The sequence below is a fragment of the Carassius carassius genome, chromosome 1, assembly GCF_963082965.1.
Source record: "Carassius carassius chromosome 1, fCarCar2.1, whole genome shotgun sequence".
NCBI classification, from domain to species: domain Eukaryota; kingdom Metazoa; phylum Chordata; class Actinopteri; order Cypriniformes; family Cyprinidae; genus Carassius; species Carassius carassius.
The window spans coordinates 6,426,420-6,570,598 of NC_081755.1; the positions used below are offsets into that span (position 1 = coordinate 6,426,420).

The 144,179-nt window shown below is 44.7% G+C and overlaps 4 protein-coding genes across 4 annotated transcripts; all 4 read left to right on the forward strand.

Annotated features, from left to right (window-relative positions):
- Window positions 1-39,264: 39,264 nt before the first annotated feature.
- LOC132104325 (protocadherin Fat 1-like) lies at window positions 39,265-42,822 on the forward strand. The gene is made up of 9 exons (XM_059509755.1): window positions 39,265-39,428; window positions 39,541-39,582; window positions 39,692-39,782; window positions 39,867-39,956; window positions 41,383-41,505; window positions 41,944-42,057; window positions 42,162-42,255; window positions 42,372-42,484; window positions 42,599-42,822. The coding sequence occupies exons 3-9, from the start codon at window positions 39,720-39,722 to the stop codon at window positions 42,680-42,682; spliced, it is 681 nt and encodes a 226-aa protein (XP_059365738.1). The 5' UTR covers window positions 39,265-39,428; window positions 39,541-39,582; window positions 39,692-39,719; the 3' UTR covers window positions 42,683-42,822.
- A 13,239-nt stretch (window positions 42,823-56,061) lies between these two features.
- On the forward strand, window positions 56,062-70,060 carry LOC132153852 (fibroin heavy chain-like; the record flags this gene model as incomplete). Its single annotated transcript, XM_059562707.1, has 5 exons — window positions 56,062-56,118; window positions 66,494-66,617; window positions 68,496-69,044; window positions 69,315-69,422; window positions 69,789-70,060. Coding segments are annotated over exons 1-5 (1,110 nt in total), but the record flags the coding sequence as incomplete, so codon positions are not given.
- Window positions 70,061-88,047: 17,987 nt separating this feature from the next.
- LOC132104394 (protocadherin Fat 1-like) lies at window positions 88,048-91,499 on the forward strand. The gene is made up of 9 exons (XM_059509875.1): window positions 88,048-88,211; window positions 88,324-88,365; window positions 88,475-88,565; window positions 88,650-88,739; window positions 90,060-90,182; window positions 90,621-90,734; window positions 90,839-90,932; window positions 91,049-91,161; window positions 91,276-91,499. Exons 3-9 carry the CDS (start codon window positions 88,503-88,505, stop codon window positions 91,357-91,359), a joined length of 681 nt encoding a protein of 226 aa, XP_059365858.1. The 5' UTR covers window positions 88,048-88,211; window positions 88,324-88,365; window positions 88,475-88,502; the 3' UTR covers window positions 91,360-91,499.
- A 12,519-nt stretch (window positions 91,500-104,018) lies between these two features.
- LOC132127717 (fibroin heavy chain-like) lies at window positions 104,019-128,441 on the forward strand (the record flags this gene model as incomplete). Its single annotated transcript, XM_059539809.1, has 5 exons — window positions 104,019-104,075; window positions 126,090-126,213; window positions 126,619-127,206; window positions 127,753-127,967; window positions 128,310-128,441. Coding segments are annotated over exons 1-5 (1,116 nt in total), but the record flags the coding sequence as incomplete, so codon positions are not given.
- Window positions 128,442-144,179: the final 15,738 nt, after the last annotated feature.

Sequence of the window (144,179 nt, forward strand, 5' to 3'; positions counted from 1 at the left end):
TTGTCATCCAATCTTTTACATTTTTAACACACTCTGTTAGCTTAGATAATTGGGAAGTTTCATCTGGTCTCGTTGAGATATATAGCTGAGTATCATCAGCATAACAGTGGAAGCTAATTCCGTATTTTCTAATAATATTACCAAGGGGCAACATGTATATTGAAAATAGAAGGGGACCTAGGACGGATCCTTGTGGCACTCCATATTTTACTGATGATAAATGAGATGACACCCCATTTAAGTAAACAAAATGGTAGCGATCGGACAGGTAGGATCTAAACCATCTTAGAGCCTGCCCTTGAATACCTGTATAGATTTTTAATCGATCTATGAGTATGTCATGATCTATAGTGTCGAACGCAGCACTAAGATCAAGTAAGACTAGAAATGAGATGCAGCCTTGATCTGACGCAAGGAGCAGGTCATTTGTAATTTTAACAAGTGCAGTTTCTGTGCTATGGTGGGGCCTAAAACCTGACTGAAATTCTTCATACAGATCATTTTTATGCAGGAAGGTGCTCAATTGAGCAGACACAACTTTTTCTAAAATTTAAGACATAAATGGAAGATTTGAACCTAAAGACGTGACCTAAAGATAACGACGAGTTAATGATATTGAGAAGCGGTTCTTCGGCTACAGGTAACAGCTCTTTCAGTAATTTAGTGGGTACAGGATCTAATAAACATGTTGTTGGTTGTCCTATATTTGTAAAGCACTGCAGTTTATCTTTGGGTGCGATGGATGAAACTGAAGTGTTACACGCTGTAGAATCTACATTCGCTATTGTATTTCTAAAGTTATCTATTTTATCAGTGAAGAAATTCATAAAGTCATTACTATTTAACGTTGGTGGAATATTTGAATCAGGTGGCGTCTGGTAATTTGTTAACTTAGCCACTGTGCTAAATAAAAACCTTGGATTGTTTTGGTTATTTTCAATGAGTTTGTGTATATGCTCTGCCCTAGCAGTTTTAAGAGCCTGTCTATAGCTGGACATACTGTTTTTCCATGCAATTCTAAAAACTTCCAAGTTAGTTTTTCTCCATTTGTGTTCAAGACTATGAGTTACTTTCTTGAGAGAGTGAGTATTACTGTTATACCATGGTACAGTACGTTTTTCTCTAACCTTTTTCAATTTGATGGGGGCAACAGCTTCTAATGTATTAGAGAAAATAGTGCCCATGTTGTCAGTAATTTCGTCTAATTCATGTGTATTTTTGGGTACAAATAGCAGTTGAGATAGATCAGGCAGGTTATTTGCGAATCTTTCTTTGGTGGCTGGAACAATAGTTCTGCCCAGACGGTATCGCTGAGACATATAGTTAATATCAGTTATACGCAGCATGCACGATACAAGGAAATGGTCTGTAATATCATCACTTTGGGGTACAATATCTATAGCAGTAAGATCGATTCCATGCGATATAATTAAATCTAGTGTATGATTAAAACGATGAGTGGGCCCGGTGACATTTTGCTTGACTCCAAAGGAGTTTATTAGGTCAGTAAACGCAAGTCCTAATGTATCATTTGCATTATCTACGTGAATATTAAAATCTCCTTATCAACTGTAACTAGAAGATCTGAGAGGAAATCTGCAAATTCTTTTAGGAATTCTGTATACGGCCCTGGTGGTCTATACACAGTAGCCAGAGCAAGAGTTACATTAGATTTCTTTTGCATGTCTGACAGTGTAACATTTAGCAGTAGTATTTCAAAAGAGTTAAACCTGTATCCTGTTTTCTGGGTAACATTGAGAATATCATTATATATTGTTGCAACACCTCCGCCACGACCAGTCTGACGGGGCTCATGGTTATAACAGTAGTTTGGTGGAGTAGACTCATTTAGACCAAAATAATCATTTGGTTTTAGCCAGGTTTCAGTCAAGCAGAGTACATCAAAACTATTATCTGTGATAATTTCATTTACAATAACTGCTTTGGGTGTGAGTGATCTAATATTTATGAGCCCAAACTTTAAAAACTTTTTTTGGTTCATTTACTTTACATTTTTCTGGTTTAATTACGATAAGATTTTTTCTAGATCCTACGTTGTATTTTGACCTTACTATTCGGGGAACAGACACAGTCTTAATAGTTTTTTACAGCGCAAGTACTTTTATCATTTAAGCGGGTGGAACAACACTCATCATAATAGTTATTTGAGAATTGTCTTACTAGTCACAAGGAGCGAAGTGTCCTGGAGATGTCGTCAGAGAGCAGCTCCGCTCCGATTCTGCTGGGGTGTAATCCATCAGCGCGAAACAGCCTAGGACGCTCCCAGAAAAGATTCCAGTTATTAACAAATAGCAGTTTCTGTTCTTTACACGATGACAACAACCATTCATTTAAAGCAAAAAGTCTACTGAACCTTTCGTGTCCTCGTCGATACGTGGGCAGTGGTCCTGACACGACGATCGTCGGCGCGGGCGTCTTGCTTGAACCGTCTCGATCAGGCTGCTGAAGTCCCTCTTCAGCGTCTCCGTCTACCGCAGCGTGGTGTCGTTAACCCCGGCGTGAAGCACGACCGCTCTGAGGCTCTCGCCGACCTTCAGGATCGCGGGTATCTGCGCAGAAACATTGAGAACACGAGCACCAGGCAAACAATGAGTGTGCACTTTACCTTCGGCTAACGTAGCACTTACGTGTCGGACGATGGAGTCTCCGATGATCACAGCGTCGCGTCCTGTCTCGCGGAGGGGAGCGAAGCGGTTCCGGATGGAGATCTCGAAGGAAGGAGGGGGAGAAGTCGTCGCCCAGGGCCCGGCTCGCGACCTCCGCTGTGGATGCACCCAGGGTCCGTGGTGTCCCGGCGTCGCAGTGAAAGACATCTGGGAAGATCGCGTCCTGGGTGCACCGGGCCTGTGAAGAGAAACACACGGAGTAGACGTGGTGGGACTGTTAGCAGCACGCTGTATACTTACCCCGGACTTGTGAGCGTCAGCCCGGGATGATTCCAGCGCGGCTCTCCGCTCTCTCAGCTGGGCCTGCCTCACCTCCAGGTCGCGAATCTGCTTTCCCACGGCCTCGACCTCGAGCTGCACAGAGTGGAGACATTCATTAAAGCAAGTAACAGTGAGTACAGCAGTGGTAATGTGTGTGAATAGAGTATTAGCAATGTAAGTGCAGTTAGCAGCAACCACGCTTGCTGATGCTAACGGGCTAAAAGCTAATAGCGTACCCGGGAGATCAGAATAAAACTAGTGATAGTGAGGCGCTCTGATTGTTTTTGTTGTAGAATACAATAGAGGATATATTCACACGTTATATAAACGGAAACGATGATGTATAAAATTGATTTTTAAGTTAAAAATAGTCAATGAAAAGAATATAGTGACGGAGCTCAAACGCAGTACAGCCGCCAACAACAAACAGGAAGTGACGCTCACAAACAGTAGTGATGCAGACCTTTGTCTGATATATGGCATGTCATAGTAAGATATGACAGCGCTAATGCAACACGCAAGGACATTTACAAGATGTGCAGACACCATTCAGGATGTTTAGGAGAATTTTGGTTTAAGTCCTCTGAAAGTCATTTTATTTTACTTCTAGGCTAATCAGACATCAGACACACTGCATAGAGCAACATATGTTTATTTTAATTGAACAATTGTAAAGTCGTGGTGCTCTTTTCACGTGTCTGTGTGTGTGTGCTCTTGTTTTTGTGACATATCAGGACACAACTCTGTATAATGACATGGGTATGACATAGGTATTACAAGGAGAGGGTGACTTTTGAGGACATAACCCATGTCCCCATTTTTCAAAATGCTTACAAATCATACAGAATGAGTTTTTTTGAGAAAGTAAAAAGGCACAAAGTGTCCTGTGAGGGTTAGGGTTGGTGAATGGCGATAGAATATACAGTTTGTACAGTATAAAAACCATTACGCTTATGGGATGTCCCCACTTTTCACAAAAACAAAAATGAGTGTGTGTGTGTGTGTAGTGGTATGGTTTATGAGGAAACAAATGTGTATAATGACATGGGTACTACAACGTAAACATAGTTTATTAGGACACTTTCTGTGTCCCCATAAAACAAAAGCCTTCAAGGGTAAGTTCACCCAAAAACGCTGTGTTTTACTCACCCCCGAGGCACCCTAGGTGTATATTACTTTCTTCTTTCAGACGAATCCAGTCAGAGGTATTTAAAAAATTGTCATTGATCTTTCAAGCTGTTTCATGGCACTCATCTTCCAGTCCTTCAGTCTAAAAGATGTTAAATAAAAAGCACCCTTCAATAAAAAAAAGTTTATCATACGGCTCCTGGGGGTGAACAAAGGTTTCCAGTAACGAATCAATGTGTTTTTGTAAGAAAAATATCCATATTCAAAACATAATAAAATAATTTAATTTATCTTGTCCTCACTGTTGTAAATGGAAGCAGTTATGGGGATACAGAACAATTTGCATGCGTCGCTGAGAAGTGATGAACATGGAAGCACAGTGGAGAGATAAAAACAAAACCACGATCACTAGTTAAATCTACAAAATGAGGATTTGTAAAGAAGAATGTCAGAGGATTTTGATAAAAGCCAAGAGCTGATTGATTTTCCTTTGCTGAAGTAAGGAAACTACATTTCTTTTGATCCTGGAAACAAATGTTGTTTGAGCTCCATACCACCTGCTCCCAGAACTGCTTAGTTTACAAACTAGATTGTGCACACTAGATTAAAGTGATTATTACATTTTAAATATGGATGTATTTCTTGCAAAAATGCAAAAAAAACCCCCCCAAAAAACATATATATTAATAATGAATTTAAATTATTTGTATAGTTTTATAAAAACTTATTTTAACCAAAACATCAAAGTGCCTCAATACATTTAAATCAATAAGGAGGATTTTTTTTTATTTATTTATTTATTTTTTACGATTTTTGTGAATCAGTATATAGGTAAAACTTTATGGACATTCTAACATATCCTGCCTTGTTGGCAGAGGCTTTTCACAATAACTCAGACCTACAATGTGTGGTTGGACAAGACCAGGGGTTTTCAACATCTGTTAATTCAGATGCATAACCTCGAGTAACCTATTTATGAATACGAACTAGCAAATTTTTTGCCATCCACTAGTGGGCAATCTGATTAGTCCCATTGCTAATCAGTCAACAGTTAGAGCGGAGTTGGCTCAAGTATCAATTACGTGTTAAGATGATTTACAGTTAGCCGTCTCGGGAATCCAGCCATGTACTGGCATTTTGCTGTCAGAAACAGGCTCAGCCATTACACTGAGTCAGGTAATATATTTATTCATTATACCGTATTTTCCGGGCTATAAGTCGCACTTTTTTTTATAGTTTGGCTGGTCCTGCGACTTATAGTCAGGTGCGACTTATTTATCAAAATTAATTTGACATGAACCGAGATAAATGAAGATAAAACATTAACGTCTACAGCCACGAGAGAGCGCTATATGCTGCTCAGTGCTCCTGTAGTCTACCACTGAAAACAGAGCGCCCTCTCGTGGCTGTAGACGGTAATGTTTTCTCTTGGTTCTTGGTTCTAAATAAATGCGACTTATAGTCCAGTGCGACTTATATGTGTTTTTTTCCCTCATCATGATGTATTTTTGGGCTGATGCGATTTATACTTAGTTGCAACTTATTGTCCGAAAAATAAGGTAATTATGCACACTATACCAGGGGCAGTCCTAAACCCTTTTTTGACTTCAGCCCCACTTTATGTCAACTTAGTTCCCCAAAACAGTCTGAACAATCGGGCCAGTGATGCTTACACAAGAAAGTTGTATCATTCTCACGTGTTTTAAGTCTTGTCAAGTTTAATGTTATCATTTATTTTTACTGGTGTTGGAAATAATGAAGAAGTGCTTTTTGTAATGATTTTTTTAAATTAAAAAAAGTTGATTTGTTGAATACAGTAATTTAAATTTTTAACTTAATTTACCTATGTACCTTTGTGTGTGTGTGTGTGTGTGTGTGTGTGTGTGTGTGTGTTTGTTCACAGCTATTAAAGCTGGCCATGCACTGCCCGACATAAACACTATCTGAATTTACACGTAATCTAGATGACTTCATTTTAATTTTTTATTTAATTTAGCATTTTCAAATATAACAATAAAACATTAAAACATGGAAGAAATGTTGTGTGATCATTCCTTAAAAAATAAAGTTCTTATAATTTTACTAGTAGTACATAGTATGCACATTCTGCTGAACAAAAGTCATATATTTCTGTATGTATTCAAGATAAACCAGACTTTTATTTTGACGGGTTTCCATGAATACCTTCTGTGTGTAAATCATATGACGCTAGTTTTACTCATGAAATTATATGATAATGAAATGATAAAATACTCTCAGACTCTCAGAGCTGTTCTGGAGATGTTGGCTTTTTCTCAATTCCAAGAACGCAAAGAATGGACTTGTGTTCTCGTGGAGACCGGTCTTGTCAAGCTTATAACACACCCTTATGAGTATTGAGATGTGCTGCGTTCTTGTAAAATTGACCGCATAATCACAGCATAAGTAACAGGCAATGAACCATAAATATAGCATAACATTACAAACAAATTTCATAACATTAAAATATTTTATACTATTATATATAATATTATTCACATATAATTGAATAACGTTTTATTTTTACAGCGTTATATGTTTAACCATGTTAGGATTCATTTTAAAATGCCAATAAAAATACTGCAGACTTTCTCTGGTTCTTATAACTTTATTAAAATTAAGTAAAACAAAATGATAAATGTTAACTTTTAAGAGCCGTCAAGTATTTGTGAAAGCGAGTTTAAAGCTTACAGGCTTCTGTACACTGACCGCTTGCAGCGTCTTCTGGGATTTCTAACGGCTGCATTCAATGCATCCTCGATATCAAGAACACATCCGGGCACTTCCAATTCCTTCTCTGTACTTGCGTTCTTGAGAACTCGAATTGAACTTTGACGGTTAATGATGACATAAAGCGAGAACACAAGGACGTGAGATCGCTGAAGAATGCATATTAGATATATACATATGAGAAACAGCCATTGTTTGTGTATTTCCAATATATTGATGTATTTCCAATATATCAATATAATACTTTTTATAATATCTGTCACGACCGGGATACAGGAAAACACAGAGAGAGATCCACGTGCAGGTATGTCTTTTATTAGGGGTAATATCATAATATCATAATCATAAGGACTCCGTGACACATACTAAGACAGACAGGGTATAAATACACAGGGAAATGACAAACGCTAATGGGGAACGGGCTGAGTGCAATGATTAATGATTAGTGACAGCTGAGTGCAATGAGAGGACAGAGATCGTGGGGAATGTGGACATCTAGTGGTTACCCAGGGAACACAAACCAGACACTGTGACAGTACCCCCTCACTACGGAGCGGCTACCAGACGCTCCAAGACATGACTGACAAAACAAGGCCAGGAGGGAGGTGGACAGGTGGAGGCTCAGGGGGAGGGACGGAGGGCCAGGAAAAAAAAATGGGGAAACCAGAGACCAGAGGAACATGTAAAGCGGGGAACAGAGACAAGAAGTGCAACACCAAACAGGGAGACCAGGAGGGAGGTGGACCGGCGGAGGATCAGGGGGAGGGACGGAGGGCCAGGCTCACAGAGGGGAACAGGGACAGGAAGTGAACAACAACAACAAAAAAACAACAACAACAACAACACAACAAGAGATCAGGGTGGGTCAGGGCGTTCAGGGACCCTGGACCGTGTCGACCGGGCAGGATTCCAGGGTGGAACCAAAGACAACCATGTCCGTGTGGTCGAGACCGAAGCCCCCCAGGGCGGAGCAGAAGACCACCACAACCGTGTGGTCGGGACGGAAGCCACCCAGGGCGGAGCAGAAGACCACCACAACCGTGTGGTCGGGTCGGAAGCCCCCAGGGCGGAGCAGAAGACCACAACGTCCGTGTGGTCGAGACCGAAGCCCCCCCAGGGCAGAGCAGAAGACCACCACAACCGTGTGGTCGGGACGGAAGCCCCCCCAGGGTGGAGCAGACGACCACCACAACCGTGTGGTTGGGATGGAAGCCCCCCAGGGCAGAGAAGACGACCACCACAACCATGTGGTCAGGATGGAAGCCCCCCAGGGCGGAGCAGAAGACCACCACAGTGGGATCTAACAGCCAATGCCGCTCCAATTCGTTGATCATTAGTTGATCTTGATCAAGATTAAACGGATGACTCTCATAAACCTGTTTTAATAAATCACTTTTGCATTTAATAAAGATACAAAGCAGGTTAAGTTAAATATTATTGAACAAATATTTATAAAATAATGTTGACTGCGAATAAGATTGCAGTTTCACATTTTTCATATGCATTAATTTGAAAGTTTTAACGAGTAGGATACACTCCAGCATTTAATTGTGGCTGGATTTAATTTTTATTTTTTACTTTAAATGATGTTCTCGTTAACAAGGTTTCCGGAGGAGGGCGTCAGATACTTAGCCTAATTAACACAAGTGGACTACAATCTAGTAATCAATCCCACAGTATAAATATCACTGATTTACCTCTATCCATTGACAGTTAATCGGCATTCAATTCGCTCTGTCCGTCATCCTATCACAGACGCCGAACACCATTAAGCATTATCGCGACAGCTGCTCTTCTCGCAAAGCCACACGTTGTGGCCAATAGACAGTGTGAAGCCCCGAGCTCGCCTTGCTCGATACCACGATCATCCCACTCAAGACCGGGCTCTCCTCGAGCACTAGATTGCAGCAGGCATTCAACCAGCCTGGGCCGCACCCCAGTGCTCACCGCAGCAAGTCTCTCTCGCTTCGCGGACCCCCTGTCATAAATCAATACATTCTTCAGGTGAAGACGCTAACGCTGGTTTCGCGGCTAAAGTTGTTAAACGACGTCATGGCGTAATTCTGTCGGATGACGATGCTATTTAACCACGAAGCCAAGGCATTTCTTCAAGGCAAGCCATCCACACCGAAATGTCTGAAGACATTACATTTGCCTTACCGTGCATGCTTAAACCTCACTGAGATGATACAGACATAAGTTGCATGCAATTATTCTGGCGGGACCAATTTATTTAGGTAAGGCAAGTTTATTTATATAGCACATTTCGTACACAATGGTAATTCCAAGCGCTTTACATGAAACAAAAGTAAAATAATTATGAAGAAAAATAATAATATAATAAATAAAACAATTAATTTTTAAACTTTTAAAATAATTTTAAAAATGTACTTATTTAAAATGATTTTAAAAACCGTTAGAAACAGAAAATGATTTTACCAAAAAAACAAAACAAAAAAAACTGAAAAAAGTGTAATCAGTTCGGACATTGCACAAGTGCTCATTCAATAAAGGCACAGCTAAACATATGAGTTTTAAATCTAGATTTAAATGTGACTAGTGTTTTAGCACATCTGATCTCTTCTGGAAGCTGATTCCAACTGCGGGCAGCATAGTAACTAAAGGCGGACTCCTCTTGTTTTGTGTGAACCCTTGGTATTTCTAACTGACTCGATCCTAGTGATCTGAGTGCTCTGCTAGGTTTATATTCAGTGAACATATCTGCAATTTATTAAGGGACATATTTCACCAATTACTTGTGTGATCACTCAGAATTTATCTAAAACACAACTACCCTCGTGTTTTGCCGCAGGTCAGCAAGGGTGAGTAAAATTTCTGTTGTCTTTTCAGGACTGTAATACGAAAAGCATGCAAAGTAAATATCTTTAGAATCTGCTTGAAAGTGAATAGCACATAACTGCAATCATCGTTACCGTTATAACCATGTCTGTTGGTACAATGTTTTACAAGACTAAACATGCTTCATCATTTTCAAAAGCCTCCGTTTCCACAGTCCATACTACAACGCGAAAACAGCATTCCAAATTTATCCACTCTGGAGACCGTTTAAAAAGGCCAGAAGGCCAAAATGAGTGGAAAACATGCTTTTCCATTAGGAACGTACTAATGTGGACAAGGCTTGAGGAATTGTCAAACCAGGCAAACAATTGCTAAGCTGGCAACACAGTAGGCTACCCAGGCACTTTTTATTTTTCAGCTTGCCCCATCAATTGTTACTAACCCTTCTACTTTTCCTGCAGCCAACAACTACAGCAGCCAAAGCAAGCTCAAGCCGCAGATGGCTCAAGAAGCTATCCCTCCTCCTCCTCTCATGCTCCCATTTACTTCTATGTTCCGCCACACCCTAACCATCCTTAAGACCTATTAGCGGTCAGACCAATTCCTTATCAAAGAAGCTCACAGAACCCTCGATCTATATCTATATCAGTGTCTGCTCCCGCAGGAGCCTCCATCCACATTTCTCCACTGCCGCAGCAGTGTCTGCTCCTGCAGGAGCATCCATCCATATTTCTCCACTGCCGCAGCAGCGTCTGCTCCCGCAGGAGCCTCTATCCATATTTCTCCAGCGCCGCAGCAGCGTCTGCTTCCGCAGGAGCCTCTATCCATATTTCTCCACCGCCGCAGCAGCGTCTGCTCCCACAGGAGCCTCTATCCATATTTCTCCACCGACGCAGCAGCCTCTGCTCCCGCAGGAGCCTCTATCAATATTTCTCCACCGCCGCAGCAGCGTCTGCTCCCGCAGGAGCCTCTATCTATATTTCTCCACCGCCGCAGCAGTGCCTGCTCCCACAGGAGCCTGCTCCCGCCTCTATTTCCTCGATGAATTCTCTCTCACAACCGTAGATCAATGATCATGCAATCAATATGGAGAGAGAGAAGAAAAAAAAATTAATAATAATTCTTAAGCCCCTGGCTGGGAAAGGATGACATCACCTCTGCTTTAAGCTATGCCCATGCATCCAGATTCATGGCACTTATTCGAGGTACATTGACAGGACAGAAAATTCTATTTCGTCATACGCTTACTTTCGAATGCAAGCCGATCAACAATTATTGGATTTGCTAAACCACTACGCAAGTAACCTTCATAGCTTCCCCTTTAGACAACTCAAATTGCTCTGAGTATTGAACCCTCCGTTAGGTGCTGCAAAGTGCTCCCAGCGTAAAAAAAAAAATATATATATATATATATATATATATATATATTTATATATATAAAATAATAATAATAAAACAAAATTTATAAATTCTCCAACTACCGGCAAGGCTCACCCATCCAATGGGACTATTGAATTCCTGTCAGATTGCCTCCTGGTCGAGCAAACCTTGCCTTTTCCGACAAACTACCGGAGCAGTTACCCATCTGATGCCGCGAGTATTTAAATCCCGCCAGATGCTGCAAGAGCTGTCCCGGTCGAGTGGGTGTTTCCCTCCAACTAACAGCGTTGCTTACACGTCCGTGTGCGAATATTGAACTCTCGTCAAAGGCTGCAAGAGCCCTCCTGGTCAAGCATCCTTGGCCTTTACATCCGACTACAGGTGTACCCATTCAGTGCCGCAAACATTGATCTCCCACCGAATGCCAGCGAGAGCCTTCCGGCTAGACAACCTTACCTTATCGATTTACGGCCAGCATAGGCTTACCCGTTCGATGCCGCACGCTCCCATCGTACGTCGGTGAGAACCTCCCTGCTAAACAAACTTAACTTCCCCCTTACGGTCGTTGAGACTTACCCATCTGGTGCCGTGAGTACTGAGTTCCCACCAGATGCCGGCGAGAGCCTCCTGGCTAGACAACCTTACATCTTCTATTTTATGGCCAGCAAGGCTTACTCGTCCGATGCCGTGGGCTCCCATCATACGTCGGCGAGAGCCTACCAGCTACATCCTTAACTTCCTCTTTTACAGTCATCGAGACTTACCTATCTGGTGCCACGAGTATAGAGCTCCCACCAGATGCAGGCGAGACTTCGGCGTCGGCGAGAGTCTCCAGGCTAGGTAAACCTTACCTTTTCTTCCTACGGCTGGCGAGACTTACCCATTCGATGCACGTGCTCCCATCGAATGCTGGCGAGAGCCTCCCTGCCACACAACTTACCTTTCCTTCTACGCCCGGAAAGGTTTACCCAATGATGCCGCGAGTAGGAAGCTCCCATCGGATGTCGGCGAGAACCTCCCGGCTAGACAAACTTACCTTTTCCATTCTTTGACCAGCGAGGCTTACCCATTCGATGCGTGTGCTCCCATCGGATGCCTGCGAGAGCCTCCTGGCCAGACTTCCTTTCCTTTCTCCTTACAGCCGCAAGCTGTCATTTCCACCATGCACTATCCAGATCCCGTGGGAGGCCAGTGAAAACCTCCTTTTCCATTTATACAGTCGTTGAGACTTACCAGTTCGATGCCGTGAGTACAAGCTTCAGTTGGATGTCGGCGAGAGTCTCCCGGCTAGACAAACTTACCTTTTCCTTTTCTATGGTCAGAGAGGCTTACCCGTTCGATCGTGTGTGCTCCTGTCGAACGTCAGCGAGAGCCTCCTGGCCAGACAACCTTACTTTCCAATCTATGGTCGGCGAGACTTACCCGTTCATTCGTGTGACATGACTCCCGGCACATGACTTTACATTTCCATTTGACGATAGGCGAGGTTTAACCGTACGACGCCATGAGTCTCAACCTCCCGTCAAATACTGTCAAAAAAAAAACCAAAAAAAAACTCTGCTACCCTCATATCTTTTCCCCCCGCCTGGCGAGGCTTACCTGTTCAATGTTCTGAGTTGATACCCCATCGGATGCAGCGAGAGCCTCCCAGCACAGGTTTTCTTTTCTCTCCCCGTCTGGCCAGGCTTACCCGTCTGATGCGTGTGCTCCCGTCAGACGTTGGCGAGAGTTCTCCCGGTCGGGTTCCATACTTGCTGGCCGCAAGAGTCTCCTTGTCAGTCAGCCCAAAAGCCTGAGACTGGGAGGACCCAGATGTCCGTTGTCCTGGGTCTTAATCTCCAGTCGTAGGCTTCATGGGCTCTCTCGGACAGCCATTTGCCCTTCGGCCTCTGAATATCAGGGGCTTATCAGCCAGTAGGGCCTTTACGCAGACACCGTGACCTATTCCAGTCGAGGCAACTCGGGCCCTCCCGGTCGGGCTATACCACCACGCCGCTCCTCCTCATCGGCCAGTAGGATTCACCATTCCAATACTGTGAGCCCCCGTTGAGCATCGGCTCGAGGCCTACCGACCGGGCGCCTCTAACCACATAGTCCAGTACCTGCTGCCGGTAGGGCCTACCTTCCCAACGCTTAAGTCACTCCCATCGGATTACGCAGGCTTTTCTGGTCCGCCAATGAGATGACTTCTCAGAAAATAAAATCAGCCCCCGCCAGTACTCAATGCAATTTTGGGGGGCGTTCTTAATCTGGCGGCTGTCCTCTTGTCCATTTGCTTTTTGGGGGGTACTCTAGGTTCGGGCCATTCCCGAGCTCTGAGCCCTTCCCCGGACAGCACGGCAAATACGCATACCATACCTCAGCTAATTATATGTAAGCGTGAACTCGTGAAATGATGTTCTCGTTAACAAGGTTCGGGAGGAGCGCATCAGATACTTAGCCTAATCAACACAGGTGGACCACAATCTAGTAATCAATCCCACAGTATAAATATCGCTGACTTACCTCTATCCATTGACGGTTAATCAGCATCCCTTCACCACCCCATCTCCTTACTTTGAGTTCACTTTATAATTAGACGGGGAAGAGGGGGTACTCAAGGTTCGGGCCATTCCCGGGCTCGGAGCCCTTCCCCGGACAGATCGCCAAATACGCATACCATACCTCAGCTAATTATATGTAAGCGTGAAATCATGAATTGTATGAAAGCGAGTAAAGAATGCTCCCTTTAAAATCACTGAAGTTTTCAATTAATGAAGCTCTTTTTTTTTTTTCTTTTTTTTTTGTGCACTTTGTTGATTATAAATAGATAACTTGAGTTAAAATTTGAGTACATATTAATCTGTCCCTTCTTTTCAGTTTCTATGATTTAGCTAAATCGTAGCCAGTTTTAATTTATTTGTTTTTGGTTAGGCCTAAATAATTGGAGCAAAATTATACAGTGCCTCACATTTAGCTAAAATAAAGGAAAGCATTCATTAAACATGCAACAATGTTTTCTGTCAAAATGAAGGACAGGTAATGAATAGCCTAACAATGTAGGCTACGTGTGTGACAAAAATTCATGCTATTTTATTAGAGGAATTTTTAACTATAAACTAAAAAGGTACTTTTCATAAATATGAAGTAGTAAGAATATTGATATTTTGCATATAGCCTAGAAATAGGCTACCACTTTTAATGCTAGGCTATGATGCAAAGTAAATCACCATTTATTTAGGATAATATAACACATGATTCATATTATGTAAATAATACTGTACAAGTTAAATGTTTCAAATCTAAAATAATACTGTGTAGCTTAAGAGTAAATATAAGTACAGGCTCAAAGGCTTAACATTTATCCTGCTTGAATTCATTCTAAGAAACGCACATAACTTAATCAGTAGCTACTAAATATATATCTGTGAATATTAAATATTTTAACTAGTGTTTTTCTTTCATTTTCCGCTGACTGCAGCCATCCAATGTAACCCACTTTCAAGCCAGCTCGCATTGTATTCTGTTTAACAATGCCATTTCAAGACTTGTTATCCTGAAAGCTCTTTCCTGAGATCCAGGTGGATATTTCATGTCAGAAGTTGCATGGGTAGTATCTAAATGACTTTTGAAATTGTAAGTTTTGCATACACCCAGTTTTTTTTTCATATGTGTTATGTTAATAATTTATCCAATAGTTTACTTAATTACATGACGTTAAAAATGATAATCCTTTAAAATAAAAAATGGCTTTGCATTTTTTTTTAATTAACTTTATGTGCTTGTTTAGTGATTTTTGGAAAATATAACTTGTTCAAACATTTTATCCACCATTTCTTTAAGCTAAACACTTCTTGTGAGTGGAAGGCAAAATAATTGGTTTACTTTTTTTAACATGTTTTTTTTTTAAAGACTCTTGATTTTTGGTAGCAGGACTGAGAAAAATGCACCCATCCCCTATAGTAAAACTTTGTAAAAAAAAAAAATGTAAAAGGTCCCTGAGATTTACCAATGTATGTTTCAAAGAGTGAAATATGTGTACTGCTAGATACAGTATTGAAAAAAAAAATTTAGTTTATTTTTTAAAAGTTACAAAAGCAAATGTTACCCATTCGGTGGAATGTCCCGGGGGAGATTCACAGAGTGGACTACAGCTGGAGTCAGTGCTTCAAGAACCACTACGCATAGACGTATGCAAGACATGGGTTTCAGCGGTCACATTCCTTGTGTCAAGCCACCCTTGAACAACAGACAGCGTCAGAAGCAACTAAAGAAAAAAGGACTGGACTGCTGCTGAGTGGTCCAAAGTTTTGTTCTCTGATGAAAGTAAATTTTACATTTCCTTTGGATATCAGGGTCCCAGAGTCTGGAGGAAGAGAGGAGAGGCACACAATTCACGTTTCTTGAGGTCCAGTGTAAAGTTTCCACAGTCATTGATGGTTTGGGGTGCCATGTCATCTGCTGGTGTTGGTCCACTTTGTTTTCTGAAGTCCAAGGTCAACACAGCCATATACCAGTAAGTTTTAGAGCACTTCATGCTTCCTGCTGCTGACCAACTTTATGGAGATGCAGATTTCATTTTCCAACAGGTCTTGGCCCCAGCACACAGTGCCAAAGCTACCAGTACCTGGTTTAAGGACCATGGTATCCCTGTTCTTAATTGACCAGCAAACTCGCCTGACCTTAGAGGAGGTGCTCCCTAGCTGATGTAGGGGAAAAAGGGAAAAGGAAGCTCTACCCACATTACATTTATTCACTTAGCTGACGCTTTTATCCAAAGCGACTTACAATTGCCACATATGTCAGAGGTCGCACACCTCTGGAGCAACTAGGGGTTAAGTGCCTTGCTCAGGGACACATTGGTGTCTCACAGTGGATTTGAACCTGGGTCTCTCACACCAAAGACATGTGTCTTATCCACTGCGCTAGCACCACCCCTACACTTGCTCCCTAGCTGATGTAGGGGAAAAAGGGAAAAGGAAGCTCTACCCACATTCACTGCCACCTAAAAAAAAAAAAAAAAGAACAAAAAAAAAAAAGGAGCCTCCTATTAAAAAACTCGCTAATAAGCCTCAACAGGAGAGGTCTCTTAAATTAACTACGAAACAATAATCAAATAAGCCAAACTACAAGTAAACAAACATATCAATGATAAGACAGACAGTGTAGAAAAAACATTAACCAACTATACAAAATTGTTCAAGTAAGCTTAAATACTAAAGTAACACTGAAATAATTAACTCTACCTTGAAAACGAGGACAAGCCCCCACTTGTCACAGGACGGCTCAGAGCCTGTGTCAACAATGAGGGGACACAAACAAGAAAAAGATACTTTATTGTAAACCAAAAAAACTATTAACTTTAAACAGAGAAAAGAGAATGGGGTGTGAGAATGTCATATGTAAGGTGTATGTAAAGTGCTTGGATGAGGGAATCTGTGTGTGTGTGAACATGACTGAGTGGAAACGAAGTAAAACTATAAAGGAACAAACGAAACAGGATCATACCAGGAGGAGCAGAGAGAGAGAAAAGAGTGATTAGAAACAACTTAAGTACCCTGAGCCCAGGTGGCTCTAATCACTAACCACCCACCTCTGCCTGCAGGAGGAACTGCCCCTGCAATGCAGAGGAGGGGCCGTGACAAAACTGTTATGACTTTTTTTCATTTCTTGCTATTGTCTGCACTTTTTTTAAAGGTTTTGCAAGCCTCAGAAATGTAGACATTGCATGAACTGCATTTTCTGAATATGGACCCAAGCATCCTGTGATAAACAAAAAACTGAATTCATCCACTGAACTGTTATATTGTTATGCTTGTTACTCTTGGACCACTTCTCTGTCTATATGGCATCACTAGGTTCTGTCATTCAGAAACATGGCTTTTCATACCACTGCTTTGCTGATGACACTCAACTCTACCTCTCATTCCATCCTGATGATCCGACAGTAGCTATTCGCATCTCAGCTTGTCTAACAGACATTTCTTGCTGGATGATGGACCATCACCTTCAACTTAAACTTTGCCAAGACAGAACTGCTTGTGAGTCCAGCAAACCCATCGTTTCATCACAATTTTCACAATCAAGTTAGGCACATCAACCATAACTCCTTCAAAAAGAGCCAGAAGCCTTGGAGTTATGATTGATGATCAGCTGACTTTCTCAGACAACCTCAAGAAGATCAAGCCCTTTCTCTCGGAACATGCTCAACTCCTTTTTCAAGCTCTTGTTCTGTCCAGGCTGGACTATTGCAATGCTCTCTTGCTGAGTCCTTAACCATCTTCAAGAATTGGCTTAATACACATCTCTTCCATCTTTTTTTACCCTTTAACTTTAGCACTCACTATTCTAATTCTATTCCTATAAAAAAATCTAACTACCTATCTAATCTTTTTGTATTCGATTTTCTTTTAATTTATTATGCAACTGTGTGTGTGTGTGTGTGTGTGTGTGTGTGTGTGTGTGTATGCATGTATATATATATATATATATATATATATATATATATATATATATATATATATATATATATATGTATATATATTTAGCTAAATGACTAAATGTAAATGTTATGTTTCTAAAAACAGCATAGACCCAGGGTTGCTGCACAATTTTTAAGCTCAAATTTAAGACTTTTTAGGACCTGCTAAAAAAAAGTTTTTTTCAACTGATTACATTTTCAAAACTTTGCTTTTTTTTTTCAAAACTTCATACACAAATCCAAGAATTGCAAACACAAAATGCAAAATGCCTCCAATCTCTTGAAAAATGAGGCACTGCATTCAAAATATCAAAAACACATATCAAAACCTCACATATCAAAAAAGGACTCACCATGACGTCAATGAGAGCGCGATCCAGAATGTCACGAGCCGGAATCCAGCATCTCTCCTCCGGACCATAGCCCTCCCAGTCTACCAGGTATTGATAACCTCTACCCCACCGTCTCACATCAAGGAGCCGCTGTACCGTATAAGCCGGAGACCCCTCGATGAGTCTAGGATGCGGAGGGACAGAGGTCTGGGGCTGAAGGGGGGAGCGAATGAAGGGCTTTATCTTGGAGACATGAAACACCGGGTGGATATTCTTAAACTGGGGTGTTAAATTGAGTCAAACCGACACCGGACTGAGCACCTTAGAGATGGCAAACGGTCCAATAAATTTGGGTCCCAGTTTACGTGAGGGGAGTTTGAGAGGAATGTCCTTGGAGGACAACCAGGCCTTCTGACCGCACACATAAAGTGGGGGCTCAGCACGGTGACAGTCCGCTGACGCCTTTTTCCTGTCACCAGGCCGAGGTGAGGGCTTCTCTGGCGACCCTCCACATACAGAGGCATCTCTGAATAAACAAGTGCGTGGATGGAACAATGGCATCAGATTCTTGGGAGGGGAATAAGGGTGGCTGGTAGCCTAAACAGCACTGGAAGGGAGACAAACCCGTAGATAAGACCAGGAGGGAGTTGTGAGCATACTCCACCATAGTTAATCATGAACTCCAAGAAGACGGTTCTACGGACGCCACACAATGCAAGACTCTCTCCAGATCCTGGTTAGCACGCTCAGCCTGACTATTTGTGTGCGGGTGATACCCGGAGGAAAGACTGGCAGTCGCCCCCAACTGTCGACAGAACTCAGACACAAATTGGGGACCCCTGTCAGAAACCATATTCACCGGGAGGCCATGAATATGGAAAATGTGATCCAGGTGGTGTAACACCCCAAAGCCGTCCATACAGTCACCTATGGACACAGGCTGTGGAGACTGCCTCTGGTGCAATGCCCAACGGGACGAGGAAAAGCGAGACAGAGGATCTCGGGCACACAGCCAATGAAAGACTCTTTGTCTTGACGTCCTGAGCACAACCGCAGAAAAGGTGAGGATACAGACACACAGCACAGTCACAATGACAACATGAAATCTACTGACAACAAGGGACAGACACAGCAGGGAGTATAAGGGAGAATGGGAACAAGCTATAGGTGAGGGCAATCAGCTCGTGATTCGGTCACAAGCTGCAGAAAATGACAGGACACAGACAACAGCGAAGCTGATGAAGCACCCTGAACCGTAGCAATATACAGTGGGGAAAATAAGTATTTAGTCAGCCACCAATTGTGCACTTCAATTGTGCACTTCAACTACGAGAGACAAAATGTAAAAAAAAAAAAATCCAGAAAATCGCATTGTAGGATTTTTAATGAATTTATTTGCAAATTATGGTGGAAAGTATTTGGTCACCTACAAATAAGCAAGATTTCTGGCTCTCACAGACCTGTAACAAGTTCTTTAAGAGGCTCCTCTGTCCTCCACTTGTTATCAGTATAAAAGACACCTGTCCACAACCTCAAACAGTCACACTCCAAACTCCACTATGGCCGAGACCAAGAGCTGTCAAAGTACACCAGAAACAAAATTGTAGACCTGCACCAGGCTGGGAAGACTGAATCTGCAATAGGTAAGCAGCTTGGTGTGAAGAAATCAACTGTGGGAGCAATTATTAGGAAATGGAAGACATACAAGACCAATGATAATCTCCCTCGATCTGGGGCTCCACACAAGATCTCACCTCGTGGGGTCAAAATGACCATAAGAACGGTGAGCAAAAATCTCAGAACCACACAGGGGGACCTAGTGAATGACCTGCAGAGAGCTGGGACAGAAGTGACAAAGGCTACCACCAGTAACACACTACGCGGCCAGGGACTCAAATCCTGCAGTGCCAGACATGTCCCCCTGCTTAAGCCAGTACATGTCTGAAGTTTGCTAGAGAGCATTTGGATGACCCAGAAGAGGATTGGGACAATGTCATATGGTCAGATGAAACCAAAATAGAACTTTTTGGTAAAAACTCAACTTGTTGTGTTTGGAGGAGAAAGAATGCTGAGTTGCATCCAAAGAACACCATACCTACTGTGAAGCATGAGGGTGGAAACATCATGCTTTGGGGCTGTTTTTCTGCAAAGGGACCTGGACGACTGATCCGTGTAAAGGAAAGAATGAATGGGGCCATGTATCGTGAGATTTTGAGTGGAAACCTCCTTCCATCAGCAAGGGCCATGAAGATGAAACATGGCTGGGTCTTTCAGCATGACAATGATCCCAAACACACCGCCTGGGTAAAGAAGAAGTGGCTTCGTAAGAAGCATTTCAAGGTCCTGGAGTGGCCTAGCCAGTCTCCAGATCTCAACCCCATAGAAAATCTTTGGAGGGAGTTGAAAGTCTGTGTTGCCCAAAAACATCACTGCTCTAGAGGAGATCTGCATGGAGGAATGGGCCAAAATACCAGCAACAGTGTGTGAAAACCTTGTGAAGACTTACAGAAAATGTTTGACCTTTGTCATCGCCAACAAAGGGTATATATCAAAGTATTGAGATAAACTTTCGTTATTGACAAAAATACTTATTTTCCACCTTAATTTGCAAATAAATTCATAAAAAATCCTACAATGTGATTTTATGTCCAAGTGTGGATTTTATTTTTACAATTTGTCTCTCATAGTTGAAGTGTACCTGTGATGAAAATTACAGGCCTCTCTCATCTTTTTAAATGGGAGAACTTGCACAATTAGTGGCTGACTAAATACTTAATTTCCCCACTGTATGTAACCCTTCGGGTTCTGGCAAAGATCTTCAGCTCTAATATATATATATATATATATATATATATATATATATTTATATATATATATATATATATATATATATATATAAATATATATATATATATATAAATATATATATATATATATATATATATATATATATATATATACATATATATATTGGAGCTGAAGATCTTTGCCCGAACCCGACGGGACCCGATGGGCCCCGACAGGACCCGATGGGCCCCGACAGGACCCGATGGGTTCGGAGTTAATTTATATCATCTTATGCGGGCTCGGGCCAGGCTCTGTCTTGTGCTCCGTTTTGCGAGGTAAATGAGCGGTCATGTGATGTGTTTCGATTAGCTCGAGAAAGATGCAAAAATGGATGCTGAGTAGGTGTAACGGAGGCATGCCTCTGGCGATTACGTTTTGGTTGCACCAGCAACTAAAGCAAAGTCTGAGGTGTGGAAAAGTTTTGACCATGTTTATACTGAGAATAATGAGTGAATAATGACGCACCATCAGTGAGCGCAGGAACGCGCTAAAGACATCTACGGTGGATTCAATCATTTTCCTCCACAAAAACATGTAGCCTAGGCTTACCCCTTATCTCTGTGAGTAAATGTTTTTCAAATGAAAACTAAATATTCATTGAGTCTTAAATGCATAATGTGGACAGAGTATTTACGCTAATGTTGGCATTATTCTTTTATTAAATGTCAGCTGCTAGCGGTGAAGCAATATGGAAGCATATGGGTAGCAATATTCAATTTGGAATGTAATATGCAAAATGACAATGCAATATGTAAAATGGCAATGCATTTCTGTATTTACATTTTCCAATACATTTGTGCAACGTATGGTAAAAAATGAAAATGAAAATTAAATTACATAAATTTCATTTGCCATTTCACACAATAGTTTTAATATGTAAAATGAATACAAATTTTAACGCTTTATAACTTGCAAAATTAAAATGAAAATGCTATTTTTCTTAATTGCATTAACACTTACAGTCAAGACACTTACGATTGCATTTTCATTCAATGTCCCCCAATGAATGTAACAAAACTACGTGTGCACATTGAAAATGCATTCCGAGCCGATCACGTCTCTGCCCCCTCGCGCCATGTCAATCACTGCGTGAACAAGGCGGGGCTTGCAGAAGGTCAAGAGAAGAGGATTCAAGTGAGAGAACATGGACAAGACAGTTGGTCCGTGTACGTTTTGATCATTTCGGTTTATGGCTTCAATATTTCATTCGCACTTGTGGGTGGAGCTGAAACGCTGCTTTCATCTGATTGGTCAAATCACTCCAAATTCACCTCGGTCTTTTCATTCTTTCAGACAGAATAAGTCAGTACGAGTGAAAGACTGTAATGTCTGAAACCACCGCTCACTGTTAATTAGCATAATATTTGAATTAGATGTAGCTGGGCACATAATTCGTGCTGCTAAGACCTGCAAATTATTTCTAGGTTGTAGTATTGTATGAATATTGTCCCACTGATAAATACAGTGCAAATAGTTCTGTCTTTGGATAAAAGTGAAGTGGAAATAAAAATCAATAATAGACTGAACAGTTCCATGTCTGTAACATTTACTACTCTCATCTTTTAAGTCTTAAGGCACTAGGTATGTGTGTGTGACAATAAATAATTGTGAAAATTAATATAGTTACATTTCTTAAATAAATTAGTAATATTCGTTTTATTACATACTAAATTGAATGATGTTTCTCTTTTTAGTCTTCTTTGTTGGGCTTGAGAAAGACAACATATATTTACCATATTTTCCGGACTATAAGTCGCACTTCTTTTCATAGTTTGGCTGGTCCTGCGACTTATTTATCAAAATTAATTTGACCTGAACCAAGAGAAATGAACCAAGATCTACAGCCTACAGCCACGAGAGGGCGCTCTGTGCTGCTCAGTGCTCCTGTAGCCTACCTCCGCCCTCTCGCGGCTGTAGACGGTAATGTTTCCTCTTGGTTTTGAATAAATGTGACTTAGTCCAGTGCGACTTATATATGTTTTTTTCCTCGTCATTGCATATTTTTAGACTGATGCAACTTATACTTAGGTGTGACTTATAGTCGGAAAAATACTGGTAACATTATTATTATTATTATTATTATTTATGAGAGTAATTGACAAAGACTAGAACTTTAATGTTTCACCAAATTCAGCTCAGAATTTCAGACCCATCTGACTCGCGTTGCTGTATAACTGGCCAGACTTACCTTCCCAAAAAATTCTATTTAATTTTATTTCATAAATGTAACTATATTTATTTCCACTTCACTGTTATCCAAGGAGACAGCACTATTTGCACTGTTTTTATCAGTGGGACAATATTTATACAATACTATAACCTAGAAATAATTTAACAGGGTCTCTTGCAAGTCGAAGCAGCACGAATTATGTGCCCAGCTACATCTGATTCAAATATTATGCTAATTAAGAGTGAGCGGTGGTTTCAGACATTACAGTGCTTCACTCGCACTGACTCTTCTGCCTGTAAGAATGAAAAGACCGAGCTGAAGGCGGAGCGATTCGACCAATCAGATGAAAGCAGCGTTTCAGCTCCGCCCACAAGTGCAAATGAAATATTGAAGCCATAAACCGAAATTATCAAAATGTACACGGACCAACTGTCTTGTCCATGTTCTCTCACTTGAATCCACTTCTTTAGTATTGAGTCTCTTGACCTTTTGCAAGCCCCGCCTTGTTCACGCAGTGATTGACATGGCGCGAGGGGGCGGACACGTGATCGGCTCGGAATGCATTTTCAATGTGCACATTGAATTTTGCTACATTCATTGTAGGACATTGAATGAAAATGCAATCGTAAGTGTCTTGACTGTGAGTGTTAATGCAATTAAGAAAAATAGCATTTGAATGATAATTTTGCCACAGTTTTTGCTTGAACATGTTATACATATCTAATCATTTCTGTAATACATTTTCATTTTGCAACTTATAAAGCGTTAAAATTAGTATTCATTTTACATATTAAAACTAGTGTGTGAAATGCCAAATGAAAATTATTTAATTTAATTTTCATTTTCATTTTGCACCAAACGTTGCCCAAATGGTATTGGAAAATGTAAATGTAAATACAGAAATGTATTGTCATTTTGCATATTACATTCCAAAATGAATATTGCTACCCATATGCTTCCATAAAGCAAATCCGGCGGAGCCTTCATCTTAATTTCGTTATTGCCAAATACCCATCTTAATTTAAAATTTATCTTAATTTATTTTGTTAAAAAAGACTAGTATTTATTGGTGCATTGGTCTATTTATAGGCTAAATGAGCCTATGTCTATTTAGAGTGCATACTGTACAAACACATTTTACTATTTAGATTTTTATAATAAATTATCTTCTTATCAATCCACCAATTCTCATTTACAGCTCTGTGTGTTTGCAAGGTAAAAACAACGTTTTTTAGATTTTTGCATTGCTCTTAATAAAAAACAACCCAGTGTCCCTGCAATGCCGGAAGCTGTAGTTCAAGGCCCACATTACTAGGTCCTTTTTGGGACAGCACTATCTAGCCAGTTCTTTTCCAACAGTGAAGAACTGATTTAAACATTAAACAAACAGATGCAGGACTAGCTCCTTGGAATCTAAAGATATTTTTATCTTTCCATCTTATTTTTAATGAAGCTGGTGTGAACTTGAGTGTTTGAGGGGTGTCAACCATTTCCATTTAGCCTATTCAGCTGTGCAAAACAGTTCATTGTGCTACTGGATGTTGTAAATTAGTATTTGTATTTAAAATATATTACATTTATCAAAGTATTGTTATGCCCATGGACTGTCTGTGTGTGTTTTGCTCCCCATGTGCTCCCAGTGACCTAGTTTTTCACGTATTCTAGTTAGTCATTCGATTAATCTGTGTTTCCCCAATTACATTGTTAAGATGTGTATTTGGAGTTATATCTATCCTTTGCTTTTTGTCCGGTATTGAATGCTACCCATGTGCTGCATGTTTTCCCGCTTGCCCTGTGTTCCCTGCGATTTCTATTATTAAAGGAAAACTCCACCGTCTTTCCAAATTTCACTATGTTCTTCCCTGAACTTAAACGAGTTGATAAATACCTCTTCTGTCTCATTGCGTGCACTTTATTGCTGTAACGTGTGGTGCCACTATGTTAGCATTTAGCTTAGCACCATTCATTCCTTAGGATTGAAACAGGGATGAATTTAGAAGCCACAGAACACTTCCATGTTTTTCCTATTTAAAGACGCTTATATGAGTAGTTACATGAGTAAGTATGGTGGCAAAATAAAGCGTGGTGATTTTCTAAGCGGATAAAATTGATAACTTTAATGTATGAGGTCAAAGTGCTATGAAGTGCTCTTCCACCATTATAGTTATAATTTTTTATCTGCTTAGGAAATGTTTTATTAATGGTAATGTTGAACACATTTAGTTAAAACCAGTTTACTTTAATGAACACACCCCTAACTTTATGTGTTAATAATAACTTTCCTTACAGTCCTTCCTCTCAAATATTTTGGTCACATAATTTTTAGCACACCATCTAAACATGTATACAGTAGGTGGTTGTTCATCACCAAATGATGGTTCTACCGCCGCCACGTCTGTAAAGTGCAGTTGCAGCTTTTGAACGCTGAGTGGCGCTTTAACCATAAATTAACAAACATGCACATCAAAGCACATTTTGTAAACAGCCGTCAGCTTTCCCTCACCGATGTGTTATATTTGACGGCTGCAGTCAGGGAAGATGAAAGAAAAACATTGTAGTTGAAATATTTAATATTCACACATGAAAGTTTATTACTTGAAATGATGTGCGTTTCTTAGAATGAATTCAAGCAGAATAAATGTCAAGCCTATGAGCATGTGCTTATATTTTCTCTAAGCTGCACAGTATTACACCATATTTTAGATTTGATGCATTTAATAGTTGTGCAGTATTACTTACATAATATAAATTATGAGTTATATTATTCTAAAGAAATTGTGGTTTACTTTGCATCAGAGCATTAAAAGTAGTAGCCTATTTTAGTGAGCTAGGCTACATGGATTAATATTCAAAATGTGGTAACACTTTAGAATAAGGTTCCATTAGTTAATGTTAGTTAACTACTTTAGTTAACATGAGCTAAGCAAGAACAATCCTTCTACAGCATTTATTCATCTTAGTTCATGGTAATTTCAACATTTACTAATGCATTATTTGAAACAAAGGTTGTGCTTGTTAACATTAGTTAATGCACTGTGAATTAAACAATGAATAACTGTATTTTCATTAACTACCATTAACAAAGATTAATAAATACAGTAATACATGTATTGTTCATTGTTTGTTCATGTTAATTAATTCATTAACTAACATTAACTAATGGAACCTTATTCTAAAGAATGGAATGATATTCCGGACTAATATGAAATACCACTGCCTCCTTTCATTTTTCATTTAAACATAATAATAGCAGCAGAAATGTACTTAGTTCAGGGAAATGTGTATATATACAGTCATTACAAATGAAAGTAAATATTATATCAATTCCTTTTTTTATTACCATCGACTGTGAGTGACGTCACTTCCCAATGCAAACACGCCCAATAAAATGGCCCCACCCCTATCACTTGATTGACAGGTTTCCGTGTAGACGTTGGAAATTCAAATACAAAAGGAATTGCGATTCCATTTGAGTTTTGGCAGTTTACATGCACAGTGCAGAGAGAGTGAAAGTGCAAATGTGGTAATTAATATTGCTTTTTAAATATGACAGGCTCATAGCTCGTAAGATATGGGAAACACAATTGCAAACGGACTTTGTATTTCCATTTTAAATTTTGCAGACACTGTGCGTTCGCTTTAACGAAAATGCAAATGGTAATGCGCGATTTGCATTTGCATTTGGATTATGTCAAATTTTATGCGTCCACAAATTGAAAATGCAATTGCAAATACAATTTGCAATTCCTTTTGAATAAAGTCCGGAATATCATTCCATACTAAAGTGTTACCAAAATGTCAATATTCTCACATATTAGGCCTATATTTTAATTTATATTTTAATATTCCTTCAATAAAACAGCATGCATTTTTGTCATGCACTATTTTGTTATTCGTTATCTGTCCTTTAATTTGACAGATAACTTCTTGGGAAATAGATATCGGTCTGTCTGTAAACTGATAAAGAAATAGTTGCGCATTTTATAAATTATTTCCTTTATTTTAGTAAAACATGAGGCATAATTTTTGTATAATTTCTCTCCCATTATTTAGGCCTTATTAAAACAAGAAACTGATTTAGTTTGGGGTATCATTAGTGTCTTCCTTCCAACATGTGCACCAAAAGTATACAACTGTCAGTGGGGAAGAGAGGAAAAAGTTGTGCATGGTTATACAGGTTACAGTTTGCACATTACAATTTATAATACAATTTATAATAACATGTCAGTACCATTCAATTCAAATAAGGGCTATTTCTTCAGAGTAAAGTAGTTCAACTAAAAACTGTCTGGAAGTAATATAAACTCTTAATGGATAAATTCCATTAGAAGGAATTCTTAAGAGACCATTATGCTATCAGAATCTCACCTCTATCTAGTTATTTTGCCAGTCAAAGTCGTTGAAGTCTCTCATGAAGGCAACAACACGTTGGTTCATATATGATGTCTTACGCTTTACACTTTTCCTGCTTGTCTGGACCTTGCTACTGCACTTGCTGGAATCAGGATTAATCCTGACAAGGAACCTGAAAAAAAAATTATAATGAAAGTTCATATTTAGATTCATCTTGCTGTTTTGATGAACATGTAAGTTATATGGTGTTTTCCATCACAGAATACAAATAAAAATTCTTTCACAACTTCAAAATGTTATGCTTTACCCCTAATTTTTGTAGTGTAATAGGTAGAATGTCATATGACCATACCCACATGCAAGTTATTTCACTGGGTCACTGCTACAAGCATTTATAGGAGAAATGCAGGTAAAGTAAATGTAAAACAAAAAAATGTAACATACAATATGTAATTTACCTCTGAACAAACTCCAGCGTTGTGGCCGCTTCCACCTGATATTCAATATTGAACACATAAAAACTGGCAAACAAGACTGCCAAGGCGGTTGTAAAATCTGGAATTGGAGGAGAATGTGGGACTACAACACGTCCCTCTATGGACAGCATCCACATGTTCGCAGACCGCACAGTTTCTCCTGCAATCAAACATAAAACAGTAATTGATCAATATGGGGATTTCAGCTGACCCTTTTCACTTTTGTTCTGTGAGGAATTAAAAAATGAATCACATGACATCTGGTACTTTATTTGGAAAGCAGTGCTGTTAGAGTTGCCTTATTGTATTTGCTATGTACACTTAATTGTATTTATCTTCAAAAGCTGATTTCATCTAATTAGAGTTTCACCTAGCATAATGAGTCTTGGGGTGGTGGGAAGGGAGAACTGTGCCTCAGCCTCAGCATCAGCAGTCAGGAGTTGTAGTCACCTATGAGTATTGAAAAATGAGATTAACAAACAAATAATGGTCTCAATATGATCATGCACTGTATATGTAATGTGCAAACCAACAAACAAGTCAAACCTACTTTACAATATTTTAAAAAAGGAACTGTAAACGTTGAAAAAATTTAATTTTTTTCTCAAAACATATTTACAACAGTACTTCCAAAAGACAAATAGCGACAAAAAAAACTTACATCAGCAAGGAGAAAAAGACTGTCCTCTGCTTCTTTGAAATATGCCATCATGACCAGCATCGCTACAAGACCATCGGTACCCTCTCGGTCATTCTTAAAGGCTTCTATCAAAACACTTTTAACTTCTTTATTCCACTTCATAATCTGAATATGGAAGAACTCCAGAAGCCTTTTCGCCTTTTTATCCAAGTCATTCTTCAGTTTTGAGAGCAGTTCAATGCCAGTGAGTGTAGTAAAGTGGAACAGTAAGAACTTAAAAGACAGGAGAAATGGCCACTTCTTACTTATGTCAATAATGCTGAGGGGTGGATCTGAATTTATGTCCTCTCGCTGTTTTGCATATGTGATTCTCATTAGCTCCTTTAAAGTCCCTCTCTCAGTTGCTCTTGGCCCCTCTTGACAGATCCACCATCTCTTTTCTTCAAGTGATGCAGATGATTCCCCCTCTGGGTACTCCTGTGGTTGCCAAGTAATGCATCCATAACTATCAATTTTAGCACATTTGCCAGCAGATGGCTGGTCATCACCACTTGCATCTGGGCTTCCTCAGACGGGACAGTGTATTGCCTCGGTTGACATATTCAATTCTGGTCTTCAGCTGATTTATTAAACTGAAATATCCACATCCAATTATTTCTCCTTCCTCTGTTTTGTCTAAAAAGCTTCCTGGATACTTCTGGGTTATTCCTTTGGCTACTGCTGAGCAGTCCTTGCGAGATGGGTTTAAGCAATGTACTCTCATTGAATCAACGATGACTCTTACCACGTGTCGGCGATCCTCTGGCTCTGGCCTCTTATCAGCATCAATCACACAAAGCAAGCATCATTAGAGTTTTGTAGACAGTCTACACCCATGTCCACTACAGGCACCGACTGATACTGCTCCACAACAAAATGCACACATGACCGATTAATCAGTATGAGCACAATTTTTCCAAACATGTAGCCTATGTCATTTTGTTGTACTACAACAACCATGCTTCTTTTGTACATTGTCCCTTTGAATGTGAGAGATGTTGTTTCAAGACTATGCACTGGACAAAGTATTTTGACACTGACAGCATTCTGAATGCCAGTCTGGTAAAGCTGGTCATCAAACTTAGTTGTTTCCCCTGTTTGAAGCACTGGAGGAAATTAGATCAACAACCTCCCTCAGCTTGAGACACAACTGCCAAACATCATCTTCAAGTGGAGTTTCAATCCTGTCCCCAATCATTAAAGGAAGAAGTTTTACAGCATCCGGCCGTATCTCACATGGTTTGTTGTTAGCATCCCTGTCTTTGTATGGAAAATTTGATATAATCCTGTTTAACTGGCAATAAGTGAAGTGTTTCTCAGCTGTCACCAAGTGCTTTATGTACAAAGCTAGATCAGCAGAAACAATTCCCTAAAACAGGTCATGACCCAAACAGGGAGGGAGATCTGGCTGACAAACATTATCATTAACTGATTGAAGACAGAGTCAAACTTTAATCCACTGGCCATTTCTTCCTGTAATGATGCTTGTGCCACAGAGTTGTTGTAAGTTTCTACTGATCTGACAGGACCTGATTTTGTGGGTGTTTGCTGGAAGGATTCCCTGTCTATGAGGCAGTACCTGCAAAAAAAAAACGGCTTTTACTGAAGTTTTCAGTAAATCCTCCAATGCAGTGTGACCCCAGATTGTCCCCAGTTATAGCGATCACAGTACCCCTCGCAATGCTCCGATCGGGAACATGAATTCCAGTTTCCTCCATGTCTTTCAAGTCACGAACTGCAGCATAAAACACCTTTTATTGGCCAAAAAATTGAAGTCCTCCTCCCTACACAACAATACAAGCTGCATTGGATCAACAGAAGACGCATTGTGTGCTGCGATCTCTGCTAATGTCATATACATTGCTAAAATCTTATGTTTCTTTCTGCCAGATCCTAGAGGATTAGCAACTTCAAATTAATCTTGATACAAGATTATGGATACTAAAGGATGGTGATTCCTGTAACAATTTATTGTTTTTGATGACTTTACCATCTCTCAGGTCTTCCGGCACATCTGGGGTTGTTGATGTGTCTTATTTTGCCAAGAGATATTGCTCTTGAACTGAGGTCCGAGAGAGTAATGCCTTCACTGTCTCTTTAATGGACACATACTGGCAAAACCTCTCTTTTCCATTTGCACTAATTCCCATATAAACTGGGGTTGGGTCAACATAATTGAATTTACTCTTGAAGAAGGATTTTCGTGTCTGATCAGTTCTAAATACTCCCTTGTTGCACCTTTTCAGGGGGTCATTTTTGGAAAGATCATCAAGAAGATCCCTAATATTATTTTCAGGGACATTTAACTTTGTTAATTCCTGATCCAGTTTAGACAAAAGGTGGGGTGTGCTGTAACTGTGTACCTCCTGGAACTCTTTAATTAGCTTCTGAATTACACTAGCTGGCAACAGCATTTTTGCTTGCATTTGAAGATAAAACAAGCCCAGGTTGTTCATAAAATCATTCTCATCAACTAACTCATTATTTGCATGATCTCCATCCAACTCCTCCACTTTAACATTAGCAATACTTTTCTCCCCGTCCTAGCCTGTTTGAGTCTTTTTGTTGTTTGAGGAGGTAGCTGTGCTTACAGTGGCAGTATAGGTGCGGTGAGATTTAATTTTATGTTTGCGACTTACGTGTGAGGAGAACGATGAAGGAAGATGAAATAATTTGGAACAGTTATCATAGGGGCAATGTACTTTCCACCCGTCTTTAATATGCACCCGGAGATGGTCACATAAGGTTGACATACATACTGTCGCAAAGCCACAATCCCGGATTTTGCATGTTAACGTGTCTCCTTCCATGCATGCCTGAGGCAATGGTTTAACGGTATGCATATAGAACCGGTACATATGCTTTCGAAGTGCACATACTGGCTTAAAAGTAGCAGGACAGTCTGCATGCCCACATTGAAATGTAGTGTTTGCAAGATTTCTGTGAATTTTAACATGCAAAATGAATGCTGAAATTGACGTAGTGCTGAATTGGCAAAGCTTACACATGTAAGACATTTTGACATATTTATGATCTAACAGCTTGACTTCACTACATTTTGATCACTGCAACATAAATTGTCCAACTGGGCTGGATTTAGTTAGAATCGACAATGCCTGTTTGTTTTTCTAAAGAAACTTACAGACAGATTTCGATGCTGTCTGCTCCGTTCCGCTCACTGAACAGGTAAAACTATAAGTGATGTTCCGGTTCGTGAATGACTCATTCTTACATTTACATTTATTCATTTAGCAGACGCTTTTATCCAAAGCGACATACAGATGAAGACAGTGGAAGCAATCAAAAACAACAAAAAGAGCAATGATATATAAGTGCTATAACAAGTCTCAGTTAGGTTAACACAGTAGCATGGGATTTTAAATAATATAATAAATAAAAAGAAAACAGATAGAATAATAAAAAGAATAGAGCAAGCTAGTGTTAGAGGTCTTTACACATACACACACACATATACAATTGCATAATAAATGAAAAGAAAATAGAATACAAAAAGATTAGAAAGGTAGTTAGATTTTTTTAAGAATAGAATTAGAAAAGTGAGTGTTAAAGTTAGAGGGTCAAACAAAGATGGAAGAGATGTGTTTTAAGCCGATTCTTGAAGATGGCTAAGGACTCAGCTGCTTGGATTGAGTTGGGGAGGTCATTCCACCAGGAGGGAACATTTAATTTAAAAGTCCGTAAAAGTGACTTTGTGCTTCTTTGGGATGGCACAATCAAGCGACGTTCACTTGCAGAACGCAAGCTTCTAGAGGGCACATAAGTCTGAAGTAACAAATTTAGGTAAATAAAGTGAAGTGAAGTGAAGTGACATTCAGCCAAGTATGGTGACCCATACTCAGAATTTGTGCTCTGCATTTAACCCATCCGAAATGCACACACACAGAGCAGTGAACACACACACACACACACACACCCGGAGCAGTGGGCAGCCATTTATGCTGCAGCGCCCGGGGAGCAGTTGGGGGTTCAATGCCTTGCTCAAGGGCACCTAAGTCATGGTATTGAGGGTGGAGAGAGAACTGTACATGCACTCCCCCCACCCACAATTCCTGCCGGCCCGGGACTCGAACTCACAACCTTTCGATTGGGAGTCCGACTCTCTAACCATTAGGCCACGACTTCCCCAATGGGTGCAGAGCCAGTGGTAGTTTTGTAGGCAAGCATCAATGCGTTGAATTTTATGCGAGCAGCTATTGGAAGCCAGTGCAAGTTGATAAACAGAGGTGTGACGTGTATTCTTTTTGGCTCATTAAAAATTAATCTTGCTGCCGCGTTCTGAATTAATTGTAAAGGTTTGATAGAATTGGCTGGAAGACCTGCCAAGAGGGCATTGCAATAGTCCAGCCTGGACAGAACAAGAGCTTGAACAAGGAGTTGTGCAGCATGTTCCGAAAGAAAGGGCTTGATCTTCTTGATGTTGAATAAAGCAAATCTGCAGCATCGGACAGTTTTAGCAATTTGGTCTGAGAAGTCAGCTGATCATCAATCATAACTCCAAGGCTTCTCGCTGTTTTTGAAGGAGTTATGGTTGATGTGCCTAACTTGATGGTGAAATTGGGATGAAACGATGGGTTTGCTGGAATCACAAGCAGTTCTGTCTTGGCAAGGTTGAGTTGAAGGTGATGGTCCATCATCCAGGAAGAAATGTCTGTTAGACAAGCTGAGATGCGAATAGCTACCGTCAGATCATCAGGATGGAATGAGAGGTAGAGTTGAGTGTCATCAGCATAGCAGTGATATGAAAATGTTTCTGAATGACAGAACCTAATGATGCCATGTAGACAGAGAAGAGAAGTGGTCCAAGAACTGAGCCCTGAGGCACCCCAGTAGTTAGTTGAAACTTGGACACCTCACCTCTCCAAGATACTTTGAAGGACCTATCTGATAGGTAAGACTCAAACCATTGAAGTGTGGTTCCTGAGATGCCATTTGCCAGTAGGGTTGATAGGAGGATCTGGTGGTTAACCATGTCAAAAGCAGCGGACAGATCAAGCAGGATAAGTACTGAAGATTTGGATTCTGCTCTTGCCAGTCTTAGAGCTTCAACAACTGAGAGCAAGGCTGTCTCAGTTGAATGTCTTCTGAAGCCAGATTGGTTGCTGTCAAAGAGATTGTTGTGTGTGAGAAATGTAGAGACTTGTTTGAACACATCTCGTTCAAGTGTTTTTGCAATGAAAGGAAGAAGGGAAACTGGCCTGTAGTTCTCTAAAAGAGATGGGTTGAGGTTGGGTTTCTTAAGTAGTGGAGTTATACGTGCCTGTCTAAATGATGAGGGAAAAACACCAGTGTGGAGGGAAGTGTTGATGATGTGAGTGAGTGCAGGTACAACTGCAGGAGAAATTGCTTGAAGGAGATGAGATGGAATAGGATCAAGCGGGCAAGTAGTAGGGTGATTAGAAAGGATGAGTTTTGAGACTTCTGCATCAGAGAGTGAAGAGAAGGATGTAAATGAGTGTAAGTTTGCTGGTGATATGAGCTTGACTGATTGTGGTGTGGAAAATTGTCCACTAATGTGTTTAATTTTATTAATGAAAAACGTTGCAAAGTCGTCAGCTATTAGAGATGAAGCAGGAGGGGGAGGAGGAGGACAAAGAAGTGAGGAAAATGTTTTAAAAAGCATGCAAGAATTAGATGAATTGTTAATTTTGTTATGGTAGTATGTCATTTTAGCAGTGGAGACATTAGCAGAGAAAGAAGATAGGAGTGACTGATACAAAATAAGGTCAGTAGTATTTTTGGACTTGCGCCACACCCTTTCAGCAGCTCTAAGCTTAGAACGGTGTTCGCGTAGAACATCAGATAACCAAGGGGCAGAAGGGGTGTTACGGGCTGGCCTGGAAGATAAGGGGCAAACAGTGTCTAAACAAGATGTAAGAGTGGAGCAGAAAGTATCAGTAGCACTGTTTGCGTCCAAAGATGCAAACAGTTTAGGGGAAGGAAGTGAAGATGAAACCATTGCAGATAGCCGGGAGAGTGAAAGTGTGCGTAGGTTACGTCGAAAGATGACATGTGGAGGGGTAAGTGATGTGTCAGGGACCATGTTGAGGTTAAGAGTGAGGAGGAAGTGATCCGACGTGTGCAGTGGAGTAACCAGAACATGATCAGTAGAGCAGTGTCATGTATAAATAAGGTCCAGTTGGTTGCCTGATTTGTGAGTAGCAGTAGTTGACACTCGGTTGAGATCAAAAGAGGCAAGCAGAGAGTGGAAATCAGCAAACAGAGGTTTATCTAGATGGATGTTGAAATCTCCAAGCATAACTAGGGGAGTACCATCCTCAGAAAAGGTTGAGAGCAACACATCTAATTCATCCAAAAAGTTACCCAGTGGTCCTGGGGGTCGATAGACAACTACAAAATGTATTTTAAAGGGGTAGGTAACAGTAACTGAATGAGATTCAAACGGCTGTTGATACCCAAAGATGAATTCTTGAACCGATTCTTTGTGAACTGGATCAACTGGTTCACCAAAATAGTAGTAGGCTATCCAAATTTAGACATGTCAAACATCCGCGTTTAATTAATGGGTGATTTAAAAATATTATTGTGACTTGACGCAATTGGTCTAAACAAAATGCTGAATTGAGAAAAGGTTCATTGAAACTAATTGTCCAAAAGAACCAGTTCGCTAAAATAATTAGTTTTCAGTTAGAAAATGCATAGATTCGGTTCCTTAGACAATTGGTTTCACCGAATGGCGTGGCGCTTATATGAAAATATCACTGCTTCAGATTGGAATTCGAGAGATAGGCTATTATGGTAGCACTGTAATCTGGACATACAAGGAGGCTGTTCTCATTAGTCCAGAGTGCCAATTCGTGTTTCACTAATCTTGTTTTCCTTAAGTTCCTCATATTTATGGAGCAATTGTTTTTTAATGACCATTTCTTTAATTACCATCTGCAAAATTAACAATATATGAAAGATACCACAATATAATGATGCCATACATTTTATTAGGCTGTATCAAGCATAAAACAAGAAACATTTGCATCAATATTTTTGGGTTGGCACTGAAACAAAACATATATATTGTAAAATCTTTAAATTAATATGTTTCTTCACATTTTGCTATATATGTGTCCCATTGGTCCTATTGTATATTCCTATTTTGGTCTTGTCTATTCACTGCAAATATGTAACAGAATATCAAGAAGATCAGGATAAATTATTATAATTGGCTGGCATCCCTGCTTCTAGTGCAGTGTGTAGTCAATCTGTTCAGTACTGTGTTTATATAAGCTGTTTCTTGCTACTGTGATTCTCTACAGGGCATGCCTGTGTACTGTGAATTTTACAATACTTCTGTTTTTACTGCTACTTAGACTGAATATACAGTATTGTACTGTGAACTTCTATACAGTGATTTACTGTGCACTAACACAGTAAATCACTGTAGATTTCACATGAATTTTTTACAGTGTAAGGTAAGGTTAGGCTCTCTCATTCTGTAGAAATCCAAACGTTTCCATATTCCTGATGTTGCCCATTTGAAAATAGGCTTTGTAGTTCATGCGTGTTTAAGTATTCTTCGGAAAAAAATCATAATGAACAAAAATATGCCAAAGTAGACCGCTGCTCACGCCGGATGTCAAGGTGAACGACTGCGCTGTTTCCAATGAATATGTGCACGAGAGACACCAGCGCGATCAAACAGCTGAAACAGAAAATACTAATATACTTTTGGTCACACTTAAGGCATAATTGGAAAATGCAAACTGTTAGCAGTTAAAAAATCAAGTATAATAACAGAGTTAATAAATAATATTCCTAAATGCTGGACCGTTCTAATTTCACTTTGCAAATTGAACCTGAAGATTTTTTTTTTTTTTACCAAGAATGAACTGAAATTAAAACATTATGCTTTTAATCCATGTAATCTGTGTATTTATATGCATGCATAAGAGCCTTTGTGTAAAGGTCTTTCTTTTAGTTTCTTAGTTTCTCTTTGTTTCAGCTGAAAAAAAAATAGACCGAAGGAAGGCCTATCATGGGATTTGAATTTGATCATCTTCTCAGCACCTTGACTGAACTTTACTGCAGTTACATTTTGCACGGCATGCGATATTTCTTCAACTTTGCTTTACATATCCCACTGTGATAAGATTAGGCACACAGATATTAAAAATCTCATGGAGTTACCAGGTATTATTTATGTATTATTTATGGTTGTCTTTACAGCCTGTTCAATTGCAGGCAAAAGTCCAGCATAAAGGTCTTCAGCTTTAGTTATTGAGGAAGGAACAATGTATAATTTATTATATTTCAAAATAAAACCTGAAAGGATGGTTCACATTCTGGTTACAAACTTACATTACCCGTAAAGGGTTTATTTTACTACTGTGAAATACCGAATTGACTTTAAATTATTCAATTATGTGAAAAGAAAGAGCACGGAGTGATTCAAAAGACATAAAGCAGAGCATATGATAACGTATGCAGGACAGTATCCAAAATATAAACTTCATTGGTCATTTAACATTTGAATGTTGCAACCGTCCAATCAGAATGAGAATTAGAAAGGGCTGAGTTATAATAAACAGGAATAGACATAAATGATTGAAACGGTTCCATAAATAACAGAACAAGATTAAGTAAAGTTCAATTACAAAGGTTCAAAATGTCAAATATCCTCAAATAAACTTGAAATAAAAGTATTTCTCAAAAGGCAGGCTTCAAGTATAACTCGTTTGAAGTAATGGTGCTTCAGAAACAAGTGTTAATGATAAAAATTCTGTGACGTTTGTACTGGCTACTGTATACAGGCCACCTGAGCACCAAACAGACAAAAAGATGCATTGGGTTCAGAATTCATAGACATTCTGAACCTTATTGGGGTTACGTCTCAGGACCAACTCATTGTTGCAATCAAAATTCAGTTTTCTATCAAATCAAAGCTAAATACACATAGAAACAGTGCATATGGTGATATGGATAGACACAGATGAGACTGTTGACAAAGGAATTGTTGAGTAAAGTTGTTAGTTTTGTTTTCTTCACTTACAGAATGTATTCTCGTCGCTTCATAACGTTATGGTTGAACCACTTATGGCAGATGGACTATTCTGATGATGTCTTTTATACTTTTCTGGACCTTGACAGTGTAATATAAGTCTATGGGACAGTCACAGGCCTCCCCCCATGGAATTACAAGGGAGTAAATGATTAATGACAAAATTTTCATTTGGTGGATTATCCCTTTAATGGTGTTGAAATTATTCAGCCAAGCGATGATATCTCAGGTCATTATTTAGTCTGGTCCAAACTTCATATAGCTAAAACTGTAAATTAACTGTAAACTTTAAACTGTAAACTTCTTGTTACAAGTATGGGAGAACCATCACTTCTACCACAAAAGACTGCTTTGTAAGTAATCTTCCTGATGTATCCGAATTCCTTATTAGGATACATCAGGACAGGATACATTCTTATAGCATATCCAAAACCTCAGAACAACTTGATGATGTAACAGAAAAGACTCAACAGTAACAGAGACTATGGACTCTCTCTTTTCTAGCATCTTAAATACAGTTGCTCCTTTATGCTTAGGGAAGGTTAAGGAAAACAGTCTGACACCATGGTATAATGAGCACACTTGCACCCTAAAGTGAGCTGCCTGTAAAATGGAGCGCAACAGGAGGAAAACCAAACTATGGGATTTTCGTATTGCTTTTGCGGGAAAGTAACCTATCCTACAGAAAAGCATTAAAAACTTCTAGATCTGATTACTTTTAGATTTTCTCTTTTAGAAGAAAACAAACATAACTCCAGATATTTATTCAATACAGTGGCTAAATTAACAAAAAACAGCATATATTCCCAACAGCACAGCAGTAATGGTTTTATGAACGATTCTGTCACCGATGGAGTTTTGGTTCCTTGCCGCTGTCGCCTCTGTCCTGCTTAGTTGGGGTCACTTCATTTACAGTGATATCATCGACTTGATCGCACAGATTCTATTTAATCTGAACTGAGCTGGATGATGAAATCACTGAATTTAAAGATAAACTGACCTTTAACTGAAAATTTAGTGTTTAATCCTGTCATTTTTCATTATTGACACTTTTTTCCTATTCGATACTGTAAAGTTTCTTTGACACAATCTGTAAGGTGACTTGACTTTTGATACCTGCTTACAGGCCATAAAGGTAAATGGCATACAATAAATAAGAGCTCAGAGAGAGATACGTATATAAGGTATAGTCATTATCTTCACTGCCAGACTTCACAATCCAAGCATCACCGACAGTGAATTATGGAAAAGATGGCCTTATTCACTGTGTTAATTATTTTAGCTTGTCTGCATGTTAACAGTTTAACGGGTGCTGCTGGTAAGTCCTATTTATGTAAAGTCAAATCTATCTATGTTTAAAATCATTATTTACTGGACAAATGTCTTCAAATGCTCATGTGGTTTTCACATGAGTTTTACTTTTGATTATGTCAAGTTTCAGTAACTATGCTGCTGATGCAACAAACAATTGAAGTAAAGATCTGAAACTGGGAGCAGAGTCATGCCACTAGCATTTGAGCAAAATTTCAGTATTTCAGACCAATTATTTAAATAAACGTTTAATTTGTCTTAATTTTCAATATATTGTATATATTAATGGAGTGTGTGCTATTGAATTGAGTTCTGAAACTAATTATTTGTTGTTTAATGTTCTTTAGAGATAGACTGCGTACATGGAAGCAGTAGAAATCTAGGAAGGATCGATGAGGGAATTGACTTTGGAGGTGAGATATGCCCACATAAAATAATACAATGTTTTATTATAATATTTAATATAAAATAAGGTATTTTCTTTTCGATCTGGTTTTTAAAGAGCATCAAAAGGGTATTAGAAAAACAACACTGGCATTATCTAGTGTGTTTGTTTTAGATTGTGTGTTAGAATATCTATTTGATCTGCCTTACAGGAGACCACATTCTAGAGACTATCACTAATATCCGCCCGGATGATCGTCTTGTTCTGGAGCCATATCTCTGTGCCATTGCTATGGAATATCTGGAGCTGGATTACACTGCTGGAAGCTCAACTGCTACCTTACGGCAGATCAAACCGTTCGATGCTGACGAAATAATGATGGTTTGTTCCATCATCACTGACCAAAGGCCTATAGATAGATAAAAGGATAGATAGGGGACTCTATTGCATTTTATTTTATCATATATGTCTGTTTGTATGCTTTGTCTTCTAGTATGCAGATGCTTTTTATTATTCAATCACCTGTGTAGGAGGGGTATGTTTATTTAAACAATAACATAATAAAATCATTAAATATGACAATGTGTTATAGAGAGAGAAAAAAAGATTACGATAAACTATAAAATGTTATTTTTCCATTTCAGGCAAAAAAACATCCGTACACTTATCGTTATGGATTTAAATGACAACCCTCCGGTCTTCCCGACCAAATCATACGGCTTCACAGTGTGGGAGGTGTGCTTAATCTTACACCTTCATAGTGTGTTTGATCACTGAGGGCACCTCTTAGTAAACCTGTCTTTCATTCTTTCATTCCAGGAGACACCTGTGGGTAAAACTGTGCTCAGTGTGACAGCTACTGATAATGATGTATCTGCACTAAGCAGAAAAACTTTATATTCTATTCTGGTAAGTCATGAATGATTCTTACATATTTGATATACGCAATAGGCTTCCGCAAAACTGCATTAATGGTGAATGCAAAAGCCCTAATTATTGGGTGATGATTGATCATTAATGAAGAAAGCCTGCTGTTAACAAACTGAATCACTGAAAGAAAGAGAAACGAGAACAGAAAAAAAGAGATGAGGCGAGCATAAATACAAGAACTACAACTGACTTCAGCCAAAGCCTTAGATTAAATAAATTGCTTTTGACTCTTGACTTCAAAGGGGTCATATGATGTGATTTCAAATTTTTCCTTTCTCTTTGGAGTGTTACAAGCTCTTGGTGCATAAAGAAGATCGGTGATGTTGTAAAGACTAAAGTCTCAAATCCAAAGAGATATTCCTTATAAAAGTTAAGACCCGTCCACACCCCCCTAAAACGGCTCGTCCTAACACGCCCCCACATATCTACGTCAGTATGTGGGAAGATTTGCATAATGCCGCCCAGATGTTCACGCAAAGAAAAAAAGCGTACCTTTTATTCTTGTCGTAGTATTGTTGTTGCCGATGCCGCCATGTCATATAGACGCTGTGTGTTTCACTGTGAAAGCGAAACTACTTTGTTTGGCCTTCCAAAAGAGGATGATATCCGCTTCGCCATGCTTGGAGCTGATCCGTGCTGGTCGCTGAGGAAATGCAACTTTGCACTGTGGATGAAGCGGAGTCCAGCAGGGGGGTCATCACATGTGGTTCCTGCAAGTATTATGTATGCTCCTTCGTAGAATACACCTGCCGCGCCGTTCTCAAGCCATCCACCTCTGCTCACTGAAACCGGTCTTTGCTCACTCAAGGCCGCGGTGTGTGACGCTGTTTCATTGAGAACGCAAAACTACTTTGTTTTTATCTTCCAAAAGAGGACATGACTAGAAATCTTATTTATATCACGTTTATAATGAGTTTTATGTTTATATCTCGTCGCTTTGTCCGAACAATGTATCCCAATATGTTAAGAGGTGTAACATTTCTGTCACACGCTTGAGGCATTCGGCCAATCACAACCCACTTGATAGCTGGCCAATCAGAGCACACCTCACTTTTCAGAGCGATGAGCTTTGTGAAAATCGACACGTTTTAGAAGGCAGGACATAGAGGAGCAACTATAATGTACAGTATGTGGAAAATCATTTGTTTTCTTTTTTACTTTAAACTGCATAAACACATTTCATTACACCAAATACACAAAATAATGTTCTTTTTAGCAGCATTACATGACCCCTTTAAAACATTAGAATTTCTTTGATTGATGTAACTGTGTATTTGGTCTGCTGTGCAGAATTGATGCATGCAAATACTTTTTTAAGAGATGAAATGAAATAACATCGCCACCAGAGTTTGCCTTTGCTTTGCATTGAGAATTTATGTATGTCCCCATCTACTCTTGTTTACAGCCTCCAGCACCAGAAGACTTTGAACTGAGTGTTGATGACCCAACGAATTCATGTAACATCAAGTTGACTAAACCTCTGAACTACAACAAGATTCAACATTACAAATTCACCCTGCTTGCTAGAGTAAAGACATTTCCTACATCCATTTCACTTTGATTACTTAACATCAAAGTACTGCTCTAGTCTACAAAGCATAGCTCATCGAAACTTAAAACTCTGTCATCATGTACGTGTTCGTGGGACACAGAAAGAGATGTTTAGCGGAATGTCCAAGCTGCTTTTTATATACAAGTATTTAAGGACCAGGAACAGATGTCATGATGACAGGATTTAGATTTTTGGATGGAAAAATTAATTTAAGGGTGATAGTAAGTCAATACTAGATATATAACAAAATAAATGAAATGTCATGAAGAGATTAAAATAGTAAATTTAATGGTTGGGTAAAGTCTAATTCAACTTTTGGGAAGGTGCTTTAATAATCCATTAGTTTGGTTACTATAGGGGTTATTTTTAACCCAACATTTTTTTTTTAAGTGAGGTTTATTTTTTTTCTTGCAGGATGTAGGAAGTCTCACTGACACGATGATAGTTGAAATAGCAGTTAAAGATGGGGACAACCTAAACCCTTATTTTGACCACTGTCAATACAAGGCATCCATTAAGGAAAATCAGGTAAATTACATGAAAAAAAAAACTATTTTATTTTTAAATTACATCAGAGGACAACATGCATGTGTGAGCAAACAAATAAAACCCTCTTTTCTGTCCATGCACAGGTAGGACACTTCTCACACATCACTCCTGAGGCCATAAAAGCTCAAGATGGCGACAAAGGCATCAACGCGTCTGTAGTTTACAGCTTAACGACAGGTATCCTTAACAGACGATTACATGACATATGTCCTAATCTAAATAATAAATAGTGAAGTTATGAAATAATGAAGTTACTGATGATAATAAAGCATGTATTGACGTTTTTGTTCCAGTCGTTCCAAATAAATACCAGAACAACTTTGAAATTGATCGAAGAAGTGGAGTGATCTCTGTGACGAAGGCACTAGACAGAGAGGAAATAGAGCAGATTTCTGTTATCATACAGGTATCGGAAGTTTCTAAAAACAGACATGAAAACTATTAGGCTGATCTTAAGAACAAGAATGCAGTACTTTGTTTCTATATATATTCTCTAAACAGTTTTTCCTTGTAAAAACAGGCAGCTCAGGAGAATGATGCCAGTAAGACGGCTGAGACTGTGGTACTGGTCACCATTGTGGATGTGAATGACATCCTGCAGTAACTTGACCAGGGGGACTGTTCTTCACCCGTTGCTTAATACATCTGATATGATTTGACAGTTGCCATATCTTTTAACCCTGATAGCTCTTAAAACCTTGTTTTGTGTTTAAATTCATTGTGCATCATAAAAGCAGTTTGAGATTTGAGAAGTGAGTCTGCATCTCCTGCAATTTATTAAAGCCGCCAGCATAATAACGGACATCCCTGTTGTCAAATTAACACTGCTGGGTGTCTATATGGGTCCACACTACAGGGTGTTAAAAGTAACACTGAAGCGGTGTTGAAGTTAATGAGATAATTAAGTTATTAAGTGATTATTGCGCATTAATGATGAACACCTACTGTTACAAGCAGAATCACTGAAGAGAAACAGAAAAAAAGAGCAACACAACAAATAAGTGAAATTGACAGTGAAGTGAAATACAGCCAAGTATGGTGACCCATACTCAGAATTCGTGCTCTGCGTTTAACCCATCCAAAATGCACACACACACACACACACACACACACACACACTGTGAACACACACACCGTGAACACACACCCGGAGCAGTGGGAAGTCATTTATGCTGCGGTGCCCGGGGAGCAGTTGGGGGTTCGTTGCCTTGCTCAAGGACACCTCAGTCGTGGTACTGAAGGTCGAGAGAGCACTGTACATTTACCTACAATTTCAGCCAGCACCAAGACACAAACTCACAACCCTTGTTTTGCAAGTCCAACACTCTAACCGTTAGGCCACCACTTCCCCCCTGAGTTCCAGTCACAGGCTTTTATGAAATCAACTGAAATAAAAGACATTCAATCTCTCAAGATCACAGCAGAGGAGGATTAAACAACTCCACAAACCAGCTTCATTCATTACTAACCAGATTTGCTTGTGACTTGAGAGTCCCACCTCTGGTTGTAGTTCTTGTGTTTCTTATTCATTCAATCATTCTGCTTGTTATCATCAGGTTTCTTCAAATAATCAAACAATCATCAGTTAATTAACCGCTTAAGTACCTAATTAACTTAACACCGCAGGGCTCTCAAGTTTTGAAGACAGACCAGAGTGACACCCCCCCCCCCACCCCCCAGAAGAAAATATTTGACACGACACTGACAATTTAACCAAATACAAAGTGTTTATTCAATTTCCATTTATAAAATTTTTGTGTGTGTGTGTGTGTTTGAGACTGTGTTTTGGACTCCTTTATCATTTGTGGTGTTGGCTCCCATTTGAAACAGTTCGGCTCAAGCCCAGCCATTTTCAGGGTCATGATTGAGGACAATGTCCCGTCCAGAGACAAACTGTTTCGTGTTGAGGTTTTGTTCAAACCAACCATCGAAAATACCCTCTCAGCATCAGCATTAGAATGTGGAAGCACTAAAACCAAGGCTGCGATCTTTGATAGCCTCCCAAATTGGTTCAAGCCAGTCACCTTTGAAAAAAGGAACCAGGGGCCTCTATTTCTCAAATGTTTTCCCTTCATCGTAATTACTAATGAGCAAGTCATGTTGTGTGCAAAATATTTCTTACCTTGTTCTTTGTTGTGGACATTCTTCCCCAAAACTCCTCAACATCAAAGACTGTTGGGTCCTGGGGCAAGGCAATGTCCATGAGTTGGTACTCCATAAAGAGCCTATCCTCCAACAAAAAACGACCATATAGGTCGTTTGTGCAAGCATTTATTACGACCTATATTTACGTTTTAAAGTTAAGCACCCTCTAGCGGGCGTAAAAATAATGACAGTATCGCGTTGCGTCTGTCGTCATGAATTGACGTATAACGTCATTACCAATCAAAACGCACGTTTATTTAAATGCAATGTGTGGCGTTTTACACCGATCTCACAGTATTTCCTACATATTTTACTAGGTGGTTTATTCGTTCGAATGACCACACCTAACCCCACCCCTAAACCTAACCCTCACAGAAATCATGCTAAATTATGATTTATTGAGCATATACATTTTCGTGCACGTCCATTCCCTGGGATCGAACCCATGATAGCATGATTAAATATCAAGGTATAACACAATAATCTACTAACTGAGCTACACAAAACACAAACCAGAGGGCAAATAAAAGAGCACAAAACATTAATATGAAAACGACCTTTTGCCGATAGGGGCGCAATTGTAGTATACGCTCTGATGGGTCGTATTTCAGGGATTTGGACAAACGACCTATACAAGCGTATTGGTTGGAGGACAGGTTGTCCATAAACTCCTCACTTACTTGGTCTTGTTCCTTTGGGTCTTGAAAAGGAAGGAGTTCCTGAAATCTTAAAAAGGGCACATGTGTACAAGACTGATTAGAATACAGTGAGAGACAGATTTATTTTGTGATCATGACCATTAAACTTAAAAATATATAATCAGTATGTAAAAACCCTTGCCTGTCTACAAAGTATAGGGCATCTTTTACCCCACACTCAGCTCTTAGCTGCACATCAATAAATCTGGCATGCTTCAGGAGAGCATCTTTCAACGGGAGTTTATCCATGGCATACTCCACAGCTCCGACCAAAAAGGCCAGTGCTGCCTGCTGGAATTGTTGAGCCTTCTGTGATGTGACCTCTCCAGCCTCAAGGAGCCTGTTTAGCGTAGCTCTGGTGGTGAAACCCACATTGAGTTTTTCTCCTATCAGTGAGACAGAAGACATAGAGAAAGCTAGTCAAATACAGGCTTCTTATAGGATATCTCTGGGTTATACAAGTTTCAAGTTTATTGTCATATACACATAAATAACATTTATCAGTCATGAAATTTGTTGTGCTCAAAGTAATCTCAACTTTACAGATTTTTTTTTAAATAGAAAGTAGATAAATAGAAGAGGTAAAATAAAAAAGGATTAATTTAGGTCGAAGGGTTAATTCTAAAAAGTGACAAGTGTGCCATTTAGGAGAGTGAAGATGGTTGAGTAAAGTTCAGCATTCTGATGGCTTGAGGATAGAAGCTGTCTCAGAATCTACTAGAGCTGTTTCTGATGCTCTTATATCTTCTACCAAATGGCAGAGGAGTGAACATATTGTTATTGGGATACCATACTTTTTAAAATTTTGTATCCATATTCCATCATCAGAAAGACCACTCAATCCATAGAAAAGGTGTATTTGTTGTGAATAAGCATACAGGTTTATCTCCCTATGTGACTTCAAAGCATTACCTGGCAGTTGGTGCAGTGAGTCCTTGAAAGGGATGTCATGGACTTCTCCTCCTCGTAATGCTGCTGGTGTCATGAACCTCGAACAGAGTTTCTTGATTAATTTTGTCATCAGCAAAATGTAATGTCAAAAAATATTAAAATGCATTATTAATGCAATTGCTACTCAGTTCAATGACTATGAGTAGATTTAAGTTTAGATAATTAAGTTATTTTTTCACTTTGTACAAGTTGTCATTGTTTGTGTCAAACAAGTTGTGAATTTGTTGTAACAGGAGATCATTACTTACTTTGTGCTCAAAGTGATGCTCGGAGCTCCAGTGGTTTCCTCTGTGGGTGAACGAGGAAGATGGTGAACAATTCCAGGATGCTTTTTTTCATTGGTTGTTGCGTTAAATCTTACCCAGATACAATGCTATTTTCCGATTGGCTATTGTGTAGCCTATTTCTTTTTTTTTGATTGGCTGATAAGTGGCAGGCTCGATTAAGAACTCCAGGGGAGACGCGCTTGATTCCTGCCGGTTTCCATAGTGAGAGCGGCGCGACCAGATAACTTTTGGGCGCTGTGGCATATTAAATATATTATAAATAGTTTTTCTGCGTGAGAAATACAATGTGTTTTAAGATAAGGGAGTATTAAATACAAATACTATTATGACAAGGTAATGTTTAATTTACTATATTATATATATTTATAACATTTTATACTAACTTACACATGGATTGCCATTTTTTATAATGTATTTCTATAATAAAAATACATTATCTGATATGACTTAATATTTAATTAGCATCAAATTAACAATATAACTCTTATTCTCAAGGATTAAAGAGTAAACGGGGGAAAAAAGAAAAATGATTGCACAGTCATCAATTAGGTGGCCCCATGGGTGTATTTCCAGAAAGGAAGGTTAACTTACCATCAGCTAAATCCTGAACTTTCGGTTGATTAACCCAAAACATACTCGATTACAAATGTAATCTTGTTTCCCTGAGATATGGGAACGAGTACTGCGTCTTGCTAGATGTTATGGGAAAAAGTAATTTTTTCTCCTGAACTGAAGTCTTTTCAATCACGCAGTGTAACTGCATGGCCATTGGATCGTGGAATATATTGTAACAGCGAGCAGCGAGCAGCTGTTCTATTAACGTGGGCTAACTAGAGCTAAGCTAGACTGTTTATTTAAATATAACGGCTAGCAGGGTGCTAGCATCTATACGTCGCAACCGAGCGCCAACCTCCCGCTCTCTCTCGTGAGGCCAATAAGGAAGTGATTAAAACTGCAATTCATCGACTGGCCGCTTGAGGCTGGCTGCAAAAGGGAGTCAGTCCCATAGACTCCCCATGTTTAAATGCCCAACTTTACAGCAGGAAAAAACATGTTTACAGCCTGGTTCAAAAAATGATTTTGGTCTAAATAGCTAATTTTGCCCTTCATGACAACTGTGAGGGGGGTGAATTTCTTTATAACTCATCCGTTTAAATTATATTAAGACTTAAAGTTCTGCATAATTAAGGGCGTAGCCACTTGAGTGACAGGTGGATTGCCGCTGCTGACACTGCCGTCGTGATAGGTGGGTGTGGCTACAGCAACTAGCTCCCGCCTTTTTGCCCATGTTTGATTGTCCGGGAGATTAGCGCAGTGACGCGCTGCCAAGATGGCGACGGCCCGCTCTACACACTTTAGGCTTCAAAAACTCTCTTCAGGAGTCTACGGGTGACGTCACGGACACTACGTCCATGTTTTTATCAAGCGCCAACCTCCCGCTTTCTCTCGTGAGGCCAATAAGGAAGTGACTAAAACTGCAATTCATCGACTGGCCGCTTGAGGCTGGCTGCAAAAGGGAGTCAGTTCCATAGACTCCCCATGTTAAAATGGCCAACTTTACAGCAGGAAAAAACATGTTTACAGCCTGGTTCAAAAAATGATTTTGGTCTAAATAGCTAATTTTGCCCTTCATGACAACTGTGAGGGGGGCGAATTTTTTTTATAACTCATCCGTTTAAATTATATTAAGACTTAAAGTTCTGCATAATTAAGGGCGAAGCCACTTGAGTGACAGGTGGATTGCCACTGCTGACACTGCCGTCGTGCTAGGTGGGTGTGGCTTCAGCAACTAGCTCCCGCCTTTTTGCCCATTTTTGATTATCCGGCAGAGTCGCGCGATGACGTGCTGCCAAGATGGCGACGGCCCGCTCTACACACTTTAGGCTTCAAAAACACACTTCAGGAGACTACGGGTGACGTCACAGACACTACGTCCATGTTTTTATACAGTCTATGGTTTTTATACAGTCTATGGTCGCGACTTACTTTCGCTAGTGGGCAGAGTAGAGTTGTGACGTTCGCGAACGAGCCGATTCTTTTGAACGGCTCATAAACATGAACGATGGGAGCCGAGTCGCGGCTGGAGGGGAGCCGTTCTTTCTGTCGTTCTTTTTTCCTATGCGTATTTCACACAGATGCACACAAATGAGCTCCTCCGCGAGACAGAACAGTTATAGGGGGAGGGGCGCACCCAGCGCAGGCCAACCCTTTATAGCGTGATGATATTAGTTATTAGTTGTGCATGTTCATTGCAGCCCACTTTGTTATTGTTCATTGACTTGAAGGGGCTGATGTCCTATTTGCAAAGTTTACAGTAGTAATAGTATGTAGTATGTAGACATTTCCATTTTATTTATTCTAATTTTATCTACTTTAAATATTTTTTGTTTTCTATCAAAATGTTCTTGTGTGATAATGTTCTTGTGTGAAAGTGTTTGTAGTAAAAGCTGTTTTGCACAGAAATTCATTGCAGCCGGCTTTGTTTTTGATGTTTAGTTGAGTAGGTATTGTATGAATAACATAAGTCAACGTAGCTTTACACACACACACACACACACACACACACTTTGTACTAAAGGTAAATCCAAAATAGTGATGTCACTGTCTAAGCAGAGGGATTTGTGCAACCCTATGGAATATAGTCCACACATGACAAATGAGGTAATAATCAATATTTCAGAATAATTCAAACTCAGATATTGGTGTGTGATATCTGAGTTTTAATTATTTGACTACAAATCTCACCTCATTTTTCCTCCCAGTGATTATTTCCAGGATAAACTGAGATGCCCCCAAGCTGGCTTCTTAAAACTGACTAAATATTTAAAAAGAGCCAAAAGAGCCGTTCTTTTGAACGGCTCTTTGAAAGGAACGGATCACGAAGATCCGGATCCCCTCAAAGAGCCATAAATCCCATCACTAGGGCAGAGCGAGCACTCGCGGCACGATCGTGACGGTCTCTGTGAGCGGAGTTATTAACAAACCAGCCAACAGGAGGCAGTAGTATCTGTTACTCTTTAATTCGGAATTTAATATTCAAACTTACACAGGCAAGGCCATATCACAAGTGACTCCCCTACACATCTCTCTCCATGACGGTGACAGTCACCCTTTTTTATAACATGGCAGTAAATGAACCCAAATCAACTCAAATTAACTTAGACATGAACATATATAACATTACTAATACAAGAACTCAACCATCTTGCTTAAATAACCCATAATTGAACGTTAAACAAATACCCATAATGCACCTGGCTGCCAGTGCTGACTTCCGGGTCATTACAATATTTTAAACAATTTGAGTTATGCTGCAATAGATATGAATCAAAGTTATTAACAATGAACTGTATTACATAGTAAAATACAAGGTCCAAAGTCCTAAGTAAACAAAACATTTAATTTTAACAAAACTTTTACAAGAACAGAACTAAAACGCAGACATTTTTATTTTTTATTTTACAACCACTTATACAAAGTACAAAGAACAGTAAAAACAAACAAACATCATTTTATAAACTTATTTTTAATAGGCGTACTGTCAATTTTTCCTTTCAGCAGTGGGCAAGAGTCAACTAATTTCTGGAGATATTTTGCATATACTTGCAAAGTTGTCCCTGCAGAATATGAGGGAGCAGAAAAGTCCTCTCCTCTGATGGAATTTTCGGCTGTGATCACAATTAGAGAAAAATGCATTGCAAAAAATAACTTAATACATGTCAAGTGTGCACAATGTAAAGAAGTGTTGCACAAAGCTTATACTTAACTAAATATAAAAAAATAAGGACTTCTATGAGGACTCTGTGTCAAAGCAATGTTTCAAGGCAAATCGGTAAGAGTTGCCTACACTGATACAGTAAAGCAATAAATAATAAAATATCAAAGGGCTACAAAACCTACACAGGTAACTGGAAAATAACAAACAAGAACTTAATAGTAAAACAAAATAGAGAATATGCGAATATGTGTCAGTAGGCGACAGTCAAGGTCACTCTGACAGGCTCCAACTCACCTTAAAGGGTTAGTTCACACAAATTTTACAAAATAATTTCACAAAAATTATGTCATTAATAACTTACCCTCATGTTGTTCCAAACCCGCAAGACCTCCGTTTATCTTCTGAACACAGTTTAAGATATTTTAGATTTAGTCCGAGAGCTCTCAGTCCCTCCATTGAAACTGTGTGTACGGTATACTGTCCATGTCCAGAAAGGTAAGAAAAACATCATCAAAGTAGGTTATTAATGACATAATTTTGCTATTTGGGTGAACTATCCCTTTAACGCCTGGGTATAGCCTGTAACTTATGAAAAAAAAAATGTTTATACCATACTTAAAAAAAAGGACATTGTTAAACTGAGGGTACCACAAAACAGCAATGGTTGTGCAACAAAAACTGGTTAAAACCTCTTAGCCCTGTTGCATGGTTTGCATTTTTACAGAATTAAGCATACTTGAATTCAAAAGAGCACCCCCAAACAGTGAATTTATACAAATAGTCTCTATGTACAGAAACCCCCCTAAATTTCAACACATGGGGTTGTTTTATTGTATATGTTTATAATAAAATGACAAAACACAAATGAAAAAAATTTCCTGACAAGTTACTCACCCGTATGACATACAAGATGTCTTTCTTCAGTCACAAAGAAATTATGATTTTCTGAGGGAAACGTTCCAGGATTTTTCTTCATAAAGTGGACTTTTATGGTGGCCATCAGATTTAAGATTAAAAAAGCAGTTTCAATTAAGCTTCAAAGGGCTCTCAAAAATAACAACTTTATTCAACAATTCGTCTCTTTTGTGTCTCTCTGCATTACCGTAGCACCATTTTGGAGAATATAAACTGGATGAAGGCAGCATACGCTCTCCTGTGTCAGCCTATTTTTATATTTAATTATGTTTATATTTGAAAATATATATATAAATACTTATTTAATATACTTAAGATATTTTATTAAATGAAGAAATTAAAGTTTTATTAACAAAAGTTGCACTTTGGATTTTGTCATATCACTCTTGTCACTTGACCCCGACCTGCCAAGAAAGCATTGCAATAGGCCAGGAAGGTGTGTTATAATTCCTCTTGAGGAGACTTAGATTGCAATAGGGACACCTGACAGAGTTCCAATAAACATCTGCTGCACTCTGCACAAGTTGCTGTGCATACAAGTGGTCTATTGTTGGTCCAGACTCTGCTGATGCGATGGCACGAGGCATGTACATCTCCATAGACTGTGAGCTCAGTTGATCGTAACACAAGACCGAGGGACAGTTTTACTAAACAGGGCAAATTAGCCCAAGAGCACAATTCCAAAAGGGTGCCAATGGGCATGGAAATTTCTGCGGATGACTTACCAACAACACTCAAATTAAAGAACTCAGATGCAATATCTCATTTGGATATTGCACACTGGCTGTTGACCCAGCCGGCAAGTTCCTGGGACAATTGCAGTCCTCCAAGGGCCATCTCTAGGGTCCTTTGTGCTCGTGGTACAGGTGACATTGTACAGGGTTGTATTGGTCAGCTGATTCAGTGATCAGATAGCAGTTTACATCAGCATTCATTTTCTTTCTTTTGAGCCATTGTAAATTTAATTTTAGCTTTCCTTCAGCAGTCAACAGTAGATTGTCAGGAATTGCTTCAGCCAGCCTCCTCTTAGGCCCTGTCCACACGGAGACGTGTTTCACTGTATAGACATACATTTTGTATCATATATGTGTTTTGTCCACACGGATCCGGAGGATTGGGAGAGTGAAACCGATGTTTTTTTTTTAAACTGGGTCGCAGAGTAAATTTAAAAACGCCGCCTGGACAGTGAATCTGTATATTTTCTGAAACGATGATGTCATCAGCCCACGTCTCGCCCAACTCAGACATCACTACATCACTTAACAGCAACAAAAACTTGAAAAAACACTGAATGATTGTCTTTTTATTAACTAATATTAACACTGATTAATAAATATAATTTCCTGTTCGTTTGTATACTGTGCGCACGGTTTATTCGCATAGTCCAAGTCTTCTCTATTTTAGTGTATCTCTGTGGCAGAATTACAGTGCCACATGCTGGCCTGGCATGTACACTACATCATTTTGTGTCAGTTTTGTGGTTTCGTGTGGACACAGATATTTCTTGAGGAGAGGGTGAAAAAAAAAAGATTGGATAGGTAAAGCTCTGGCTTCCTGCGGACATAGCCTTAATGTGGACTAAATGACAAACTTTAAATCTCCCTCAAGCTGGTGTGTCTTGCTAATCCCCTCCCAAAGTCATGAACGGCAGTGTTTGGGAAGTGCTTCCAGCTTAGCAAAATGTCAGCATAGTCTTAGGGACTCTATGATCTTAAAATTTTATTGAGTAGACCACACTGCACAGGGGCACATAACAACTGCCCAACCACCTATGGAAAGCAAATAATTGAGATAAATGTACTGTACATTTTGCTATGTTAAATAATTGCAACAGAAGAATTTTTGTATGCCATTTCATGAATTATTTAGTATGGAATTTAGTTTAAGTAAAGTGACAAACACTAAACTACTACTTGAAAGTTTGTGAATTTTCTGTATTTCTGCATAAATATGTGACTCTGGACCACAGAACTAATCATAAGTAGCACCGGCTATTTCCGTAGCAATAGCCAACAATACATTGTATGGGTCAAAAATATTTCTGTTAAAAATCATCAAGATATACTAAAAGGGTCATATGATGCTGCTAAAAAGATGTAATGATTTGGTGTAATGAAATTTGTTTATGAGGTTTACGGTTAAAAAAAACAACTATTTTCCACATATTGTACATTATTGTTTTTCTTCTGTGGCTGGTAGGTTTAATTTAACTCTGTATAACTCGAGACTTGGCTGAGACTATGTATCTATTATTTGTATATAGCGGGGCAAGTTATCCCTTTTTATCAGCCAGAGAATTACAAGGTGTGGTGTGTGAACTGCTTGAAATGCGTGTCTCACGGTGAATGCATGAGACTTGAGAGCCCTGCCATACTGTGATGCCATTTGTCCCAGTGCGGCAAGACAAAAACAATAAAACCCATTATAAACAAAGCATTTGTTGCATCCAGTGGTTGATTATAATGAGTTATACTGTCTTTTTATGCATTGCGTTGTGTATCACATTCTGTAAAAACCATGTCTGCATTTGCGATCGGAGAAATGACAAACAACAAACGTTACTCTACATTGTTCAGAACTCACGTTTGAATTAGGGCTGGACCAGAATATTTGATTATTTGAATATTTGTTCGTTGGGTTCACATTTGATTTTCAATTTGAGATTCGAATATTCTTTTCTTTTCTTTATCAGTTTCCTTCATACATTCGGTTCATCAGCATTGTTAAAACACATTTAATCATTAAATGGAACTGTGCGTCGTTACACCCCTAGTTCTATAATATTTTGTTGCGCTGCACCACTCGTGTCCGGTGTAGACACAGTGGTAGAGAGAAGAATATGTTCAGTCCCCTCCCTCCGAAGCTTTGAATATCCGGTGTTGATTACTACTGAATCTTTGAAGCTAAAAAAATAGTATTCGAACCCCTAGTTTGAATCATCAGGTGCAAATTATTTAAATATATAAACGTACTTCTAGACTCTGAGTCCGAAGATCTGGGTGGTGTTATGCAAATCTTCCCACATCGTGACATAGACAGTGGGGGTGTGTTAGAACGAGCCGTTTTAGGTAGGTGTGGTTGACTCTTAACTTCTACAAAGAATATCTGTTTGGATTTGAGACTTTAGTCTTTGCAACTTTACATATCATTTTTATGCACAAGGAGCTTGTAACACTCCAAAGAGAAAGGAAACATTTTAATTGCATCATATGACCCCTTTAAAAATAAATTCTTTGTTTTACTACTCTAATGGTATACATATTGTCTGTATCAGGATGTACCTGAAAATTTTTTATAATATTAATGAGTTTGTGCCTGAGGTGGGAAATATGTTTTTGAGAGGGTTAACATGTCTTTTAAGTTTTAGTTTTTATTAAAGAAGTGTTGTTCTTAATGACAAATTAGAAAATTCTGAAGTGGAAATGGCATGGGGTTATGAAAAGGCTAAGGCTAAACTCTCACACACACACACACACACACACACACACACACACACACACTAGTAATGCTCTGGATTCAATGTAAGTTCTAAGCAGAGAGTTTGCCTTTTGTTGTTCTCCTCTGAAGTCGGATTGAAATCATCCCTTGGGATGGTTTTAAGGACAGGATGGATTTACAAAATAAAGAGGAATAATACTTCGAACAGTGGTTCTCAATTCCAGTCCCGGGGACCCCTTGCTCCGCAACCTTTGCATGTCCCCCTTATTTAACACACCAGATTGTGATCATCAGCTTGTCAGGAGAGAGATCCATGAACTGGACCAACAGGCTGATGATTTCAATCCGGTGTGTTAAATAAGGGAGACTTGCAGAGCAAGAGGTCCCCCATGACTGGAATTGAGAACCACTGACTTGGAATGGAATTCTTTCTCTAGTTAAAACTTGCTATTCACCAACCCTGATCAAAGTCGCCTGCCTCAGATTTTTCAGATTATTCTCGCTTCCCTGGCCAGGGCACTGGACAGGGAAGCGCCTATGGCCAGGGAGCAGGTCAGGGAAGCGGCTATGGCCAGGGTGCGGGACAGGGCGCTGGACAGGGAAGCGGCTATGGCCAAGGTGCTGGACAGGGAAGCGGCTATGGCCAGGGCGCAGGAGCAGGACAGGGAAGCGTCTTTGGCCAGGGTGCAGGACAGGGAAGTGGCTCTGGACAGGGTGCTTGACAGGGAAGCGGCGCTGGAGCAGGACAGGGAAGCGGCTTTGGCCAGGGTGCAGGACAGGGAAGCGCGCGCTGGACAGGGTAGCGGAGCTGGACAGGGTGCTGGAGAGGGAAGTGGCGCAGGAGCAGGACAGGGAAGCGGCGCTGGAGCAGGACAGGGAAGCGGCGCTGGAGCAGGACAGGGAAGCAGCTTTGGCCAGGGTTCAGGACAGGGAAGCGGAGCTGGTGCTGGACAGGGTGCTGGACAGGGAAGCGGCGCAGGAGCAGGACAGGGAGGCGGCACTGGAGCAGGACAGGGAAGCGGCTTTGGCCAGGGTGCCAAAACTGACTGGCTTTGGCCAGGGTGCAGGACAGGGAAGCGGCGCTGGCACTGGACAGGGTAGCGGAGCTGGACAGGGAAGCGGCTATGGCCAGGGCGCTGGACAGGTAAGCGGAGCTGGACAGGGAAGCAGCTATGGCCAGGGTGCGGGACAGGGCGCTGGACAGGGAAGCGGCTATGGCCAAGGTGCTGGACAGGGAAGCGGCTATGGCCAGGGCGCAGGAGCAGGACAGGGAAGCGTCTTTGGCCAGGGTGCAGGACAGGGAAGTGGCTCTGGACAGGGTGCTTGACAGGGAAGCGGCGCTGGAGCAGGACAGGGAAGCGGCTTTGGCCAGGGTGCAGGACAGGGAAGCGCGCGCTGGACAGGGTAGCGGAGCTGGACAGGGTGCTGGAGAGGGAAGTGGCGCAGGAGCAGGACAGGGAAGCGGCGCTGGAGCAGGACAGGGAAGCGGCGCTGGAGCAGGACAGGGAAGCAGCTTTGGCCAGGGTTCAGGACAGGGAAGCGGAGCTGGTGCTGGACAGGGTGCTGGACAGGGAAGCGGCGCAGGAGCAGGACAGGGAGGCGGCACTGGAGCAGGACAGGGAAGCGGCTTTGGCCAGGGTGCCAAAACTGACTGGCTTTGGCCAGGGTGCAGGACAGGGAAGCGGCGCTGGCACTGGACAGGGTAGCGGAGCTGGACAGGGAAGCGGCTATGGCCAGGGCGCTGGACAGGTAAGCGGAGCTGGACAGGGAAGCAGCTATGGCCAGGGCGCTGGACAGGGAAGCGGAGTGGGCGCTGGACAGGGAAGCGGCTATGGCCAGGGCAACTGAGCTGGAGTTGGACACGGAAGTGGCTATGGCCAGGGCGCTGGTCAGGGAAGCGGCGCTGGTCAGGGATCTGGACAGGGTCAGGGAAGCGGCGCTGGTCAGGGATCTGGACAGGGTCAGGGAAGCGGTCAAGGGAATTGTCCGGGATGTCACAAAGGTCAATGTCGTCTTTAGGGACATGTTCATGGGAATTTTGCATAATACTTTTTGGGGATCTTTTCCAATGCTTTTATTCAAATGGCATGTTTTCCCTGTTTGCTTTAACAGTTTAGAAAGATTTTTTGACTCTCTACCACTACTATCACCTCAAATAACATAAAAAATTGCTTGATTTGAAGAGTTGGTGTTTGGTATCATTTTGCTCTTTACATAACCGATATCTGGCATCAATGCTGTAAATTCCTCTCCCCAAGTACTAGACAATTAGCAAATTATGATTTTTATCTTTTTTGCCAATTTAAAAGAACCGTTTTGTGTATTTAAATTTATTCTTGGCTAAGCTGAATAGTCTGCAGCCATTATTCCAGTTAGAAGTCATTGTATTATGCCGATTTGGTGCTCTAGAAACATTTCATGAATGCTGAAAATAGTTCCATAAGTTCTTGTGATTCTTGAGGCAACACATTAAAGACAGCATGTTCCTTAGAGACGTTGATTTTTAAACAGTCGTCCTAATAAATATAAGAATAGCATAACAGATGTTACAGGTCAAAAGCTTATTGTGGACCAGTGGACTTAGAATTGGAATAAAGCTTGGCTAGTTTGTGAAAAATACGGTTTAAATAAAGTAAGAGGCTTTATTTAATGTTTCATGGTAGGGGTGTCACGATATACCGGTATATAAGCATGTCCGCAATATTTAAAATGTACAGTTCTCTTATGATTACACCACATGTTAATACTCCAGCGCCACTACCTGGTTGATCTCCCAGGTGGCAGTATTGTGTCATTGTGTTAACGCTGGCACCTGTCACACAAGAAGACAAAGCCACTCTGAGGAGAGCCGTGTTCATCAGAGTAAGTTGCCATTATTTTTCTAGTCCTAGACTGGGAAATGTTATTAACCTGTTAACAGTGGTTTTCTGTGTTCCTATATTTAAGTAAAGGGTGACTTTAATAAGTACCACGTTTTCTTTGCTCGTCTTGTTTTTGTATTTGCAATCAATAGGGCCTGTGCGTAGCTACGAAAAACTGAGCAAACACATTGCTACGTTAAACTTGTAAAATGTTAAGTTGGTCGCAGTGCCATGCACTTAACGCCTCATCTGCGGTCATTCTTCAATCAGGTTCATTAGTTAACATATATAAATAACAAATAATGAACACTATTTCCACAGCACTTATTAATCTTAGTTCATGCTAATTTCAGCATTAACTTATGCATTATTCAAATCTCGAGTTGTGTTTGTAAACATTGTTCTGTGAACTAACATGAACAATGAATGACTCTACACAATTTATTAATCTTTGTTTGTCAATAAAAATAACGTACTGTTCATTCATGTTAATTAAAACATTAATGTTAACAAAACATCTCATTGTAAAGCATTACCATAAATATTTATTCATCATACTGTTGAACTTGACCGTATTTTCTCTCTTGGATTACATGATCGCTGCAGATTCATATTGCAGTTGATGGTGTCGCCATAGAAATGCACAATCCTCTCGTAATTAGGCTAGCTAATGCTAGGTACACACCAAAATATTTTTGACATCTTATAAGATTTTCAAAATGTAATAGACCACAAACATGAGGATAAAAATTCCTAGGTTTAACCGTTTTGTTCCTATACTGTGTGGTGTGCCATGATGTGACAAAGACAGCGCACCACACAGATTTTCAACCAGAGTCTCGACTGAACACAGGAAATCTCGCGAGACTTCAGAATAAGCATGGCGGATGATATGCAGGAAGAAATTGCAATGATAGTGTTTGGAATGATTTTATACACGACACGTTGTATAAACATTTGTGCTGTTGCCACAAATCAAAAAGCTGATCCTCCATCTCTGCTGTCCACAACAATTTCACTTTGTGCTGCGCCATGACGGCTTTAGTCTTCCATCATCTCGCTTTCTGATTGGATACGGTTTCGTTTCACGTGATATTATCCAGAGCGTGCATGCATTTGTCCTAGGGATTCCCCCCACACATCAGGATTCTGATCGTAAATATTAAACGTGTTGAATATTTACAATTCGCGATCGGGGCGTCTCCGATGTTCTTCCGATCAGGTTCAACACTCTTAACACACCTCACTCACAGCAAGAGAAAATCAGATAAGATAATCTGTAGAACCAATCAAGATAATCGGGACATAGCTATGATTGTCGGAAAGGGGGGAAATCGGCCCAAAATCAGAACGATTTTCTTTTGGTGTGTACCCAGCATAAATTTATGACATGGCTAGAACGTAGCATTCAGCAGGTCCAACCCCAATCATGCACACCTGAACAAGCTAATCAAGGCATTTCAGATAACTAGAAAGCTACAGGCAGGTGAGTTTGATCAGGGTTGGAATTAACCTGTTTTCCTTGAATCTTTAAAATCCCATTTTACAGAGGTTGATATTGCAGCAACACGTAATCGTTTTAGTTTTGTGCGCTTTGCTGTCTGCTTCTCCTGACGCACCAATTCAGTGCATTTTGCAGCAGAGATCACAGGCTGGGAGGATGACAGCTCGAATGTATTTCTCGTTGATTGCTGTTTTTTTGTGTCTGTTTGGATACTTCAGCATAACTCACGCTATTCAAAGACGAACCACAGGTGAAATATCTGTTAATCTCATTACAGAACCTGAAGAAATGCAGAAATAAGTGACTTTCAGTCTTTGAAAGTAGTTAACCTAGCTTATGAATTAGTAGGTTTTAAACCGCTTTTGATTTGAAGCAGACAAATGTATACACTTAGTATTTCGGTTTGAGACCCATTGCAAAACCACACATTTACAAATGCTGAAACCGCACTTCCCTTATAATCCTCTTGAATTCTCTAGTGGATGGTTTCTGTCCGGAGAGGCTGATGGTCGAACCATCCCATCGAGGATGTTCCTCTGATGAAGACTGCCCTGGAGGGCACAAATGCTGTCGATTTGAATTTGGGCCTGTTTGTGTGCTGCCTGTTTTCAGTGAGTTTCTATTAATAATAGATTCTAAGGCTAAACTCACACACACATACTAGTAACGCTCTGGATTCAATGTAAGTTCTAAGCAGAGAGTTTGCCTTTTGTTGTTCTCCTCTGAAGTCGGATTGAAATCATCCCTTGGGATGGTTTTAAGGACCGGATGGATTTACAAAATAAAGAGGAATAATACTTTGAACAGTGGTTCTCAATTCCAGTCCCGGGGACCCCTTGCTCCGCACCCTTTACATGTCCCCCTTATTTAACACACCAGATTGTGATCATCAGCTTGTCAGGAGAGAGATCCATGAACTGGACCAACAAGCTGATGATTTCAATCCGGTGTGTTAAATAAGGGAGACGTGCAGAGCAAGAGGTCCCCCATGACTGCAATTGAGAACCACTGAATTGGAATGGAATTCTTTCTGTAGGTAAAACTTGCTATTCACCAACCCTGATCAAAGCCGCCTACCTCAGATTTTTCTAATGATCCCAAAGACATTGATTGGCACTGGTTAACATGCTCAGGTGTGTTTTGATTAGGGTTGGAGCTAAACTCTGCAGGAACATGGATCTCGAAGTCCAGATTTGAGGATCTCTGGTCTATATGCACAAACTAAAGCTGACTATCTGTGTTCACGCAGTGAAGCCGGGTCAATGTCCCATACCGGAGACGATTCCACTGTGTGCTGATAGCTGTTTCAATGATGGCCAGTGTCCTGCCACACAGAAATGTTGCCCAACCACCGGTGGCTTTGCATGCAGTGAACCGCGTGGCCAGGGAAGAGATCAGGCAACATGCCATGGAAGCGGCTATGGCCAGGGACAGGGAAGCGGCTATGGCCAGGGTGTGGGACAGGGAAGCGGTTATGGCCAGGGTGCGGGACAGGGTATTGGAGCTGGACAGGGTGCGGGACAGGGTAGTGGAGCTGGCCAGGGTGCGGGACAGGGAAGCGGCTTTGGCCAGGGCGCAGGACAGGGAAGCGGCTTTGGCCAGGGTGCAGGACAGGGAAGCGGATTTGGCCAGGGTGCAGGACAGGGAAGCGGCTTTGGCCAGGGTGCAGGACAGGGAAGCGGCTTTGGCCAGGGTGCAGGACAGGGAAGCGGCTTTGGCCAGGGTGCAGGACAGGGAAGCAGCTTTGGCCAGGGTGCAGGACAGGGAGCGGCTTTGGCCAGGGTGCGGGACAGGGAAGCGGCTTTGGCCAGGGTGCGGGACAGGGAAGCGGCTTTGGCCAGGGCGCGGGACAGGGAAGCGGCTTTGGCCAGGGCGCGGGACAGGGAAGCGGCTTTGGCCAGGGCGCGGGACAGGGAAGCGGCTTTGGCCAGGGCGCGGGACAGGGAAGCGGCTTTGGCCAGGGCGCGGGACAGGGAAGCGGCGCTGGCCAGGGCGCGGGACAGGGAAGCGGCGCTGGAGCAGGACAGGGAAGCGGCTTTGGCCAGGGTGCAGGACAGGGAAGCGGCTTTGGCCAGGGCGCGGGACAGGGAAGCGGCGCTGGCGCAGGACAGGGAAGCGGCGCTGGCGCAGGACAGGGAAGGGGCGCTGGCCAGGGTGCAGGACAGGGAAGCGGCTTTGGCCAGGGTGCAGGACAGGGAAGCGGCTTTGGCCAGGGTGCAGGACAGGGAAGCGGCTTTGGCCAGGGTGCAGGACAGGGAAGCGGCTTTGGCCAGGGTGCAGGACAGGGAAGCGGCTTTGGCCAGGGCGCGGGACAGGGAAGCGGCTTTGGCCAGGGCGCGGGACAGGGAAGCGGCGCTGGCCAGGGTGCAGGACAGGGAAGCGGCGCTGGCCAGGGTGCAGGACAGGGAAGCGGCGCTGGCCAGGGTGCAGGACAGGGAAGCGGCGCTGGCCAGGGTGCAGGACAGGGAAGCGGCGCTGGCCAGGGTGCAGGACAGGGAAGCGGCGCTGGCCAGGGTGCAGGACAGGGAAGCGGCGCTGGAGCAGGACAGGGAAGCGGCTTTGGCCAGGGTGCAGGAAAGGGAAGCGGCTTTGGCCAGGGCGCGGGACAGGGAAGCGGCTTTGGCCAGGGCGCGGGACAGGGAAGCGGCGCTGGCGCAGGACAGGGAAGGGGCGCTGGCCAGGGTGCAGGACAGGGAAGCGGCGCTGGAGCAGGACAGGGAAGCGGCTTTGGCCAGGGTGCAGAAAAGGGAAGCGGCTTTGGCCAGGGCGCGGGACAGGGAAGCGGCGCTGGCCAGGGTGCAGGACAGGGAAGCGGCGCTGGCCAGGGTGCAGGACAGGGAAGCGGTGCTGGAGCAGGACAGGGAAGCGGCTTTGGCCAGGGTGCGGGACAGGGAAGCGGCTTTGGCCAGGGTGCGGGACAGGGAAGCGGCTTTGGCCAGGGCGCGGGACAGGGAAGCGGCTTTGGCCAGGGCGCGGGACAGGGAAGCGGCGCTGGCCAGGGCGCGGGACAGGGAAGCGGCGCTGGCCAGGGCGCGGGACAGGGAAGCGGCGCTGGCCAGGGCGCGGGACAGGGAAGCGGCGCTGGCCAGGGCGCGGGACAGGGAAGCGGCGCTGGCCAGGGCGCGGGACAGGGAAGCGGCGCTGGCCAGGGCGCGGGACAGGGAAGCGGCGCTGGCCAGGGCGCGGGACAGGGAAGCGGCGCTGGCCAGGGCGCGGGACAGGGAAGCGGCGCGGGACAGGGAAGCGGCGCTGGCCAGGGAAGCGGCGCTGGCCAGGGCGCAGGACAGGGAAGCGGCGCTGGCCAGGGCGCAGGACAGGGAAGCGGCGCAGGACATGGAAGCGGCGCTGGCACAGGACAGGGAAGGGGCTTTGGCCAGGGCGCGGGACAGGGAAGCGGCTTTGGCCAGGGCGCGGGACAGGGAAGCGGCTTTGGCCAGGGCGCGGGACAGGGAAGCGGCTTTGGCCAGGGCGCGGGACAGGGAAGCGGCTTTGGCCAGGGTGCGGGACAGGGAAGCGGAGCTGGTGCGGGACAGGGAAGCGGCTTTGGCCAGGGCGCGGGACAGGGAAGCGGCGCTGGCCAGGGCGCGGGACAGGGAAGCGGCGCAGGACATGGTAGCGGAGCTGGACAGGGTGCTGGACAGGGAAGCGGCGCTGGCCAGGGTGCAGGACAGGGAAGCGGTGCAGGACAGGGAAGCGGCGCTGGCCAGGGTGCAGGACAGGGTAGCGGCGCTGGCCAGGGCGCAGGACAGGGAAGCGGCGCTGGCGCAGGACAGGGTAGCGGAGCTGGACAGGGCGCAGGACAGGGAAGCGTCGCTGGCCGCGGCGCAGGACAGGGCAGCGGTGCAGGACAGGGAAGCGGCGCTGGCCAGGGCGCAGGACAGGGAAGCGGCGCTGGCCAGGGCGCAGGACAGGGAAGCGGCGCTGGCCAGGGCGCAGGACAGGGAAGCGGCGCAGGACAGGGAAGCGGCGCAGGACATGGTAGCGGAGCTGGACAGGGTGCTGGACAGGGAAGCGGCGCTGGCCAGGGTGCAGGACAGGGAAGCGGTGCAGGACAGGGAAGCGGCGCTGGCCAGGGTGCAGGACAGGGAAGCGGCGCTGGCCAGGGTGCAGGACAGGGTAGCGGCGCTGGCCAGGGCGCAGGACAGGGAAGCGGCGCTGGCGCAGGACAGGGTAGCGGAGCTGGACAGGGTGCTGGACAGGGAAGCGGCGCTGGCCAGGGTGCAGGACAGGGCAGCGGTGCAGGACAGGGAAGCGGCGCTGGCCAGGGCGCAGGACAGGGAAGCGGCGCTGGCCAGGGCGCAGGACAGGGAAGCGGCGCTGGCCAGGGCGCAGGACAGGGAAGCGGCGCTGGCCAGGGCGCAGGACAGGGAAGCGGCGCAGGACAGGGAAGCGGCGCTGGACAGGGAAGCGGCGCTGGCCAGGGCGCAGGACAGGGAAGCGGCGCTGGCCAGGGCGCAGGACAGGGAAGCGGCGCTGGCCAGGGCGCAGGACAGGGAAGCGGCGCTGGCGTAGGACAGGGTAGCGGAGCTGGACAGGGAAGCGGCTTTGTCCAGGGCGCAGGACAGGGAAGCGGCGCTGGACAGGGCGCAGGACAGGGAAGCGGCGCTGGACAGGGCGCAGGACAGGGAAGCGGCTTTGGCAAGGGCGCAGGACAGGGAAGCGGAGCTGGCGCTGGACATGGAAGTGGCTATGGCCAGGGCGCTGGTCAGGGATCTGGACAGGGTCAGGGAAGTGGTCAAGGGAATTGTCGGGGATGTCGCAAAGGTCATTGTCGTCTATAGGGACCTGTTCATGGGAATTTTGCATAATACTTTTTCGGGATCTTTTCCAATGCTTTTATTCAAATGACATGTTTTCCCTGTTTGCTTAAACAGTTTAGAAAGATTTTCTGACTCTCTACCACTATCACCTCAAATAAAATAAAAAACATTGCTTGATTTGAAGAGTTGGTGTTTGGTATCATTTTTTTTAGTCCGCAATATTTAAAATGTACAGTTCTCTTATGATTACACCACATGTTAATACTCCAGCGCCACTACCTGGTTGATCTCCCAGGTGGCAGTATTGTGTCATTGTGTTAACGCTGGCACCTGTCACACAAGAAGACAAAGCCACTCTGAGGAGAGCCGTGTTCATCAGAGTAAGTTGCCATTATTTTTCTAGTCCTAGACTGGGAAATGTTATTAACCTGTTAACAGTCGTTTTCTGTGTTCCTATATTTAAGTAAAGGGTGACTTTAAGTACCACGTTTTCTTTGCTCGTCTTGTTTTTGTATTTGCAATCAATAGGGCCTGTGCGTAGCTACGAAAAACTGAGCAAACACATTGCTACGTTAAACTTGTAAAATGTTAAGTTGGTCGCAGTGCCATGCACTTAATGCCTCATCTGCGGTCATTCTTCAATCAGGTTCATTAGTTAACATATATAAATAACAAATAATGAACACTATTTCCACAGCACTTATTAATCTTAGTTCATGCTAATTTCAGCATTAACTTATGCATTATTCAAATCTCGAGTTGTGTTTGTAAACATTGTTCTGTGAACTAACATGAACAATGAATGACTCTACACAATTTATTAATCTTTGTTTGTCAATAAAAATAACGTACTGTTCATTCATGTTAATTAAAACATTAATGTTAACAAAACATCTCATTGTAAAGCATTACCATAAATATTTATTCATCATACTGTTGAACTTGACCGTATTTTCTCTCTTGGATTACATGATCGCTGCAGATTCATATTGCAGTTGATGGTGTCGCCATAGAAATGCACAATCCTCTCGTAATTAGGCTAGCTAATGCTAGGTACACACCAAAATATTTTTGACATCTTATAAGATTTTCAAAATGTAATAGACCACAAACATGAGGATAAAAATTCCTAGGTTTAACCGTTTTGTTCCTATACTGTGTGGTGTGCCATGATGTGACAAAGACAGCGCACCACACAGATTTTCAACCAGAGTCTCGACTGAACACAGGAAATCTCGCGAGACTTCAGAATAAGCATGGCGGATGATATGCAGGAAGAAATTGCAATGATAGTGTTTGGAATGATTTTATACACGACACGTTGTATAAACATTTGTGCTGTTGCCACAAATCAAAAAGCTGATCCTCCATCTCTGCTGTCCACAACAATTTCACTTTGTGCTGCGCCATGACGGCTTTAGTCTTCCATCATCTCGCTTTCTGATTGGATACGGTTTCGTTTCACGTGATATTATCCAGAGCGTGCATGCATTTGTCCTAGGGATTCCCCCCACACATCAGGATTCTGATCGTAAATATTAAACGTGTTGAATATTTACAATTCGCGATCGGGGCGTCTCCGATGTTCTTCCGATCAGGTTCAACACTCTTAACACACCTCACTCACAGCAAGAGAAAATCAGATAAGATAATCTGTAGAACCAATCAAGATAATCGGGACATAGCTATGATTGTCGGAAAGGGGGGAAATCGGCCCAAAATCAGAACGATTTTCTTTTGGTGTGTACCCAGCATAAATTTATGACATGGCTAGAACGTAGCATTCAGCAGGTCCAACCCCAATCATGCACACCTGAACAAGCTAATCAAGGCATTTCAGATAACTAGAAAGCTACAGGCAGGTGAGTTTGATCAGGGTTGGAATTAACCTGTTTTCCTTGAATCTTTAAAATCCCATTTTACAGAGGTTGATATTGCAGCAACACGTAAATCGTTTTAGTTTTGTGCGCTTTGCTGTCTGCTTCTCCTGACGCACCAATTCAGTGCATTTTGCAGCAGAGATCACAGGCTGGGAGGATGACAGCTCGAATGTATTTCTCGTTGATTGCTGTTTTTTTGTGTCTGTTTGGATACTTCAGCATAACTCACGCTATTCAAAGACGAACCACAGGTGAAATATCTGTTAATCTCATTACAGAACCTGAAGAAATGCAGAAATAAGTGACTTTCAGTCTTTGAAAGTAGTTAACCTAGCTTATGAATGAGTAGTAGGTTTTAAACCGCTTTTGATTTGAAGCAGACAAATGTATAAACTTAGTATTTCGGTTTGAGACCCATTGCAAAACCACACATTTACAAATGCTGAAACCGCACTTCCCTTATAATCCTCTTGAATTCTCTAGTGGATGGTTTCTGTCCGGAGAGGCTGATGGTCGAACCATCCCATCGAGGATGTTCCTCTGATGAAGACTGCCCTGGAGGGCACAAATGCTGTCGATTTGAATTTGGGCCTGTTTGTGTGCTGCCTGTTTTCAGTGAGTTTCAGTTAATAATAGATTCTAAGGCTAAACTCACACACACATACTAGTAACGCTCTGGATTCAATGTAAGTTCTAAGCAGAGAGTTTGCCTTTTGTTGTTCTCCTCTGAAGTCGGATTGAAATCATCCCTTGGGATGGTTTTAAGGACCGGATGGATTTACAAAATAAAGAGGAATAATACTTTGAACAGTGGTTCTCAATTCCAGTCCCGGGGACCCCTTGCTCCGCACCCTTTACATGTCCCCCTTATTTAACACACCAGATTGTGATCATCAGCTTGTCAGGAGAGAGATCCATGAACTGGACCAACAAGCTGATGATTTCAATCCGGTGTGTTAAATAAGGGAGACGTGCAGAGCAAGAGGTCCCCCATGACTGCAATTGAGAACCACTGAATTGGAATGGAATTCTTTCTGTAGGTAAAACTTGCTATTCACCAACCCTGATCAAAGCCGCCTACCTCAGATTTTTCTAATGATCCCAAAGACATTGATTGGCACTGGTTAACATGCTCAGGTGTGTTTTGATTAGGGTTGGAGCTAAACTCTGCAGGAACATGGATCTCGAAGTCCAGATTTGAGGATCTCTGGTCTATATGCACAAACTAAAGCTGACTATCTGTGTTCACGCAGTGAAGCCGGGTCAATGTCCCATACCGGAGACGATTCCACTGTGTGCTGATAGCTGTTTCAATGATGGCCAGTGTCCTGCCACACAGAAATGTTGCCCAACCACCGGTGGCTTTGCATGCAGTGAACCGCGTGGCCAGGGAAGAGATCAGGCAACATGCCATGGAAGCGGCTATGGCCAGGGACAGGGAAGCGGCTATGGCCAGGGTGTGGGACAGGGAAGCGGTTATGGCCAGGGTGCGGGACAGGGTATTGGAGCTGGACAGGGTGCGGGACAGGGTAGTGGAGCTGGCCAGGGTGCGGGACAGGGAAGCGGCTTTGGCCAGGGCGCAGGACAGGGAAGCGGCTTTGGCCAGGGTGCAGGACAGGGAAGCGGATTTGGCCAGGGTGCAGGACAGGGAAGCGGATTTGGCCAGGGTGCAGGACAGGGAAGCGGCTTTGGCCAGGGTGCAGGACAGGGAAGCGGCTTTGGCCAGGGTGCAGGACAGGGAAGCGGCTTTGGCCAGGGTGCGGGACAGGGAAGCGGCTTTGGCCAGGGTGCGGGACAGGGAAGCGGCTTTGGCCAGGGTGCGGGACAGGGAAGCGGCTTTGGCCAGGGTGCGGGACAGGGAAGCGGCTTTGGCCAGGGTGCGGGACAGGGAAGCGGCTTTGGCCAGGGCGCGGGACAGGGAAGCGGCTTTGGCCAGGGCGCGGGACAGGGAAGCGGCTTTGGCCAGGGCGCGGGACAGGGAAGCGGCTTTGGCCAGGGCGCGGGACAGGGAAGCGGCTTTGGCCAGGGCGCGGGACAGGGAAGCGGCTTTGGCCAGGGCGCGGGACAGGGAAGCGGCTTTGGCCAGGGCGCGGGACAGGGAAGCGGCGCTGGCCAGGGTGCGGGACAGGGAAGCGGCGCTGGAGCAGGACAGGGAAGCGGCTTTGGCCAGGGTGCAGGACAGGGAAGCGGCTTTGGCCAGGGCGCGGGACAGGGAAGCGGCGCTGGCGCAGGACAGGGAAGCGGCGCTGGCGCAGGACAGGGAAGGGGCGCTGGCCAGGGTGCAGGACAGGGAAGCGGCGCTGGAGCAGGACAGGGAAGCGGCTTTGGCCAGGGTGCAGGACAGGGAAGCGGCTTTGGCCAGGGCGCTGGACAGGGAAGCGGCGCTGGCCAGGGTGCGGGACAGGGAAGCGGCGCTGGCCAGGGTGCGGGACAGGGAAGCGGTGCTGGAGCAGGACAGGGAAGCGGCTTTGGCCAGGGCGCGGGACAGGGAAGCGGCTTTGGCCAGGGCGCGGGACAGGGAAGCGGCTTTGGCCAGGGCGCGGGACAGGGAAGCGGCTTTGGCCAGGGCGCGGGACAGGGAAGCGGCGCTGGCGCGGGACAGGGAAGCGGCGCTGGCCAGGGCGCAGGACAGAGTAGCGGAGCTGGACAGGGCGCTGGACAGGGAAGCGGCGCTGGCCAGGGCGCAGGACAGGGAAGCGGCGCTGGCCAGGGCGCAGGACAGGGAAGCGGCGCTGGCCAGGGCGCAGGACAGGGAAGCGGCGCTGGCCAGGGCGCAGGACAGGGAAGCGGCGCTGGCCAGGGCGCAGGACAGGGAAGCGGCGCAGGACAGGGAAGCGGCGCTGGCGCAGGACAGGGAAGCGGCGCTGGCGCAGGACAGGGAAGCGGCGCTGGCGCAGGACAGGGAAGCGGCGCTGGCGCAGGACAGGGAAGCGGCGCTGGCGCAGGACAGGGAAGGGGCGCTGGCCAGGGTGCGGGACAGGGAAGCGGCTTTGGCCAGGGCGCGGGACAGGGAAGCGGCGCAGGACATGGTAGCGGAGCTGGACAGGGTGCTGGACAGGGAAGCGGCGCTGGCCAGGGTGCAGGACAGGGAAGCGGTGCAGGACAGGGAAGCGGCGCTGGCCAGGGCGCAGGACAGGGAAGCGGCGCTGGTCAGGGCGCAGGACAGGGTAGCGGCGCTGGCCAGGGCGCAGGACAGGGAAGCGGCGCTGGCCAGGGCGCAGGACAGGGAAGCGGCGCTGGCGCAGGACAGGGTAGCGGAGCTGGCCAGGGCGCAGGACAGGGAAGCGTCGCTGGCCAGGGCGCAGGACAGGGAAGCGGCGCAGGACAGGGTAGCGGAGCTGGACAGGGTGCTGGACAGGGAAGCGGCGCTGGCCAGGGTGCAGGACAGGGAAGCGGTGCAGGACAGGGAAGCGGCGCTGGCCAGGGCGCAGGACAGGGAAGCGGCGCGGGCGCTGGACAGGGAAGCGGCGCTGGCCAGGGCGCAGGACAGGGAAGCGGCGCTGGCCAGGGCGCAGGACAGGGAAGCGGCGCTGGCCAGGGCGCAGGACAGGGAAGCGGCGCTGGCGTAGGACAGGGTAGCGGAGCTGGACAGGGAAGCGGCTTTGGCCAGGGCGCAGGACAGGGAAGCGGCGCTGGCCAGGGCGCAGGACAGGGAAGCGGCGCTGGCCAGGGCGCAGGACAGGGAAGCGGCGCTGGCCAGGGCGCAGGACAGGGAAGCGGCGCTGGCCAGGGCGCAGGACAGGGAAGCGGCGCTGGCCAGGGTGCAGGACAGGGAAGCGGCGCTGGAGCAGGACAGGGAAGCGGCTTTGGCCAGGGTGCAGGAAAGGGAAGCGGCTTTGGCCAGGGCGCGGGACAGGGAAGCGGCTTTGGCCAGGGCGCGGGACAGGGAAGCGGCGCTGGCGCAGGACAGGGAAGGGGCGCTGGCCAGGGTGCAGGACAGGGAAGCGGCGCTGGAGCAGGACAGGGAAGCGGCTTTGGCCAGGGTGCAGAAAAGGGAAGCGGCTTTGGCCAGGGCGCGGGACAGGGAAGCGGCGCTGGCCAGGGTGCAGGACAGGGAAGCGGCGCTGGCCAGGGTGCAGGACAGGGAAGCGGTGCTGGAGCAGGACAGGGAAGCGGCTTTGGCCAGGGTGCGGGACAGGGAAGCGGCTTTGGCCAGGGCGCGGGACAGGGAAGCGGCTTTGGCCAGGGCGCGGGACAGGGAAGCGGCGCTGGCCAGGGCGCGGGACAGGGAAGCGGCGCTGGCCAGGGCGTGGGACAGGGAAGCGGCGCTGGCCAGGGCGCGGGACAGGGAAGCGGCGCTGGCCAGGGCGCGGGACAGGGAAGCGGCGCTGGCCAGGGCGCGGGACAGGGAAGCGGCGCTGGCCAGGGCGCGGGACAGGGAAGCGGCGCTGGCCAGGGCGCGGGACAGGGAAGCGGCGCGGGACAGGGAAGCGGCGCTGGCCAGGGAAGCGGCGCTGGCCAGGGAAGCGGCGCTGGCCAGGGCGCAGGACAGGGAAGCGGCGCAGGACATGGAAGCGGCGCTGGCGCAGGACATGGAAGCGGCGCTGGCGCAGGACAGGGAAGGGGCTTTGGCCAGGGTGCGGGACAGGGAAGCGGCTTTGGCCAGGGCGCGGGACAGGGAAGCGGCTTTGGCCAGGGCGCGGGACAGGGAAGCGGCTTTGGCCAGGGCGCGGGACAGGGAAGCGGCTTTGGCCAGGGCGCGGGACAGGGAAGCGGCTTTGGCCAGGGCGCGGGACAGGGAAGCGGCTTTGGCCAGGGTGCGGGACAGGGAAGCGGAGCTGGTGCGGGACAGGGAAGCGGCTTTGGCCAGGGCGCGGGACAGGGAAGCGGCGCTGGCCAGGGCGCGGGACAGGGAAGCGGCGCAGGACATGGTAGCGGAGCTGGACAGGGTGCTGGACAGGGAAGCGGCGCAGGACATGGTAGCGGAGCTGGACAGGGTGCTGGACAGGGAAGCGGCGCTGGCCAGGGTGCAGGACAGGGAAGCGGTGCAGGACAGGGAAGCGGCGCTGGCCAGGGTGCAGGACAGGGTAGCGGCGCTGGCCAGGGCGCAGGACAGGGAAGCGGCGCTGGCGCAGGACAGGGTAGCGGAGCTGGACAGGGCGCAGGACAGGGAAGCGTCGCTGGCCGCGGCGCAGGACAGGGCAGCGGTGCAGGACAGGGAAGCGGCGCTGGCCAGGGCGCAGGACAGGGAAGCGGCGCTGGCCAGGGCGCAGGACAGGGAAGCGGCGCTGGCCAGGGCGCAGGACAGGGAAGCGGCGCAGGACAGGGAAGCGGCGCAGGACATGGTAGCGGAGCTGGACAGGGTGCTGGACAGGGAAGCGGCGCTGGCCAGGGTGCAGGACAGGGAAGCGGTGCAGGACAGGGAAGCGGCGCTGGCCAGGGTGCAGGACAGGGTAGCGGCGCTGGCCAGGGCGCAGGACAGGGAAGCGGCGCTGGCGCAGGACAGGGTAGCGGAGCTGGACAGGGTGCTGGACAGGGAAGCGGCGCTGGCCAGGGTGCAGGACAGGGCAGCGGTGCAGGACAGGGAAGCGGCGCTGGCCAGGGCGCAGGACAGGGAAGCGGCGCTGGCCAGGGCGCAGGACAGGGAAGCGGCGCTGGCCAGGGCGCAGGACAGGGAAGCGGCGCTGGCCAGGGCGCAGGACAGGGAAGCGGCGCAGGACAGGGAAGCGGCGCTGGACAGGGAAGCGGCGCTGGCCAGGGCGCAGGACAGGGAAGCGGCGCTGGCCAGGGCGCAGGACAGGGAAGCGGCGCTGGCGTAGGACAGGGTAGCGGAGCTGGACAGGGAAGCGGCTTTGTCCAGGGCGCAGGACAGGGAAGCGGCGCTGGACAGGGCGCAGGACAGGGAAGCGGCGCTGGACAGGGCGCAGGACAGGGCGCAGGACAGGGAAGCGGCTTTGGCAAGGGCGCAGGACAGGGAAGCGGAGCTGGCGCTGGACATGGAAGTGGCTATGGCCAGGGCGCTGGTCAGGGATCTGGACAGGGTCAGGGAAGTGGCGCTGGACAGGGAAGTGGCGCTGGACAGGGAAGCGGCGCTGGTCAGGGATCTGGACAGGGTCAGGGAAGTGGTCAAGGGAATTGTCGGGGATGTCGCAAAGGTCATTGTCGTCTATAGGGACCTGTTCATGGGAATTTTGCATAATACTTTTTCGGGATCTTTTCCAATGCTTTTATTCAAATGACATGTTTTCCCTGTTTGCTTAAACAGTTTAGAAAGATTTTCTGACTCTCTACCACTATCACCTCAAATAAAATAAAAAACATTGCTTGATTTGAAGAGTTGGTGTTTGGTATCATTTTTTTTTTAGTCCGCAATATTTAAAATGTACAGTTCTCTTATGATTACACCACATGTTAATACTCCAGCGCCACTACCTGGTTGATCTCCCAGGTGGCAGTATTGTGTCATTGTGTTAACGCTGGCACCTGTCACACAAGAAGACAAAGCCACTCTGAGGAGAGCCGTGTTCATCAGAGTAAGTTGCCATTATTTTTCTAGTCCTAGACTGGGAAATGTTATTAACCTGTTAACAGTGGTTTTCTGTGTTCCTATATTTAAGTAAAGGGTGACTTTAATAAGTACCACGTTTTCTTTGCTCGTCTTGTTTTTGTATTTGCAATCAATAGGGCCTGTGCGTAGCTACGAAAAACTGAGCAAACACATTGCTACGTTAAACTTGTAAAATGTTAAGTTGGTCGCAGTGCCATGCACTTAATGCCTCATCTGCGGTCATTCTTCAATCTGGTTCATTAGTTAACATATATAAATAACAAATAATGAACACTATTTCCACAGCACTTATTAATCTTAGTTCATGCTAATTTCAGCATTAACTTATGCATTATTCAAATCTCGAGTTGTGTTTGTAAACATTGTTCTGTGAACTAACATGAATGACTCTACACAATTTATTAATCTTTGTTTGTCAATAAAAATAACGTACTGTTCATTCATGTTAATTAAAACATTAATGTTAACAAAACATCTCATTGTAAAGCATTACCATAAATATTTATTCATCATACTGTTGAACTTGACCGTATTTTCTCTCTTGGATTACATGATCGCTGCAGATTCATATTGCAGTTGATGGTGTCGCCATAGAAATGCACAATCCTCTCGTAATTAGGCTAGCTAATGCTAGGTACACACCAAAATATTTTTGACATCTTATAAGATTTTCAAAATGTAATAGACCACAAACATGAGGATAAAAATTCCTAGGTTTAACCGTTTTGTTCCTATACTGTGTGGTGTGCCATGATGTGACAAAGACAGCGCACCACACAGATTTTCAACCAGAGTCTCGACTGAACACAGGAAATCTCGCGAGACTTCAGAATAAGCATGGCGGATGATATGCAGGAAGAAATTGCAATGATAGTGTTTGGAATGATTTTATACACGACACGTTGTATAAACATTTGTGCTGTTGCCACAAATCAAAAAGCTGATCCTCCATCTCTGCTGTCCACAACAATTTCACTTTGTGCTGTGCCATGACGGCTTTAGTCTTCCATCATCTCGCTTTCTGATTGGATACGGTTTCGTTTCACGTGATATTATCCAGAGCGTGCATGCATTTGTCCTAGGGATTCCCCCCACACATCAGGATTCTGATCGTAAATATTAAACGTGTTGAATATTTACAATTCGCGATCGGGGCGTCTCCGATGTTCTTCCGATCAGGTTCAACACTCTTAACACACCTCACTCACAGCAAGAGAAAATCAGATAAGATAATCTGTAGAACCAATCAAGATAATCGGGACATAGCTATGATTGTCGGAAAGGGGGGAAATCGGCCCAAAATCAGAACGATTTTCTTTTGGTGTGTACCCAGCATAAATTTATGACATGGCTAGAACGTAGCATTCAGCAGGTCCAACCCCAATCATGCACACCTGAACAAGCTAATCAAGGCATTTCAGATAACTAGAAAGCTACAGGCAGGTGAGTTTGATCAGGGTTGGAATTAACCTGTTTTCCTTGAATCTTTAAAATCCCATTTTACAGAGGTTGATATTGCAGCAACACGTAATCGTTTTAGTTTTGTGCGCTTTGCTGTCTGCTTCTCCTGACGCACCAATTCAGTGCATTTTGCAGCAGAGATCACAGGCTGGGAGGATGACAGCTCGAATGTATTTCTCGTTGATTGCTGTTTTTTTGTGTCTGTTTGGATACTTCAGCATAACTCACGCTATTCAAAGACGAACCACAGGTGAAATATCTGTTAATCTCATTACAGAACCTGAAGAAATGCAGAAATAAGTGACTTTCAGTCTTTGAAAGTAGTTAACCTAGCTTATGAATTAGTAGGTTTTAAACCGCTTTTGATTTGAAGCAGACAAATGTATACACTTAGTATTTCGGATTGAGACCCATTGCAAAACCACACATTTACAAATGCTGAAACCGCACTTCCCTTATAATCCTCTTGAATTCTCTAGTGGATGGTTTCTGTCCGGAGAGGCTGATGGTCGAACCATCCCATCGAGGATGTTCCTCTGATGAAGACTGCCCTGGAGGGCACAAATGCTGTCGATTTGAATTTGGGCCTGTTTGTGTGCTGCCTGTTTTCAGTGAGTTTCAGTTAATAATAGATTCTAAGGCTAAACTCACACACACATACTAGTAACGCTCTGGATTCAATGTAAGTTCTAAGCAGAGAGTTTGCCTTTTGTTGTTCTCCTCTGAAGTCGGATTGAAATCATCCCTTGGGATGGTTTTAAGGACCGGATGGATTTACAAAATAAAGAGGAATAATACTTTGAACAGTGGTTCTCAATTCCAGTCCCGGGGACCCCTTGCTCCGCACCCTTTACATGTCCCCCTTATTTAACACACCAGATTGTGATCATCAGCTTGTCAGGAGAGAGATCCATGAACTGGACCAACAAGCTGATGATTTCAATCCGGTGTGTTAAATAAGGGAGACGTGCAGAGCAAGAGGTCCCCCATGACTGCAATTGAGAACCACTGAATTGGAATGGAATTCTTTCTGTAGGTAAAACTTGCTATTCACCAACCCTGATCAAAGCCGCCTACCTCAGATTTTTCTAATGATCCCAAAGACATTGATTGGCACTGGTTAACATGCTCAGGTGTGTTTTGATTAGGGTTGGAGCTAAACTCTGCAGGAACATGGATCTCGAAGTCCAGATTTGAGGATCTCTGGTCTATATGCACAAACTAAAGCTGACTATCTGTGTTCACGCAGTGAAGCCGGGTCAATGTCCCATACCGGAGACGATTCCACTGTGTGCTGATAGCTGTTTCAATGATGGCCAGTGTCCTGCCACACAGAAATGTTGCCCAACCACCGGTGGCTTTGCATGCAGTGAACCGCGTGGCCAGGGAAGAGGTCAGGCAACATGCCATGGAAGCGGCTATGGCCAGGGACAGGGAAGCGGCTATGGCCAGGGACAGGGAAGCGGCTATGGCCAGGGACAGGGAAGCGGCTATGGCCAGGGACAGGGAAGCGGCTATGGCCAGGGACAGGGAAGCGGCTATGGCCAGGGACAGGGAAGCGGCTATGGCCAGGGTGCGGGACAGGGTAGTGGAGCTGGCCAGGGTGCGGGACAGGGAAGCGGCGCTGGCCAGGGTGCGGGACAGGGAAGCGGCGCTGGCCAGGGTGCGGGACAGGGAAGCGGCGCTGGCCAGGGTGCGGGACAGGGAAGCGGCGCTGGCCAGGGTGCGGGACAGGGAAGCGGCGCTGGCCAGGGTGCGGGACAGGGAAGCGGCTTTGGACAGGGTGCGGGACAGGGAAGCGGCACTGGACAGGGTAGCGGAGCTGGACAGGGAAGCGGCGCTGGTGCAGGACAGGGAAGCGGCTTTGGCCAGGGTGCAGGACAGGGAAGCGGCTTTGGCCAGGGTGCAGGACAGGGAAGCGGCTTTGGCCAGGGTGCAGGACAGGGAAGCGAGCTGGTGCAGGACAGGGAAGCGGCTTTGGCCAGGGCGCGGGACAGGGAGGCGCCGCTGGCGCGGGACAGGGAGGCGCCGCTGGCCAGGGTGCGGGACACGGAAGCGGCTTTGGCCAGGGTGCAGGACACGGAAGCGGCTTTGGCCAGGGTGCAGGACACGGAAGCGGCTTTGGCCAGGGCGCAGGACAGGGTAGCGGAGCTGGACAGGGCGCTGGACAGGGAAGCGGCTTTGGCCAGGGTGCAGGACAGGGAAGCGGCTTTGGCCAGGGTGCAGGACAGGGAAGCGGCTTTGGCCAGGGTGCAGGACAGGGAAGTACTTTAGTTAACATGAGCTAAGCAAGAACAATCCTTCTACAGCATTTATTCATCTTAGTTCATGGTAATTTCAACATTTACTAATGCATTATTTGAAACAAAGGTTGTGCTTGTTAACATTAGTTAATGCACTGTGAATTAAACAATGAATAACTGTATTTTCATTAACTACCATTAACAAAGATTAATAAATACAGTAATACATGTATTGTTCATTTGTTTTTTCATGTTAATTAATTCATTAGCTAACATTAACTAATGGAACCTTATTCTAAAGAATGGAATGATATTCCGGACTAATATGAAATACCACTGCCTCCTTTCATTTTTCATTTAAACATAATAATAGCAGCAGAAATGTACTTAGTTCAGGGAAATGTTCAGGGAAATGCGGGACAGGGAAGCGGCGCTGGCCAGGGTGCGGGACAGGGAAGCGGCGCTGGCCAGGGTGCGGGACAGGGAAGCGGCTTTGGACAGGGTGCGGGACAGGGAAGCGGCACTGGACAGGGTAGCGGAGCTGGACAGGGAAGCGGCGCTGGTGCAGGACAGGGAAGCGGCTTTGGCCAGGGTGCAGGACAGGGAAGCGGCTTTGGCCAGGGTGCAGGACACGGAAGCGGCTTTGGCCAGGGTGCAGGACAGGGAAGCGGAGCTGGTGCAGGACAGGGAAGCGGCTTTGGCCAGGGCGCGGGACAGGGAAGCGCCGCTGGCGCGGGACAGGGAGTTTTCCATCACAGAATACAAATAAAAATTCTTTCACAACTTCAAAATGTTATGCTTTACCCCTAATTTTTGTAGTGTAATAGGTAGAATGTCATATGACCATACCCACATGCAAGTTATTTCACTGGGTCACTGCTACAAGCATTTATAGGAGAAATGCAGGTAAAGTAAATGTAAAACAAAAAAATGTAACATACAATATGTAATTTACCTCTGAACAAACTCCAGCGTTGTGGCCGCTTCCACCTGATATTCAATATTGAACACATAAAAACTGGCAAACAAGACTGCCAAGGCGGTTGTAAAATCTGGAATTGGAGGAGAATGTGGGACTACGACACGTCCCTCTATGGACAGCATCCACATGTTCGCAGACCGCACAGTTTCTCCTGCAATCAAACATAAAACAGTAATTGATCAATATGGGGATTTCAGCTGACCCTTTTCACTTTTGTCCTGTGAGGAATTAAAAAATGAATCACATGACATCTGGTACTTTATTTGGAAAGCAGTGCTGTTAGAGTTGCCTTATTGTATTTGCTATGTACACTTAATTGTATTTATCTTCAAAAGCTGATTTCATCTAATTAGAGTTTCACCTAGCATAATGAGTCTTGGGGTGGTGGGAAGGGAGAACTGTGCCTCAGCCTCAGCATCAGCAGTCAGGAGTTGTAGTCACCTATGAGTATTGAAAAATGAGATTAACAAACAAATAATGGTTTCAATATGATCATGCACTGTATATGTAATGTGCAAACCAACAAACAAGTCAAACCTAATTTACAATATTTTAAAAAAGGAACTGTAAACGTTGAAAAAATTTAATTTTTTTCTCAAAACATATTTACAACAGTACTTCCAAAAGACAAATAGCGACAAAAAAAACTTACATCAGCAAGGAGAAAAAGACTGTCCTCTGCTTCTTTGAAATATGCCATCATGACCAGCATCGCTACAAGACCATCGGTACCCTCTCGGTCATTCTTAAAGGCTTCTATCAAAACACTTTTAACTTCTTTATTCCACTTCATAATCTGAATATGGAAGAACTCCAGAAGCCTTTTCGCATTTTTATCCAAGTCATTCTTCAGTTTTGAGAGCAGTTCAATGCCAGTGAGTGTAGTAAAGTGGAACAGTAAGAACTTAAAAGACAGGAGAAATGGCCACTTCTTACTTATGTCAATAATGCTGAGGGGTGGATCTGAATTTATGTCCTCTCGCTGTTTTGCATATGTGATTCTCATTAGCTCCTTTAAAGTCCCTCTCTCAGTTGCTCTTGGCCCCTCTTGACAGATCCACCATCTCTTTTCTTCAAGTGATGCAGATGATTCCCCCTCTGGGTACTCCTGTGGTTGCCAAGTAATGCATCCATAACTATCAATTTTAGCACATTTGCCAGCAGATGGCTGGTCATCACCACTTGCATCTGGGCTTCCTCAGACGGGACAGTGTATTGCCTCGGTTGACATATTCAATTCTGGTCTTCAGCTGATTTATTAAACTGAAATATCCACATCCAATTATTTCTCCTTCCTCTGTTTTGTCTAAAAAGCTTCCTGGATACTTCTGGGTTATTCCTTTGGCTACTGCTGAGCAGTCCTTGCGAGATGGGTTTAAGCAATGTACTCTCATTGAATCAACGATGACTCTTACCACGTGTCGGCGATCCTCTGGCTCTGGCCTCTTATCAGCATCAATCACACAAAGCAAGCATCATTAGAGTTTTGTAGACAGTCTACACACATGTCCACTACAGGCACCGACTGATACTGCTCCACAACAAAATGCACACATGACCGATTAATCAGTATGAGCACAATTTTTCCAAACATGTAGCCTATGTCATTTTGTTGTACTACAACAACCATGCTTCTTTTGTACATTGTCCCTTTGAATGTGAGAGATGTTGTTTCAAGACTATGCACTGGACAAAGTATTTTGACACTGACAGCATTCTGAATGCCAGTCTGGTAAAGCTGGTCATCAAACTTAGTTGTTTCCCCTGTTTGAAGCACTGGAGGAAATTAGATCAACAACCTCCCTCAGCTTGAGACACAACTGCCAAACATCATCTTCAAGTGGAGTTTCAATCCTGTCCCCAATCATTAAAGGAAGAAGTTTTACAGCATCCGGCCGTATCTCACATGGTTTGTTGTTAGCATCCCTGTCTTTGTATGGAAAATTTGATATAATCCTGTTTAACTGGCAATAAGTGAAGTGTTTCTCAGCTGTCACCAAGTGCTTTATGTACAAAGCTAGATCAGCAGAAACAATTCCCTAAAACAGGTCATGACCCAAACAGGGAGGGAGATCTGGCTGACAAACATTATCATTAACTGATTGAAGACAGAGTCAAACTTTAATCCACTGGCCATTTCTTCCTGTAATGATGCTTGTGCCACAGAGTTGTTGTAAGTTTCTACTGATCTGACAGGACCTGATTTTGTGGGTGTTTGCTGGAAGGATTCCCTGTCTATGAGGCAGTACCTGCAAAAAAAAAACGGCTTTTACTGAAGTTTTCAGTAAATCCTCCAATGCAGTGTGACCCCAGATTGTCCCCAGTTATAGCGATCACAGTACCCCTCGCAATGCTCCGATCGGGAACATGAATTCCAGTTTCCTCCATGTCTTTCAAGTCACGAACTGCAGCATAAAACACCTTTTATTGGCCAAAAAATTGAAGTCCTCCTCCCTACACAACAATACAAGCTGCATTGGATCAACAGAAGACGCATTGTGTGCTGCGATCTCTGCTAATGTCATATACATTGCTAAAATCTTATGTTTCTTTCTGCCAGATCCTAGAGGATTAGCAACTTCAAATGAATCTTGATACAAGATTATGGATACTGAGGATGGTGATTCCTGTAACAATTTATTGTTTTTGATGACTTTACCATCTCTCAGGTCTTCCGGCACATCTGGGGTTGTTGATGTGTCTTATTTTGCCAAGAGATATTGCTCTTGAACTGAGGTCCGAGAGAGTAATGCCTTCACTGTCTCTTTAATGGACACATACTGGCAAAACCTCTCTTTTCCATTTGCACTAATTCCCATATAAACTGGGGTTGGGTCAACATAATTGAATTTACTCTTGAAGAAGGATTTTCGTGTCTGATCAGTTCTAAATACTCCCTTGTTGCACCTTTTCAGGGGGTCATTTTTGGAAAGATCATCAAGAAGATCCCTAATATTATTTTCAGGGACATTTAACTTTGTTAATTCCTGATCCAGTTTAGACAAAAGGTGGGGTGTGCTGTAACTGTGTACCTCCTGGAACTCTTTAATTAGCTTCTGAATTACACTAGCTGGCAACAGCATTTTTGCTTGCATTTGAAGATAAAACAAGCCCAGGTTGTTCATAAAATCATTCTCATCAACTAACTCATTATTTGCATGATCTCCATCCAACTCCTCCACTTTAACATTAGCAATACTTTTCTCCCCGTCCTAGCCTGTTTGAGTCTTTTTGTTGTTTGAGGAGGTAGCTGTGCTTACAGTGGCAGTATAGGTGCGGTGAGATTTAATTTTATGTTTGCGACTTACGTGTGAGGAGAACGATGAAGGAAGATGAAATAATTTGGAACAGTTATCATAGGGGCAATGTACTTTCCACCCGTCTTTAATATGCACCCGGAGATGGTCACATAAGGTTGACATACATACTGTCGCAAAGCCACAATCCCGGATTTTGCATGTTAACGTGTCTCCTTCCATGCATGCCTGAGGCAATGGTTTAACGGTATGCATATAGAACCGGTACATATGCTTTCGAAGTGCACATACTGGCTTAAAAGTAGCAGGACAGTCTGCATGCCCACATTGAAATGTAGTGTTTGCGAGATTTCTGTGAATTTTAACATGCAAAATGAATGCTGAAATTGACGTAGTGCTGAATTGGCAAAGCTTACACATGTAAGACATTTTGACATATTTATGATCTAACAGCTTGACTTCACTACATTTTGATCACTGCAACATAAATTGTCCAACTGGGCTGGATTTAGTTAGAATCGACAATGCCTGTTTGTTTTTCTAAAGAAACTTACAGACAGATTTCGATGCTGTCTGCTCCGTTCCGCTCACTGAACAGATAAAACTATAAGTGATGTTCCGGTTCGTGAATGACTCATTCTTACATTTACATTTATTCATTTAGCAGACGCTTTTATCCAAAGCGACATACAGATGAAGACAGTGGAAGCAATCAAAAACAACAAAAAGAGCAATGATATATAAGTGCTATAACAAGTCTCAGTTAGGTTAACACAGTAGCATGGGATTTTAAATAATATAATAAATAAAAAGAAAACAGATAGAATAATAAAAAGAATAGAGCAAGCTAGTGTTAGAGGTCTTTACACATACACACACACATATACAATTGCATAATAAATGAAAAGAAAATAGAATACAAAAAGATTAGAAAGGTAGTTAGATTTTTTTAAGAATAGAATTAGAAAAGTGAGTGTTAAAGTTAGAGGGTCAAACAAAGATGGAAGAGATGTGTTTTAAGCCGATTCTTGAAGATGGCTAAGGACTCAGCTGCTTGGATTGAGTTGGGGAGGTCATTCCACCAGGAGGGAACATTTAATTTAAAAGTCCGTAAAAGTGACTTTGTGCTTCTTTGGGATGGCACAATCAAGCGACGTTCACTTGCAGAACGCAAGCTTCTAGAGGGCACATAAGTCTGAAGTAACAAATTTAGGTAAATAAAGTGAAGTGAAGTGACATTCAGCCAAGTATGGTGACCCATACTCAGAATTTGTGCTCTGCATTTAACCCATCCAAAATGCACACACACAGAGCAGTGAACACACACACACACACACTGTGAGCACACACCCGGAGCAGTGGGCAGCCATTTATGCTGCAGCGCCCGGGGAGCAGTTGGGGGTTCAATGCCTTGCTCAAGGGCACCTAAGTCATGGTATTGAGGGTGGAGAGAGAACTGTACATGCACTCCCCCCACCCACAATTCCTGCCGGCCCAGGACTCGAACTCACAACCTTTCGATTGGGAGTCCGACTCTCTAACCATTAGGCCACGACTTCCCCAATGGGTGCAGAGCCAGTGGTAGTTTTGTAGGCAAGCATCAATGCGTTGAATTTTATGCGAGCAGCTATTGGAAGCCAGTGCAAGTTGATAAACAGAGGTGTGACGTGTATTCTTTTTGGCTCATTAAAAATTTATCTTGCTGCCGCGTTCTGAATTAATTGTAAAGGTTTGATAGAATTGGCTGGAAGACCTGCCAAGAGGGCATTGCAATAGTCCAGCCTGGACAGAACAAGAGCTTGAACAAGGAGTTGTGCAGCATGTTCCGAAAGAAAGGGCTTGATCTTCTTGATGTTGAATAAAGCAAATCTGCAGGATCGGACAGTTTTAGCAATTTGGTCTGAGAAGTCAGCTGATCATCAATCATAACTCCAAGGCTTCTCGCTGTTTTTGAAGGAGTTATGGTTGATGTGCCTAACTTGATGGTGAAATTGGGATGAAACGATGGGTTTGCTGGAATCACAAGCAGTTCTGTCTTGGCAAGGTTGAGTTGAAGGTGATGGTCCATCATCCAGGAAGAAATGTCTGTTAGACAAGCTGAGATGCGAATAGCTACCGTCAGATCATCAGGATGGAATGAGAGGTAGAGTTGAGTGTCATCAGCATAGCAGTGATATGAAAATGTTTCTGAATGACAGAACCTAATGATGCCATGTAGACAGAGAAGAGAAGTGGTCCAAGAACTGAGCCCTGAGGCACCCCAGTAGTTAGTTGAAACTTGGACACCTCACCTCTCCAAGATACTTTGAAGGACCTATCTGATAGGTAAGACTCAAACCATTGAAGTGTGGTTCCTGAGATGCCATTTGCCAGTAGGGTTGATAGGAGGATCTGGTGGTTAACCATGTCAAAAGCAGCGGACAGATCAAGCAGGATAAGTACTGAAGATTTGGATTCTGCTCTTGCCAGTCTTAGAGCTTCAACAACTGAGAGCAAGGCTGTCTCAGTTGAATGTCTTCTGAAGCCAGATTGGTTGCTGTCAAAGAGATTGTTGTGTGTGAGAAATGTAGAGACTTGTTTGAACACAGCTCGTTCAAGTGTTTTTGCAATGAAAGGAAGAAGGGAAACTGGCCTGTAGTTCTCTAAAAGAGATGGGTTGAGGTTGGGTTTCTTAAGTAGTGGAGTTATACGTGCCTGTCTAAATGATGAGGGAAAAACACCAGTGTGGAGGGAAGTGTTGATGATGTGAGTGAGTGCAGGTACAACTGCAGGAGAAATTGCTTGAAGGAGATGAGATGGAATAGGATCAAGCGGGCAAGTAGTAGGGTGATTAGAAAGGATGAGTTTTGAGACTTCTGCATCAGAGAGTGAAGAGAAGGATGTAAATGAGTGTAAGTTTGCTGGTGATATGAGCTTGACTGATTGTGGTGTGGAAAATTGTCCACTAATGTGTTTAATTTTATTAATGAAAAACGTTGCAAAGTCGTCAGCTATTAGAGATGAAGCAGGAGGGGGAGGAGGAGGACAAAGAAGTGAGGAAAATGTTTTAAAAAGCATGCAAGAATTAGATGAATTGTTAATTTTGTTATGGTAGTATGTCATTTTAGCAGTGGAGACATTAGCAGAGAAAGAAGATAGGAGTGACTGATACAAAATAAGGTCAGTAGTATTTTTGGACTTGCGCCACACCCTTTCAGCAGCTCTAAGCTTAGAACGGTGTTCGCGTAGAACATCAGATAACCAAGGGGCAGAAGGGGTGTTACGGGCTGGCCTGGAAGATAAGGGGCAAACAGTGTCTAAACAAGATGTAAGAGTGGAGCAGAAAGTATCAGTAGCACTGTTTGCGTCCAAAGATGCAAACAGTTTAGGGGAAGGAAGTGAAGATGAAACCATTGCAGATAGCCGGGAGAGTGAAAGTGTGCGTAGGTTACGTCGAAAGATGACATGTGGAGGGGTAAGTGATGTGTCAGGGACCATGTTGAGGTTAAGAGTGAGGAGGAAGTGATCCGACGTGTGCAGTGGAGTAACCAGAACATGATCAGTAGAGCAGTGTCATGTATAAATAAGGTCCAGTTGGTTGCCTGATTTGTGAGTAGCAGTAGTTGACACTCGGTTGAGATCAAAAGAGGCAAGCAGAGAGTGGAAATCAGCAAACAGAGGTTTATCTAGATGGATGTTGAAATCTCCAAGCATAACTAGGGGAGTACGATCCTCAGAAAAGGTTGAGAGCAACACATCTAATTCATCCAAAAAGTTACCCAGTGGTCCTGGGGGTCGATAGACAACTACAAAATGTATTTTAAAGGGGTAGGTAACAGTAACTGAATGAGATTCAAACGGCTGTTGATACCCAAAGATGAATTCTTGAACCGATTCTTTGTGAACTGGATCAACTGGTTCACCAAAATAGTAGTAGGCTATCCAAATTTAGACATGTCAAACATCCGCGTTTAATTAATGGGTGATTTAAAAATATTATTGTGACTTGACGCAATTGGTCTAAACAAAATGCTGAATTGAGAAAAGGTTCATTGAAACTAATTGTCCAAAAGAACCAGTTCGCTAAAATAATCAGTTTTCAGTTAGAAAATGCATAGATTCGGTTCCTTAGACAATTGGTTTCACCGAATGGCGTGGCGCTTATATGAAAATATCACTGCTTCAGATTGGAATTCGAGAGATAGGCTATTATGGTAGCACTGTAATCTGGACATACAAGGAGGCTGTTCTCATTAGTCCAGAGTGCCAATTCGTGTTTCACTAATCTTGTTTTCCTTAAGTTCCTCATATTTATGGAGCAATTGTTTTTTAATGACCATTTCTTTAATTACCATCTGCAAAATTAACAATATATGAAAGATACCACAATATAATGATGCCATACATTTTATTAGGCTGTATCAAGCATAAAACAAGAAACATTTGCATCAATATTTTTGGGTTGGCACTGAAACAAAACATATATATTGTAAAATCTTTAAATTAATATGTTTCTTCACATTTTGCTATATATGTGTCCCATTGGTCCTATTGTATATTCCTATTTTGGTCTTGTCTATTCACTGCAAATATGTAACAGAATATCAAGAAGATCAGGATAAATTATTATAATTGGCTGGCATCCCTGCTTCTAGTGCAGTGTGTAGTCAATCTGTTCAGTACTGTGTTTATATAAGCTGTTTCTTGCTACTGTGATTCTCTACAGGGCATGCCTGTGTACTGTGAATTTTACAATACTTCTGTTTTTACTGCTACTTAGACTGAATATACAGTATTGTACTGTGAACTTCTATACAGTGATTTACTGTGCACTAACACAGTAAATCACTGTAGATTTCACATGAATTTCTTACAGTGTAAGGTAAGGTTAGGCTCTCTCATTCTGTAGAAATCCAAACGTTTCCATATTCCTGATGTTGCCCATTTGAAAATAGGCTTTGTAGTTCATGCGTGTTTAAGTATTCTTCGGAAAAAAATCATAATGAACAAAAATATGCCAAAGTAGACCGCTGCTCACGCCGGATGTCAAGGTGAACGACTGCGCTGTTTCCAATGAATATGTGCACGAGAGACACCAGCGCGATCAAACAGCTGAAACAGAAAATACTAATATACTTTTGGTCACACTTAAGGCATAATTGGAAAATGCAAACTGTTAGCAGTTAAAAAATCAAGTATAATAACAGAGTTAATAAATAATATTCCTAAATGCTGGACCGTTCTAATTTCACTTTGCAAATTGAACCTGAAGATTTTTTTTTTTTTTTACCAAGAATGAACTGAAATTAAAACATTATGCTTTTAATCCATGTAATCTGTGTATTTATATGCATGCATAAGAGCCTTTGTGTAAAGGTCTTTCTTTTAGTTTCTTAGTTTCTCTTTGTTTCAGCTGAAAAAAAAATAGACCGAAGGAAGGCCTATCATGGGATTTGAATTTGATCATCTTCTCAGCACCTTGACTGAACTTTACTGCAGTTACATTTTGCACGGCATGCGATATTTCTTCAACTTTGCTTTACATATCCCACTGTGATAAGATTAGGCACACGGATATTAAAAATCTCATGGAGTTACCAGGTATTATTTATGTATTATTTATGGTTGTCTTTACAGCCTGTTCAATTGCAGGCAAAAGTCCAGCATAAAGGTCTTCAGCTTTAGTTATTGAGGAAGGAACAATGTATAATTTATTATATTTCAAAATAAAACCTGAAAGGATGGTTCACATTCTGGTTACAAACTTACATTACCCGTAAAGGGTTTATTTTACTACTGTGAAATACCGAATTGACTTTAAATTATTCAATTATGTGAAAAGAAAGAGCACGGAGTGATTCAAAAGACATAAAGCAGAGCATATGATAACGTATGCAGGACAGTATCCAAAATATAAACTTCATTGGTCATTTAACATTTGAATGTTGCAACCGTCCAATCAGAATGAGAATTAGAAAGGGCTGAGTTATAATAAACAGGAATAGACATAAATGATTGAAACGGTTCCATAAATAACAGAACAAGATTAAGTAAAGTTCAATTACAAAGGTTCAAAATGTCAAATATCCTCAAATAAACTTGAAATAAAAGTATTTCTCAAAAGGCAGGCTTCAAGTATAACTTGTTTGAAGTAATGGTGCTTCAGAAACAAGTGTTAATGATAAAAATTCTGTGACGTTTGTACTGGCTACTGTATACAGGCCACCTGAACACCAAACAGACAAAAAGATGCATTGGGTTCAGAATTCATAGACATTCTGAACCTTATTGGGGTTACGTCTCAGGACCAACTCATTGTTGCAATCAAAATTCAGTTTTCTATCAAATCAAAGCTAAATACACATAGAAACAGTGCATATGGTGATATGGATAGACACAGATGAGACTGTTGACAAAGGAATTGTTGAGTAAAGTTGTTAGTTTTGTTTTCTTCACTTACAGAATGTATTCTCGTCGCTTCATAACGTTATGGTTGAACCACTTATGGCAGATGGACTATTCTGATGATGTCTTTTATACTTTTCTGGACCTTGACAGTGTAATATAAGTCTATGGGACAGTCACAGGCCTCCCCCCATGGAATTACAAGGGAGTAAATGATTAATGACAAAATTTTCATTTGGTGGATTATCCCTTTAATGGTGTTGAAATTATTCAGCCAAGCGATGATATCTCAGGTCATTATTTAGTCTGGTCCAAACTTCATATAGCTAAAACTGTAAATTAACTGTAAACTTTAAACTGTAAACTTCTTGTTACAAGTATGGGAGAACCATCACTTCTACCACAAAAGACTGCTTTGTAAGTAATCTTCCTGATGTATCCGAATTCCTTATTAGGATACATCAGGACAGGATACATTCTTATAGCATATCCAAAACCTCAGAACAACTTGATGATGTAACAGAAAAGACTCAACAGTAACAGAGACTATGGACTCTCTCTTTTCTAGCATCTTAAATACAGTTGCTCCTTTATGCTTAGGGAAGGTTAAGGAAAACAGTCTGACACCATGGTATAATGAGCACACTTGCACCCTAAAGTGAGCTGCCTGTAAAATGGAGCGCAGCAGGAGGAAAACCAAACTATGGGATTTTCGTATTGCTTTTGCGGGAAAGTAACCTATCCTACAGAAAAGCATTAAAAACTTCTAGATCTGATTACTTTTAGATTTTCTCTTTTAGAAGAAAACAAACATAACTCCAGATATTTATTCAATACAGTGGCTAAATTAACAAAAAACAGCATATATTCCCAACAGCACAGCAGTAATGGTTTTATGAACGATTCTGTCACCGATGGAGTTTTGGTTCCTTGCCGCTGTCGCCTCTGTCCTGCTTAGTTGGGGTCACTTCATTTACAGTGATATCATCGACTTGATCGCACAGATTCTATTTAATCTGAACTGAGCTGGATGATGAAATCACTGAATTTAAAGATAAACTGACCTTTAACTGAAAATTTAGTGTTTAATCCTGTCATTTTTCATTATTGACACTTTTTTCCTATTCGATACTGTAAAGTTTCTTTGACACAATCTGTAAGGTGACTTGACTTTTGATACCTGCTTACAGGCCATAAAGGTAAATGGCATACAATAAATAAGAGCTCAGAGAGAGATACGTATATAAGGTATAGTCATTATCTTCACTGCCAGACTTCACAATCCAAGCATCACCGACAGTGAATTATGGAAAAGATGGCCTTATTCACTGTGTTAATTATTTTAGCTTGTCTGCATGTTAACAGTTTAACGGGTGCTGCTGGTAAGTCCTATTTATGTAAAGTCAAATCTATCTATGTTTAAAATCATTATTTACTGGACAAATGTCTTCAAATGCTCATGTGGTTTTCACATGAGTTTTACTTTTGATTATGTCAAGTTTCAGTAACTATGCTGCTGATGCAACAAACAATTGAAGTAAAGATCTGAAACTGGGAGCAGAGTCATGCCACTAGCATTTGAGCAAAATTTCAGTATTTCAGACCAATTATTTAAATAAACGTTTAATTTGTCTTAATTTTCAATATATTGTATATATTAATGGAGTGTGTGCTATTGAATTGAGTTCTGAAACTAATTATTTGTTGTTTAATGTTCTTTAGAGATAGACTGCGTACATGGAAGCAGTAGAAATCTAGGAAGGATCGATGAGGGAATTGACTTTGGAGGTGAGATATGCCCACATAAAATAATACAATGTTTTATTATAATATTTAATATAAAATAAGGTATTTTCTTTTCGATCTGGTTTTTAAAGAGCATCAAAAGGGTATTAGAAAAACAACACTGGCATTATCTAGTGTGTTTGTTTTAGATTGTGTGTTAGAATATCTATTTGATCTGCCTTACAGGAGACCACATTCTAGAGACTATCACTAATATCCGCCCGGATGATCGTCTTGTTCTGGAGCCATATCTCTGTGCCATTGCTATGGAATATCTGGAGCTGGATTACACTGCTGGAAGCTCAACTGCTACCTTACGGCAGATCAAACCGTTCGATGCTGACGAAATAATGATGGTTTGTTCCATCATCACTGACCAAAGGCCTATAGATAGATAAAAGGATAGATAGGGGACCCTATTGCATTTTATTTTATCATATATGTCTGTTTGTATGCTTTGTCTTCTAGTATGCAGATGCTTTTTATTATTCAATCACCTGTGTAGGAGGGGTATGTTTATTTAAACAATAACATAATAAAATCATTAAATATGACAATGTGTTATAGAGAGAGAAAAAAAGATTACGATAAACTATAAAATGTTATTTTTCCATTTCAGGCAAAAAAACATCCGTACACTTATCGTTATGGATTTAAATGACAACCCTCCGGTCTTCCCGACCAAATCATACGGCTTCACAGTGTGGGAGGTGTGCTTAATCTTACACCTTCATAGTGTGTTTGATCACTGAGGGCACCTCTTAGTAAACCTGTCTTTCATTCTTTCATTCCAGGAGACACCTGTGGGTAAAACTGTGCTCAGTGTGACAGCTACTGATAATGATGTATCTGCACTAAGCAGAAAAACTTTATATTCTATTCTGGTAAGTCATGAATGATTCTTACATATTTGATATACGCAATAGGCTTCCGCAAAACTGCATTAATGGTGAATGCAAAAGCCCTAATTATTGGGTGATGATTGATCATTAATGAAGAAAGCCTGCTGTTAACAAACTGAATCACTGAAAGAAAGAGAAACGAGAACAGAAAAAAAGAGATGAGGCGAGCATAAATACAAGAACTACAACTGACTTCAGCCAAAGCCTTAGATTAAATAAATTGCTTTTGACTCTTGACTTCAAAGGGGTCATATGATGTGATTTCAAATTTTTCCTTTCTCTTTGGAGTGTTACAAGCTCTTGGTGCATAAAGAAGATCGGTGATGTTGTAAAGACTAAAGTCTCAAATCCAAAGAGATATTCCTTATAAAAGTTAAGACCCGTCCACACCCCCCTAAAACGGCTCGTCCTAACACGCCCCCACATATCTACGTCAGTATGTGGGAAGATTTGCATAATGCCGCCCAGATGTTCACGCAAAGAAAAAAAGCGTACCTTTTATTCTTGTCGTAGTATTGTTGTTGCCGATGCCGCCATGTCATATAGACGCTGTGTGTTTCACTGTGAAAGCGAAACTACTTTGTTTGGCCTTCCAAAAGAGGATGATATCCGCTTCGCCATGCTTGGAGCTGATCCGTGCTGGTCGCTGAGGAAATGCAACTTTGCACTGTGGATGAAGCGGAGTCCAGCAGGGGGGTCATCACATGTGGTTCCTGCAAGTATTATGTATGCTCCTTCGTAGAATACACCTGCCGCGCCGTTCTCAAGCCATCCACCTCTGCTCACTGAAACCGGTCTTTGCTCACTCAAGGCCGCGGTGTGTGACGCTGTTTCATTGAGAACGCAAAACTACTTTGTTTTTATCTTCCAAAAGAGGACATGACTAGAAATCTTATTTATATCACGTTTATAATGAGTTTTATGTTTATATCTCGTCGCTTTGTCCGAACAATGTATCCCAATATGTTAAGAGGTGTAACATTTCTGTCACACGCTTGAGGCATTCGGCCAATCACAACCCACTTGATAGCTGGCCAATCAGAGCACACCTCACTTTTCAGAGCGATGAGCTTTGTGAAAATCGACAAATACACAAAATAATGTTCTTTTTAGTATCATTACATGACCCCTTTAAAACATTAGAATTTCTTTGATTGATGTAACTGTGTATTTGGTCTGCTGTGCAGAATTGATGCATGCAAATACTTTTTTAAGAGATGAAATGAAATAACATCGCCACCAGAGTTTGCCTTTGCTTTGCATTGAGAATTTATGTATGTCCCCATCTACTCTTGTTTACAGCCTCCAGCACCAGAAGACTTTGAACTGAGTGTTGATGACCCAACGAATTCATGTAACATCAAGTTGACTAAACCTCTGAACTACAACAAGATTCAACATTACAAATTCACCCTGCTTGCTAGAGTAAAGACATTTCCTACATCCATTTCACTTTGATTACTTAACATCAAAGTACTGCTCTAGTCTACAAAGCATAGCTCATCGAAACTTAAAACTCTGTCATCATGTACGTGTTCGTGGGACACAGAAAGAGATGTTTAGCGGAATGTCCAAGCTGCTTTTTATATACAAGTATTTAAGGACCAGGAACAGATGTCATGATGACAGGATTTAGATTTTTGGATGGAAAAATTAATTTAAGGGTGATAGTAAGTCAATACTAGATATATAACAAAATAAATGAAATGTCATGAAGAGATTAAAATAGTAAATTTAATGGTTGGGTAAAGTCTAATTCAACTTTTGGGAAGGTGCTTTAATAATCCATTAGTTTGGTTACTATAGGGGTTATTTTTAACCCAACATTTTTTTTTTAAGTGAGGTTTATTTTTTTTCTTGCAGGATGTAGGAAGTCTCACTGACACGATGATAGTTGAAATAGCAGTTAAAGATGAGGACAACCTAAACCCTTATTTTGACCACTGTCAATACAAGGCATCCATTAAGGAAAATCAGGTAAATTACATGAAAAAAAAAACTATTTTATTTTTAAATTACATCAGAGGACAACATGCATGTGTGAGCAAACAAATAAAACCCTCTTTTCTGTCCATGCACAGGTAGGACACTTCTCACACATCACTCCTGAGGCCATAAAAGCTCAAGATGGCGACAAAGGCATCAACGCGTCTGTAGTTTACAGCTTAACGACAGGTATCCTTAACAGACGATTACATGACATATGTCCTAATCTAAATAATAAATAGTGAAGTTATGAAATAATGAAGTTACTGATGATAATAAAGCATGTATTGACGTTTTTGTTCCAGTCGTTCCAAATAAATACCAGAACAACTTTGAAATTGATCGAAGAAGTGGAGCGATCTCTGTGACGAAGGCACTAGACAGAGAGGAAATAGAGCAGATTTCTGTTATCATACAGGTATCGGAAGTTTCTAAAAACAGACATGAAAACTATAAGGCTGATCTTAAGAACGAGAATGCAGTACTTTGTTTCTATATATATTCTCTAAACAGTTTTTCCTTGTAAAAACAGGCAGCTCAGGAGAATGATGCCAGTAAGACGGCTGAGACTGTGGTACTGGTCACCATTGTGGATGTGAATGACATCCTGCAGTAACTTGACCAGGGGGACTGTTCTTCACCCGTTGCTTAATACATCTGATATGATTTGACAGTTGCCATATCTTTTAACCCTGATAGCTCTTAAAACCTTGTTTTGTGTTTAAATTCATTGTGCATCATAAAAGCAGTTTGAGATTTGAGAAGTGAGTCTGCATCTCCTGCAATTTATTAAAGCCGCCAGCATAATAACGGACATCCCTGTTGTCAAATTAACACTGCTGGGTGTCTATATGGGTCCACACTACAGGGTGTTAAAAGTAACACTGAAGCGGTGTTGAAGTTAATGAGATAATTAAGTTATTAAGTGATTATTGCGCATTAATGATGAACACCTACTGTTACAAGCAGAATCACTGAAGAGAAACAGAAAAAAAGAGCAACACAACAAATAAGTGAAATTGACAGTGAAGTGAAATACAGCCAAGTATGGTGACCCATACTCAGAATTCGTGCTCTGCGTTTAACCCATCCAAAATGCACACACACACACACACACACACACACACACACACACACACTGTGAACACACACACCGTGAACACACACCCGGAGCAGTGGGAAGTCATTTATGCTGCGGTGCCCGGGGAGCAGTTGGGGGTTCGTTGCCTTGCTCAAGGACACCTCAGTCGTGGTACTGAAGGTCGAGAGAGCACTGTACATTTACCTACAATTTCAGCCAGCACCAAGACACAAACTCACAACCCTTGTTTTGCAAGTCCAACACTCTAACCGTTAGGCCACCACTTCCCCCCTGAGTTCCAGTCACAGGCTTTTATGAAATCAACTGAAATAAAAGACATTCAATCTCTCAAGATCACAGCAGAGGAGGATTAAACAACTCCACAAACCAGCTTCATTCATTACTAACCAGATTTGCTTGTGACTTGAGAGTCCCACCTCTGGTTGTAGTTCTTGTGTTTCTTATTCATTCAATCATTCTGCTTGTTATCATCAGGTTTCTTCAAATAATCAAACAATCATCAGTTAATTAACCGCTTAAGTACCTAATTAACTTAACACCGCAGGGCTCTCAAGTTTTGAAGACAGACCAGAGTGACACCCCCCCCCCACCCCCCAGAAGAAAATATTTGACACGACACTGACAATTTAACCAAATACAAAGTGTTTATTCAATTTCCATTTATAAAATTTTTGTGTGTGTGTGTGTGTTTGAGACTGTGTTTTGGACTCCTTTATCATTTGTGGTGTTGGCTCCCATTTGAAACAGTTCGGCTCAAGCCCAGCCATTTTCAGGGTCATGATTGAGGACAATGTCCCGTCCAGAGACAAACTGTTTCGTGTTGAGGTTTTGTTCAAACCAACCATCGAAAATACCCTCTCAGCATCAGCATTAGAATGTGGAAGCACTAAAACCAAGGCTGCGATCTTTGATAGCCTCCCAAATTGGTTCAAGCCAGTCACCTTTGAAAAAAGGAACCAGGGGCCTCTATTTCTCAAATGTTTTCCCTTCATCGTAATTACTAATGAGCAAGTCATGTTGTGTGCAAAATATTTCTTACCTTGTTCTTTGTTGTGGACATTCTTCCCCAAAACTCCTCAACATCAAAGACTGTTGGGTCCTGGGGCAAGGCAATGTCCATGAGTTGGTACTCCATAAAGAGCCTATCCTCCAACAAAAAACGACCATATAGGTCGTTTGTGCAAGCATTTATTACGACCTATATTTACGTTTTAAAGTTAAGCACCCTCTAGCGGGCGTAAAAATAATGACAGTATCGCGTTGCGTCTGTCGTCATGAATTGACGTATAACGTCATTACCAATCAAAACGCACGTTTATTTAAATGCAATGTGTGGCGTTTTACACCGATCTCACAGTATTTCCTACATATTTTACTAGGTGGTTTATTCGTTCGAATGACCACACCTAACCCCACCCCTAAACCTAACCCTCACAGAAATCATGCTAAATTATGATTTATTGAGCATATACATTTTCGTGCACGTCCATTCCCTGGGATCGAACCCATGATAGCATGATTAAATATCAAGGTATAACACAATAATCTACTAACTGAGCTACACAAAACACAAACCAGAGGGCAAATAAAAGAGCACAAAACATTAATATGAAAACGACCTTTTGCCGATAGGGGCGCAATTGTAGTATACGCTCTGATGGGTCGTATTTCAGGGATTTGGACAAACGACCTATACAAGCGTATTGGTTGGAGGACAGGTTGTCCATAAACTCCTCACTTACTTGGTCTTGTTCCTTTGGGTCTTGAAAAGGAAGGAGTTCCTGAAATCTTAAAAAGGGCACATGTGTACAAGACTGATTAGAATACAGTGAGAGACAGATTTATTTTGTGATCATGACCATTAAACTTAAAAATATATAATCAGTATGTAAAAACCCTTGCCTGTCTACAAAGTATAGGGCATCTTTTACCCCACACTCAGCTCTTAGCTGCACATCAATAAATCTGGCATGCTTCAGGAGAGCATCTTTCAACGGGAGTTTATCCATGGCATACTCCACAGCTCCGACCAAAAAGGCCAGTGCTGCCTGCTGGAATTGTTGAGCCTTCTGTGATGTGACCTCTCCAGCCTCAAGGAGCCTGTTTAGCGTAGCTCTGGTGGTGAAACCCACATTGAGTTTTTCTCCTATCAGTGAGACAGAAGACATAGAGAAAGCTAGTCAAATACAGGCTTCTTATAGGATATCTCTGGGTTATACAAGTTTCAAGTTTATTGTCATATACACATAAATAACATTTATCAGTCATGAAATTTGTTGTGCTCAAAGTAATCTCAACTTTACAGATTTTTTTTAAAATAGAAAGTAGATAAATAGAAGAGGTAAAATAAAAAAGGATTAATTTAGGTCGAAGGGTTAATTCTAAAAAGTGACAAGTGTGCCATTTAGGAGAGTGAAGATGGTTGAGTAAAGTTCAGCATTCTGATGGCTTGAGGATAGAAGCTGTCTCAGAATCTACTAGAGCTGTTTCTGATGCTCTTATATCTTCTACCAAATGGCAGAGGAGTGAACATATTGTTATTGGGATACCATACTTTTTAAAATTTTGTATCCATATTCCATCATCAGAAAGACCACTCAATCCATAGAAAAGGTGTATTTGTTGTGAATAAGCATACAGGTTTATCTCCCTATGTGACTTCAAAGCATTACCTGGCAGTTGGTGCAGTGAGTCCTTGAAAGGGATGTCATGGACTTCTCCTCCTCGTAATGCTGCTGGTGTCATGAACCTCGAACAGAGTTTCTTGATTAATTTTGTCATCAGCAAAATGTAATGTCAAAAAATATTAAAATGCATTATTAATGCAATTGCTACTCAGTTCAATGACTATGAGTAGATTTAAGTTTAGATAATTAAGTTATTTTTTCACTTTGTACAAGTTGTCATTGTTTGTGTCAAACAAGTTGTGAATTTGTTGTAACAGGAGATCATTACTTACTTTGTGCTCAAAGTGATGCTCGGAGCTCCAGTGGTTTCCTCTGTGGGTGAACGAGGAAGATGGTGAACAATTCCAGGATGCTTTTTTTCATTGGTTGTTGCGTTAAATCTTACCCAGATACAATGCTATTTTCCGATTGGCTATTGTGTAGCCTATTTCTTTTTTTTTTGCTGTGGCATATTAAATATATTATAAATAGTTTTTCTGCGTGAGAAATACAATGTGTTTTAAGATAAGGGAGTATTAAATACAAATACTATTATGACAAGGTAATGTTTAATTTACTATATTATATATATTTATAACATTTTATACTAACTTACACATGGATTGCCATTTTTTATAATGTATTTCTATAATAAAAATACATTATCTGATATGACTTAATATATAATTAGCATCAAATTAACAATATAACTCTTATTCTCAAGGATTAAAGAGTAAACGGGGGAAAAAAGAAAAATGATTGCACAGTCATCAATTAGGTGGCCCCATGGGTGTATTTCCAGAAAGGAAGGTTAACTTACCATCAGCTAAATCCTGAACTTTCGGTTGATTAACCCAAAACATACTCGATTACAAATGTAATCTTGTTTCCCTGAGATATGGGAACGAGTACTGCGTCTTGCTAGATGTTATGGGAAAAAGTAATTTTTTCTCCTGAACTGAAGTCTTTTCAATCACGCAGTGTAACTGCATGGCCATTGGATCGTGGAATATATTGTAACAGCGAGCAGCGAGCAGCTGTTCTATTAACGTGGGCTAACTAGAGCTAAGCTAGACTGTTTATTTAAATATAACGGCTAGCAGGGTGCTAGCATCTATACGTCGCAACCGAGCGCCAACCTCCCGCTCTCTCTCGTGAGGCCAATAAGGAAGTGATTAAAACTGCAATTCATCGACTGGCCGCTTGAGGCTGGCTGCAAAAGGGAGTCAGTCCCATAGACTCCCCATGTTTAAATGCCCAACTTTACAGCAGGAAAAAACATGTTTACAGCCTGGTTCAAAAAATGATTTTGGTCTAAATAGCTAATTTTGCCCTTCATGACAACTGTGAGGGGGGTGAATTTCTTTATAACTCATCCGTTTAAATTATATTAAGACTTAAAGTTCTGCATAATTAAGGGCGTAGCCACTTGAGTGACAGGTGGATTGCCGCTGCTGACACTGCCGTCGTGATAGGTGGGTGTGGCTACAGCAACTAGCTCACGCCTTTTTGCCCATGTTTGATTGTCCGGGAGATTAGCGCAGTGACGCGCTGCCAAGATGGCGACGGCCCGCTCTACACACTTTAGGCTTCAAAAACTCTCTTCAGGAGTCTACGGGTGACGTCACGGACACTACGTCCATGTTTTTATCAAGCGCCAACCTCCCGCTTTCTCTCGTGAGGCCAATAAGGAAGTGACTAAAACTGCAATTCATCGACTGGCCGCTTGAGGCTGGCTGCAAAAGGGAGTCAGTTCCATAGACTCCCCATGTTAAAATGGCCAACTTTACAGCAGGAAAAAACATGTTTACAGCCTGGTTCAAAAAATGATTTTGGTCTAAATAGCTAATTTTGCCCTTCATGACAACTGTGAGGGGGGCGAATTTTTTTTATAACTCATCCGTTTAAATTATATTAAGACTTAAAGTTCTGCATAATTAAGGGCGAAGCCACTTGAGTGACAGGTGGATTGCCGCTGCTGACACTGCCGTCGTGCTAGGTGGGTGTGGCTTCAGCAACTAGCTCCCGCCTTTTTGCCCATTTTTGATTATCCGGCAGAGTCGCGCGATGACGTGCTGCCAAGATGGCGACGGCCCGCTCTACACACTTTAGGCTTCAAAAACACACTTCAGGAGACTACGGGTGACGTCACAGACACTACGTCCATGTTTTTATACAGTCTATGGTTTTTATACAGTCTATGGTCGCGACTTACTTTCGCTAGTGGGCAGAGTAGAGTTGTGACGTTCGCGAACGAGCCGATTCTTTTGAACGGCTCATAAACATGAACGATGGGAGCCGAGTCGCGGCTGGAGGGGAGCCGTTCTTTCTGTCGTTCTTTTTTCCTATGCGTATTTCACACAGATGCACACAAATGAGCTCCTCCGCGAGACAGAACAGTTATAGGGGGAGGGGCGCACCCAGCGCAGGCCAACCCTTTATAGCGTGATGATATTAGTTATTAGTTGTGCATGTTCATTGCAGCCCACTTTGTTATTGTTCATTGACTTGAAGGGGCTGATGTCCTATTTGCAAAGTTTACAGTAGTAATAGTATGTAGTATGTAGACATTTCCATTTTATTTATTCTAATTTTATCTACTTTAAATATTTTTTGTTTTCTATCAAAATGTTCTTGTGTGATAATGTTCTTGTGTGAAAGTGTTTGTAGTAAAAGCTGTTTTGCACAGAAATTCATTGCAGCCGGCTTTGTTTTTGATGTTTAGTTGAGTAGGTATTGTATGAATAACATAAGTCAACGTAGCTTTACACACACACACACACACACACACACTTTGTACTAAAGGTAAATCCAAAATAGTGATGTCACTGTCTAAGCAGAGGGATTTGTGCAACCCTATGGAATATAGTCCACACATGACAAATGAGGTAATAATCAATATTTCAGAATAATTCAAACTCAGATATTGGTGTGTGATATCTGAGTTTTAATTATTTGACTACAAATCTCACCTCATATTTCCTCCCAGTGATTATTTCCAGGATAAACTGAGATGCCCCCAAGCTGGCTTCTTAAAACTGACTAAATATTTAAAAAGAGCCAAAAGAGCCGTTCTTTTGAACGGCTCTTTGAAAGGAACGGATCGCGAAGATCCGGATCCCCTCAAAGAGCCATAAATCCCATCACTAGGGCAGAGCGAGCACTTGCGGCACGGTCGTGAGCGGAGTTATTAACAAACCAGCCAACAGGAGGCAGTAGTATCTGTTACTCTTTAATTCGGAATTTAATATTCAAACTTACACAGGCAAGGCCATATCACAAGTCACTCCCCTACACATCTCTCTCCATGACGGTGATAGTCACCCTTTTTTATAACATGGCAGTAAATGAACCCAAATCAACTCAAATTAACTTAGACATGAACATATATAACATTACTAATACAAGAACTCAACCATCTTGCTTAAATAACCCATAATTGAACGTTAAACAAATACCCATAATGCACCTGGCTGCCAGTGCTGACTTCCGGGTCATTACAATATTTTAAACAATTTGAGTTATGCTGCAATAGATATGAATCAAAGTTATTAACAATGAACTGTATTACATAGTAAAATACAAGGTCCAAAGTCCTAAGTAAACAAAACATTTAATTTTAACAAAACTTTTACAAGAACAGAACTAAAACGCAGACATTTTTATTTTTTATTTTACAACCACTTATACAAAGTACAAAGAACAGTAAAAACAAACAAACATCATTTTATAAACTTATTTTTAATAGGCGTACTGTCAATTTTTCCTTTCAGCAGTGGGCAAGAGTCAACTAATTTCTGGAGATATTTTGCATATACTTGCAAAGTTGTCCCTGCAGAATATGAGGGAGCAGAAAAGTCCTCTCCTCTGATGGAATTTTCGGCTGTGATCACAATTAGAGAAAAATGCATTGCAAAAAATAACTGTTAATACATGTCAAGTGTGCACAATGTAAAGAAGTGTTGCACAAAGCTTATACTTAACTAAATATAAAAAAATAAGGACTTCTATGAGGACTCTGTGTCAAAGCAATGTTTCAAGGCAAATCGGTAAGAGTTGCCTACACTGATACAGTAAAGCAATAAATAATAAAATATCAAAGGGCTACAAAACCTACACAGGTAACTGGAAAATAACAAACAAGAACTTAATAGTAAAACAAAATAGAGAATATGCGAATATGTGTCAGTAGGCGACAGTCAAGGTCACTCTGACAGGCTCCAACTCACCTTAAAGGGTTAGTTCACACAAATTTTACAAAATAATTTCACAAAAATTATGTCATTAATAACTTACCCTCATGTTGTTCCAAACCCGCAAGACCTCCGTTTATCTTCTGAACACAGTTTAAGATATTTTAGATTTAGTCCGAGAGCTCTCAGTCCCTCCATTGAAACTGTGTGTACGGTATACTGTCCATGTCCAGAAAGGTAAGAAAAACATCATCAAAGTAGGTTATTAATGACATAATTTTGCTATTTGGGTGAACTATCCCTTTAACGCCTGGGTATAGCCTGTAACTTATGAAAAAAAAAATGTTTATACCATACTTAAAAAAAAAGGACATTGTTAAACTGAGGGTACCACAAAACAGCAATGGTTGTGCAACAAAAACTGGTTAAAACCTCTTAGCCCTGTTGCATGGTTTGCATTTTTACAGAATTAAGCATACTTGAATTCAAAAGAGCACCCCCAAACAGTGAATTTATACAAATAGTCTCTATGTACAGAAACCCCCCTAAATTTCAACACATGGGGTTGTTTTATTGTATATGTTTATAATAAAATGACAAAACACAAATGAAAAAAATTTCCTGACAAGTTACTCACCCGTATGACATACAAGATGTCTTTCTTCAGTCACAAAGAAATTATGATTTTCTGAGGGAAACGTTCCAGGATTTTTCTTCATAAAGTGGACTTTTATGGTGGCCATCAGATTTAAGATTAAAAAAGCAGTTTCAATTAAGCTTCAAAGGGCTCTCAAAAATAACAACTTTATTCAACAATTCGTCTCTTTTGTGTCTCTCTGCATTACCGTAGCACCATTTTGGAGAATATAAACTGGATGAAGGCAGCATACGCTCTCCTGTGTCAGCCTATTTTTATATTTAATTATGTTTATATTTGAAAATATATATATAAATACTTATTTAATATACTTAAGATATTTTATTAAATGAAGAAATTAAAGTTTTATTAACAAAAGTTGCACTTTGGATTTTGTCATATCACTCTTGTCACTTGACCCCGACCTGCCAAGAAAGCATTGCAATAGGCCAGGAAGGTGTGTTATAATTCCTCTTGAGGAGACTTAGATTGCAATAGGGACACCTGACAGAGTTCCAATAAACATCTGCTGCACTCTGCACAAGTTGCTGTGCATACAAGTGGTCTATTGTTGGTCCAGACTCTGCTGATGCGATGGCACGAGGCATGTACATCTCCATAGACTGTGAGCTCAGTTGATCGTAACACAAGACCGAGGGACAGTTTTACTAAACAGGGCAAATTAGCCCAAGAGCACAATTCCAAAAGGGTGCCAATGGGCATGGAAATTTCTGCGGATGACTTACCAACAACACTCAAATTAAAGAACTCAGATGCAATATCTCATTTGGATATTGCACACTGGCTGTTGACCCAGCCGGCAAGTTCCTGGGACAATTGCAGTCCTCCAAGGGCCATCTCTAGGGTCCTTTGTGCGCGTGGTACAGGTGACATTGTACAGGGTTGTATTGGTCAGCTGATTCAGTGATCAGATAGCAGTTTACATCAGCATTCATTTTCTTTCTTTTGAGCCATTGTAAATTTAATTTTAGCTTTCCTTCAGCAGTCAACAGTAGATTGTCAGGAATTGCTTCAGCCAGCCTCCTCTTAGGCCCTGTCCACACGGAGACGTGTTTCACTGTATAGACATACATTTTGTATCATATATGTGTTTTGTCCACACGGATCCGGAGGATTGGGAGAGTGAAACCGATGTTTTTTTTTAAACTGGGTCGCAGAGTAAATTTAAAAACGCCGCCTGGACAGTGAATCTGTATATTTTCTGAAACGATGATGTCATCAGCCCACGTCTCGCCCAACTCAGACATCACTACATCACTTAACAGCAACAAAAACTTGAAAAAACACTGAATGATTGTCTTTTTATTAACTAATATTAACACTGATTAATAAATATAATTTCCTGTTCGTTTGTATACTGTGCGCACGGTTTATTCGCATAGTCCAAGTCTTCTCTATTTTAGTGTATCTCTGTGGCAGAATTACAGTGCCACATGCTGGCCTGGCATGTACACTACATCATTTTGTGTCAGTTTTGTGGTTTCGTGTGGACACAGATATTTCTTGAGGAGAGGGTGAAAAAAAAAAAGATTGGATAGGTAAAGCTCTGGCTTCCTGCGGACATAGCCTTAATGTGGACTAAATGACAAACTTTAAATCTCCCTCAAGCTGGTGTGTCTTGCTAATCCCCTCCCAAAGTCATAAACGGCAGTGTTTGGGAAGTGCTTCCAGCTTAGCAAAATGTCAGCATAGTCTTAGGGACTCTATGATCTTAAAATTTTATTGAGTAGACCACACTGCACAGGGGCACATAACAACTGCCCAACCACCTATGGAAAGCAAATAATTGAGATAAATGTACTGTACATTTTGCTATGTTAAATAATTGCAACAGAAGAATTTTTGTATGCCATTTCATGAATTATTTAGTATGGAATTTAGTTTAAGTAAAGTGACAAACACTAAACTACTACTTGAAAGTTTGTGAATTTTCTGTATTTCTGCATAAATATGTGACTCTGGACCACAGAACTAATCATAAGTAGCACCGGCTATTTCCGTAGCAATAGCCAACAATACATTGTATGGGTCAAAAATATTTCTGTTAAAAATCATCAAGATATACTAAAAGGGTCATATGATGCTGCTAAAAAGATGTAATGATTTGGTGTAATGAAATTTGTTTATGAGGTTTACGGTTAAAAAAAACAACTATTTTCCACATATTGTACATTATTGTTTTTCTTCTGTGGCTGGTAGGTTTAATTTAACTCTGTATAACTCGAGACTTGGCTGAGACTTGGCTGAGACTATGTATCTATTATTTGTATATAGCGGGGCAAGTTATCCCTTTTTATCAGCCAGAGAATTACAAGGTGTGGTGTGTGAACTGCTTGAAATGCGTGTCTCACGGTGAATGCATGAGACTTGAGAGCCCTGCCATACTGTGATGCCATTTGTCCCAGTGCGGCAAGACAAAAACAATAAAACCCATTATAAACAAAGCATTTGTTGCATCCAGTGGTTGATTATAATGAGTTATACTGTCTTTTTATGCATTGCGTTGTGTATCACATTCTGTAAAAACCATGTCTGCATTTGCGATCGGAGAAATGACAAACAACAAACGTTACTCTACATTGTTCAGAACTCACGTTTGAATTAGGGCTGGACCAGAATATTTGATTATTTGAATATTTGTTCGTTGGGTTCACATTTGATTTTCAATTTGAGATTCGAATATTCTTTTCTTTTCTTTATCAGTTTCCTTCATACATTCGGTTCATCAGCATTGTTAAAACACATTTAATCATTAAATGGAACTGTGCGTCGTTACACCCCTAGTTCTATAATATTTTGTTGCGCTGCACCACTCGTGTCCGGTGTAGACACAGTGGTAGAGAAAAGAATATGTTCAGTCCCCTCCCTCCGAAGCTTTGAATATCCGGTGTTGATTACTACTGAATCTTTGAAGCTAAAATAATAGTATTCGAACCCCTAGTTTGAATCATCAGGTGCAAATTATTTAAATATATAAACGTACTTCTAGACTCTGAGTCCGAAGATCTGGGTGGTGTTATGCAAATCTTCCCACATCGTGACATAGACAGTGGGGGTGTGTTAGAACGAGCCGTTTTAGGTAGGTGTGGTTGACTCTTAACTTCTACAAAGAATATCTGTTTGGATTTGAGACTTTAGTCTTTGCAACTTTACATATCATTTTTATGCACAAGGAGCTTGTAACACTCCAAAGAGAAAGGAAACATTTTAATTGCATCATATGACCCCTTTAAAAATAAATTCTTTGTTTTACTACTCTAATGGTATACATATTGTCTGTATCAGGATGTACCTGAAAATTTTTTATAATATTAATGAGTTTGTGCCTGAGGTGGGAAATATGTTTTTGAGAGGGTTAACATGTCTTTTAAGTTTTAGTTTTTATTAAAGAAGTGTTGTTCTTAATGACAAATTAGAAAATTCTGAAGTGGAAATGGCATGGGGTTATGAAAAGGCTAAGGCTAAACTCTCACACACACACACACACACACACACACACACACACTAGTAATGCTCTGGATTCAATGTAAGTTCTAAGCAGAGAGTTTGCCTTTTGTTGTTCTCCTCTGAAGTCGGATTGAAATCATCCCTTGGGATGGTTTTAAGGACAGGATGGATTTACAAAATAAAGAGGAATAATACTTCGAACAGTGGTTCTCAATTCCAGTCCCGGGGACCCCTTGCTCCGCAACCTTTGCATGTCCCCCTTATTTAACACACCAGATTGTGATCATCAGCTTGTCAGGAGAGAGATCCATGAACTGGACCAACAGGCTGATGATTTCAATCCGGTGTGTTAAATAAGGGAGACTTGCAGAGCAAGAGGTCCCCCATGACTGGAATTGAGAACCACTGACTTGGAATGGAATTCTTTCTCTAGTTAAAACTTGCTATTCACCAACCCTGATCAAAGTCGCCTGCCTCAGATTTTTCAGATTATTCTCGCTTCCTGGACAGGGAAGCGCCTATGGCCAGGGAGCAGGTCAGGGAAGCGGCTATGGCCAGGGTGCGGGACAGGGCGCTGGACAGGGAAGCGGCTATGGCCAAGGTGCTGGACAGGGAAGCGGCTATGGCCAGGGCGCAGGAGCAGGGCAGGGAAGCGTCTTTGGCCAGTGTGCAGGACAGGGAAGTGGCTCTGGACAGGGTGCTGGACAGGGAAGCGGCGCTGGAGCAGGACAGGGAAGCGGCTTTGGCCAGGGTGCAGGACAGGGAAGCGCGCGCTGGACAGGGTAGCGGAGCTGGACAGGGTGCTGGAGAGGGAAGTGGCGCAGGAGCAGGACAGGGAAGCGGCGCTGGAGCAGGACAGGGAAGCGGCGCTGGAGCAGGACAGGGAAGCAGCTTTGGCCAGGGTTCAGGACAGGGAAGCGGAGCTGGTGCTGGACAGGGTGCTGGACAGGGAAGCGGCGCAGGAGCAGGACAGGGAGGCGGCACTGGAGCAGGACAGGGAAGCGGCTTTGGCCAGGGTGCCAAAACTGACTGGCTTTGGCCAGGGTGCAGGACAGGGAAGCGGCGCTGGCACTGGACAGGGTAGCGGAGCTGGACAGGGAAGCGGCTATGGCCAGGGCGCTGGACAGGTAAGCGGAGCTGGACAGGGAAGCAGCTATGGCCAGGGCGCTGGACAGGGAAGCGGAGTGGGCGCTGGACAGGGAAGCGGCTATGGCCAGGGCAACTGAGCTGGAGTTGGACACGGAAGTGGCTATGGCCAGGGCGCTGGTCAGGGAAGCGGCGCTGGTCAGGGATCTGGACAGGGTCAGGGAAGCGGCGCTGGTCAGGGATCTGGACAGGGTCAGGGAAGCGGTCAAGGGAATTGTCCGGGATGTCACAAAGGTCAATGTCGTCTTTAGGGACATGTTCATGGGAATTTTGCATAATACTTTTTGGGGATCTTTTCCAATGCTTTTATTCAAATGGCATGTTTTCCCTGTTTGCTTTAACAGTTTAGAAAGATTTTTTGACTCTCTACCACTACTATCACCTCAAATAACATAAAAAATTGCTTGATTTGAAGAGTTGGTGTTTGGTATCATTTTGCTCTCACATAACCGATATCTGGCATCAATGCTGTAAATTCCTCTCCCCAAGTACTAGACAATTAGCAAATTATGATTTTTATCTTTTTTGCCAATTTAAAAGAACCGTTTTGTGTATTTAAATTTATTCTTGGCTAAGCTGAATAGTCTGCAGCCATTATTCCAGTTAGAAGTCATTGTATTATGCCGATTTGGTGCTCTAGAAACATTTCATGAATGCTGAAAATAGTTCCATAAGTTCTTGTGATTCTTGAGGCAACACGTTAAAGACAGCATGTTCCTTAGAGACGTTGATTTTTAAACAGTCGTCCTAATAAATATAAGAATAGCATAACAGATGTTACAGGTCAAAAGCTTATTGTGGACCAGTGGACTTAGAATTGGAATAAAGCTTGGCTAGTTTGTGAAAAATACGGTTTAAATAAAGTAAGAGGCTTTATTTAATGTTTCATGGTAGGGGTGTCACGATATACCGGTATATAAGCATGTCCGCAATATTTAAAATGTACAGTTCTCTTATGATTACACCACATGTTAATACTCCAGCGCCACTACCTGGTTGATCTCCCAGGTGGCAGTATTGTGTCATTGTGTTAACGCTGGCACCTGTCACACAAGAAGACAAAGCCACTCTGAGGAGAGCCGTGTTCATCAGAGTAAGTTGCCATTATTTTTCTAGTCCTAGACTGGGAAATGTTATTAACCTGTTAACAGTGGTTTTCTGTGTTCCTATATTTAAGTAAAGGGTGACTTTAAGTACCACGTTTTCTTTGCTCGTCTTGTTTTTGTATTTGCAATCAATAGGGCCTGTGCGTAGCTACGAAAAACTGAGCAAACACATTGCTACGTTAAACTTGTAAAATGTTAAGTTGGTCGCAGTGCCATGCACTTAATGCCTCATCTGCGGTCATTCTTCAATCAGGTTCATTAGTTAACATATATAAATAACAAATAATGAACACTATTTCCACAGCACTTATTAATCTTAGTTCATGCTAATTTCAGCATTAACTTATGCATTATTCAAATCTCGAGTTGTGTTTGTAAACATTGTTCTGTGAACTAACATGAACAATGAATGACTCTACACAATTTATTAATCTTTGTTTGTCAATAAAAATAACGTACTGTTCATTCATGTTAATTAAAACATTAATGTTAACAAAACATCTCATTGTAAAGCATTAACATAAATATTTATTCATCATACTGTTGAACTTGACCGTATTTTCTCTCTTGGATTACATGATCGCTGCAGATTCATATTGCAGTTGATGGTGTCGCCATAGAAATGCACAATCCTCTCGTAATTAGGCTAGCTAATGCTAGGTACACACCAAAATATTTTTGACATCTTATAAGATTTTCAAAATGTAATAGACCACAAACATGAGGATAAAAATTCCTAGGTTTAACCGTTTTGTTCCTATACTGTGTGGTGTGCCATGATGTGACAAAGACAGCGCACCACACAGATTTTCAACCAGAGTCTCGACTGAACACAGGAAATCTCGCGAGACTTCAGAATAAGCATGGCGGATGATATGCAGGAAGAAATTGCAATGATAGTGTTTGGAATGATTTTATACACGACACGTTGTATAAACATTTGTGCTGTTGCCACAAATCAAAAAGCTGATCCTCCATCTCTGCTGTCCACAACAATTTCACTTTGTGCTGCGCCATGACGGCTTTAGTCTTCCATCATCTCGCTTTCTGATTGGATACGGTTTCGTTTCACGTGATATTATCCAGAGCGTGCATGCATTTGTCCTAGGGATTCCCCCCACACATCAGGATTCTGATCGTAAATATTAAACGTGTTGAATATTTACAATTCGCGATCGGGGCGTCTCCGATGTTCTTCCGATCAGGTTCAACACTCTTAACACACCTCACTCACAGCAAGAGAAAATCAGATAAGATAATCTGTAGAACCAATCAAGATAATCGGGACATAGCTATGATTGTCGGAAAGGGGGGAAATCGGCCCAAAATCAGAACGATTTTCTTTTGGTGTGTACCCAGCATAAATTTATGACATGGCTAGAACGTAGCATTCAGCAGGTCCAACCCCAATCATGCACACCTGAACAAGCTAATCAAGGCATTTCAGATAACTAGAAAGCTACAGGCAGGTGAGTTTGATCAGGGTTGGAATTAACCTGTTTTCCTTGAATCTTTAAAATCCCATTTTACAGAGGTTGATATTGCAGCAACACGTAATCGTTTTAGTTTTGTGCGCTTTGCTGTCTGCTTCTCCTGACGCACCAATTCAGTGCATTTTGCAGCAGAGATCACAGGCTGGGAGGATGACAGCTCGAATGTATTTCTCGTTGATTGCTGTTTTTTTGTGTCTGTTTGGATACTTCAGCATAACTCACGCTATTCAAAGACGAACCACAGGTGAAATATCTGTTAATCTCATTACAGAACCTGAAGAAATGCAGAAATAAGTGACTTTCAGTCTTTGAAAGTAGTTAACCTAGCTTATGAATTAGTAGGTTTTAAACCGCTTTTGATTTGAAGCAGACAAATGTATACACTTAGTATTTCGGATTGAGACCCATTGCAAAACCACACATTTACAAATGCTGAAACCGCACTTCCCTTATAATCCTCTTGAATTCTCTAGTGGATGGTTTCTGTCCGGAGAGGCTGATGGTCGAACCATCCCATCGAGGATGTTCCTCTGATGAAGACTGCCCTGGAGGGCACAAATGCTGTCGATTTGAATTTGGGCCTGTTTGTGTGCTGCCTGTTTTCAGTGAGTTTCAGTTAATAATAGATTCTAAGGCTAAACTCACACACACATACTAGTAACGCTCTGGATTCAATGTAAGTTCTAAGCAGAGAGTTTGCCTTTTGTTGTTCTCCTCTGAAGTCGGATTGAAATCATCCCTTGGGATGGTTTTAAGGACCGGATGGATTTACAAAATAAAGAGGAATAATACTTTGAACAGTGGTTCTCAATTCCAGTCCCGGGGACCCCTTGCTCCGCACCCTTTACATGTCCCCCTTATTTAACACACCAGATTGTGATCATCAGCTTGTCAGGAGAGAGATCCATGAACTGGACCAACAAGCTGATGATTTCAATCCGGTGTGTTAAATAAGGGAGACGTGCAGAGCAAGAGGTCCCCCATGACTGCACTTGAGAACCACTGAATTGGAATGGAATTCTTTCTGTAGGTAAAACTTGCTATTCACCAACCCTGATCAAAGCCGCCTACCTCAGATTTTTCTAATGATCCCAAAGACATTGATTGGCACTGGTTAACATGCTCAGGTGTGTTTTGATTAGGGTTGGAGCTAAACTCTGCAGGAACATGGATCTCGAAGTCCAGATTTGAGGATCTCTGGTCTATATGCACAAACTAAAGCTGACTATCTGTGTTCACGCAGTGAAGCCGGGTCAATGTCCCATACCGGAGACGATTCCACTGTGTGCTGATAGCTGTTTCAATGATGGCCAGTGTCCTGCCACACAGAAATGTTGCCCAACCACCGGTGGCTTTGCATGCAGTGAACCGCGTGGCCAGGGAAGAGATCAGGCAACATGCCATGGAAGCGGCTATGGCCAGGGACAGGGAAGCGGCTATGGCCAGGGTGTGGGACAGGGAAGCGGTTATGGCCAGGGTGCGGGACAGGGTATTGGAGCTGGACAGGGTGCGGGACAGGGTAGTGGAGCTGGCCAGGGTGCGGGACAGGGAAGCGGCTTTGGCCAGGGCGCAGGACAGGGAAGCGGCTTTGGCCAGGGTGCAGGACAGGGAAGCGGCTTTGGCCAGGGTGCAGGACAGGGAAGCGGCTTTGGCCAGGGTGCAGGACAGGGAAGCGGCTTTGGCCAGGGTGCAGGACAGGGAAGCGGCTTTGGCCAGGGTGCAGAACAGGGAAGCGGCTTTGGCCAGGGTGCGGGACAGGGAAGCGGCTTTGGCCAGGGTGCGGGACAGGGAAGCGGCTTTGGCCAGGGTGCGGGACAGGGAAGCGGCTTTGGCCAGGGCGCGGGACAGGGAAGCGGCTTTGGCCAGGGCGCGGGACAGGGAAGCGGCTTTGGCCAGGGCGCGGGACAGGGAAGCGGCTTTGGCCAGGGCGCGGGACAGGGAAGCGGCTTTGGCCAGGGCGCGGGACAGGGAAGCGGCTTTGGCCAGGGCGCGGGACAGGGAAGCGGCTTTGGCCAGGGCGCGGGACAGGGAAGCGGCTTTGGCCAGGGCGCGGGACAGGGAAGCGGCTTTGGCCAGGGCGCGGGACAGGGAAGCGGCTTTGGCCAGGGCGCGGGACAGGGAAGCGGCGCTGGCCAGGGTGCGGGACAGGGAAGCGGCGCTGGCCAGGGTGCAGGACAGGGAAGCGGCGCTGGCCAGGGCGCGGGACAGGGAAGCGGCGCTGGCGCAGGACAGGGAAGGGGCGCTGGCCAGGGTGCAGGACAGGGAAGCGGCGCTGGAGCAGGACAGGGAAGCGGCTTTGGCCAGGGTGCAGGACAGGGAAGCGGCTTTGGCCAGGGCGCGGGACAGGGAAGCGGCGCTGGCCAGGGTGCGGGACAGGGAAGCGGCGCTGACCAGGGTGCGGGACAGGGAAGCGGCGCTGACCAGGGTGCGGGACAGGGAAGCGGCGCTGGCCAGGGTGCAGGACAGGGAAGCGGCTTTGGCCAGGGCGCGGGACAGGGAAGCGGCTTTGGCCAGGGCGCGGGACAGGGAAGCGACTTTGGCCAGGGCGCGGGACAGGGAAGGGGCTTTGGCCAGGGCGCGGGACAGGGAAGCGGCTTTGGCCAGGGCGCGGGACAGGGAAGCGGCTTTGGCCAGGGCGCGGGACAGGGAAGCGGCGCTGGCGCGGGACAGGGAAGCGGCGCTGGCCAGGGCGCAGGACAGGGAAGCGGCGCTGGCCAGGGCGCAGGACAGGGAAGCGGCGCTGGCCAGGGCGCAGGACAGAGTAGCGGAGCTGGCCAGGGCGCAGGACAGGGAAGCGGCGCTGGCCAGGGCGCAGGACAGGGAAGCGGCGCTGGCCAGGGCGCAGGACAGGGAAGCGGCGCTGGCCAGGGCGCAGGACAGGGAAGCGGCGCAGGACAGGGAAGCGGCGCTGGCCAGGGCGCAGGACAGGGAAGCGGCGCGGGACAGGGAAGCGGCGCGGGACAGGGAAGCGGTGCGGGACAGGGCGCGGGACAGGGAAGCGGCTTTGGCCAGGGCGCGGGACAGGGAAGCGGCTTTGGCCAGGGCGCGGGACAGGGAAGCGGCGCAGGACATGGTAGCGGAGCTGGACAGGGTGCTGGACAGGGAAGCGGCGCTGGCCAGGGTGCAGGACAGGGAAGCGGTGCAGGACAGGGAAGCGGCGCTGGCCAGGGTGCAGGACAGGGAAGCGGCGCTGGCCAGGGCGCAGGACAGGGTAGCGGCGCTGGCCAGGGCGCAGGACAGGGAAGCGGCGCTGGCGCAGGACAGGGTAGCGGAGCTGGCCAGGGCGCAGGACAGGGAAGCGTCGCTGGCCAGGGCGCAGGACAGGGAAGCGGCGCAGGACAGGGTAGCGGAGCTGGACAGGGTGCTGGACAGGGAAGCGGCGCTGGCCGGGGTGCAGGACAGGGAAGCGGTGCAGGACAGGGAAGCGGCGCTGGCCAGGGCGCAGGACAGGGAAGCGGCGCTGGCCAGGGCGCAGGACAGGGAAGCGGCGCTGGCCAGGGCGCAGGACAGGGAAGCGGCGCTGGCCAGGGCGCAGGACAGGGAAGCGGCGCTGGCCAGGGCGCAGGACAGGGAAGCGGCGCTGGCCAGGGCGCGGGACAGGGAAGCGGCGCAGGACATGGTAGCGGAGCTGGACAGGGTGCTGGACAGGGAAGCGGCGCTGGCCAGGGTGCAGGACAGGGAAGCGGTGCAGGACAGGGAAGCGGCGCTGGCCAGGGTGCAGGACAGGGAAGCGGCGCTGGCCAGGGTGCAGGACAGGGTAGCGGCGCTGGCCAGGGCGCAGGACAGGGAAGCGGCGCTGGCGCAGGACAGGGTAGCGGAGCTGGCCAGGGCGCAGGACAGGGAAGCGTCGCTGGCCAGGGCGCAGGACAGGGAAGCGGCGCAGGACAGGGTAGCGGAGCTGGACAGGGTGCTGGACAGGGAAGCGGCGCTGGCCGGGGCGCAGGACAGGGAAGCGGCGCAGGACAGGGAAGCGGCGCTGGCCAGGGCGCAGGACAGGGAAGCGGCGCTGGCCAGGGCGCAGGACAGGGAAGCGGCGCTGGCCAGGGCGCAGGACAGGGAAGCGGCGCTGGCCAGGGCGCAGGACAGGGAAGCGGCGCTGGCGTAGGACAGGGTAGCGGAGCTGGACAGGGAAGCGGCTTTGGCCAGGGCGCAGGACAGGGAAGCGGCGCTGGACAGGGCGCAGGACAGGGAAGCGGCTTTGGCAAGGGCGCAGGACAGGGAAGCGGAGCTGGCGCTGGACATGGAAGTGGCTATGGCCAGGGCGCTGGTCAGGGATCTGGACAGGGTCAGGGAAGTGGCGCTGGACAGGGAAGTGGCGCTGGACAGGGAAGCGGCGCTGGTCAGGGATCTGGACAGGGTCAGGGAAGTGGTCAAGGGAATTGTCGGGGATGTCGCAAAGGTCATTGTCGTCTATAGGGACCTGTTCATGGGAATTTTGCATAATACTTTTTCGGGATCTTTTCCAATGCTTTTATTCAAATGACATGTTTTCCCTGTTTGCTTAAACAGTTTAGAAAGATTTTCTGACTCTCTACCACTATCACCTCAAATAAAATAAAAAACATTGCTTGATTTGAAGAGTTGGTGTTTGGTATCATTTTTTTTTTAGTCCGCAATATTTAAAATGTACAGTTCTCTTATGATTACACCACATGTTAATACTCCAGCGCCACTACCTGGTTGATCTCCCAGGTGGCAGTATTGTGTCATTGTGTTAACGCTGGCACCTGTCACACAAGAAGACAAAGCCACTCTGAGGAGAGCCGTGTTCATCAGAGTAAGTTGCCATTATTTTTCTAGTCCTAGACTGGGAAATGTTATTAACCTGTTAACAGTGGTTTTCTGTGTTCCTATATTTAAGTAAAGGGTGACTTTAATAAGTACCACGTTTTCTTTGCTCGTCTTGTTTTTGTATTTGCAATCAATAGGGCCTGTGCGTAGCTACGAAAAACTGAGCAAACACATTGCTACGTTAAACTTGTAAAATGTTAAGTTGGTCGCAGTGCCATGCACTTAATGCCTCATCTGCGGTCATTCTTCAATCTGGTTCATTAGTTAACATATATAAATAACAAATAATGAACACTATTTCCACAGCACTTATTAATCTTAGTTCATGCTAATTTCAGCATTAACTTATGCATTATTCAAATCTCGAGTTGTGTTTGTAAACATTGTTCTGTGAACTAACATGAATGACTCTACACAATTTATTAATCTTTGTTTGTCAATAAAAATAACGTACTGTTCATTCATGTTAATTAAAACATTAATGTTAACAAAACATCTCATTGTAAAGCATTACCATAAATATTTATTCATCATACTGTTGAACTTGACCGTATTTTCTCTCTTGGATTACATGATCGCTGCAGATTCATATTGCAGTTGATGGTGTCGCCATAGAAATGCACAATCCTCTCGTAATTAGGCTAGCTAATGCTAGGTACACACCAAAATATTTTTGACATCTTATAAGATTTTCAAAATGTAATAGACCACAAACATGAGGATAAAAATTCCTAGGTTTAACCGTTTTGTTCCTATACTGTGTGGTGTGCCATGATGTGACAAAGACAGCGCACCACACAGATTTTCAACCAGAGTCTCGACTGAACACAGGAAATCTCGCGAGACTTCAGAATAAGCATGGCGGATGATATGCAGGAAGAAATTGCAATGATAGTGTTTGGAATGATTTTATACACGACACGTTGTATAAACATTTGTGCTGTTGCCACAAATCAAAAAGCTGATCCTCCATCTCTGCTGTCCACAACAATTTCACTTTGTGCTGTGCCATGACGGCTTTAGTCTTCCATCATCTCGCTTTCTGATTGGATACGGTTTCGTTTCACGTGATATTATCCAGAGCGTGCATGCATTTGTCCTAGGGATTCCCCCCACACATCAGGATTCTGATCGTAAATATTAAACGTGTTGAATATTTACAATTCGCGATCGGGGCGTCTCCGATGTTCTTCCGATCAGGTTCAACACTCTTAACACACCTCACTCACAGCAAGAGAAAATCAGATAAGATAATCTGTAGAACCAATCAAGATAATCGGGACATAGCTATGATTGTCGGAAAGGGGGGAAATCGGCCCAAAATCAGAACGATTTTCTTTTGGTGTGTACCCAGCATAAATTTATGACATGGCTAGAACGTAGCATTCAGCAGGTCCAACCCCAATCATGCACACCTGAACAAGCTAATCAAGGCATTTCAGATAACTAGAAAGCTACAGGCAGGTGAGTTTGATCAGGGTTGGAATTAACCTGTTTTCCTTGAATCTTTAAAATCCCATTTTACAGAGGTTGATATTGCAGCAACACGTAATCGTTTTAGTTTTGTGCGCTTTGCTGTCTGCTTCTCCTGACGCACCAATTCAGTGCATTTTGCAGCAGAGATCACAGGCTGGGAGGATGACAGCTCGAATGTATTTCTCGTTGATTGCTGTTTTTTTGTGTCTGTTTGGATACTTCAGCATAACTCACGCTATTCAAAGACGAACCACAGGTGAAATATCTGTTAATCTCATTACAGAACCTGAAGAAATGCAGAAATAAGTGACTTACAGTCTTTGAAAGTAGTTAACCTAGCTTATGAATGAGTAGTAGGTTTTAATCCGCTTTTGATTTGAAGCAGACAAATGTATACACTTAGTATTTCGGTTTGAGACCCATTGCAAAACCACACATTTACAAATGCTGAAACCGCACTTCCCTTATAATCCTCTTGAATTCTCTAGTGGATGGTTTCTGTCCGGAGAGGCTGATGGTCGAACCATCCCATCGAGGATGTTCCTCTGATGAAGACTGCCCTGGAGGGCACAAATGCTGTCGATTTGAATTTGGGCCTGTTTGTGTGCTGCCTGTTTTCAGTGAGTTTCAGTTAATAATAGATTCTAAGGCTAAACACACACATACTAGTAACGCTCTGGATTCAATGTAAGTTCTAAGCAGAGAGTTTGCCTTTTGTTGTTCTCCTCTGAAGTCGGATTGAAATCATCCCTTGGGATGGTTTTAAGGACCGGATGGATTTACAAAATAAAGAGGAATAATACTTTGAACAGTGGTTCTCAATTCCAGTCCCGGGGACCCCTTGCTCCGCACCCTTTACATGTCCCCCTTATTTAACACACCAGATTGTGATCATCAGCTTGTCAGGAGAGAGATCCATGAACTGGACCAACAAGCTGATGATTTCAATCCGGTGTGTTAAATAAGGGAGACGTGCAGAGCAAGAGGTCCCCCATGACTGCAATTGAGAACCACTGAATTGGAATGGAATTCTTTCTGTAGGTAAAACTTGCTATTCACCAACCCTGATCAAAGCCGCCTACCTCAGATTTTTCTAATGATCCCAAAGACATTGATTGGCACTGGTTAACATGCTCAGGTGTGTTTTGATTAGGGTTGGAGCTAAACTCTGCAGGAACATGGATCTCGAAGTCCAGATTTGAGGATCTCTGGTCTATATGCACAAACTAAAGCTGACTATCTGTGTTCACGCAGTGAAGCCGGGTCAATGTCCCATACCGGAGACGATTCCACTGTGTGCTGATAGCTGTTTCAATGATGGCCAGTGTCCTGCCACACAGAAATGTTGCCCAACCACCGGTGGCTTTGCATGCAGTGAACCGCGTGGCCAGGGAAGAGATCAGGCAACATGCCATGGAAGCGGCTATGGCCAGGGACAGGGAAGCGGCTATGGCCAGGGTGTGGGACAGGGAAGCGGTTATGGCCAGGGTGCGGGACAGGGTATTGGAGCTGGACAGGGTGCGGGACAGGGTAGTGGAGCTGGCCAGGGTGCGGGACAGGGAAGCGGCTTTGGCCAGGGTGCAGGACAGGGAAGCGGATTTGGCCAGGGTGCAGGACAGGGAAGCGGCTTTGGCCAGGGTGCAGGACAGGGAAGCGGCTTTGGCCAGGGTGCAGGACAGGGAAGCGGCCTTGGCCAGGGTGCAGGACAGGGAAGCGGCTTTGGCCAGGGTGCAGGACAGGGAAGCGGCGCTGGCGCGGGACCGGGAAGCGGCGCTGGCCAGGGTGCAGGACAGGGAAGCGGCGCTGGCCAGGGTGCAGGACAGGGAAGCGGCGCTGGCCAGGGTGCAGGACAGGGAAGCGGCGCTGGCCAGGGTGCAGGACAGGGAAGCGGCGCTGGCCAGGGTGCAGGACAGGGAAGCGGCACTGGCCAGGGTGCAGGACAGGGAAGCGGCGCTGGAGCAGGACAGGGAAGCGGCTTTGGCCAGGGTGCAGGACAGGGAAGCGGCTTTGGCCAGGGCGCGGGACAGGGAAGCGGCGCTGGCGCAGGACAGGGAAGGGGCGCTGGCCAGGGTGCAGGACAGGGAAGCGGCGCTGGAGCAGGACAGGGAAGCGGCTTTGGCCAGGGTGCAGGACAGGGAAGCGGCTTTGGCCAGGGCGCGGGACAGGGAAGCGGCGCTGGCCAGGGTGCAGGACAGGGAAGCGGCGCTGGCCAGGGTGCAGGACAGGGAAGCGGTGCTGGAGCAGGACAGGGAAGCGGCTTTGGCCAGGGCGCGGGACAGGGGAGCGGCTTTGGCCAGGGCGCGGGACAGGGAAGCGGCTTTGGCCAGGGCGCGGGACAGGGAAGCGGCGCTGGAGCAGGACAGGGAAGCGGCTTTGGCCAGGGTGCAGGACAGGGAAGCGGCTTTGGCCAGGGCGCGGGACAGGGAAGCGGCGCTGGCCAGGGTGCGGGACAGGGAAGCGGCGCTGGCCAGGGTGCAGGACAGGGAAGCGGTGCTGGAGCAGGACAGGGAAGCGGCTTTGGCCAGGGCGCGGGACAGGGAAGCGGCTTTGGCCAGGGCGCGGGACAGGGAAGCGGCTTTGGCCAGGGCGCGGGACAGGGAAGCGGCTTTGGCCAGGGCGCGGGACAGGGAAGCGGCTTTGGCCAGGGCGCGGGACAGGGAAGCGGCGCTGGCCAGGGCGCAGGACAGGGAAGCGGCGCTGGCCAGGGCGCAGGACAGGGAAGCGGCGCAGGACAGGGAAGCGGCGCAGGACAGGGAAGCGGCGCAGGACAGGGAAGCGGCGCTGGCCAGGGCGCAGGACAGGGAAGCGGCGCTGGCCAGGGCGCAGGACAGGGAAGCGGCGCAGGACAGGGCGCAGGACAGGGAAGCGGCGCTGGCCAGGGCGCAGGACAGGGAAGCGGCGCTGGCCAGGGCGCAGGACAGGGAAGCGGAGCTGGTGCAGGACAGGGAAGCGGCTTTGGCCAGGGCGCGGGACAGGGAAGCGGCGCTGGCCAGGGCGCAGGACAGGGAAGCGGCGCAGGACATGGTAGCGGAGCTGGACAGGGTGCTGGACAGGGAAGCGGCGCTGGCCAGGGTGCAGGACAGGGAAGCGGTGCTGGCCAGGGTGCAGGACAGGGTAGCGGCGCTGGCCAGGGCGCAGGACAGGGAAGCGGCGCTGGCGCAGGACAGGGTAGCGGAGCTGGACAGGGCGCAGGACAGGGAAGCGTCGCTGGCCAGGGCGCAGGACAGGGAAGCGGCGCAGGACAGGGTAGCGGAGCTGGACAGGGTGCTGGACAGGGAAGCGGCGCTGGCCAGGGTGCAGGACAGGGAAGCGGTGCAGGACAGGGAAGCGGCGCTGGCCAGGGTGCAGGACAGGGAAGCGGCGCTGGCCAGGGTGCAGGACAGGGAAGCGGCGCTGGCCAGGGCGCAGGACAGGGAAGCGGCGCTGGCCAGGGCGCAGGACAGGGAAGCGGCGCTGGCGCAGGACAGGGAAGCGGCGCTGGCGCAGGACAGGGAAGCGGCGCTGGCGCAGGACAGGGAAGCGGCGCTGGCGCAGGACAGGGAAGCGGCGCTGGCGCAGGACAGGGAAGCGGCGCTGGCCAGGGCGCAGGACAGGGAAGCGGCGCTGGCGTAGGACAGGGTAGCGGAGCTGGACAGGGAAGCGGCTTTGGCCAGGGCGCAGGACAGGGAAGCGGCTTTGGCCAGGGCGCAGGACAGGGAAGCGGCGCTGGACAGGGCGCAGGACAGGAAAGCGGCGCTGGCGTAGGACAGGGTAGCGGAGCTGGACAGGGAAGCGGCTTTGGACAGGGTAGCGGAGCTGGACAGGGAAGCGGCTTTGGCCAGGGCGCAGGACAGGGAAGCGGCGCTGGACAGGGCACAGGACAGGGAAGCGGCGCTGGCGTAGGACAGGGTAGCGGAGCTGGACAGGGAAGCGGCTTTGGCCAGGGCGCAGGACAGGGAAGCGGCGCTGGACAGGGCGCAGGACAGGGAAGCGGCGCTGGACAGGGCGCAGGACAGGGAAGCGGCTTTGGCAAGGGCGCAGGACAGGGAAGCGGAGCTGGCGCTGGACATGGAAGTGGCTATGGCCAGGGCGCTGGTCAGGGATCTGGACAGGGTCAGGGAAGTGGCGCTGGACAGGGAAGTGGCGCTGGACAGGGAAGCGGTGCTGGTCAGGGATCTGGACAGGGTCAGGGAAGTGGTCAAGGGAATTGTCGGGGATGTCGCAAAGGTCATTGTCGTCTATAGGGACCTGTTCATGGGAATTTTGCATAATACTTTTTCGGGATCTTTTCCAATGCTTTTATTCAAATGACATGTTTTCCCTGTTTGCTTAAACAGTTTAGAAAGATTTTCTGACTCTCTACCACTATCACCTCAAATAAAATAAAAAACATTGCTTGATTTGAAGAGTTGGTGTTTGGTATCATTTTTTTTAGTCCGCAATATTTAAAATGTACAGTTCTCTTATGATTACACCACATGTTAATACTCCAGCGCCACTACCTGGTTGATCTCCCAGGTGGCAGTATTGTGTCATTGTGTTAACGCTGGCACCTGTCACACAAGAAGACAAAGCCACTCTGAGGAGAGCCGTGTTCATCAGAGTAAGTTGCCATTATTTTTCTAGTCCTAGACTGGGAAATGTTATTAACCTGTTAACAGTGGTTTTCTGTGTTCCTATATTTAAGTAAAGGGTGACTTTAATAAGTACCACGTTTTCTTTGCTCGTCTTGTTTTTGTATTTGCAATCAATAGGGCCTGTGCGTAGCTACGAAAAACTGAGCAAACACATTGCTACGTTAAACTTGTAAAATGTTAAGTTGGTCGCAGTGCCATGCACTTAATGCCTCATCTGCGGTCATTCTTCAATCAGGTTCATTAGTTAACATATATAAATAACAAATAATGAACACTATTTCCACAGCACTTATTAATCTTAGTTCATGCTAATTTCAGCATTAACTTATGCATTATTCAAATCTCGAGTTGTGTTTGTAAACATTGTTCTGTGAACTAACATGAACAATGAATGACTCTACACAATTTATTAATCTTTGTTTGTCAATAAAAATAACGTACTGTTCATTCATGTTAATTAAAACATTAATGTTAACAAAACATCTCATTGTAAAGCATTACCATAAATATTTATTCATCATACTGTTGAACTTGACCGTATTTTCTCTCTTGGATTACATGATCGCTGCAGATTCATATTGCAGTTGATGGTGTCGCCATAGAAATGCACAATCCTCTCGTAATTAGGCTAGCTAATGCTAGGTACACACCAAAATATTTTTTACATCTTATAAGATTTTCAAAATGTAATAGACCACAAACATGAGGATAAAAATTCCTAGGTTTAACCGTTTTGTTCCTATACTGTGTGGTGTGCCATGATGTGACAAAGACAGCGCACCACACAGATTTTCAACCAGAGTCTCGACTGAACACAGGAAATCTCGCGAGACTTCAGAATAAGCATGGCGGATGATATGCAGGAAGAAATTGCAATGATAGTGTTTGGAATGATTTTATACACGACACGTTGTATAAACATTTGTGCTGTTGCCACAAATCAAAAAGCTGATCCTCCATCTCTGCTGTCCACAACAATTTCACTTTGTGCTGCGCCATGACGGCTTTAGTCTTCCATCATCTCGCTTTCTGATTGGATACGGTTTCGTTTCACGTGATATTATCCAGAGCGTGCATGCATTTGTCCTAGGGATTCCCCCCACACATCAGGATTGTGATCGTAAATATTAAACGTGTTGAATATTTACAATTCGCGATCGGGGCGTCTCCGATGTTCTTCCGATCAGGTTCAACACTCTTAACACACCTCACTCACAGCAAGAGAAAATCAGATAAGATAATCTGTAGAACCAATCAAGATAATCGGGACATAGCTATGATTGTCGGAAAGGGGGGAAATCGGCCCAAAATCAGAACGATTTTTTTTTGGTGTGTACCCAGCATAAATTTATGACATGGCTAGAACGTAGCATTCAGCAGGTCCAACCCCAATCATGCACACCTGAACAAGCTAATCAAGGCATTTCAGATAACTAGAAAGCTACAGGCAGGTGAGTTTGATCAGGGTTGGAATTAACCTGTTTTCCTTGAATCTTTAAAATCCCATTTTACAGAGGTTGATATTGCAGCAACACGTAATCGTTTTAGTTTTGTGCGCTTTGCTGTCTGCTTCTCCTGACGCACCAATTCAGTGCATTTTGCAGCAGAGATCACAGGCTGGGAGGATGACAGCTCGAATGTATTTCTCGTTGATTGCTGTTTTTTTGTGTCTGTTTGGATACTTCAGCATAACTCACGCTATTCAAAGACGAACCACAGGTGAAATATCTGTTAATCTCATTACAGAACCTGAAGAAATGCAGAAATAAGTGACTTTCAGTCTTTGAAAGTAGTTAACCTAGCTTATGAATGAGTAGTAGGTTTTAAACCGCTTTTGATTTGAAGCAGACAAATGTATACACTTAGTATTTCGGTTTGAGACCCATTGCAAAACCACACATTTACAAATGCTGAAACCGCACTTCCCTTATAATCCTCTTGAATTCTCTAGTGGATGGTTTCTGTCCGGAGAGGCTGATGGTCGAACCATCCCATCGAGGATGTTCCTCTGATGAAGACTGCCCTGGAGGGCACAAATGCTGTCGATTTGAATTTGGGCCTGTTTGTGTGCTGCCTGTTTTCAGTGAGTTTCAGTTAATAATAGATTCTAAGGCTAAACACACACATACTAGTAACGCTCTGGATTCAATGTAAGTTCTAAGCAGAGAGTTTGCCTTTTGTTGTTCTCCTCTGAAGTCGGATTGAAATCATCCCTTGGGATGGTTTTAAGGACCGGATGGATTTACAAAATAAAGAGGAATAATACTTTGAACAGTGGTTCTCAATTCCAGTCCCGGGGACCCCTTGCTCCGCACCCTTTACATGTCCCCCTTATTTAACACACCAGATTGTGATCATCAGCTTGTCAGGAGAGAGATCCATGAACTGGACCAACAAGCTGATGATTTCAATCCGGTGTGTTAAATAAGGGAGACGTGCAGAGCAAGAGGTCCCCCATGACTGCAATTGAGAACCACTGAATTGGAATGGAATTCTTTCTGTAGGTAAAACTTGCTATTCACCAACCCTGATCAAAGCCGCCTACCTCAGATTTTTCTAATGATCCCAAAGACATTGATTGGCACTGGTTAACATGCTCAGGTGTGTTTTGATTAGGGTTGGAGCTAAACTCTGCAGGAACATGGATCTCGAAGTCCAGATTTGAGGATCTCTGGTCTATATGCACAAACTAAAGCTGACTATCTGTGTTCACGCAGTGAAGCCGGGTCAATGTCCCATACCGGAGACGATTCCACTGTGTGCTGATAGCTGTTTCAATGATGGCCAGTGTCCTGCCACACAGAAATGTTGCCCAACCACCGGTGGCTTTGCATGCAGTGAACCGCGTGGCCAGGGAAGAGATCAGGCAACATGCCATGGAAGCGGCTATGGCCAGGGACAGGGAAGCGGCTATGGCCAGGGTGTGGGACAGGGAAGCGGTTATGGCCAGGGTGCGGGACAGGGTAGTGGAGCTGGACAGGGTGCGGGACAGGGTAGTGGAGCTGGCCAGGGTGCGGGACAGGGAAGCGGCTTTGGCCAGGGTGCAGGACAGGGAAGCGGATTTGGCCAGGGTGCAGGACAGGGAAGCGGCTTTGGCCAGGGTGCAGGACAGGGAAGCGGCTTTGGCCAGGGTGCAGGACAGGGAAGCGGCCTTGGCCAGGGTGCAGGACAGGGAAGCGGCTTTGGCCAGGGTGCAGGACAGGGAAGCGGCGCTGGCGCGGGACCGGGAAGCGGCGCTGGCCAGGGTGCAGGACAGGGAAGCGGCGCTGGCCAGGGTGCAGGACAGGGAAGCGGCGCTGGCCAGGGTGCAGGACAGGGAAGCGGCGCTGGCCAGGGTGCAGGACAGGGAAGCGGCACTGGCCAGGGTGCAGGACAGGGAAGCGGCGCTGGAGCAGGACAGGGAAGCGGCTTTGGCCAGGGTGCAGGACAGGGAAGCGGCTTTGGCCAGGGCGCGGGACAGGGAAGCGGCGCTGGCGCAGGACAGGGAAGGGGCGCTGGCCAGGGTGCAGGACAGGGAAGCGGCGCTGGAGCAGGACAGGGAAGCGGCTTTGGCCAGGGTGCAGGACAGGGAAGCGGCTTTGGCCAGGGCGCGGGACAGGGAAGCGGCGCTGGCCAGGGTGCAGGACAGGGAAGCGGCGCTGGCCAGGGTGCAGGACAGGGAAGCGGTGCTGGAGCAGGACAGGGAAGCGGCTTTGGCCAGGGCGCGGGACAGGGGAGCGGCTTTGGCCAGGGCGCGGGACAGGGAAGCGGCTTTGGCCAGGGCGCGGGACAGGGAAGCGGCGCTGGAGCAGGACAGGGAAGCGGCTTTGGCCAGGGTGCAGGACAGGGAAGCGGCTTTGGCCAGGGCGCGGGACAGGGAAGCGGCGCTGGCCAGGGTGCGGGACAGGGAAGCGGCGCTGGCCAGGGTGCAGGACAGGGAAGCGGTGCTGGAGCAGGACAGGGAAGCGGCTTTGGCCAGGGCGCGGGACAGGGAAGCGGCTTTGGCCAGGGCGCGGGACAGGGAAGCGGCTTTGGCCAGGGCGCGGGACAGGGAAGCGGCTTTGGCCAGGGCGCGGGACAGGGAAGCGGCTTTGGCCAGGGCGCGGGACAGGGAAGCGGCGCTGGCCAGGGCGCAGGACAGGGAAGCGGCGCTGGCCAGGGCGCAGGACAGGGAAGCGGCGCAGGACAGGGAAGCGGCGCTGGCCAGGGCGCAGGACAGGGAAGCGGCGCTGGCCAGGGCGCAGGACAGGGAAGCGGCGCAGGACAGGGCGCAGGACAGGGAAGCGGCGCAGGACAGGGAAGCGGCGCTGGCCAGGGCGCAGGACAGGGAAGCGGCGCTGGCCAGGGCGCAGGACAGGGAAGCGGAGCTGGTGCAGGGCAGGGAAGCGGCTTTGGCCAGGGCGCGGGACAGGGAAGCGGCGCTGGCCAGGGCGCAGGACAGGGAAGCGGCGCAGGACATGGTAGCGGAGCTGGACAGGGTGCTGGACAGGGAAGCGGCGCTGGCCAGGGTGCAGGACAGGGAAGCGGTGCTGGCCAGGGTGCAGGACAGGGTAGCGGCGCTGGCCAGGGCGCAGGACAGGGAAGCGGCGCTGGCGCAGGACAGGGTAGCGGAGCTGGACAGGGCGCAGGACAGGGAAGCGTCGCTGGCCAGGGCGCAGGACAGGGAAGCGGCGCAGGACAGGGTAGCGGAGCTGGACAGGGTGCTGGACAGGGAAGCGGCGCTGGCCAGGGTGCAGGACAGGGAAGCGGTGCAGGACAGGGAAGCGGCGCTGGCCAGGGTGCAGGACAGGGAAGCGGCGCTGGCCAGGGTGCAGGACAGGGAAGCGGCGCTGGCCAGGGCGCAGGACAGGGAAGCGGCGCTGGCGCAGGACAGGGAAGCGGCGCTGGCGCAGGACAGGGAAGCGGCGCTGGCGCAGGACAGGGAAGCGGCGCTGGCGCAGGACAGGGAAGCGGCGCTGGCGCAGGACAGGGAAGCGGCGCTGGCCAGGGCGCAGGACAGGGAAGCGGCGCTGGCGTAGGACAGGGTAGCGGAGCTGGACAGGGAAGCGGCTTTGGCCAGGGCGCAGGACAGGGAAGCGGCTTTGGCCAGGGCGCAGGACAGGGAAGCGGCGCTGGACAGGGCGCAGGACAGGAAAGCGGCGCTGGCGTAGGACAGGGTAGCGGAGCTGGACAGGGAAGCGGCTTTGGACAGGGTAGCGGAGCTGGACAGGGAAGCGGCTTTGGCCAGGGCGCAGGACAGGGAAGCGGCGCTGGACAGGGCGCAGGACAGGGAAGCGGCGCTGGCGTAGGACAGGGTAGCGGAGCTGGACAGGGAAGCGGCTTTGGCCAGGGCGCAGGACAGGGAAGCGGCGCTGGACAGGGCGCAGGACAGGGAAGCGGCGCTGGACAGGGCGCAGGACAGGGAAGCGGCTTTGGCAAGGGCGCAGGACAGGGAAGCGGAGCTGGCGCTGGACATGGAAGTGGCTATGGCCAGGGCGCTGGTCAGGGATCTGGACAGGGTCAGGGAAGTGGTCAAGGGAATTGTCGGGGATGTCGCAAAGGTCATTGTCGTCTATAGGGACCTGTTCATGGGAATTTTGCATAATACTTTTTCGGGATCTTTTCCAATGCTTTTATTCAAATGACATGTTTTCCCTGTTTGCTTAAACCGTTTAGAAAGATTTTCTGACTCTCTACCACTATCACCTCAAATAAAATAAAAAACATTGCTTGATTTGAAGAGTTGGTGTTTGTTATCATTTTTTTTAGTCCGCAATATTTAAAATGTACAGTTCTCTTATGATTACACCACATGTTAATACTCCAGCGCCACTACCTGGTTGATCTCCCAGGTGGCAGTATTGTGTCATTGTGTTAACGCTGGCACCTGTCACACAAGAAGACAAAGCCACTCTGAGGAGAGCCGTGTTCATCAGAGTAAGTTGCCATTATTTTTCTAGTCCTAGACTGGGAAATGTTATTAACCTGTTAACAGTGGTTTTCTGTGTTCCTATATTTAAGTAAAGGGTGACTTTAATAAGTACCACGTTTTCTTTGCTCGTCTTGTTTTTGTATTTGCAATCAATAGGGCCTGTGCGTAGCTACGAAAAACTGAGCAAACACATTGCTACGTTAAACTTGTAAAATGTTAAGTTGGTCGCAGTGCCATGCACTTAATGCCTCATCTGCGGTCATTCTTCAATCAGGTTCATTAGTTAACATATATAAATAACAAATAATGAACACTATTTCCACAGCACTTATTAATCTTAGTTCATGCTAATTTCAGCATTAACTTATGCATTATTCAAATCTCGAGTTGTGTTTGTAAACATTGTTCTGTGAACTAACATGAACAATGAATGACTCTACACAATTTATTAATCTTTGTTTGTCAATAAAAATAACGTACTGTTCATTCATGTTAATTAAAACATTAATGTTAACAAAACATCTCATTGTAAAGCATTACCATAAATATTTATTCATCATACTGTTGAACTTGACCGTATTTTCTCTCTTGGATTACATGATCGCTGCAGATTCATATTGCAGTTGATGGTGTCGCCATAGAAATGCACAATCCTCTCGTAATTAGGCTAGCTAATGCTAGGTACACACCAAAATATTTTTTACATCTTATAAGATTTTCAAAATGTAATAGACCACAAACATGAGGATAAAAATTCCTAGGTTTAACCGTTTTGTTCCTATACTGTGTGGTGTGCCATGATGTGACAAAGACAGCGCACCACACAGATTTTCAACCAGAGTCTCGACTGAACACAGGAAATCTCGCGAGACTTCAGAATAAGCATGGCGGATGATATGCAGGAAGAAATTGCAATGATAGTGTTTGGAATGATTTTATACACGACACGTTGTATAAACATTTGTGCTGTTGCCACAAATCAAAAAGCTGATCCTCCATCTCTGCTGTCCACAACAATTTCACTTTGTGCTGCGCCATGACGGCTTTAGTCTTCCATCATCTCGCTTTCTGATTGGATACGGTTTCGTTTCACGTGATATTATCCAGAGCGTGCATGCATTTGTCCTAGGGATTCCCCCCACACATCAGGATTCTGATCGTAAATATTAAACGTGTTGAATATTTACAATTCGCGATCGGGGCGTCTCCGATGTTCTTCCGATCAGGTTCAACACTCTTAACACACCTCACTCACAGCAAGAGAAAATCAGATAAGATAATCTGTAGAACCAATCAAGATAATCGGGACATAGCTATGATTGTCGGAAAGGGGGGAAATCGGCCCAAAATCAGAACGATTTTCTTTTGGTGTGTACCCAGCATAAATTTATGACATGGCTAGAACGTAGCATTCAGCAGGTCCAACCCCAATCATGCACACCTGAACAAGCTAATCAAGGCATTTCAGATAACTAGAAAGCTACAGGCAGGTGAGTTTGATCAGGGTTGGAATTAACCTGTTTTCCTTGAATCTTTAAAATCCCATTTTACAGAGGTTGATATTGCAGCAACACGTAATCGTTTTAGTTTTGTGCGCTTTGCTGTCTGCTTCTCCTGACGCACCAATTCAGTGCATTTTGCAGCAGAGATCACAGGCTGGGAGGATGACAGCTCGAATGTATTTCTCGTTGATTGCTGTTTTTTTGTGTCTGTTTGGATACTTCAGCATAACTCACGCTATTCAAAGACGAACCACAGGTGAAATATCTGTTAATCTCATTACAGAACCTGAAGAAATGCAGAAATAAGTGACTTTCAGTCTTTGAAAGTAGTTAACCTAGCTTATGAATTAGTAGGTTTTAAACCGCTTTTGATTTGAAGCAGACAAATGTATACACTTAGTATTTCGGATTGAGACCCATTGCAAAACCACACATTTACAAATGCTGAAACCGCACTTCCCTTATAATCCTCTTGAATTCTCTAGTGGATGGTTTCTGTCCGGAGAGGCTGATGGTCGAACCATCCCATCGAGGATGTTCCTCTGATGAAGACTGCCCTGGAGGGCACAAATGCTGTCGATTTGAATTTGGGCCTGTTTGTGTGCTGCCTGTTTTCAGTGAGTTTCAGTTAATAATAGATTCTAAGGCTAAACTCACACACACATACTAGTAACGCTCTGGATTCAATGTAAGTTCTAAGCAGAGAGTTTGCCTTTTGTTGTTCTCCTCTGAAGTCGGATTGAAATCATCCCTTGGGATGGTTTTAAGGACCGGATGGATTTACAAAATAAAGAGGAATAATACTTTGAACAGTGGTTCTCAATTCCAGTCCCGGGGACCCCTTGCTCCGCACCCTTTACATGTCCCCCTTATTTAACACACCAGATTGTGATCATCAGCTTGTCAGGAGAGAGATCCATGAACTGGACCAACAAGCTGATGATTTCAATCCGGTGTGTTAAATAAGGGAGACGTGCAGAGCAAGAGGTCCCCCATGACTGCAATTGAGAACCACTGAATTGGAATGGAATTCTTTCTGTAGGTAAAACTTGCTATTCACCAACCCTGATCAAAGCCGCCTACCTCAGATTTTTCTAATGATCCCAAAGACATTGATTGGCACTGGTTAACATGCTCAGGTGTGTTTTGATTAGGGTTGGAGCTAAACTCTGCAGGAACATGGATCTCGAAGTCCAGATTTGAGGATCTCTGGTCTATATGCACAAACTAAAGCTGACTATCTGTGTTCACGCAGTGAAGCCGGGTCAATGTCCCATACCGGAGACGATTCCACTGTGTGCTGATAGCTGTTTCAATGATGGCCAGTGTCCTGCCACACAGAAATGTTGCCCAACCACCGGTGGCTTTGCATGCAGTGAACCGCGTGGCCAGGGAAGAGATCAGGCAACATGCCATGGAAGCGGCTATGGCCAGGGACAGGGAAGCGGCTATGGCCAGGGTGTGGGACAGGGAAGCGGCTATGGCCAGGGTGTGGGACAGGGAAGCGGTTATGGCCAGGGTGCAGGACAGGGAAGCGGCTTTGGCCAGGGTGCAGGACAGGGAAGCGGCTTTGGCCAGGGTGCGGGACAGGGAAGCGGCTTTGGCCAGGGTGCGGGACAGGGAAGCGGCTTTGGCCAGGGCGCGGGACAGGGAAGCGGCTTTGGCCAGGGCGCGGGACAGGGAAGCGGCTTTGGCCAGGGCGCGGGACAGGGAAGCGGCGCTGGCGCGGGACAGGGAAGCGGCGCTGGCCAGGGTGCAGGACAGGGAAGCGGCGCTGGCCAGGGTGCAGGACAGGGAAGCGGCGCTGGCCAGGGTGCAGGACAGGGAAGCGGCGCTGGAGCAGGACAGGGAAGCGGCTTTGGCCAGGGTGCAGGACAGGGAAGCGGCTTTGGCCAGGGCGCGGGACAGGGAAGCGGCGCTGGCGCAGGACAGGGAAGGGGCGCTGGCCAGGGTGCAGGACAGGGAAGCGGCGCTGGAGCAGGACAGGGAAGCGGCTTTGGCCAGGGCGCGGGACAGGGAAGCGGCGCTGGCCAGGGTGCAGGACAGGGAAGCGGCGCTGGCCAGGGTGCAGGACAGGGAAGCGGTGCTGGAGCAGGACAGGGAAGCGGCTTTGGCCAGGGCGCGGGACAGGGAAGCGGCTTTGGCCAGGGCGCGGGACAGGGAAGCGGCTTTGGCCAGGGCGCGGGACAGGGAAGCGGCTTTGGCCAGGGCGCGGGACAGGGAAGCGGCTTTGGCCAGGGCGCGGGACAGGGAAGCGGCGCTGGCCAGGGCGCGGGACAGGGAAGCGGCGCTGGCCAGGGCGCAGGACAGGGAAGCGGCGCTGGCCAGGGCGCAGGACAGGGAAGCGGCGCTGGCCAGGGCGCAGGACAGGGAAGCGGCGCTGGCCAGGGCGCAGGACAGGGAAGCGGCGCTGGCCAGGGCGCAGGACAGGGAAGCGGCGCTGGCCAGGGCGCAGGACAGGGAAGCGGCGCTGGCCAGGGCGCAGGACAGGGAAGCGGCGCTGGCCAGGGCGCAGGACAGAGTAGCGGCGCTGGACAGGGCGCTGGACAGGGAAGCGGCTTTGGCCAGGGTGCAGGACAGGGAAGCGGAGCAGGTGCAGGACAGGGAAGCGGCTTTGGCCAGGGCGCGGGACAGGGAAGCGGCGCTGGCCAGGGCGCGGGACAGGGAAGCGTCGCTGGCCAGGGCGCGGGACAGGGAAGCGGCGCAGGACAGGGTAGCGGAGCTGGACAGGGTGCTGGACAGGGAAGCGGTGCAGGACAGGGAAGCGGTGCAGGACAGGGAAGCGGCGCTGGCCAGGGCGCAGGACAGGGAAGCGGCGCTGGCCAGGGCGCAGGACAGGGAAGCGGCGCTGGCCAGGGCGCAGGACAGGGAAGCGGCGCTGGCCAGGGCGCAGGACAGGGAAGCGGCGCTGGCCAGGGCGCAGGACAGGGAAGCGGCGCTGGACAGGGCGCTGGACAGGGAAGCGGCTTTGGCCAGGGTGCAGGACAGGGAAGCGGCTTTGGCCAGGGTGCAGGACAGGGAAGCGGAGCTGGTGCAGGACAGGGAAGCGGCTTTGGCCAGGGCGCGGGACAGGGAAGCGGCGCTGGCCAGGGCGCGGGACAGGGAAGCGGCGCTGGCCAGGGCGCGGGACAGGGAAGCGTCGCAGGACAGGGTAGCGGAGCTGGACAGGGTGCAGGACAGGGAAGCGGCGCTGGCCAGGGTGCAGGACAGGGAAGCGGTGCAGGACAGGGAAGCGGCGCTGGCCAGGGCGCAGGACAGGGAAGCGGCGCTGGCCAGGGCGCAGGACAGGGAAGCGGCGCTGGCCAGGGCGCAGGACAGGGCGCAGGACAGGGAAGCGGCGCTGGCCAGGGCGCAGGACAGGGAAGCGGCGCTGGCCAGGGCGCAGGACAGGGAAGCGGCGCTGGCGTAGGACAGGGTAGCGGAGCTGGACAGGGAAGCGGCTTTGGCCAGGGCGCAGGACAGGGAAGCGGCGCTGGACAGGGCGCAGGACAGGGAAGCGGCGCTGGACAGGGCGCAGGACAGGGAAGCGGCTTTGGCAAGGGCGCAGGACAGGGAAGCGGAGCTGGCGCTGGACATGGAAGTGGCTATGGCCAGGGCGCTGGTCAGGGATCTGGACAGGGTCAGGGAAGTGGCGCTGGACAGGGAAGTGGCGCTGGACAGGGAAGCGGTGCTGGTCAGGGATCTGGACAGGGTCAGGGAAGTGGTCAAGGGAATTGTCGGGGATGTCGCAAAGGTCATTGTCGTCTATAGGGACCTGTTCATGGGAATTTTGCATAATACTTTTTCGGGATCTTTTCCAATGCTTTTATTCAAATGACATGTTTTCCCTGTTTGCTTAAACAGTTTAGAAAGATTTTCTGACTCTCTACCACTATCACCTCAAATAAAATAAAAAACATTGCTTGATTTGAAGAGTTGGTGTTTGGTATCATTTTTTTTTAGTCCGCAATATTTAAAATGTACAGTTCTCTTATGATTACACCACATGTTAATACTCCAGCGCCACTACCTGGTTGATCTCCCAGGTGGCAGTATTGTGTCATTGTGTTAACGCTGGCACCTGTCACACAAGAAGACAAAGCCACTCTGAGGAGAGCCGTGTTCATCAGAGTAAGTTGCCATTATTTTTCTAGTCCTAGACTGGGAAATGTTATTAACCTGTTAACAGTGGTTTTCTGTGTTCCTATATTTAAGTAAAGGGTGACTTTAATAAGTACCACGTTTTCTTTGCTCGTCTTGTTTTTGTATTTGCAATCAATAGGGCCTGTGCGTAGCTACGAAAAACTGAGCAAACACATTGCTACGTTAAACTTGTAAAATGTTAAGTTGGTCGCAGTGCCATGCACTTAATGCCTCATCTGCGGTCATTCTTCAATCAGGTTCATTAGTTAACATATATAAATAACAAATAATGAACACTATTTCCACAGCACTTATTAATCTTAGTTCATGCTAATTTCAGCATTAACTTATGCATTATTCAAATCTCGAGTTGTGTTTGTAAACATTGTTCTGTGAACTAACATGAACAATGAATGACTCTACACAATTTATTAATCTTTGTTTGTCAATAAAAATAACGTACTGTTCATTCATGTTAATTAAAACATTAATGTTAACAAAACATCTCATTGTAAAGCATTACCATAAATATTTATTCATCATACTGTTGAACTTGACCGTATTTTCTCTCTTGGATTACATGATCGCTGCAGATTCATATTGCAGTTGATGGTGTCGCCATAGAAATGCACAATCCTCTCGTAATTAGGCTAGCTAATGCTAGGTACACACCAAAATATTTTTTACATCTTATAAGATTTTCAAAATGTAATAGACCACAAACATGAGGATAAAAATTCCTAGGTTTAACCGTTTTGTTCCTATACTGTGTGGTGTGCCATGATGTGACAAAGACAGCGCACCACACAGATTTTCAACCAGAGTCTCGACTGAACACAGGAAATCTCGCGAGACTTCAGAATAAGCATGGCGGATGATATGCAGGAAGAAATTGCAATGATAGTGTTTGGAATGATTTTATACACGACACGTTGTATAAACATTTGTGCTGTTGCCACAAATCAAAAAGCTGATCCTCCATCTCTGCTGTCCACAACAATTTCACTTTGTGCTGCGCCATGACGGCTTTAGTCTTCCATCATCTCGCTTTCTGATTGGATACGGTTTCGTTTCACGTGATATTATCCAGAGCGTGCATGCATTTGTCCTAGGGATTCCCCCCACACATCAGGATTCTGATCGTAAATATTAAACGTGTTGAATATTTACAATTCGCGATCGGGGCGTCTCCGATGTTCTTCCGATCAGGTTCAACACTCTTAACACACCTCACTCACAGCAAGAGAAAATCAGATAAGATAATCTGTAGAACCAATCAAGATAATCGGGACATAGCTATGATTGTCGGAAAGGGGGGAAATCGGCCCAAAATCAGAACGATTTTCTTTTGGTGTGTACCCAGCATAAATTTATGACATGGCTAGAACGTAGCATTCAGCAGGTCCAACCCCAATCATGCACACCTGAACAAGCTAATCAAGGCATTTCAGATAACTAGAAAGCTACAGGCAGGTGAGTTTGATCAGGGTTGGAATTAACCTGTTTTCCTTGAATCTTTAAAATCCCATTTTACAGAGGTTGATATTGCAGCAACACGTAATCGTTTTAGTTTTGTGCGCTTTGCTGTCTGCTTCTCCTGACGCACCAATTCAGTGCATTTTGCAGCAGAGATCACAGGCTGGGAGGATGACAGCTCGAATGTATTTCTCGTTGATTGCTGTTTTTTTGTGTCTGTTTGGATACTTCAGCATAACTCACGCTATTCAAAGACGAACCACAGGTGAAATATCTGTTAATCTCATTACAGAACCTGAAGAAATGCAGAAATAAGTGACTTTCAGTCTTTGAAAGTAGTTAACCTAGCTTATGAATTAGTAGGTTTTAAACCGCTTTTGATTTGAAGCAGACAAATGTATACACTTAGTATTTCGGATTGAGACCCATTGCAAAACCACACATTTACAAATGCTGAAACCGCACTTCCCTTATAATCCTCTTGAATTCTCTAGTGGATGGTTTCTGTCCGGAGAGGCTGATGGTCGAACCATCCCATCGAGGATGTTCCTCTGATGAAGACTGCCCTGGAGGGCACAAATGCTGTCGATTTGAATTTGGGCCTGTTTGTGTGCTGCCTGTTTTCAGTGAGTTTCAGTTAATAATAGATTCTAAGGCTAAACTCACACACACATACTAGTAACGCTCTGGATTCAATGTAAGTTCTAAGCAGAGAGTTTGCCTTTTGTTGTTCTCCTCTGAAGTCGGATTGAAATCATCCCTTGGGATGGTTTTAAGGACCGGATGGATTTACAAAATAAAGAGGAATAATACTTTGAACAGTGGTTCTCAATTCCAGTCCCGGGGACCCCTTGCTCCGCACCCTTTACATGTCCCCCTTATTTAACACACCAGATTGTGATCATCAGCTTGTCAGGAGAGAGATCCATGAACTGGACCAACAAGCTGATGATTTCAATCCGGTGTGTTAAATAAGGGAGACGTGCAGAGCAAGAGGTCCCCCATGACTGCAATTGAGAACCACTGAATTGGAATGGAATTCTTTCTGTAGGTAAAACTTGCTATTCACCAACCCTGATCAAAGCCGCCTACCTCAGATTTTTCTAATGATCCCAAAGACATTGATTGGCACTGGTTAACATGCTCAGGTGTGTTTTGATTAGGGTTGGAGCTAAACTCTGCAGGAACATGGATCTCGAAGTCCAGATTTGAGGATCTCTGGTCTATATGCACAAACTAAAGCTGACTATCTGTGTTCACGCAGTGAAGCCGGGTCAATGTCCCATACCGGAGACGATTCCACTGTGTGCTGATAGCTGTTTCAATGATGGCCAGTGTCCTGCCACACAGAAATGTTGCCCAACCACCGGTGGCTTTGCATGCAGTGAACCGCGTGGCCAGGGAAGAGGTCAGGCAACATGCCATGGAAGCGGCTATGGCCAGGGACAGGGAAGCGGCTATGGCCAGGGACAGGGAAGCGGCTATGGCCAGGGACAGGGAAGCGGTTATGGCCAGGGTGCGGGACAGGGAAGCGGCGCTGGCCAGGGTGCGGGACAGGGAAGCGGCGCTGGCCAGGGTGCGGGACAGGGAAGCGGCGCTGGCCAGGGTGCGGGACAGGGAAGCGGCGCTGGCCAGGGTGCGGGACAGGGAAGCGGCGCTGGCCAGGGTGCGGGACAGGGAAGCGGCGCTGGCCAGGGTGCGGGACAGGGAAGCGGCTTTGCACAGGGTGCGGGACAGGGAAGCGGCACTGGACAGGGTAGCGGAGCTGGACAGGGAAGCGGCGCTGGTGCAGGACAGGGAAGCGGCGCTGGTGCAGGACAGGGAAGCGGCTTTGGCCAGGGTGCAGGACAGGGAAGCGGCTTTGGCCAGGGTGCAGGACAGGGAAGCGGCTTTGGCCAGGGTGCAGGACAGGGAAGCGGCTTTGGCCAGGGCGCGGGACAGGGAGGCGCCGCTGGCGCGGGACAGGGAGGCGCCGCTGGCCAGGGTGCGGGACAGGGAAGCGCCGCTGGCCAGGGTGCGGGACACGGAAGCGGCTTTGGCCAGGGTGCGGGACACGGAAGCGGCTTTGGCCAGGGTGCAGGACACGGAAGCGGCTTTGGCCAGGGTGCAGGACACGGAAGCGGCTTTGGCCAGGGCGCAGGACACGGAAGCGGCTTTGGCCAGGGCGCAGGACAGGGTAGCGGAGCTGGACAGGGCGCAGGACAGGGAAGCGGCTTTGGCCAGGGTGCAGGACAGGGAAGCGGCTTTGGCCAGGGTGCAGGACAGGGAAGCGGCTTTGGCCAGGGTGCAGGACAGGGAAGCGGCTTTGGCCAGGGTGCAGGACAGGGAAGTACTTTAGTTAACATGAGCTAAGCAAGAACAATCCTTCTACAGCATTTATTCATCTTAGTTCATGGTAATTTCAACATTTACTAATGCATTATTTGAAACAAAGGTTGTGCTTGTTAACATTAGTTAATGCACTGTGAATTAAACAATGAATAACTGTATTTTCATTAACTACCATTAACAAAGATTAATAAATACAGTAATACATGTATTGTTCATTTGTTTTTTCATGTTAATTAATTCATTAGCTAACATTAACTAATGGAACCTTATTCTAAAGAATGGAATGATATTCCGGACTAATATGAAATACCACTGCCTCCTTTCCTCTTGAATTCTCTAGTGGATGGTTTCTGTCCGGAGAGGCTGATGGTCGAACCATCCCATCGAGGATGTTCCTCTGATGAAGACTGCCCTGGGGGGCACAAATGCTGTCGATTTGAATTTGGGCCTGTTTGTGTGCTGCCTGTTTTCAGTGAGTTTCAGTTAATAATAGATTCTAAGGCTAAACTCAAACACACATACTAGTAACGCTCTGGATTCAATGTAAGTTCTAAGCAGAGAGTTTGCCTTTTGTTATTCTCCTCTGAAGTCGGATTGAAATCATCCCTTGGGATGGTTTTAAGGACCGGATGGATTTACAAAATAAAGAGGAATAATACTTTGAACAGTGGTTCTCAATTCCAGTCCCGGGGACCCCTTGCTCCGCACCCTTTACATGTCCCCCTTATTTAACACACCAGATTGTGATCATCAGCTTGTCAGGAGAGAGATCCATGAACTGGACCAACAAGCTGATGATTTCAATCCGGTGTGTTAAATAAGGGAGACGTGCAGAGCAAGAGGTCCCCCATGACTGCAATTGAGAACCACTGAATTGGAATGGAATTCTTTCTGTAGGTAAAACTTGCTATTCACCAACCCTGATCAAAGCCGCCTACCTCAGATTTTTCTAATGATCCCAAAGACATTGATTGGCACTGGTTAACATGCTCAGGTGTGTTTTGATTAGGGTTGGAGCTAAACTCTGCAGGAACATGGATCTCGAAGTCCAGATTTGAGGATCTCTGGTCTATATGCACAAACTAAAGCTGACTATCTGTGTTCACGCAGTGAAGCCGGGTCAATGTCCCATACCGGAGACGATTCCACTGTGTGCTGATAGCTGTTTCAATGATGGCCAGTGTCCTGCCACACAGAAATGTTGCCCAACCACCGGTGGCTTTGCATGCAGTGAACCGCGTGGCCAGGGAAGAGGTCAGGCAACATGCCATGGAAGCGGCTATGGCCAGGGACAGGGAAGCGGCTATGGCCAGGGACAGGGAAGCGGCTATGGCCAGGGACAGGGAAGCGGTTATGGCCAGGGTGCGGGACAGGGTAGTGGAGCTGGCCAGGGTGCGGGACAGGGAAGCGGCGCTGGCCAGGGTGCGGGACAGGGAAGCGGCGCTGGCCAGGGTGCGGGACAGGGAAGCGGTGCTGGCCAGGGTGCGGGACAGGGAAGCGGCGCTGGCCAGGGTGCGGGACAGGGAAGCGGCTTTGCACAGGGTGCGGGACAGGGAAGCGGCACTGGACAGGGTAGCGGAGCTGGACAGGGAAGCGGCGCTGGTGCAGGACAGGGAAGCGACTTTGGCCAGGGTGCAGGACAGGGAAGCGGCTTTGGCCAGGGTGCAGGACAGGGAAGCGGCTTTGGCCAGGGTGCAGGACACGGAAGCGGCTTTGGCCAGGGTGCAGGACACGGAAGCGGCTTTGGCCAGGGTGCAGGACAGGGAAGCGGAGCTGGTGCAGGACAGGGAAGCGGCTTTGGCCAGGGCGCGGGACAGGGAGGCGCCGCTGGCGCGGGACAGGGAGGCGCCGCTGGCGCGGGACAGGGAAGCGCCGCTGGCCAGGGTGCAGGACACGGAAGCGGCTTTGGCCAGGGTGCAGGACACGGAAGCGGCTTTGGCCAGGGTGCAGGACACGGAAGCGGCTTTGGCCAGGGCGCAGGACAGGGTAGCGGAGCTGGACAGGGCGCTGGACAGGGAAGCGGCTTTGGCCAGGGTGCAGGACAGGGAAGCGGCTTTGGCCAGGGTGCAGGACAGGGAAGCGGCTTTGGCCAGGGTGCAGGACAGGGAAGCGGCTTTGGCCAGGGTGCAGGACAGGGAAGTACTTTAGTTAACATGAGCTAAGCAAGAACAATCCTTCTACAGCATTTATTCATCTTAGTTCATGGTAATTTCAACATTTACTAATGCATTATTTGAAACAAAGGTTGTGCTTGTTAACATTAGTTAATGCACTGTGAATTAAACAATGAATAACTGTATTTTCATTAACTACCATTAACAAAGATTAATAAATACAGTAATACATGTATTGTTCATTTGTTTTTTCATGTTAATTAATTCATTAGCTAACATTAACTAATGGAACCTTATTCTAAAGAATGGAATGATATTCCGGACTAATATGAAATACCACTGCCTCCTTTCATTTTTCATTTAAACATAATAATAGCAGCAGAAATGTACTTAGTTCAGGGAAATGTTCAGGGAAATGCGGGACAGGGAAGCGGCGCTGGCCAGGGTGCGGGACAGGGAAGCGGCGCTGGCCAGGGTGCGGGACAGGGAAGCGGCGCTGGCCAGGGTGCGGGACAGGGAAGCGGCTTTGGACAGGGTGCGGGACAGGGAAGCGGCACTGGACAGGGTAGCGGAGCTGGACAGGGAAGCGGCGCTGGTGCAGGACAGGGAAGCGGCTTTGGCCAGGGTGCAGGACACGGAAGCGGCTTTGGCCAGGGTGCAGGACAGGGAAGCGGAGCTGGTGCAGGACAGGGAAGCGGCTTTGGCCAGGGCGCGGGACAGGGAAGCGCCGCTGGCGCGGGACAGGGAGTTTTCCATCACAGAATACAAATAAAAATTCTTTCACAACTTCAAAATGTTATGCTTTACCCCTAATTTTTGTAGTGTAATAGGTAGAATGTCATATGACCATACACACATGCAAGTTATTTCACTGGGTCACTGCTACAAGCATTTATAGGAGAAATGCAGGTAAAGTAAATGTAAAACAAAAAAATGTAACATACAATATGTAATTTACCTCTGAACAAACTCCAGCGTTGTGGCCGCTTCCACCTGATATTCAATATTGAACACATAAAAACTGGCAAACAAGACTGCCAAGGCGGTTGTAAAATCTGGAATTGGAGGAGAATGTGGGACTACAACACGTCCCTCTATGGACAGCATCCACATGTTCGCAGACCGCACAGTTTCTCCTGCAATCAAACATAAAACAGTAGTTGATCAATATGGGGATTTCAGCTGACCCTTTTCACTTTTGTCCTGTGAGGAATTAAAAAATGAATCACATGACATCTGGTACTTTATTTGGAAAGCAGTGCTGTTAGAGTTGCCTTATTGTATTTGCTATGTACACTTAATTGTATTTATCTTCAAAAGCTGATTTCATCTAATTAGAGTTTCACCTAGCATAATGAGTCTTGGGGTGGTGGGAAGGGAGAACTGTGCCTCAGCATCAGCAGTCAGGAGTTGTAGTCACCTATGAGTATTGAAAAATGAGATTAACAAACAAATAATGGTTTCAATATGATCATGCACTGTATATGTAATGTGCAAACCAACAAACAAGTCAAACCTAATTTACAATATTTTAAAAAAGGAACTGTAAACGTTGAAAAAATTTAATTTTTTTCTCAAAACATATTTACAACAGTACTTCCAAAAGACAAATAGCGACAAAAAAAACTTACATCAGCAAGGAGAAAAAGACTGTCCTCTGCTTCTTTGAAATATGCCATCATGACCAGCATCGCTACAAGACCATCGGTACCCTCTCGGTCATTCTTAAAGGCTTCTATCAAAACACTTTTAACTTCTTTATTCCACTTCATAATCTGAATATGGAAGAACTCCAGAAGCCTTTTCGCATTTTTATCCAAGTCATTCTTCAGTTTTGAGAGCAGTTCAATGCCAGTGAGTGTAGTAAAGTGGAACAGTAAGAACTTAAAAGACAGGAGAAATGGCCACTTCTTACTTATGTCAATAATGCTGAGGGGTGGATCTGAATTTATGTCCTCTCGCTGTTTTGCATATGTGATTCTCATTAGCTCCTTTAAAGTCCCTCTCTCAGTTGCTCTTGGCCCCTCTTGACAGATCCACCATCTCTTTTCTTCAAGTGATGCAGATGATTCCCCCTCTGGGTACTCCTGTGGTTGCCAAGTAATGCATCCATAACTATCAATTTTAGCACATTTGCCAGCAGATGGCTGGTCATCACCACTTGCATCTGGGCTTCCTCAGACGGGACAGTGTATTGCCACGGTTGACATATTCAATTCTGGTCTTCAGCTGATTTATTAAACTGAAATATCCACATCCAATTATTTCTCCTTCCTCTGTTTTGTCTAAAAAGCTTCCTGGATACTTCTGGGTTATTCCTTTGGCTACTGCTGAGCAGTCCTTGCGAGATGGGTTTAAGCAATGTACTCTCATTGAATCAACGATGACTCTTACCACGTGTCGGCGATCCTCTGGCTCTGGCCTCTTATCAGCATCAATCACACAAAGCAAGCATCATTAGAGTTTTGTAGACAGTCTACACCCATGTCCACTACAGGCACCGACTGATACTGCTCCACAACAAAATGCACACATGACCGATTAATCAGTATGAGCACAATTTTTCCAAACATGTAGCCTATGTCATTTTGTTGTACTACAACAACCATGCTTCTTTTGTACATTGTCCCTTTGAATGTGAGAGATGTTGTTTCAAGACTATGCACTGGACAAAGTATTTTGACACTGACAGCATTCTGAATGCCAGTCTGGTAAAGCTGGTCATCAAACTTAGTTGTTTCCCCTGTTTGAAGCACTGGAGGAAATTAGATCAACAACCTCCCTCAGCTTGAGACACAACTGCCAAACATCATCTTCAAGTGGAGTTTCAATCCTGTCCCCAATCATTAAAGGAAGAAGTTTTACAGCATCCGGCCGTATCTCACATGGTTTGTTGTTAGCATCCCTGTCTTTGTATGGAAAATTTGATATAATCCTGTTTAACTGGCAATAAGTGAAGTGTTTCTCAGCTGTCACCAAGTGCTTTATGTACAAAGCTAGATCAGCAGAAACAATTCCCTAAAACAGGTCATGACCCAAACAGGGAGGGAGATCTGGCTGACAAACATTATCATTAACTGATTGAAGACAGAGTCAAACTTTAATCCACTGGCCATTTCTTTTCATGTAATGATGCTTGTGCCACAGAGTTGTTGTAAGTTTCTACTGATCTGACAGGACCTGATTTTGTGGGTGTTTGCTGGAAGGATTCCCTGTCTATGAGGCAGTACCTGCAAAAAAAAAACGGCTTTTACTGAAGTTTTCAGTAAATCCTCCAATGCAGTGTGACCCCAGATTGTCCCCAGTTATAGCGATCACAGTACCCCTCGCAATGCTCCGATCGGGAACATGAATTCCAGTTTCCTCCATGTCTTTCAAGTCACGAACTGCAGCATAAAACACCTTTTATTGGCCAAAAAATTGAAGTCCTCCTCCCTACACAACAATACAAGCTGCATTGGATCAACAGAAGACGCATTGTGTGCTGCGATCTCTGCTAATGTCATATACATTGCTAAAATCTTATGTTTCTTTCTGCCAGATCCTAGAGGATTAGCAACTTCAAATGAATCTTGATACAAGATTATGGATACTGAGGATGGTGATTCCTGTAACAATTTATTGTTTTTGATGACTTTACCATCTCTCAGGTCTTCCGGCACATCTGGGGTTGTTGATGTGTCTTATTTTGCCAAGAGATATTGCTCTTGAACTGAGGTCCGAGAGAGTAATGCCTTCACTGTCTCTTTAATGGACACATACTGGCAAAACCTCTCTTTTCCATTTGCACTAATTCCCATATAAACTGGGGTTGGGTCAACATAATTGAATTTACTCTTGAAGAAGGATTTTCGTGTCTGATCAGTTCTAAATACTCCCTTGTTGCACCTTTTCAGGGGGTCATTTTTGGAAAGATCATCAAGAAGATCCCTAATATTATTTTCAGGGACATTTAACTTTGTTAATTCCTGATCCAGTTTAGACAAAAGGTGGGGTGTGCTGTAACTGTGTACCTCCTGGAACTCTTTAATTAGCTTCTGAATTACACTAGCTGGCAACAGCATTTTTGCTTGCATTTGAAGATAAAACAAGCCCAGGTTGTTCATAAAATCATTCTCATCAACTAACTCATTATTTGCATGATCTCCATCCAACTCCTCCACTTTAACATTAGCAATACTTTTCTCCCCGTCCTAGCCTGTTTGAGTCTTTTTGTTGTTTGAGGAGGTAGCTGTGCTTACAGTGGCAGTATAGGTGCGGTGAGATTTAATTTTATGTTTGCGACTTACGTGTGAGGAGAACGATGAAGGAAGATGAAATAATTTGGAACAGTTATCATAGGGGCAATGTACTTTCCACCCGTCTTTAATATGCACCCGGAGATGGTCACATAAGGTTGACATACATACTGTCGCAAAGCCACAATCCCGGATTTTGCATGTTAACGTGTCTCCTTCCATGCATGCCTGAGGCAATGGTTTAACGGTATGCATATAGAACCGGTACATATGCTTTCGAAGTGCACATACTGGCTTAAAAGTAGCAGGACAGTCTGCATGCCCACATTGAAATGTAGTGTTTGCAAGATTTCTGTGAATTTTAACATGCAAAATGAATGCTGAAATTGACGTAGTGCTGAATTGGCAAAGCTTACACATGTAAGACATTTTGACATATTTATGATCTAACAGCTTGACTTCACTACATTTTGATCACTGCAACATAAATTGTCCAACTGGGCTGGATTTAGTTAGAATCGACAATGCCTGTTTGTTTTTCTAAAGAAACTTACAGACAGATTTCGATGCTGTCTGCTCCGTTCCGCTCACTGAACAGGTAAAACTATAAGTGATGTTCCGGTTCGTGAATGACTCATTCTTACATTTACATTTATTCATTTAGCAGACGCTTTTATCCAAAGCGACATACAGATGAAGACAGTGGAAGCAATCAAAAACAACAAAAAGAGCAATGATATATAAGTGCTATAACAAGTCTCAGTTAGGTTAACACAGTAGCATGGGATTTTAAATAATATAATAAATAAAAAGAAAACAGATAGAATAATAAAAAGAATAGAGCAAGCTAGTGTTAGAGGTCTTTACACATACACACACACATATACAATTGCATAATAAATGAAAAGAAAATAGAATACAAAAAGATTAGAAAGGTAGTTAGATTTTTTTAAGAATAGAATTAGAAAAGTGAGTGTTAAAGTTAGAGGGTCAAACAAAGATGGAAGAGATGTGTTTTAAGCCGATTCTTGAAGATGGCTAAGGACTCAGCTGCTTGGATTGAGTTGGGGAGGTCATTCCACCAGGAGGGAACATTTAATTTAAAAGTCCGTAAAAGTGACTTTGTGCTTCTTTGGGATGGCACAATCAAGCGACGTTCACTTGCAGAACGCAAGCTTCTAGAGGGCACATAAGTCTGAAGTAACAAATTTAGGTAAATAAAGTGAAGTGAAGTGACATTCAGCCAAGTATGGTGACCCATACTCAGAATTTGTGCTCTGCATTTAACCCATCCGAAATGCACACACACAGAGCAGTGAACACACACACACAGTGAGCACACACCCAGAGCAGTGGGCAGCCATTTATGCTGCAGCGCCCAGGGAGCAGTTGGGGGTTCAATGCCTTGCTCAAGGGCACCTAAGTCATGGTATTGAGGGTGGAGAGAGAACTGTACATGCACTCCCCCCACCCACAATTCCTGCCGGCCCGGGACTCGAACTCACAACCTTTCGATTGGGAGTCCGACTCTCTAACCATTAGGCCACGACTTCCCCAATGGGTGCAGAGCCAGTGGTAGTTTTGTAGGCAAGCATCAATGCGTTGAATTTTATGCGAGCAGCTATTGGAAGCCAGTGCAAGTTGATAAACAGAGGTGTGACGTGTATTCTTTTTGGCTCATTAAAAATTAATCTTGCTGCCGCGTTCTGAATTAATTGTAAAGGTTTGATAGAATTGGCTGGAAGACCTGCCAAGAGGGCATTGCAATAGTCCAGCCTGGACAGAACAAGAGCTTGAACAAGGAGTTGTGCAGCATGTTCCGAAAGAAAGGGCTTGATCTTCTTGATGTTGAATAAAGCAAATCTGCAGGATCGGACAGTTTTAGCAATTTGGTCTGAGAAGTCAGCTGATCATCAATCATAACTCCAAGGCTTCTCGCTGTTTTTGAAGGAGTTATGGTTGATGTGCCTAACTTGATGGTGAAATTGGGATGAAACGATGGGTTTGCTGGAATCACAAGCAGTTCTGTCTTGGCAAGGTTGAGTTGAAGGTGATGGTCCATCATCCAGGAAGAAATGTCTGTTAGACAAGCTGAGATGCGAATAGCTACCGTCAGATCATCAGGATGGAATGAGAGGTAGAGTTGAGTGTCATCAGCATAGCAGTGATATGAAAATGTTTCTGAATGACAGAACCTAATGATGCCATGTAGACAGAGAAGAGAAGTGGTCCAAGAACTGAGCCCTGAGGCACCCCAGTAGTTAGTTGAAACTTGGACACCTCACCTCTCCAAGATATTTTGAAGGACCTATCTGATAGGTAAGACTCAAACCATTGAAGTGTGGTTCCTGAGATGCCATTTGCCAGTAGGGTTGATAGGAGGATCTGGTGGTTAACCATGTCAAAAGCAGCGGACAGATCAAGCAGGATAAGTACTGAAGATTTGGATTCTGCTCTTGCCAGTCTTAGAGCTTCAACAACTGAGAGCAAGGCTGTCTCAGTTGAATGTCTTCTGAAGCCAGATTGGTTGCTGTCAAAGAGATTGTTGTGTGTGAGAAATGTAGAGACTTGTTTGAACACAGCTCGTTCAAGTGTTTTTGCAATGAAAGGAAGAAGGGAAACTGGCCTGTAGTTCTCTAAAAGAGATGGGTTGAGGTTGGGTTTCTTAAGTAGTGGAGTTATACGTGCCTGTCTAAATGATGAGGGAAAAACACCAGTGTGGAGGGAAGTGTTGATGATGTGAGTGAGTGCAGGTACAACTGCAGGAGAAATTGCTTGAAGGAGATGAGATGGAATAGGATCAAGCGGGCAAGTAGTAGGGTGATTAGAAAGGATGAGTTTTGAGACTTCTGCATCAGAGAGTGAAGAGAAGGATGTAAATGAGTGTAAGTTTGCTGGTGATATGAGCTTGACTGATTGTGGTGTGGAAAATTGTCCACTAATGTGTTTAATTTTATTAATGAAAAACGTTGCAAAGTCGTCAGCTATTAGAGATGAAGCAGGAGGGGGAGGAGGAGGACAAAGAAGTGAGGAAAATGTTTTAAAAAGCATGCAAGAATTAGATGAATTGTTAATTTTGTTATGGTAGTATGTCATTTTAGCAGTGGAGACATTAGCAGAGAAAGAAGATAGGAGTGACTGATACAAAATAAGGTCAGTAGTATTTTTGGACTTGCGCCACACCCTTTCAGCAGCTCTAAGCTTAGAACGGTGTTCGCGTAGAACATCAGATAACCAAGGGGCAGAAGGGGTGTTACGGGCTGGCCTGGAAGATAAGGGGCAAACAGTGTCTAAACAAGATGTAAGAGTGGAGCAGAAAGTATCAGTAGCACTGTTTGCGTCCAAAGATGCAAACAGTTTAGGGGAAGGAAGTGAAGATGAAACCATTGCAGATAGCCGGGAGAGTGAAAGTGTGCGTAGGTTACGTCGAAAGATGACATGTGGAGGGGTAAGTGATGTGTCAGGGACCATGTTGAGGTTAAGAGTGAGGAGGAAGTGATCCGACGTGTGCAGTGGAGTAACCAGAACATGATCAGTAGAGCAGTGTCATGTATAAATAAGGTCCAGTTGGTTGCCTGATTTGTGAGTAGCAGTAGTTGACACTCGGTTGAGATCAAAAGAGGCAAGCAGAGAGTGGAAATCAGCAAACAGAGGTTTATCTAGATGGATGTTGAAATCTCCAAGCATAACTAGGGGAGTACCATCCTCAGAAAAGGTTGAGAGCAACACATCTAATTCATCCAAAAAGTTACCCAGTGGTCCTGGGGGTCGATAGACAACTACAAAATGTATTTTAAAGGGGTAGGTAACAGTAACTGAATGAGATTCAAACGGCTGTTGATACCCAAAGATGAATTCTTGAACCGATTCTTTGTGAACTGGATCAACTGGTTCACCAAAATAGTAGTAGGCTATCCAAATTTAGACATGTCAAACATCCGCGTTTAATTAATGGGTGATTTAAAAATATTATTGTGACTTGACGCAATTGGTCTAAACAAAATGCTGAATTGAGAAAAGGTTCATTGAAACTAATTGTCCAAAAGAACCAGTTCGCTAAAATAATCAGTTTTCAGTTAGAAAATGCATAGATTCGGTTCCTTAGACAATTGGTTTCACCGAATGGCGTGGCGCTTATATGAAAATATCACTGCTTCAGATTGGAATTCGAGAGATAGGCTATTATGGTAGCACTGTAATCTGGACATACAAGGAGGCTGTTCTCATTAGTCCAGAGTGCCAATTCGTGTTTCACTAATCTTGTTTTCCTTAAGTTCCTCATATTTATGGAGCAATTGTTTTTTAATGACCATTTCTTTAATTACCATCTGCAAAATTAACAATATATGAAAGATACCACAATATAATGATGCCATACATTTTATTAGGCTGTATCAAGCATAAAACAAGAAACATTTGCATCAATATTTTTGGGTTGGCACTGAAACAAAACATATATATTGTAAAATCTTTAAATTAATATGTTTCTTCACATTTTGCTATATATGTGTCCCATTGGTCCTATTGTATATTCCTATTTTGGTCTTGTCTATTCACTGCAAATATGTAACAGAATATCAAGAAGATCAGGATAAATTATTATAATTGGCTGGCATCCCTGCTTCTAGTGCAGTGTGTAGTCAATCTGTTCAGTACTGTGTTTATATAAGCTGTTTCTTGCTACTGTGATTCTCTACAGGGCATGCCTGTGTACTGTGAATTTTACAATACTTCTGTTTTTACTGCTACTTAGACTGAATATACAGTATTGTACTGTGAACTTCTATACAGTGATTTACTGTGCACTAACACAGTAAATCACTGTAGATTTCACATGAATTTTTTACAGTGTAAGGTAAGGTTAGGCTCTCTCATTCTGTAGAAATCCAAACGTTTCCATATTCCTGATGTTGCCCATTTGAAAATAGGCTTTGTAGTTCATGCGTGTTTAAGTATTCTTCGGAAAAAAATCATAATGAACAAAAATATGCCAAAGTAGACCGCTGCTCACGCCGGATGTCAAGGTGAACGACTGCGCTGTTTCCAATGAATATGTGCACGAGAGACAC

Coding starts and splice junctions, on each gene's coding strand:
- LOC132104394 (XM_059509875.1), top strand. CDS start 88,503: ATGGATTTAAATGACAACCCTCCGGTCTTCCCGACCAAATCATACGGC. Junction 90,183..90,620: donor AATTCACCCTGCTTGCTAGA/GTAAAGACATTT, acceptor TTTTTCTTGCAG/GATGTAGGAAGTCTCACTGA. Junction 90,735..90,838: donor CATCCATTAAGGAAAATCAG/GTAAATTACATG, acceptor GTCCATGCACAG/GTAGGACACTTCTCACACAT.
- LOC132104325 (XM_059509755.1), top strand. CDS start 39,720: ATGGATTTAAATGACAACCCTCCGGTCTTCCCGACCAAATCATACGGC. Junction 42,058..42,161: donor CATCCATTAAGGAAAATCAG/GTAAATTACATG, acceptor GTCCATGCACAG/GTAGGACACTTCTCACACAT. Junction 42,256..42,371: donor AGTTTACAGCTTAACGACAG/GTATCCTTAACA, acceptor TTTTTGTTCCAG/TCGTTCCAAATAAATACCAG.